The sequence below is a fragment of the Poecilia reticulata genome, chromosome 11, assembly GCF_904066995.2.
Source record: "Poecilia reticulata chromosome 11, P_reticulata-male-v2, whole genome shotgun sequence".
NCBI classification, from domain to species: Eukaryota; Metazoa; Chordata; class Actinopteri; order Cyprinodontiformes; family Poeciliidae; genus Poecilia; species Poecilia reticulata.
This window is the reverse complement of record NC_088840.1, coordinates 9,685,264-9,829,442: the sequence shown is the minus strand read 5'-3', so window position 1 is coordinate 9,829,442 and position 144,179 is coordinate 9,685,264. Positions and strand designations below refer to the sequence as shown.

General features: G+C 40.0%; 2 protein-coding genes and 1 long non-coding RNA gene across 4 annotated transcripts; 2 read left to right on the top strand and 1 right to left on the bottom strand.

The window, feature by feature from the left end:
* The first annotated feature begins 46,903 nt into the window (after positions 1–46,903).
* On the top strand, positions 46,904–96,194 carry col8a2 (collagen, type VIII, alpha 2). Its single transcript, XM_008421610.3, has 3 exons — positions 46,904–47,818; positions 87,233–87,421; positions 89,604–96,194. The coding sequence occupies exons 2-3, from the start codon at positions 87,259–87,261 to the stop codon at positions 91,496–91,498; spliced, it is 2,058 nt and encodes a 685-aa protein (XP_008419832.1). The 5' UTR covers positions 46,904–47,818; positions 87,233–87,258; the 3' UTR covers positions 91,499–96,194.
* A 1,766-nt stretch (positions 96,195–97,960) lies between these two features.
* Positions 97,961–123,523, top strand: ptp4a2b (protein tyrosine phosphatase 4A2b). 2 transcript variants are annotated; one of them, XM_008421614.3, is made up of 7 exons: positions 97,961–98,118; positions 117,708–118,015; positions 118,367–118,475; positions 118,560–118,652; positions 118,738–118,868; positions 120,912–120,986; positions 122,201–123,523. In XM_008421614.3, the coding sequence occupies exons 2-7, from the start codon at positions 118,011–118,013 to the stop codon at positions 122,307–122,309; spliced, it is 522 nt and encodes a 173-aa protein (XP_008419836.1). In that variant the 5' UTR covers positions 97,961–98,118; positions 117,708–118,010; the 3' UTR covers positions 122,310–123,523. The 2 variants fall into 2 exon arrangements, with proteins under 2 accessions (XP_008419836.1, XP_008419835.1); XM_008421613.3 differs by lacking the exons at positions 97,961–98,118; positions 117,708–118,015 and having other exon boundaries at positions 118,055–118,475.
* LOC103472174 (uncharacterized) lies at positions 119,937–132,189 on the bottom strand. Its single transcript, XR_014089705.1, has 3 exons — positions 130,103–132,189; positions 128,720–129,289; positions 119,937–120,023 (listed from the first exon to the last, which is right to left on the bottom strand). It is a non-coding gene; the product is annotated as an uncharacterized LOC103472174 (long non-coding RNA).
* Between the last annotated feature and the right edge of the window lie 11,990 nt (positions 132,190–144,179).

Here is a 144,179-nt window from a genome sequence, read left to right as displayed (position 1 = left end):
CGTGTCTACAGCAGTATCGCATATTAAAAGATGTTTTTAACAAAATCACCTAATTATTGTTACCACTAAAATTCCCTTCCAGTTAAATGTAACAACCTTTAAAAAAATAAAATGAAATCAGTGCTTTTTTTTTTTAGGTTGCTTGAAGTTAAATGAAGTTTTAAATTAACCCCCATTCTCCTGGGGTTTAAATATGACACAGAAGACAATTTGTTTCAACCACAAGCCACTAAGCCCCACTAGGACAGCCACCGCATAGAGCAGTGGTGTCAAACTCATTTTTATTTTGGGCCGAATCAAAAATCTGAATGTTCTTAAAGGGCCGGTTTCACCAGAATCTATTGATAAAACCAATAAAACTGTTAAAATATCAATAAATAGCTGTTCCTCTGGGATTTGTGATTATTTTAGTGTTTATTTTTGCAATCAAAATGACAGATTTTGTGGTGAATATTAAGAAATATTTGTAATCGTTATTCTTTTACAATATTTACACTAATGTATGATGTCAAATGTGACTCTATCACTCGTCGTATCAGTTACGGATTCAACGTTTTTGACCAATTTTGAGAAAATTAGCAGTAAAATCAGGAAAAAATGTGGAAATTTGTTGATTTTGTGATTTTTGCAGATTTGTGAAAAACTGGAAGGACTTATTGATGTAATTTGGAGTCCAGAGGGCCACATAAAAAGATGCGGGCCAGATTTGGCCCCCGGGCCTTGAGTTTGACACCTGTGGCATAGAGTAAGCAGCACGATTAAGGGGCAGCGAAGAAAATCTTGTAAACTCACCGTTAGCAAATCCCAGCAAGGAGGATTCATCGTCTAGGAGTCACAAATGCCATTTGGTTAGATTAGATTGGGCTTTCCAGGAAAAAAAAGAACTTTTGGTGGGAACAGTGTGAAAGGAAAACAGAAAATAAACTGGGGACAAGTACTGCGAACTAGCTCCTGCTATTGCACTATGATCCAAACATGGGACTGCTGTTTTGTTCAGTTTGTCTATGTCGATGTGTGTATGTCCCTATCAAATAAACTTAATAATAAATATATGGAAAAGCACATGTTAAGCACGGTGGAGGAGTCATGACGTTGTGGGATTCCTTCTCTTACAAAGTGCCTGGGAGCTTCATGAGAGTCATAACCTCTTTGGACTATCAGGAGACTGAAAATAAAAGCAGAGCGCCACTTTTTGCCAGTGGTTGCTTTCAAGATTTCCATTGGTGTGCATCGCTGTCTGAATTCGTTGCGCTTCGTTTCGTACGCTGGCATTCTGCTTCCATTTTAACTTCCCTGTTTCTGCCTCGTCCTGACCCAAGAGTATTTCAATTTTTTTTCTTCAGGAAGAATTCCCCTGGATTTTAACCTTCCCTCCACGCCGACCTCCTAGCTTTAATATCTCTGCGCGATGCTTATCTGTTGTCTGAAGCCTCGCGGTTCATCTCCGCGGTCAAAAACGTGTGTGTGAATATTTTCACGTGTGTAAGTTGTACTTTGTCTAGTCTCTCTAGTCGACACATCTGCGCCCCAGCTGAGCAATCCTTCAGGCGATGTCTGCACTGTTTAGTTTTCAGCATCTTGCATGTGTGCGTGCATGCGCGTGCGTGCGTGTGCGTGGGTCCTATAGGAGATAAGATGACCCTGAGCAGGATAAACCATTTAGAAACAAATAGATGGATGCCTTTCATCTCCTTCCATCTGTGCTTTCAGCTTTGTAAAATGTCAGCGTGTATATTTTGCTTGCGGAACAGGTGCATGCTTTTATACTTCTGTGCAAAAAAAGCCAGGCTCTCCCAACAATTTGCAGAGCTGAAATTGTACCGAGCAATCGACCATATCCAGCACAATGGGTGCATTTTAAACGCCAACTTCTCTTCTTATTTTTTAGCACAAAAAAACCAGACCTTGTGCTGATTGCAACCGTGAGCCTCTCATGCGAGCTTTTGAGTCTTTGGCAGTCGTGAAGACCCGTAAGAGCCGAGCCAGGTGATTGACTTTTTGCCTGCGTTATGGTATAAATATTTATTGTGCGGAGAGACAGAAGAAAAGAGTTTGCTCTCTCAGAACCCAGATGATTTGCTTTGTTCATGTGTTATTCATGATCGTCCAGATTTGTTGACATAACTTTAAAATTGCGGTAGCACTATATGTATAAAGTGATTGTCTATTTCCCAAAAGTTTTAACTCGGGGGGCCTGATGTGGTGTTTAGTTAGAAATATTGGCTATTTCATCCGTGCGCGTACACAAACAGCGTGGTTGCTAGGGTTGATTTTTAGATGTTTAAACTTCCTGGCTGAATTAGTGACATGTTTTGCACAAGCGGTGCGTGATTTGATGTGATTTGTCTTAACTTTCCCACTTCGATGTTTGCCTTTGAATGCATTTCTCAGCCTCCTGCTCAGACCTTTAGTGCTGAAAGCACAAATGGGGAACAAAAACAAAGCTGCAGCAGGTTTACACTAGTAAATGTCCATGTGGGAATGTTTTCAGCTTGTGGGAAAGCTGGGAAGGAGTATTTCCGATGTACTTCAACTTGCGTCTGACTTCTTTGGATCCTTTTTTTTTTGTTTGTTTTTGTTGTCATCCAATCAAAACGGAGCTGCATTTGCGTCTTTATTCATGTCTGTGAGACTGATATGACTGCCTGGAAATATATTCTGGATTCAGACAAAAATGTGGGGATTTAGATTTATGGTAATATTTTGATTTTATGAACATGTTTCTTCTCTAAGCAGTGTTTTGGAATGACCCAACTTAAATCTGTGCTGCGGCCTGATGATTAGGGCAATGGCAAAGAGGGCTTCTAACATTAAGGACTTGGAGCTCATCACCAAATATAAATTATGAAAATACCAGTGGAAACATCCATAAAGCTCATCCGCAATTATAGGAAGTGTTTTTCTATAATGCAAATATTTTTCCTCTGATTATTTCGAAGGCTGTAAAAAAAATGTTAGATGTTTTTTTTTTTTTTTATGAAACTGAAGTTGAAAGTTACCGCTTTTATATCTTTTTGTCATTTTTTGGAGAAATGTTTATCTCATTTCAGAGAGAAACTTAATTGAATTTGCAATTTAAATCTGGTATGAATACATTTGAACGTAGCTGCAAGGCCGTATTGTTCCATCTCTTCTTTTGAATTCAACCACAAAAAACCCCCCAAAAAAATCGCAGTTACCGTTGGGATTAATTAGGATAGAATGCACCAAACTAAGCAGAAATGAAAGCAAATATTCCAGAGTCAGAGGTTTTCTACTTAGCAGAGCATATAATACCAAGTATTCACAAAGTTTATGTTTGCAGCTGCGTTTCTGGGAGATCTGTCTTGTTTCTAACGTGTCAGGTTGCCTGTTATTCCAGGATCTAGCACTTCTTGCTCTTTTTGGCTAAACAAACAATTGGGCAAAGGATATGAAGGAAGCAGACAAAGGTCAGCGGAAACAACACTGTGAATTTCCTGAAATTATCCCTTCTGTTTTATGCCAAAGAAACTGGTGATTAATGGTCGGGGAGCAGAGCGATGTGCGGTTTTTAAAGATGGCAGGAATGAGTATTCCACACCCTTGCAGCATGTAACGGTGAGAATTTCGCACACAGTGTCCTGGAAAACCTTAAAGAGAGGCGGGATCTTGAGCCAAGAGTCTGTACAAAATAATTGTAAATACTGTATCTTGAGAAACACACTTGGCTCAGCTTCCCTGTTCATCGCACTGGTTCTCACGAGTCAATTTTACCTTTATGAAAAAGCCCTTAAACTGTATTGGTTCTTTCAAAGTTGCCAATTTTTTTTTTTTTTTTATGCATTTGCAATACCTTCAAAACATATTCCGACATCTGGAGCTTTCCCACATTTTGTCATGTTACCACAACAATGTCCAGGTAATTTGCTATGTGATTGACCAGCACAAATATATATAGTCTAAAAAATACAAAAAGATTCAAATTTTTATTTTATTTTTTCAAAGAAAAATATAAAAACTATGGTGAACCGTTCTATTATTACCCTCCCTCACACTTACTTTGATTACATGCTAAGAGTGGCAATAGGAAAGCAACCGCTGACGCAGTAATTGTCTCAACGGTTGTGACTGGGACTAAGATCGATCTTCCAGCCGGACGAGCCTCGACTTGCAGCTAGATCAACAATGAAATGGTGTAGATCAAAGCATATTCAAGTGGTCAAGTCAAAGTCCAGACCTATAACCAATTCAGAATTTACGCCAAGACCCGCTCCTCATCCAATCAAACTGGCCTGGAGCTGTTTTGCAAAGAAAAACGGTGGAAAATATTCGCTCCCTACAGACTTTAAGACCCTCGCAGCTGTAGCTGCAGTTAAAGGTCGGCCTATAGTCTCGCCTCAAACACACGTAGGACAAATTTGAGAAGCGTCGGTTTATCATATAACAAACAAATACGTGTTTTATTTTAATGTGACAAAAACTCAAGTTCAACTCGTGTGAATATTTTTGCTATGCACTGTACTCCAGTTTTTTTAATCCTCTTGATTCATTCTTCCTGATTGCTTTTAATCTCTAACCTAAAATTACGCATATTTTCTAAATGGTCCATGCTTGAGTTTTATTTTTTTGGGGGGGGGGGTTTCTCAATGCCAACAATTTTGTGTATTTGTTTAATGTCTAAAAATTAAATCAATCTGAAGATTGATGAGGTGAAAGTTTGCATTCGGTCTGCCTTGTAGTTGTTAACATACTTCTGGGCTGAAAAACACACGCCATTAAGCTCCATCACAGGTCAGGCCAGCGTTTACAGCTCAGTGAATTTTACATTTCATTATGTCGCTCCCTCCCAGGTGCTGGGGCATTCATCACAATGAATGTCACGAACTGTCTCGCAGGCGCACACAAAACTTTCAGCACAGCGAGGGGTCACGGCACAGGAATGCAAAACCGAATGAACTGGGAAAACTCTGGGAAAAACAAGGAAAGTCGGCACACAAAGCAGTAAACTGTAAATCAAGACTGTACTCTGACCACTGGATGACGGATGCAGGCTGTCATGTTTGTATTTACTGAGGTATCGGATGCTGTTTTCGAGCGCGATGAGATCAGAGCGAGTGGGTTGCCATGGAAGCAGACAGACCATTCAGGGGTTGTATGACAACGTCCCAGGGCAACCTGTCATCACCAAGCGAGGCTCTCTGCTTTGATTTCCTTTATTAGCTCCCTTACGTTTTTTTGGGGGGTCTTTGTGCGTTTGTGTGCGTACGCTGTCAGGGTCGATTCCCTTCAGGGGGGCGCTTGCTGCTCTCGATGATGAATTTAACGGTGGAACTTTAGCCGCAAAGTTGAAGGACACGCGAGAACGTTGTTAAGGTTGTTGCGCGCTGCTGGTTTCCCTCTGCAAACTTTCTGCTTTTAGTAAAAAAGCTCAATTGAAGTTTAAAACGCCTCGATTGTTTTAAGAATATTAGAGAACAGAATTGAGTTTATTTCATTTACGTCTTCATTAATGACCTGTTTTGGCTTGTTCGAGTCCGCCTTCGCTTCATGCAGTCCTACTTGCTAGTCCTTAGCTGTGAGTGGGCTTGTAATTTAACCTTGACACCATTTTGGGATCAAAGTGGCTGATGTTGGATTCCGTTGTAGGGTGACCATATCTGCCTTTTAGTTTGGTGTTCACATCTGCAATGAGTCAGACTAAGGATTTAACCAGAATTTAGGTTAAAGTTTATAGTACATCGCTTATAGGTTGTAGGTAAGCATTTGGTACACTGCCGACTATTCTAGTTTTCCCACTTACAGAGGCTGGAGAGGTCTGGAATTGTCATCATCAAGCACATCTCAATTGTGAGAGACAAAACATCACAGCTGAACGGATGGGGAATACGGCTTCCCATCGCGTCACGTTCCAACCTCCTCCAGATGTCCGTGCACCTTTCCAGAAGGAACCGAAAGTGGCTGATGATAAGTTTTGTCTTGAGCCAGAGAATTCACTTCATTAGCAGTTTCTCGGGATTCGTCAGTGAGCGTATAACTGGTAGCTTGCGTACGCCCGTCTTAGATTTCTGTGCGTCTGCGCACGTTTTCATGGTCAATCCATGCATCTGAACTATTATGTTCAAAATAGTTTAAGACAGTTTTGTGCATGTGAACGATTTCCACTCGAGGCCCCTGCACTTGTGGAGTAATGTTTTTTTATTGGAGAGGTGATTAAAAATAATCAGAATGGAGGTTGTATTTGACACAAATTAAACACATTTCATGAGAATAATCTCATTTCAGCTGTGAAGAGTGGAGCAACTCTTATCTAGGCAGCAGATTTTGTTGGCTGCTGTGGATGATGGGCTGCATGCAAAAGCAGTATCTTAATTGTTTTACCTTCTTGCTTTTTTATGTTTTCTTAATTTTGCAAACCATATTTGTTTCTGAAGTTGCACTATTTAATGTCTTTAAAAAAAATAAAACATAAGTTCTTTGCATAAATGTGGTAAAATGTCCTGCAAATTAAATTAATTCCTATGATTTATTTTCATTACTAGGTTTTTTTTCCTTAATTCTTGTTTTGCAATCACACCTTATCTCAACCCTTACTAACAACTACATTTAGCTCACTGTTTCTCACCCGAGGGCCTTTTTTCCTTCTTAGATGTTGGCATAATTAAAAGGCCAATTTGTTGTTTGCGCCTGTTCCCCGGCAGGATATTATGATAACCGCATTTTCAAAAACAGGAAGCACTCTAGCCCAAGCGACTGTACAGTTTATTTTGACAGGAGTTTGTTTAGACCTCAGCCCAAAAGTATTGTATGTAAATGCAGGAATTATCTTGACACTCTTGCTTTCTTCTCCGAGTGATGAAACGCGGACTCTGGAAACAATTTCATGTGTTGAAACCAATTTCTCAAACACCTTTATCAAACATTATCTGTGTGTTTGTTGCCGATTTCGAACGTTAAGACTTCATTGTTCTGCTAAATGGGACCAACCTCTGTGGAGCTTTTTTTTTTTTTATCTTGTGACATAGTTTGGAATTTCATAGTAAATTGCATTTTTGAAGATAAGCTGTCAACAGCAGTAAAGTTTTTTTTTTTTTGCAAAGCTCATTGTTTTTGCACAGTCTTACTTGTTGGTATCACAGCTGCTACAATTTATATGCGATGCCTTGATTAAGGATTCATATCCTCTGAAATTCTAAACAGTTTTTGATGTTACAAGCAAAACCTTCACTCTGTTGTGATTTTATGTGGTAAATCAAATCAAAGTAGTGCATCATTGTAAATTGAGCATCGCCTTTTTACATTGTCTTACAAATACAAATCTGAAGTCTAGTGTGCACTGATATATTGAGCCCCATTTTTCAGGGGCCTTATGTGTTTTCCAAATTATGGACTAAAATTATTGCCAGTTTTCTTGGTGAAGTAGCTCAATCAGGCTGATTGGAATGAATGTGAAGGTCCAATTTAGAGATTCTCATTTCTACGTAGGTATGGACTTTGACTGTGCTGTTCTATACTTTATTATGTGCTGACCTACCGTAGAGTCAGTTTTTCATGCTGGCAGTTTCTCAGGGTGTTACTACAACAAGAAGTGAAATGATGTACTGTTATCTGCTGTCAATCACACTGAGTTCACAGGAAGTGAGGTAAAAGTTGCGCTCAGTTCTACCATTAGCTTTAGCTTCTTTTTGGCACTCTTCCATGAAGAGGCCGGATTTGTGGATTTCAAAACTTATAGGTCTTCTATAAGACCTATAAGTTTTATAGAAGACCTATAAAACTTATAGGTCTATAGAAGACCTATAAGTTCTTCTATAGAAGAACGGTTCCAAAAATTATTTTTTGGAACCATTATTCCAAAAAAATTATGTTTTTTGTGGAAGCATTATTCCACAAAGAAACCATTATTCCTGTAATCCTGGCAGGGTTACAGGATTTTATTGAGGGGCATCAGAGTTGAAGGGAAATGAACACACAGCATAGCATTCTGTTCTGCTTTTTCCTTGAAAAAAAATTTTAATCCTTGTGTTGGACAATCAGATAAAAAAGGTCAATAAAATATACCGTAGTTCAGAAATGCATCATGACGAAATACAATAAGAAAACTTCCAAAATGAATTATTTGGCGCAAGGCTCCACATGGCTCAGTACTTCATGCAACTGCAGCGTTTTCACGTGTGTCTATTTTTCACCAAACTTCTTTTCCAGATATTGTCTCATTCCACTGCGATACAAGAGGCAGGAAGCGCTCATTCCTGTGATGCAGTGCGAATGTTATGTTCTGAAAAATACTGCCTGGTGACACTTGACAGGGAAGAGAACTCTGGACCGCCCAGCAAATTTTTAGACACGTGTGTCAGAGCGAGTGCAAGTTCTTTTTTTTTTTTTTGTGCCTTTCTAATGCTCTGCTTCCTTTCTCTATTTGTCTTCCCACAGACGGGTGGCTGACGCTGCAGACTTGCGTGCGTATGTGTGTGCTTTAGAGTCGGGGACGACCCAACTCAGAAGTCGTGGAAAGCTCATAAAGCATCTCCTCTAATTGACCCACTTGCTTCGGTCTGACGTTTTCTAAACTCCCCTCTAAAACCTTCTAGGATCATCCAGCGTCTTTGCCGCTGTTAATAAATAAAAAAAGCTGATAACTGTCGGGCAAACGGTAGGAAATAGTAAAATTTATCACATCGCTGGCTTGGAGGAGCATGATGGCTCATGCCAAGTCAGTAGTCAGGATTTGCGCCTCGCCTCTACTGCCAAGCGGGATTTGTGTTCTGCTGCGTTACACATCCAGCTGGAGCTAGACTGAGGAGGCTACTGGTGGGAGTTACAGTTGTCTAAGGATAGATGAAGTGTGCCCCCCCAGCAGCCCCCCGTAACCCTCATCTCCGCCTTTCTCCTGTCAGAGTCACCCCTGGTGGAGGCCCCGTTTGTCCTAATCCCATTTCTCTTTGACCAAATTGCAATAGTAAAGACGAGGAGCCCGATGAAAGCTACGCTACTTCTGCACGTCTTTGCAGAGACGTGAGCACACAAAAACTCGCAGACTGTCAAGAAGTACCTTTAATCACACCAAGGCTGGCTAATGCAGAGCGACAATCACCTCACTCCCTCTGAGGTTAAAAGCAAGCCGACGCTCGTCAAGAAGGCAGCGTTCAAACCGAATAATCCCAAATTAGCTTGAAGAAAAACGGATGAGGAGGATTAGCTCCGAGCGCGCCGCTTCCTCAGAAAGTGGATTGTGCAGTAAGTGAGCGTCTCTGAAAGGATTTGGAATGTAAAACAAATGCTTCGGTCAAAGTGTTTACACATTCCAGACATACAGTGATGAGGGTCATTTGTCTTATGTGGTCATTTGTGTGAGTGCGCGTCTTTGCGTTGAAACGTGTGCGAGTCTAAGCAAATGAGCGAGGGAGGAGCGCGTGAGATGGGAAACGGAGCGAACTTGGCACAGGGGACCGGGTATAGATGGGTGTACCACGAGAGGCAGGAAAAACAAAGTGCAGATAGATAAAGCAAGAGGGTGGAGAAAATTAAAGGAAAATAAATGGGAGGGCAGAAGGGGAGAGCAGAAGTAGCAAAAATGAAATAGGGTTGGGAAGGAGTGGAAAAAAAACATTCTGAGGGTTGAGGGCCTTGGGGAGTGGCAGCGAGGGCCGTTTGAGTTGGAGCGAGCGGAGAAGGGGATTTGGGAAGGGAAGTGGGGAGAGGGACACTGTGAAATGTTGAAAAACCTCACAATTGATGGTGTTTGATTTCCACAGTAATTACCATTCCTCTGGCTCCAAGCATTCCCAATCTGGCCCTATCTTATATCCACGCCACATTCCGCAAATGATTAGCTGGCCCACTGTTTCTCCCCGCTACCTACGGGCCGAGTCGGTGAGGAAAGGCGGGGAGAATTTGAGCACAGCTGGGTCAAGAAACTCCCCGAAATATTCACTCTTGACTCAACACGAGCAACCTCCAGTTAATGAATACCGATAAAGTATTAACATTTAAAATCAAAAGGAAGTGAACATATTTACTGCTGCTGGATTACCTGCTTCCTTTGTGCGCCACTGTTCGGTTTATCTTTGCAACACAGGCGCGCGCGCGCGCATACACACACACTTGTGCTGTTGTGTTCTTCTACTTCACATGTTTGTAAGGCTGCAGGTTTTGGGAGAGATTTAAGACCGCCACATGCAGAGGAACAGACTGTGGACTTGTAGGGCCCCAGACCTGAGAGCCCCTGGAGGTCTCTGGGTCCTGCCACCACTCCATCAGCCTTGTCATCAATCACTGTCCAGTTACACAGCGTGAGGCGGCCCTGTATATCCTTCACTGCAGGCCAGCGGGGCTATAAAGTCACCCTCATACTTTCCAATAATACCCAAGGCAGTACGAGAACAGGCATACGGCGTGTTAAAAAGTTTATGTACACAACGGAGGCCGAGAGGAGACGTGCATATGCAGACATGTGCGTCAAGGATTTAGAGAGCGGCCAGGTGGAAACACGATGACCTTCTCGAGCAGCAGGGTTGTAGGCCCATGGGTGAATCTCTACTGGCACAGCCTTCACAACTTGTTCTCAGTCTTGGCTTACTGACTGTTGGACGCTCATATAATAAAGTCTTGAATGTGTTTTTGTGTGTGTGTGTGTGCGTGTGTGTGTGTGTGTATGCGTGTGTGTGCGTGTGCGTGGGGGTGTGCGTGTGTGTGTTCTTTTACTGTCCAAGTGTTTTGACTCTTGACTCTTGTTTTGGTTCTTGAAAAGTGTTACACACACACACGCACACAAGCTTTGTGTGTGTTCCCCGTTTCCTTTTCCATCTTTTCAGATACAAATTCTTGGCCTGGAAACTCCCATAAAACTCAAATTTGGTGTTTTATCGTTGCACTGATGACACGAGACAAGAAAAAATTTGTCTTTTTGAAGCAGAACTGTTAAATGTTTCTTTGACCTGAATGTCCTAAATGTCCAGGACCATTTTTTTCAACTTTTACAAACAACTAACTCATTTTGTCTCAGTATTGCAGCTCATTCTTGCTTTTAAAATGAGCAATTTCTCTCCACTCTCATTGTGAGTACTCGTTGAAGACAGATGATTTCAGGAAACAGGATGACTCTCATACTGATTATTTCTTACATCAGTATCCTACCAGTTTTGCATGTGCTCCAATCATTTAAATCAGTTTTTACGAACTCTTAACTATAGTTCTACTCAATCTCACTGTATTTTGTGGTAACCAGATAAACTAGATTCCTGAGTAAACGGATTTGATTCTGTATTTGACTGTATTGTGTACAAAGACTGCAGCCTCTAACCATCATGAATTCCTGGAATACACTAAATTAGCTTTAGCTAGATGAAGCTACATCTGCTTCACCTAGCCATAGTTAAAAGCTCAACTTGTCATGAAAGGCATCAACAGTAAAAACTAAGTTACTGCAGGCCAGCGGCTGTGCAGTCAAATCTATCTATGCTAGCATGATACATGCTAACGCTGCATGTGTGATGAAGGTGGTTCGGCGCCATTCAAGATCATTTTCATGAAAACTTTTGTTTTCTGACACATAGAAGTGTATCATCTCCTGACTCGAATGGAAATAAATGCAACTTCCAACATGTGGGCTTTTAGAGTCTCATGTAAAAACCGTGTGGTTTGTGGATAAAGTAACGAAATGACACAGAACATGTTTATTAACTCAGTTCCCAGCACTATATGTATTTGGCAGCACATTGTAATTCATTCATCAAAATAGATGCAGTATTTATTTGTTCCTGGTGCTGATTCTGAAGTAATTTGCGTTCTGCCAACCGGTACATTGCGCACGGGTGGAAAGTCTGACAGTAAATGCAGGCGTGCAACGGGTGTATAATATTAACTTGATCATTTTATGAGAATATTTTCATTTCTTTTGTTCGGATATTGGATTTTAATAGCTCTTTTTGTGAAGACATACACAAAGGATCACAAAAACCCCAACAGAGTATCTTATGATAGAAATATTATTCCTTTGGAAAGCTGAGTAAATAATATTGAGATACTACAATGTTTGTCTTTGAAAGAAAAAAAGGCTTATTATTTTCTCCATTAAACCACAATGCAAACACATTTCCTGAATAAATAACAATTCCCCATCTTTAGCAAAGTGTTTCCTGATGTAGCCATATTCCATTTTCCTTTCCTTACTTCCCTGCCAACCAAAGCACACCTAACTTACATTACATTGTTATTTTACATGTTTGCTGTAATTGCCTGCACGGCTACATGGAAACTTGATTCCGGATTATTTCTAGCTCGATTCTGGAAACGTCTCTTTACTTTCTTGTCCAAAAAAAAAACAAACAAAAAAAAAAACGAAGTGCTGTGAAAAAATAACCCCACTAAATATTTCTTCTGTTATTTTTTGTCACACTTCAGGGTTTAAGTGCTTCAAACAAGTTTCAGTATTAGAAAACGATATAGTGCCTATGAAAGCCTTCACTTCCTTGGATGTTTTACCCTTTTTTAATGCTTCTAATGAAATGAGTCATGATCAACATGATTTGGCTTTTCTGACACCCTCCCCGCCCCGTATACATCAAAGTGAAAACTGATTTCTACAAAATAATCATAATTAAATAAAAGTATGTAACATAAATAAGTGACTGTATAAATATTCAACCCTTTCAAGTCTGTATTTCATAGATGCACCTTTGGCTTCTCTGTGTTTCTGTGGATGGATCTCAATCAGATTTGCATATCTGGACGCTGGAGCATGTGGATCAGCTGTGGATCAGCGCTTTTCAAGTCCAGTCATAAATTCTCTATAGGACTGAGGTCTGGGTTTGGACCGGGTCACTCCAGAACATCCACCTTGTTGTCATTATTTCTGTGTAGCTTTATCCGGATGCTTCAGGTCTTTGTCTTGCTGGAAATCAATCCGTATTTCTCCTGCAGATGAAAACAAATTGGATTTCACCATTTTCTTCTGCATTTATTTTACTTTCCACCTTTCCAGACAAACTTTTTTTTTTCCAAAATGCAGTATGTTTTTTGTTTTTGTAAATTACAAAAAGAAATTTACAAAGGACATGTTTGGTTAGCCTAAACATGTCCTTGAACATGTTTAGGCTAACCAAGTTAAATCATAGCTACGCTGTCTTATGAAATTAGAAAACAGTGCTGATGTCGATCAACTTTTGAGCTGCGTTTCAACATCAGCTTATTGAGACTTCTTCAACGTGTTTTGGAAATACATCTTCAGATTCTGATAAATGATCAACAACATCAAACACAAAGCAGTCATCTGATTTTGGTCCACGATTTATCCCAAACCTGTCCAGTGTCTGTTCCTTTTAAAAAGCAAACACCACAACCAGCCTCTTTTTTTAATGTTTTTTTTCACTAATCGTCATATTTTCTTGCCTTTCTGATCTCGGTATCCATCACAGACTTTCAGCTCTCCTTGCCCTTTCCTAAAATATGTCAGAAATGTGTCTGTAACTTCTTATTCCCTTTTTAGGAGTGGGACCGAAGGCTCACGCCACTCTGTTTCCATCACCTTTTTCTTTACAGAAAGAATCTGCCGTTGTGAGGGGCATGTCTAGGCTTCTGTTCTGAGAGAGTTGTCAAGATATAGAACAGGATGAACTGGGAACAAACACTGCTGATTGTCCGCGATACGGCCAGTTATGAAAGGGAAAAAAAAATCTCTCATGCTGTAATTAGTGAAGAGTCATTCACTCGCCTGACTGTTCGTGTCACTAAAAACATAAGGAGAGCGAAAATGACACACAGACATTGAGAAAGGTCAAGGTGAAAGAAAAAGGGAGGCTCTCAGAGAATTTGTTTTAAGTATTTAAGTACTTTTGAGATGTAAAAGAAAAATTGTCAGAGTGACAAAAATATTTGACAATTGCTCTTCAGCGAAACACATACAGGTAAGCCTTGCAATGCAATAATTCCATATTACTCTGTTCCCATTTTGTCTCTTTAAGTTCACAAACATCACTTTGTTTCTGTAAAATTGCTTAGTCCAACCAGGTTACATTTAGAGCACCTGTGACAATGACTTCTCAGCTGACTTTACGTCTGAACTTTGACTGGGCCGTTCTAACACACGGATATTCTTTGTAAATAATTCCAATTCCACTCTGATTGTTGCTGTTCTGCAATCTCTGAAAGGCATTTCAAATTTCCAAAAACTCTCACCAATCTCCCTGCCATAACTCAAGAATGGAATCCCCACAGCATGATGCCACCACCACTGTGATTGACAGCAGCAGTACCGTAGTCAGGCTGATGCTCAGTGCTGGTTTTCCTTCAGCGTTTGGAGGTTTGGCAAAATGTTAACTTTATTGGCAACAACTGTGCTGAGTTCCTGGTGTCCTCCAGAAAACCTCTGTGGCTTCCACAGAACATTTGGTTTTATGCTGAGATTAGATTGCACACACATGTCCTTTATTTACCAATTAGCAATGCCTGACGACATTTTATTGTGCTCAATGTCATTTAGGTTCAAGAGGACTTAGTACATAGATTTACTACAGATTTTCATGCTATGTCCTATTTCCTACACATTTTGTATTTTTTCACATAGAAAGTCAACAAAATACGCTGAAGTTTAACTTATAGTGAAATGAAGTGGGAAAAGAGGTATTTTGCAAGGCGCCGCAATCAGAATCAGATTGCCAAAATAGAGAAGAGCATGCTTCCAAACCAATACAATGCATCTTTATCTTAGGCGAAGTGTTTCATTTTGCCGACGCATTTGCTGCAGCTGCCCTTAGAGTCCAAATTACACTTTGCCCGTTCCTCCACCGTGCCACACCTCTTACAAGCACTCATGCGATCTTTACAACTCCTTCACATTTTCGGCATTCTTTGCCCATGCTGGCGTTCCCTAAGTTGCCTCCGTGACTCAGACTGCTGAGGGGAAAAGCCGCAGAGTGGATATCCAAAGTCCTGGAATCCGGAGACTGCTCTTTAACACTAGTGGGGATTTTGGATTGCGCAGCGTAATGGCATATAAGCGTACTGGTTATACGGGACCCCCTCATGCACATACTCAGACTTATTATTCACAGATCTCAAATAAAATAAAATAAAAAAGACATTGTTTCAGCAATGATTTAATGCTTAGCATGTTATTTTCTGCCTCCGAGCAGGGAGATATGTTCCACATGAAGGTTCAACACTTACATTTGCTTTCAGGGCCAGTAAAATGTGGTCTATGGTCTATTTATCTCTTGAGTGGGTACACCTGGCTTGGCAATCGAATGTGCCCACACCAATGGGTGTGCCTGTGTGCACGCACAGCACAGTTGGTGTATTTTTGTTCGCTTTGGTTTGTTCATGCCTGGCTTACTGCTATTCTGCCTAATTTATGAAGTGTGTCAGTCAATTCTCTGTTTTTGAACTTTTTTACACCTCACTGAAAAGGCCTTACGGCAAAAGCTTGCCGAATAATTTTTTTAAGAGCTCATCGCACACGGCTCGTTGTTTTTGTACGGGTGTTGCGTCTCGTCCAAGAGATTGTTTTCCAAATTGATCTCTCTTTTTGCCGTTTCTAAAAGTTCTCCAAAACAAATCAATGTTTCCAGAAATGCCTTCGATGGAATAAGTGAAAATGATCCAGAATACTAAAGTAACCATGATCCAAGAAGGGATTGTCTTACTATGCAGTATAACTAATACTTAACAAAACCGCCAGTTCTGTAATATGACAGCGCAAATGTAAAATAACCATAATTACAATGACCATTCAGAGAAAACATGGATGTATAGAAACATATGTATTTATTTTACAAAGTGCAGCTGTCACATTTGGAACAACTTTCTTGATTGTTAAATTTAGATAAATTTCTGTAGTTTCTTGCAGTTTTTGTGAAAAAAAAAAAAAAAAAACAAAACTGCAAGTGTTTGGGTTTAGATAACACATTCAGTTTTCCCAATAAAACAGGATTGTGACTCCACAAAAACGGGGTTCGAAAATAAGCATAGTATTTACTGCTACGGCATTATCGGGCAAAGCGAAAGGTCTCTTCTGTTTCCCATCACAAAGAAGTTCAATTTAGCTCCAGCAAAGAGTCCTCTCAATGAACCTTTCCCTTTTTTTTCTTTTTCTCAGTGTCCTTCAGATCCAACCAGCTCTTTTCCTGTCTCCTTCAACTTTCCATCTCCCTACCTGTTACTGAATGCAAGGCGGAGGATTTGTGTGTCGGTGAAATCGGACATGCTTGGAAAAGTTTTCTCCTGCTTTCCCAAGAGCTGCTGTTTGATGAGCGTCCAGCTCCCTCTCATGATGTGAAGAAAGGATCTGCTCAAATGGCCAACATTTTTCCTTCAGCTATTGGTCTTTTACCGTGTCCTGACGAGCATGAAAATAAGGGGAGGGGGTTTTAGTTTGGGCCTCAACCTTTAAATGTGCTTTTGTAATATCAAACCTGCAGGAAGGGTAAGGACTTCGTACCATGACAGTTCTGGTTCACTCTGTTGGGACTTGGCTTCGAGAGAATCAACACAATCCGAGTCCTTTTGAGTCTGCGGAGTTCAAATTAGTTGCTGGCTGATAAGTACAAGCTCAGCTGTCAGCCTTTAGAGTCTCTCACATGGTTATTATTTTCCTTTGTAAAGGAGAAGTCGCTCAGGACTCAGGAAAATTAATGTGTGTTTGGCACCTAAACTGTTTCTATTTCATTTCAAATCAGCGATAAGAAACTTTTTTTTTTTTTTCCCACTTCACCGACCCAGGCAGTCGAAGGTGATTTGAAGTTTGACAAAATAAATCATTGAAGCAAAATGCAGATATTTAAGCTCATACCACTAACAAAAAAAAAAAAAAATGGAGCCTATAATATAACCGTTGGCTTGTCTTGAATTATGATGTCAAACTCTCTTTTAATAGCTTTTGATCTGGGATGCTAGATTATACTTTTGCCTCTTCTCCCTACAAATTCCATGTGGGTGACTGGGCCTCGGTCGTCTCCTTTAATATGTCTGCTCACAGACGCAGACACCCTAAATGAGGTTGTTATGGAAACATCAGCCTATATATATATATGGACACCTTTGGTTTTGTCATCATCTTAGCAGATCTGCAGACGCCTCAGAAACAAGACCGAGTCTGCCCAGGGTACACGTTTCATATTTTTGAATCCATTCTACGTTGATGAAGCTTTATGAACTTTATGAAACTTGGCCAAGAAAATTTGCAAGCAGTAGAGGTGCGCTTTAAAGTTGATGAGAAATGTGAGTTTTGGTGGACTCCAGTTAGTCTGCTCGACTGTTGACGTTAACAAGACACTTCTGTGAGTTGCTGACATGTAATCGGTTCATTCATTCTTAGCAATAGCAAGCAATTCTAAGTGTACTTTAGAGGCTTTTTTTTTTTTTTGAGTTGATTCGTACTAATAACAGTTGAACCGAATCTCATGTAAAATGTGAGAGAAGAAATCGAAACCTCAATCAAGTTTTGGTACTCTCTTCACGTCTTGTTGTCAGTGTAAGAGCCAAAGTCAATGTCTCACGCTTTGGCACAGGTGTTCAACTTTTCCTACACCTCCAGGTGACCGCGTGAAGGCACAGCCGCACGTTATTTACCTGATGAGCTTATCCAATAGGTAGTTGGGTGAGATGGGTTTTTTTGCCAAGTTTTCTGTTGATCGTCCCTCTTGACCATATTCGTCCTTCTAGATCTTCATTTCCGAACGTCGTTTGGCGTCATTTTTCAGTCCTGATTCATGAGTGTGTTTGTTTTGATTGAGCCAAAGTCCATTGTCGTAAGTCTAAAAAATAAATACAAAAAAATAAAAAATAAATAAAAATAAGTCGGGCTCATCATGACTCTGGTAAACTACTCAGGTCATATTCTTGGCTTAAAGTTGCAACAGTAGCAGGAATAATTTGAAATCATGAGCTCAAAGCTCATTCATGTTTTCTGATTGCGTGACTCAGACCAACGGATGGAATACCACACAGGCAGAACAAGCAAACTCAGCACCCAAAGTTGAAAATTTGACTGCATTTTAAACTTTACCGGTGAGACTCTTGGACTCCATGGTAACTAATTGTGCTCAGATGAAATAGATGAACTTCGAGCTCTTTCTCCAGATGCATACAGTTTGATTTTGCACATTTTTCTACACACCTTGCATTTGACAGCGCTCCGGAAACAACTGCATGGAGCAAAGATCTCAATGAAACACTGACTTTGTTTTAAACTTTACTGCCTTTCTCTTCCATTCACAGCGCATTGTGACTGTATGTCTTTGTAAGAAACATTTATCCCTTTTTTTTCAACTTTGCAGCTGCTTGTATTGTGTTTTTTTTTTTTTCTATTTCTGCACGTGGCAAAACATATGTAAGTGTTTTATGTGTGGTCTACCGACAGTGCAACATGTGGCCGTGGTTAGAAGTCAATTATTTCGCTTCTTTAGAATTATAAAATATCTTCATTTCCTGTATCCTCCCAACCCCCACACTTTTGTTCATCTCAGAAGAAAAAAAAAAACTAAAGGGCTCCAGTGCCGTTCCTTGAATTCTTGATGCATGGCGCCGCTGTTTTCCTATTCCACGGATCTGAATGGTGTGGCTCAGGCAGTCTGAAATTCCTGGCTACGAGATCAGAGCCCTTGATTTATCAGGATGTTCCATGCGTAGGGCCCGTGTGTGAACAGCAGAACTAGGATACACACATCTGATGTGAACCAGTGTGAACCAGAGGCTGGCCTACTGATTCAGGAAGCGTCACGCTCATTGAGGTCGTCATCCGGTGAGCATGTGACTGATATCTGTTGAGTTGTCGGAAAGAACAGAACCCTTCAGAATGTTGAAGGACTAGTTTCCAGGAATAACATTTATATCATTTTATTTTGATCAAGCACTGATGGGACAAAAAAGATTTACTGTTTTGGATTAAAAATAAAAAAAATAAAAATAGGCATTTTCCCATTACCAACTTATGAGTCCATCCATCCCATCCATTTTCTTTACACCCTTGTCCCATAGTGGGGTCGGGAGGGTCAACTTATGAGTCAAATGTCATAATTGTTGTGGCAGCTGTAATACCTTCATTCTAACTCAAGCTACTTTGAATTTAGACTCCTTTTGTGGTTCTCCTGTGAGCTTTTGCTGTTTTTTTTTTATTATCTGCAGCTTCTACCAATGTATTCTAATGCATTTCAGGGTGTAATATTGGATATGCTTAAAAATAGATTAAATCAAGGCAATATTTTATTTTACATGATGGCAGTTCATAATGTGCCTTATAATTATCTGAGAAAGGTGTTTTATACCACAAGCATGCAACGTGGAACAGGTAAAGGACAACAGATCAAGATATTCATTTTCAAATAAAAATGAACCCTTACTTATTCTCTTTTACATATAACCCACTAAAAAAACTCTTGCGTGTGAAAAAGATGTCAGAAAGCTACTTTTCCAGAGGGACGACTAATTGCCACTCAAGTACACCGCCGTGACCCGCCTTAATGGCAACTACAATTAACACATTTGTGCTTCTAAGGGCAAAATTAATCACCAGTTTTTCAACACAAAACGTCTTTTATTCATGCAGCCCATGATGTAAACGCTACAGGAAAGGTTACGGCAGGATTTTCTTGAGAATGAACAAGCTTCCAACCTTTCAGGACTGACAGGCACGAAAAAAGCCGTAGCAACGGAGAGATTTACGGAAACGGTATTTTCACAAACATTGAGGTGTTAGTGGAGTGGCTGAGCCATATAGTAAGTGTTTTATTTATTTATTTTCTTAATGATGTCAAGCTTGATAGCTAGATTTTTGACAGCTTGTTTTTCCACCTCCACAATTGAAAGCTGTATTAGGGATAGTGGTATTGAGATGGCTCAGACTTTATACCACTCTGTTGCTCACCTGTGGGATCCAAACTAGCCACAAAATGCACTTAAAATTAGGAGTGACCCTTCTTCAGGAGAACCAAATATATAGTGGTCAACTTTTGGACTCGAATGCTCCAGAAACGTCACATAAGGTTCCTCTGAGGCTTTTTTTTTTTTGCGTTACAATAGATCTTGGAATGTTTTGGAGCCTTTAGGATATATTTTGATGTTATTTTCATTTTTTAACTACCTTTTGATTGTGTGAATTTTCTTCTGCATTTTTCATAGTTGGGCAATTTTAAGTTTCAAGAGTCTGGATATAGAGTGTCAGCAGTAATGGTGTGTGTTTTCTGATTATTGGCTTACAGGAAGTAACTCTTACTGTAAGACTCTTCTGCTATAAAGACACTATAGTGATGGGAGCTCCCAAGATTTTGATGCTCCCAAATGGTTCATCATTTAGTATGGAACCTTCTATTTTAGCCATTTTAAAGGGTTTACATTTTGATTGTCAATTCAAAGAGCTCGGGAGGGTTGCTGGTGCTTATCTCCAGCTAATGTTCCGGGCGAAAGGCGGGGTACACCCTGGACAGGTCGCCAGTCTGTTGCAGGGCAACACAGAGACAGACAGGACAAACAACCATGCACACACACATTCACACCTCGACAGACCAATTAACCTGACAGTCATGTTTTTGGACTGTGGGAGGAAACCAGAGTACCCAGAGAAAACCCACGCATGCACAGGGAGAACATGCAAACTCCAGGCAGAAAGACCAGGAAGACCGATCGAACCCAGAACCTTCTTGCTGCAAGGCAACAGCTCTACCAACTGCACCCTTGTGCAGCCCCTTAAAAACTTTTATGTCATTTTTTATTATCTTTACTTAAACCTGAAAATGCAATATTTTTAAACACCTTTACATTCATAACACAAACCTTTAATGCTCAATTTAGATATTTTTTTGTAAAATCTGTTTTTTTTTTGTGATTGTTCAACATTTCCAAATTCTGCGACTTGTATGCAATCTCCTGTGTGAACTGCAAACAACCTAAAAGTAGGAGATGCAGATTTTTTGACAAAATATTATCACCGCCTGCAGACACATTAATTTATCAAGTCTTAAACTAAACATCTATATTAGGAACAATTGCTAAATGTTATTTCCCCTCTTCTCCATCTCCAAGTTTTTTCTATCCATCTCCCAATTTTGTAGCACAGTGATTTATGAAAATGATGATTTCAACTAGAGATCTTTAGATTTGGCCAAATAATGGACGCATTCATGGATCACCAGTGAACTAGTGTGCTGATTATCGTTAACATCGTTAACTAGGTTCTCAATGCAACCTGGTTGACAAGACTGAAATAACTGATCAGCGCTGCAAGCAGACTGGTAGTTTTTAGCTTTGCGCTACTAGCGTCCCGCTTTGGTTGAGTAGTTGGACGTCTGTGTTCTTTTGGTTGGAAAAAAATATTACTAGGTGTTTAATAGGAAGGTATCAAACTAGTGCTAGTGAAAATATAATCAAAAATATGTAGGCAAATACATACAGTGGCTGCAGGAGTTACCGTACCACCCAGAACATCACTGGTGAGTGAGATGTAATACCGATGAAACGTAGACTGTTACCTTTATTGAAGTTGGAATTATCCATGTCTGATACCTATTCTTAAATGATTGTTATTGGGAACAAAAAAAAAAATCCAAAATGTTCTGTTCTCTTCTATGCAAGAAGAAAAGGGATCGGGGGACTGAAAATATCACTCTGCAGTCCGCTGCAAAGTGATATTTTCTAAAGGTTTTTGTTGGTTTTGGCTGCTTTAATCACCATGTGGGGAAAATGAACGTTCACACATCTCGACGTCTGTCCGGTGAAACATTCTGATGATTTCGTTCTGAACTCAATCACAAAGACATGTAGCATCTCTGCTGCGAATAAACCCTCAAGTCCCTGTCATGGCCATGCAGTAATGATACAAAAGTATTTCTGGAGATATTTTTTTGACCATAACCACTGACGGTCCTCACACATACATGCTTGACCACAGCTACAGTGAACACTGAGGCACGGCATCTCAAAAGACATTGGACGTCTTCATTGTCGTTCAGCAAGTTTAATTCACTCGCTAAGTCTTGCATTTTCTCGTTACTCTTGACTAAACGGGCGTTACTCCAGAAAAGTGCTTCAGACGATTCTTTAAAGTTGGGTACAGAGGGGATGTTTGGCCTGCAGTTGGAGCTGTTTGACAGGGGAGTTCTAGGAAAAACCCCGTCTGCGAGCAAATCCAAATGACTTTTTGATTGTTACAATTACATGTGCATGGCTCTTGTTAAGGCTCCTGATGGTTTATAGTTTACGGCTGAGTACACAGGTTCAAATATATATATTTTTTCCCTCCAATATCTAGGTCCGCCTCTGAGGCCTTGCCACAGACGTTTCGTTGAGCCGTACGCCGATGGGGGGGAAGACCCCACACTGTTGCTCTGGACCCCCGATCCCTTTTCTTCTTGCTTTCCTCCGGTGCTGCTGTCTCTGTATTCTGTCATGCTCCTGCCAAGCGGCTCAGCTCGGCTCCGCCGGAGTTACAAAAGCCGATGTTTGAACAAAAAACACTGGCATGCCTTTTTGCACTTCTTCAAAGGCTAAACGTTTCTTGTACTGGAGGCAGCAGCAGCAGCAGCAGCTCACAGGCCTGACGTCTCGCTGGATATTCCCCAACGCATTCTCGAAAACGGGACGACGACGAGGCGTGGGATGTTTGGACGGCAGCTGCCGCAAACGCCAGCGATGGAAACTGAAGATGAGAGAAAGAGAGCTATGAAAACGAGCCATTAATTTATACCTGAGATGAAATGCTCCGAGTGTTCCCAGCGCTCGCATGAGCTCTGCAGTTCCCAGGAGGTTGCACACTCCATCTTCACTAATGAGAGAACCTTCCAGGCTAGACATTGTGGGCTCTGGCTTCAGCCTCCAGCCCATGCTGTTCTCACCGCAAAGAAACAAGCCAAGTTATTCACTGATTCCTTTCTGACATCCCTGGCCAAAACGTCTCCAATCCCACCCTCCTTCTGCCACCACTTTCAGCTTTCTCTCCACTGCTCAGCCTCATCTTTTTTTTTTTTTGTTTGTTTGTTTTTGCTTTGTTTCAAGCTCAGTTTCTTTAAAAAAAAAAAGTATAATAACGATAATCTCATTTTCTCCCCTTAAACTTGAGCAAATCGTCAACAAAAAAAAAAAAACACTCAATGTGGAAAAAGTCCTTTTACAGGCAACGCAGTCACACACATTCAGACTCATTCAGAAGCGCCGCTGGGTTTGGCATGTTCGGCGAGCGTCGGTTGTTTACACAGCATGAGATATCTCAGGCGGACAGCGGAGAGGAAATAGCATCTGCAAAACGAGCAGTCAGTCCCGGGGAAGAAAGTACATCTGTGCAAACATCTATTTAGAGGAGTTATTAATTACCCCGGGCCATCTATGTGTGAGGTGGAAAGAAAAAAAACAAAAAAAGAAGAAGAAAAGAAGAAGACACCTCTTTTAGTTTCTGAAGTTTTCATTCAAATATGTCACTTAGAAAATGTTTAAACATAGTGGTTTAGCATAATTGTCAACTTTTTATCTCTTGATTTTGAAAGGAAGGAGTTGGAGGCTCCTCTTTTCATCGCCTGCTTTTTTTTTTTTTTTGCTTTCAAGAATCTCAGCAATGCCTCCCAAGAATCCTGCCCTTGTTGACTTTGGTTTGGGATGAAAGGTGCAGCCCACTCTGTGAATGCTGATCCGAAAGGTGATTAGTCTGGCCTCCGCATAGCTCGGCGCGTTGACCCAGACAGATTACCCGATGTTTCTGCGGACCGCTGTCACTCAAGAGACCCAGGTGAGGAGAAAAGCGAGAGGCTGGAAATTAAGAGAAGAATGTTGGTTGCAAAAGGTGAAGGCAGAAGAAGCGACTGAAGTGGTAGAGGAAGAAGATGGAGATGTTTTTTGTTAGTATTTTTCTGGTTGCTTTTAAAGTTTATCTGGTCACTGTACAAATGGCACATATCAAAACTGCCACTGATGTAGTTGATTCAGTAGATTGATTCAGTAAATTCAGTAAGAATTGTAACTTTAGGTTGTAAGGCAAGGGTGTTCAAAGTGCAGAGTGGGGGCCATTGGTGGCCTTATGATAACTGTTTGTGGTCCCCGACCACAAGTCAGGAATTATGCAAATTTGATCAACAAAAACGAAAACAAATGACAAATGATCTGCAATGATTTGCAAGCCTTTTGTCTATGAAAATTTGCCTCCTTTGTTCTTTTCATTAAAATGTTGCATATTATTGAACAAATAGAAAAGATCCGGATGTTTAAAAATGTTTCCTTTTTTAAATTAACTTATATTTTCCAGCCAGATGGAGACATTTTACGGCACAATAAAGTAACTATGTTACCTTTGTTTATAAAAAAAAGCTGTAAAAATAACTTAAAAAAGAAAATTGACTTTGTAATTTAACACCTGTCTCTTTAAGAAACTTCAGCTCCATCTGGCACTCTGCTTTCACAACGGCAGCACTCTATCATTCACTCTGTAACAATATTTTTAATCAGCATTTCACGTAGAAGATGCACAGTTCCACCAGTTGTTTGCTAATTGCTGCTGGTTAGTCTGTAGGAACTGAGTGAGGGGAGTCGCGAGGGAGGCTGTGCTCTCTGAGGTAGTCAGAAACTCAGCAGCTTTAGCCATGAAGGCGGCGCTTGGTCTCACCAAGCGCTTGGCACAGCTGCATGGTTGCCACGGGAGATTCAAGCAATTCAAGCATGAAAGCATGAAAGCATCAAAGCGGCACGCCAGCTATGGTTTTGATGAAGGATTAACATTATAACATCATTTAAAGCTCCAACAAGTTGAATTTGCAAAATCCTTCCACTTTAAGATTGTTTTTTTTTTCTTTGACTCTTTATAGTACTTTAATATTCCCAATTTTGACCTGTGTGGCACAAAGCTTGAACACCACTTGTTAAAGGGGTCCAGATTTTCCAATTTTCTGAATAAATTTTGGCTTAAGTGATCAGCCCTCTCAGTGTCAGACTGATTGGAATAAAGTTGATGCATCTCCATGTACTGGAAACCCCCAAAGTCCGGGTTTGAGAAACTGATCCTCGGTCACCAGAGGGGAGCAGTTAAATTTCAATTTACAATGAACCATTGAAATCAAGAAACCTCGCAACATCAGTCTTTCCTAACAGGATTCTTAATGAAAGCGCTGTAATTTCTTCCGTTTTTGTGAATGAACGTGAACTCATAAACTTTATGCAATAGCATCACTGTTTATTACTGCATTGGCTGAGGCCAGTGAATCTGTAAATCTTACAGAAAGCTAATTTTCTTTCCAGTTAGATCTTTCAATGCCAAGCTTAGGGAGGAGGAACTTGGAGAGAACAAATTAGACATAACCCCCCCCTCACAAATCTCTTTCATAAACATCAATTCAACAACCTACTACAGTCATAGTGTGTGTTAGTGAGTCGGAGTGGGTTTTGTACGTCTCTAGATACTCTTTTATGCAAATAAATTACAACTGTCTATTGCTGTTCTAGCTGAAACTACACTTACTTCTATGTAAGTAATATGAATAACAGTCCTTAACCCATATAATTATTACATTCCATCCTTGCATTTTCTGTACCTCCTCCATCAGGGTTGTGAGAGGGCTGACGCCTATTCCAGCAGCCAACACAAGAGAGATGGAGTAAATCCTGCACCAGTTGCCAAAACATCACAGGGCCAATACAGATATTTATTTATATATGAGGAACCATTCATATTTTTGCATTTACACCTACGTGGCAAATCTAAACGTTCCATGTCCTGCAGACAGAACATGGAAACTGCAAAGAGAAAGGCTGCAACTGGTGATGATCACCGAGCAACAGTACACATCGCTGTGCTTTTCTGCAACTGATTACGACAGTTGATCGCTTTTTCATCCAAAAGTATTCATACACATTTTGTGAAGTTAAAAGTTCAACATTTTATTGGGATTTTGGGTGAAACAGCAAAACCCTAAAAGTGTGACGTTGATTTTTATTAGACCACATGATTTAGTTGCGGGTCTTTCAGGAGTACGTCTCGACCGGCTCGGGATATCTAGAGACTGAAACTGTAATCCATTCTTCAGAAAGAAAAGCTCAAACTTAGTCAGATTGAGTAGACTGCGTCTGTAAACATACATTTTCCAACCCTACCACCGATTCTCATTTTTTGGATTTTGGCACATTGACATGTTTCAAAATAAACTATTCTGTTACAGTTCTGGCTGTATGCTTATGGTTGTTGTTGTTGTAAACCTCAAACCCAGTAATTTCCAGGATCTACCAAGGTTCTTCCAGGACTGCCTTGCATTTAGCCAAAGTCATGTCAAACTGGTAAGTTGGAAGTTGGGCTAAAGGACGACCACTGATAGCTACCCAACTCTTAGGACAAGGTTTTAGAAGTTAACACTGTAGCCTTCCTTGGTCTTCAGGTTGTTGTTTGTTTCCTAACAAAACCTCTGAGGCCTTCACACAGAACAGCTGGAGTTTAAATTAAACACTACTAGCTAATTAGGAGGTTGGTGGATTCTATTCAGGGGAATCAAAGTTAATGGAGCTGAATATAAATGGAAGCCACACTTTTTAGAAAGTTGTTTGCCAAAACCTTCTTCATACCACATCGTGATTATGCACCACTTAGTATATCACATGAAGTCCTTGTAAAATATGCTGCAATTGCTCCGTACATACATAACTAACTTAAGAAGGAAACTGGCGTGACGTACAACCACTAGCGGTTGGCATCCATGTAAAGGTGAAAGAGCGTCTGCAGGAACCACACTTCGACAAAGTGTTAGGCTGTCAATCATTTATGCCGATCAACTACTTCCGAGGGTGCATACGTGCTTTCTAGTTTTAAAATCAAGACATTTTTTGACACAGAGCAGAATTTCGTCAATTTATTAGAAGATTTCTGTCATTTTCTGTCTGTAGCGTGTGCATTTTTTTTAATGATTCTCATTGTTCATGCCAAAGCTTAAAAGCTGTACGTTGAGCTTGACTCCACCTTAGTTGAAGGCTGTTTCCCTTCCCCTGTGCAGCCGTCAGTCATTGCCTACTTGTTCCCTCGCCGTTCAGTAATCTTTCTCTCTCTGCGCCGTAATTACCCTCTTCCCAAAAATGCCATCAGGAGGGACTATTTCTACACAACACCACTCTGCGATGCGCAAGAGCGGGCCAACAATAATATTGGGTTTAATCTAGATATTATTACATGCAAAACGAGCAGCAGAAATTCAAGGGCGCCATTGTTCCTCGCTCTAAGTTTTGCGAGCGTCCAATAATGGGGTGTTTCCTTTGAGAAACCCAAACCAACAGAAACGTGGAGGTGAGCTCTAACGTAGAAAAAGACACGAAATCAGACAGACATGGAAAAGTTGCACTGCAAATAATGTAATATTCGAGGTTAATCATTGCTATTTTCTTTAGACAGCAGATCGAGTTTAATCAAATCTATCTTTTCCTAGCCCTGATTGCAAAGAAGGGATGCGTGTTTATCTAAAATGTCTACAATTTCTCTCTTCATTCATGCCTCCTTTAAAAAAACCTTCATAAAATGAATGTTTTTGAAAAACACATTCAGAACTCCACAACCTATTCCTCCGCTGCTCCTGAAAATCCCTGCTGCTGTTAGCGCAGGAGAAAGCAATCAGAAGAGGTTGAGAGACTTGTTTTTTTATAAAAAAAAAAAAAAAAGAAACACTGCGTTAATTACACAAACGACATTAGCTTGTTATACCTGTGTAAAAAAGCGCAAGCATTTTTTTTTCTGCATCCGCAGCTAATTTATGATTTGTGAAGCATCGGAACATTTGCCAGTTCTCAATGACAATCCTGGAAGATATCGACGTACAGTGACAAAACAAACAACAACAACAAAAAAAAACATCCAAAACTTTCATAATGTCTGAGCAAAACTGCATCCGTTTCTGGCCGCGCGCCGCAGCTTAGTTTCACCTAGTAAGTCTGAAGCAGTTTTGGTGTGTCATGTCTTCCTTCACTGACGATCTCCACTGACATGCTGGTCATAAAGATGCCAATCTATTTGGTTGACAGAAAACTCCTGAAGGGTTTCAACAGAATATTCACACCAACTAAAGATTCAACTGCGTGCGCTTTTCCCAACCCATCGTTAATATCTCGTCACACATGAAGGAGAGGAAGACAAAAGAGGAAGAGGAAACTCAGAGAGGGTGAGAGTGCCATGAGATGCGATTAGCCTGGACCTCATGTTTATGATTTCTGTAATACAGGCGCTTGGTTCCAGACATTCCCTCCATGGAAGGAATGTCTTCCTAACCAGTTCCATGTGAATGGTTTAGGAGGGAACCACAGCCTATGGTCGGGTTGAAGGCTCAGTCTTCCAAACACACATCGAGGGGGGAATGTGTAGAGAATGGAGAACTGGACGCTCAAGAAGTGGGTAAAGAAAACATAGCAGAGGAGCGAACCTTACAGCAGAAAGGAAAGTGCTGGAACTCAGAGTGTCTCTGATTCAGTGCCTTGCAAAGATACATTTTTTTTAAATAAGGCCCCTGGAAATTTCTCTACATTTTGTCACATTACAGCCTTACATTTTAGTGTTATTAGGATCTCGTGTGAAAGACCAACACAAAGCAGCACAGAGCTGTGAGTGAGGAAATAAATTTCACATAACTTTCTGATATTTCCAGGAAATCTCAGGAGAGAGGTATGTATGCATGTAGATAGACTGTATTTACTCTGATGCCCCTAAATAAAATGCACCAACATCGCCTACATTGCAAATATCTCTGTTCAATTTCATTTCCGTTGAAATCCAGCTGTTCTCTGAAGGCCTCTGAGCTTTGTTTGAGAACGTCAGTGAATAAACCCAAAAACAGGACAGGGATGACGACGTGGAGCAGTAGTGTGTGGCAGAACTGTGCATGAAAAGTAATATTCACTCTCCCCACCCAGTGTGGCCAATTTTAAAATGCATTTTGGGGAAAAAAAGGGAAAACAAACAGACTCTATACATGTTTTGGTGGAGGAATAGCACCAAGTAGGGGGCGTACTTGTTATCAGTACCAATTAAAATGTACTTGGTTCGGTTACTGCACTGTAAGGTGGTTCAACAAAACAACAAGGCGGTGTTTGTTTATGTGGGTGGATCTGTTCCACACATAGTAATCATGTATTGAAATCCCTTTTTGCTGTAAGTTCAAAATTATGTCATTTAAAAAAAAAAAAAACAAATTGGAATACTAGATACAGAAATGTAAAGAAATTGCTCTAGCTACGCTAAAATGAACTTACTTTTACCATCTGCTTGACCACAAAAACACAAATAGCAGAAATATTTTTATAGAATTAGAATCTCGGAAGAAACTCAAGTAGTTAAAAGCACGTCGGATTTTCCTTCCACCGCACAGGAATGTCCTCCGTTATGTTGGTCTACCACATGTAATCCCAATAAAATACGCTGAATTTTATGACTGTGACATATAGGATGAGAAAAAAAAAAGTTCAGATACCTTTGCAAGGCTCTGAGCATGTGAAGGGTTTGATTCAAGTTATATTTGGCGATTTAGCTATTTATTACTTTGCTTACATCCCAAATTGCACTTCAATTCATATATACATTTTAATATTCTTTATAACTAAACTGACATTAACATTGATATTCACAGATTTCAAGAGAAGACGTAAAATTAAGTTAAATTTCCATCAAAACACGGGCTGATATCTTTTCCAGGACATTGTGACTTAATCTTTATGAGGCTATAAGACAAAAAAGAAAGACATATTAGTCGCCACCCAGGACATAAATCAAATTTATGTAAAGATTGCCTGTGGCTTTTAGATGACATCATCAGATGTATTTTTATTATATAGATCTATTAAAACGAAATGGGCTGTGCATGATTTGCTATATAAATCAAGCCTAAAGGTTGTTAAGAACATATTGGGGTTTGTCTTCATTTGATTTTTTATTTTCCTTCCACGACTCTCTATCGTTCAGAAATCTGTTGCACTCAGACATTATTTAACATCATAAAGACCCAGAATGCCGTTTGTATTTAAATCTGAAGCTAAAATAAATAGCTCCGATCGTAATTGTGACAATCTGCGGCAATTTCAGAAGAATTGCACCATCAAGGAAATCATTACTGCACTTTGAAAATGCTCGTTTTCCTCAATTCCCATTCAGCCATGAGAAGTTGGCCCGAACCAATATCTCGTCCTCTGCTGCAAGTTGTTTGCATTCCACAGTTCAGTACTCGAATGGTGTTGGATGCAAAGTTTGTTTGGGAATTTTTGTGGGTTTTCTGTCGATTTTAACCTGTGAACTTAAAATGTGCCATTGTCAGAAACCTGTGTAGTCGTCAGCGTTTTGCAGTTAGCAAGAGCCCTTCAGGTTCAGCTGCAGAGATGCTGATATCGGAGGCTTTTCCCTTTGCTGCCGTTTCCTTCATTTTGATATTTGCTCTTTGCTGAGCACACCCGCGACCGACCAGAGTGACAACCTTGTCCTGTTCTAGCAATCAACCCAAACAATTATGTTTATTCGTCTCTCTCAGGAAAGAAGAGAAACGGTTGCTAGTTGCAGCTAGTCAAAGCAGGAAATGTATGTGAGAAAATGTAGACGTCCCAAACATATCCAGTTTTGTAAACAGGCCAGCACCGAACAGACAGTCTGCAGCCCATACGGCAGCTGAAACTGTTTCAGTGACCTGCTTGGACCTGTTGAGCAAATCAAGGTACATTGTTGGATAATTCTAATATTACTTTGTCAGTCTTTTTGTTACGACTAATACAAGGCCCTATTTTTGGTTACCAAAGCAAACAATATTGCAAATGAGTGTATTGGTGGTGTAATGATGTATCTGACTCACAAAACAAAACCGTACACGCTAACAGTTTTGCAAAACGAGATGAGATTAGTTACACTAATCTACACTATTCTGTCTTTAACTGATGAAGACTTACTCACCTCAGCATGCAGGATGCTTGAAACTGACAGCATTACCTTTTTTATTGCTTATTCCGGTAACCATTACCTGTCCACTTGGCGGCAAACCCTTACAGCATCGAAACGTCCTTTGTAGACCATCAATTGATCCCAAAATGTAATAAATGAAAAATGAAGACCTCACATAGCAGCACACTCCATCCTGACAAAGCAAAAAGGAACAACGTTTGAGGAAAGAACATGTTTCTGTCTCTCGGTTGAACTGGTATGTCTAAAAATATCACTGTGACTTTGTGTCCCCAATGACTTGAGTTATATTACATACAGGGTATTGTTCTGTACACGAAATCTGATTATTGACAGCAAAATACATAGTGAGATCAGTCATCATATTCTGTTTTAAAATAAAACCAAAACAAGTGTGTCGTGCTTAACTAAGATACTCATTTGTACCTCGGTTGTGCACTTGTAACCTTTGTGGGTGTTCCCAACTTCAGAGTCTTTACTTTGGTATTTGTACAGCACAAATGTCCTTGTTTTTCTGGCATGTCTATCCACGCCAACCAAAGTTGGGGGGGCCAACTGTCTGTTTCTTTTTTACATCTGCACATCTGGTGACTCTTGAAGAGAAACTGGATAAAAAGCAGGCGAACGCAGAGAGGGTGGAGAAGTGAAAAAGGCCAGAAAAACACACAAACTCTACCGCTTCAAAGCCAAGTTGCCACTTTCCCCCGTAGGTGCTTGGAGGGTGTTGGTGTTAGCCATGTTCCCTTGATACAAACTGTGGTCTGTTGGCGCGAGCTTGAGACATGCGTTGACAGCCCAAGTATTTATACTCCTCTTTGACAGCTTGTTTTGTTTAATATACATTCACATTCTTCCATCCCTGCTCCTCCCTAGCTTGTCGGTTTCTCAGGAATAAGTTAGCGTAATGAATTTTGCATGAAAAAATAGCTTCTCCTCACAGGACGCATTTTGGGTCAAACAACGCCTCAAGTCAGCAGCACTTACAGAAAAAGGCCATCTTTTCTGTTTTGAGGAAGGTCAGCTTGTTCATTATTTGTTCTCTTAGCTTGACCAAATTTGAATGCAAATCCACTTTATAGGGTAAATATTTCTACATGCTATTTCTTTACATTTCTTGACTTTGGATCTCAGTCCTTTAGGTGATTTTTTTTAACATAGAAAAAAAAAACTTCCCAGCGTTCCAGACTATACTTACTGTAAGGACTTTCTGCATGCCTTTCCAAGAACAACGTTAGAGATATTCAAACTATTCCTAAGAAATATTGGCCCAAACTCCCTTTCAGAATTTCAAATGTATGAAGCAACGTTCACAGATTGTGTTAGACCTGACCTGGTCACTTACTAACTTGGGTTCAGTTCCTCTGTTTCCTTGTGTATTGAAGACGATGAATGATGGCATCGGTGGAAACAGCTGTTTAGGGAGGAGGTTCCTGTGGTGCTCTAAGGTCAGGACACATTCACACAGCTACACAGGACATCAGGTGAGAGGGGCCACTGCAAAAAAAAAAAAAAAAAAAAACCTTTAGCCAGAAAGAGATAAAACTAAAATGTATGTGTTGTTTTAATTTACTGTTGCCTCATTAGGGAATTTAAGAACACCTCTTGCAAGTCCAAATGTTGCAGAGCAACCACTCAGTGTAAAAAAAAAAAAAAAAAAAGAAACTGTTTGTTGGGAGGTCATGACCTTGATTCTTTTATAGTAAAAACACAGCTGCGTCTTGCGTGTACGTGTGTGTGACTAACAAGAGTAGTGCGATGGTGTGTAATCCAGAATATGATTAGCTAAATAATTTTCTGAATTTGTCCTTTTATTTTATTTAATAGGACAAGTTATACAATTACAAAGGATTTCTTTAATAGTGTTGTTAGTGAGTTTGTCAACTCTTTTACCATATAGATAATTGTCTGATGGGGACATCTGGACATTTAGGACGGGGAGGGTGTAACCCCCTGGGCTCCCAGGAATATAAGTTGCTGTTGTTGTTTTAAAAAACACAATTTAATGTATGCAACTTCATATCTTAAAATAAGATATAATAATTTCCAAATCATTTGGTAGAAGATTGAAATGAGCAAGAGTTCATTAGAAAGAAAATAAACAGTTGAAGTAAAATTTCTGTTAAAATATTGTGTTCTGTCACTTTAAGAACAAACAATATTGAGTAGGTTATATGTAATGTACAGCTCAACACAAGGCATAGACATAATATAAGGATAGACGCCTCATGGACCGCTCTCACCTATTGTTGCTGACAAAATTTAGGGCGGCCATCTTGGAGCGGTACTCCACTCCACTCAGCTTATGTGTTTATCAGGCACAATGACGTATCAGCACATTTAATCGATCATAACGCGCTTTTTTGTTACTGGAAACCATATTCAAACATCTATCAAAGCTGTATTTATAAACAATTGTATTATTTAAGTATGTTTTTAATACATAGTTATATGTATAATAACAATAGTAGGAATGGAATTTTCTGATATTGATGTATGATGAGCATATTACAAAGCACACAGCCGTTCATAATTTATTTAATAAATTATTTAGTAATGTCAATACATATTTATATAACTATACAAACACAAATAAATAATGATTAATAATGGTACAAATAAATAGATTAATACTGAATAATATATATTGGATACATGTTTATATGTATGTATGTATGTATGTATGTATGTATGTATGTATGTATGTATGTATGTGTGTGTGTGTGTGTGTGTGTGTGTGTGTGTGTGTGTGTGTGTGTGTGTGTGTGTGTGTGTGTGTGCGTGCGTGCGTGCGTGCGTGTACATACACATACATATGTATGTATGTGTGTATGTATGTATGTATGTATGTAAATACATACATATAAATCGATATACAGTGCTGCTTGAAAGTTTGTGAACCATCCAAACATGGCCATTGTTTTCTAAAGAAAAATTATAATAATCATGTAAAATGAACATCCAAAGCTCATTGTAATGCGGACCTTCCAAATAAGGAACACAAAGAAAAAAAGACACATAGTTTTATTATTTATTCAACAAGAGTATTTTATCTGTCAAAAACAGAAAATCTGCCAAGTGCAAAAGTATGTGAACTCTTTCAGTTAGTACCTTGTGGCACCTCCTTTTGCAGCCATTACTTCAACTAAACGTCTTCTGTAACCACAAACAAGTGTCTCACATCTGCTGTTTGGCTGCCTGTGATTGTGGCCAAATAATTCAATTTTGGACTCATCCGTCCAGAGAATGGACTTCCAGAAAGCCTCTGGTTTGTCCAAGTGCTCTCTGGCAAACTTTAAATGTGCAGCTTTGTTCTTTCTTGAGAGCAGAGGCTTCCTTGTAGCAACTCTCCCATGAATGCCATGTCTATTGATATTTCGCCTGATTGTAGACGCATGTACATTTATCCCAGACGCTGACAGAGAGGTCTGCAACTCTCTGGAGGTGATGCGTGGGTTGGCCTTTACCTGCATTATTATTTTTTTGGTGCTTCTTTGTGAAAGTTTTGACGGCCGTCCACTTCTGGGCAGAGTTGCGGTGATGGCTAGTGCCCTCCATTTGTAAATGATTTGCCTTACAGTGGATGGATGAAGCTGGAATCTTTTGGAGATGGTCTTATAGCTTTCCCCAGACTGATGGGCTGTCACCACCTTCTTCCTGACGTCCTCAGATGCCTCCCTTCCTCTCGGCATTGTTGATCTGATCTTTATGCCTTGACACAACAGTGGTTTGTTTGGTTTCCTCTCCCTTTTAACCAGTGCACCTCCAAACTTTTCCCAAGGATGTCTCATTTGATTGGTATGCTTAATTGATTACTCAAGCACTCACATCTGATTCACCTGAGTCTTTTACCTGATTGTCTTTATCAGTGCAGCTGTGGTTCATTTACTTTTGCAAATGCTCTGATTCAGTTTTTCATTTATTTTGCTTTCAACTCACACATTTTCCTCAAAACAAGTGAATGGAATTGATGAACATAAACCTGACATTTCATATACAAAAACTGGTAATGAGAAAATAAGAAAATCGTGGTAAAAATAAAGAAAAATCTAAAATACTCAACTAGTTCACAAACTTTCAAGAAGCACTGTATATAGATATATATATATATATATATGTTTTTCAGCCGACGAGTTCTAGCTTCAGAGATTCAGCAGTCCAAAATCCGATGTGAGATTCATCCGTGCTGCAGTGAATCCGTCTCTCTTTATAGATATGTCCCTCTTCTTCCTCACATCGTGTCTTTAGGAAACGTTCAAAACAAAAACGGAAGATTTGGGATGTATCTTACTTTTCACAGAGTGAAAGAATTACATATAAATAATAGTCTTTACCACCTGTGTAAACTTTGCTGGTGAATGTTATAACAACACATAATATAAGTTTTACATGTGTTACATAGTTTCATTTCTAACATAGGCTTTTGTGTCAGATAATCTAAGTCAATGTTAAGAGAATTATTCATTTTTTTAGATTTACGGAATCTCAGTTAGCCTTCATAGCGGGGCTGAACCCCGTATTACACCAAGCACTGTAGCTAATATTAGCTGGTATCTCGCCAGTGGACATAAATACAGTAAAGTAATATTCCAGTCACAGAATATACACAATAATATGTCCATCTTACTTGTAAAATGTTGTCTGTGGAGCCCTCACATCAATAGTCCACCGATCCGAACAACAATATCCCTCAGTGCTGAGGCATCTTCTGCTGTTTTGATTGAGCAAAGTAGGAGGGAGTACCGCTCCAAGATGGCCGCCATATTTCCTGCACCGGAGCAGCCAATGCGGGGTCTACTCTTGTATTATGTCTATGAACACGAGGTGTGACAGACTATAGTGCTGTGTATATTTTATTAGGTTGTTTTGCCTAAGGTCAGTTGATTACACTTTATCTGAATTCTGATTGACTGGGGGGGGACTAATCTGAAGTACAGAGAAAAAACGACGAGGAGACTCGATGCAGAGTGCCAGAACTTTGGTGAGCTGCTTTGGGGACAAAAACGTCTAAAAAGTGCAACAACTTAAATGTGCACTAGCGCAAGGCACAGCGGAAGGACCAAGAGAGAAGCGTTTGGTGAGCTGGATGCTGGAAGTCTGCACAGGAGCCTCTGGAGAAGGAGAGGCTAGCTACGCCTGCGCTGGGCCCGCTCTTTGGACTTGGATGCGCTTTTTTCCGCCAAAAAAACAAAAAAAAAACTGTGACTCTGGCTGCCTGTAGATGAAGAAAAATAACAATGATGCTCATTTCTAAGAAACTAAGTTTGTGGAGATCATTTATTACCTGTGAGGCAACACAAAATCTTGATGAGAAATCTCATTCATCTTCCTTTTGGCTAATTTTTTAAAATCCATTCTCAGAAGATAGTGAGCAAGATGGCACATTATTATTATTCTGTATATTTCTGCATTAAAGTGTTCATCTGATCAAAGAATGGTATGAAAAAGAATATTTGCTTGTGGGGAAAGTAAGTAACAAAAAAGAGTTTGATATCTGTATGTTCATCACTCCGAAAACACTTCATAAAACTTTTTTAATGTTCTTGTTACAAAATAAGAACCTTAATTTCAACAGTATTTATTTTACACATTAAAGAAATGATTAGAAGAAAAAATAAACCATCCAAATATCTAAAAATAAAAACATGCAGCTTGAGGCACAAACTGCCTCAAAATCAATTCATAACAGAAGAGCAGGTTTTGACCCACGAGTCTCACAAACACGACTTGAAGAAAGGGAAAGGCCAACGCTAATTACTGAATGAGCACAGGCAGTGTAACTCTGGTGAAAGTGTGTTTGATTCTGTCAAGATAAAGCCTGTTACAGTTACAATGCATTAATCAAGCCATAATAAAGCACGCTTTCGACCTGTTTTGGATGTCATCGTGATTAACAGTCGCGTCTGGGAACAGAAAGAAAAAAAAAAAAGGCCGTTGGAAAATGTCTGTTTCTTTTCTGATTGTTGCAGCTGAATTACTGATATTACACAGCCTGCACCTGCATCGAGATGGCTCCTTCAATAAATCCGCGCCGTGATTAATGGTGACAGACCCCGGCTTCATTAGCACACGTTCTGGAACTGTCCAGGCACTATCAATTACAGGAGAAAAATATTTCAAGCTGTTTTCTCTTTACCACAGCAAGTCAAACCAGGCTCCCTGTCTACAGGAGCCCTCGTTAGCATGAAGATGCTGTTAGCGCCGGGACAACAGAGAACAGTGAGATTATATGACAGTGTTTATCTTTCCTTTGACTGTAGATGTTAATCTTTCCACCGTGCGCAGTTTGGTACGTTTTGTTCCACAAGTACTTTGAGTAAGCTATTCATACAGTAAGTATATATATATATATATATATATATATATATATATATATATATATATATATATATATATATATATATATATATATATATATATGTACACACAGTTGAAACCAGAACACCGAATAAAAGTGGAAATAATTTTTTTCCTCACAATCTGAAGTTAAATCATAAAAATCTTCTCTTGTTTTGGGTATTTATAATTTCCAAACTAATTTATATAAATGCCAGAAAAAGCAGGGAGAATTTTTTTTAGAGATTTTTTTGGAACTTTTTCTTTTTTTAATTCCTAAGTTCACATACTTTTGCTCATTATCAGGGATAATTGACTTTTGAACCATATACGGTGAGAAAAAAAAAGTGTATGCGTCTTTTATTCAGAGTATGCAAACTTCTGGTTTCAGCTGTTTATACATATCAGATTACTCCCAGTATTTGTCGTGCATAATGTACTGAACTGCCTACAGCTGAAGGATTTACATTTATAGTCAAAGGAAAAGATAAATATGTTTCATATATGACTGGGCCTCAACAGGTTTTCTTCAGACAGACTCGTTGGCGCCCCGCGCAGAGGCATCATTTATTTATTCTCATTCTTGTTGCATAGAAAGAAGCTCATTCTGTTTATCTTTACTTATTTCATTGTAGTTAAAGTCTAGTTGAAGACAACATATTAAAAACATATGGTGGTTCAATTTGTGTAATTTATATGAAATAATTGTGTACAAATTTAATCGAAGTTAACTGAAGGCATACATTTTTCTATCCAGTAGAAAAAAAACAGACTTATGTATATTCATCTGCTCAGTCAAACGTTAAACATATTCATTTCGAGCTAATAAATCTGCTTATGAATGTAAGAAACAAAACAATTTCAACTAGAAAGCAAAGAACTGACAATGAGTTCAACGTTTCTGACATGAAAGCAGATGCCTAACGCATTAATATTTAACTGATTAGATTCTAGTAGTTACTCAGGACCAAATAAAACTCAGAACCCTAAAGAACATGGTCTCCGGCTTTCAACAAATTTCGATGAGAAATGATCTCTTTAAATTGAGATACAGGGATGTAATTATTATTATTTTTAATTCAAACAGAATTGCTTTTTATTCCTGCCACTTAGTTGCAGAATAAACCCTTACGTGCTGAGTGAGGGCAAGTATAAAGCTCTCACTTATGTTTCTGTTGAGCTGTTTTGATAGACGGCGGTGGCCGACTCCGCTCCATACGACCCTTAAAAAGTGGATTTCCAGGCCGGCTTGATGTCTTGGAGAACTCCCTAAAAGATCCACAATCATCTTCTTTGTGTTGTTTACTTTAAGATGAGGTGATTGCTTCCACACTGAGTCATCAAACTGAGTCACATGAGTTCTTCTGTAGATGACAGACTGACCTCTCTGCCTGTAACACGACCGCAGCAGTTCCATGAGCTGTGGTCTATCTGTGAGGTGGTCAGGAATAATTCAGGTGTCTGTGAAGAAATCCACCTGCCCACGTTGAATCGTGTTAAATGTACAAGAAAAAAAGGCTGTTAACTTTGTCCAGATACAGTGTTATTTCACGCAAGCGTTTCCAAAGCCAAAACAAGACGACTCGTGGTTTCCATGCCTGCAGCTAGAGAACCCCACATCATTATGTCATTTGAAAACTGAATGCTTCATCCATCCTTCTTCATTGTTCTTGATTTCTGAAGATAACGTTGTTAATTTGCCTTGTTTTTTTTTCATTATTTAAACCATTTTTTTATATGGTTGGGAGTCTTGAGGTTTTGAGCTACTGTTTCAGAGCTTTTAAACTCTTTCTTTATTTGATCCCATAAAAGTATTTGCCATCAGTTCTCAAATAAAAATGTTATTTTTCATAAGGAAACTTTTTCTAAACCATAATGACACTAATCTATGTGCACAAAATTGACTATCCACCTTGTTCAATTTCTCTAGCCATGTTGCAGACATCATCAGATGATTCGCCTTCGTGACGACGTGAAACGGGTCAAACAATCTTACATGGCAAAATGACCCGAATGGCGAACAGTAGCCGGATGCCGGATTTCTCCCTGAACTCGACATAAAACTCTGCAGGCCTCGTCGGCTCGGTTACGGTCAGCAGTCTTGATTCAAGGAAGAAGATTACTGGGAAAACATGGCATCTAGGTGAACATTTCATGGCAAAATGGCATAATGGCATTATAAAAGAAGCCTATCGAGTTTTGTGCGATTTGTATACAGAACTAGAGTTTGCAAGAATTTCCTTTATAGCCTTTGCCAAATGTACTCAATGGGATGAGTACACTCGGCGTCCAACTCAGTGTTATTTTGGCTTACCATAAAGTTCCAGTGGGCAGGTGCTACAGCTTATAGTTATTATTGTCATGGGATATTTGTGAAACATTGCTTTGGTAAAATAGATGATTTATCATTTGTAGGTAACCAGGGAAACAACACTAGTAAAATTCTCTCAGTTTAAGGTGACACTTTGAAGAGGAGTTCTCTGTTTTGCATGCAAATGGTCTTATATGGGCTTAATTGTGTATTTGTATCACCACTATATTTAATAAAATACTGAAAATACATCTCTAGCAGTGTCTCTTTGACATCCTCTTTCATTTTACGATGGGAATTGTGACATTGCGACCCTCTCTCCAAAGATCTCCACACGGTAACTCTCTTCATTGACATACCAGAGCACATATATCGTCTGGTATGTCATGTGCCTTTGAGTATCATAAAAATAATCACGGTGAGCCACTGTGTTCAAAAATGTGTCGAGAGACTCAATCAGAAGGAAAGCTGTGATTGTCAAAATGTAAAATCTTCAGATTTCTGAAAAGCTTTGGGGGAAAAGTGAACTTTGCACAGCTTTGTACCGCATTGCCAGTCCTTCATATCTGACTGGGGTGGAGTTTTTGGATGTTCCAAAGAGATATCTAAACTCCAGCAGTTAACTTTATTTATTCTAATCTGATTGTTTGAGTTGAGGGATTGTGTTGCCGCTGGACTGAGGGAAATTACTCCCATGGCTCCAATTTTTTGAAACGGAAAAAGTTTTTTTCTTTTTCTTTTTTTTTCCCAAAAAACTAACAACACAGATTTCAGCGCTTCTCTGTCTTTCTCTTTGTTTGATAAAGATTGATGTTCTCGTTGTCCTGTCAGGAACGGGTAACTGAGAAGAGTTTTTCATGAAAAAGGGAGCGAGGAAATCATCGAATAGCTTACAGAGTGACGTGCTTATCAGTCAGGCAAAGATTTCTGGGTGTGTTGCTTTTACGTGAAAGCATGTGAGTCTAGATGGAAGGCTGCCAAGTTGAAAGTTAATTTAGTGGACAGGGAAATTACATTTGCAAAATGTCTGTCTTGGAGAATAACCTCCAGATAAACAAAAATATGAAAATGTGGAATAATAACAGTCGGTTTCACGGATTTAGAAGAACCTCAGCAATAATCTCATTAGATTCTTGTTTCCTATGACTGACCTTTCTGCTTCTGCACAAATCCCACGTTCTTGGCTTTGCTACGGTGAAGTGGCATATAAATAGTGCCTAGGAAAGTAGACATAACCCAGGAGCGGCTTCTCACTTATCTCACACTAACAGTGAAACCAACAATTGAAAATGCCAAGAGGAAGCAGGAGCCGACCCTCCAGGATGGTGCCAGCTGGGCATTCTTTTACCGCCGCCAGCAGGAACAGTTTCCTTATCTACGTTCTGGTTCTCATGTTGGTCCCTCCGTCTCACAGTGGGTGCACCAGCCGCAGTGCCCAGACATCCTGGTTTGTTTGCAGAGGGGCGCTCCAAAGAACTCAAGCGGTTTCTAGACCTAAAGCACCTTGAAGCTTTGCCAGGGATTTGGCGATCTGACCTCAAATGGTGCAGGTCTGGTAATGGTCTTTCTTTAGATGGAGACAGAGTCCTGCACAATCCACATCACATGTCCACTCACCAGATACTTGTGAGGTGAAGCCTGGTTTGTTCGTATATTACATTTCAGTAGCGAGGCAGTTCAAAGTGCTTTACGAAACGAGCAATAACCATTACATTTTGTCAAATGCCAACATGAAAATCATCAAGTAACATCAAATATGTTGGTCAATGTTCCATTTACTACCAATCAAAAGCAACTCTAAATATGTGAGTTTTAAGCTATGAGTTAAAGGAACTCAGTGTTTCAGTTGTTTTGCAGTTTTCTGGAAGTTTGGTCCTGATCTGTGGTGCATAGAAGCAGAACGTTGCTTCTCCATGTTTGGCGGAGAAGCAGTGGGGTGAAATCATCAATCAAGTCTGGCAAAGGACCCCAACATGTTCTGCTTTAGCCCCATTTGGTTCTAAGAAGATGAAAAACAATGAGGAGTTAAAGGAAGGAACCTCCACCACTTTAAAAAACAACAACTTGTTGATCTCTGCCATGACCGAAGCTCTGAAGTGAAAGCCTTCCCACATCATGTTACTGCCACCACCATTTTAAACCCCTGAGCCAGTGGGTGCAGCGTGTCGTGCAGTAACGGTTTTCAGTTCCCCATGGGAGTTTTCAAATGGTGGCCAAAAGATTCAGTTTTGATCGTCCAACCAGAACAACTTCCTCCACGTTTGCCGAGTCCCTAACGAAGCACAATGCGTGTGGGATTTTTTTTGTTGTTGTTGTTTTTTGTGACTTATTTTCAACTCTTATTCTTCATAACAATTAGGCGTGTGACGTTATCGCAACTAATTCTCCTTAATAGAAATTTTGAAATGCGTGCATCTTTGTCAACCTTTTTCTTTTCTTCACATCACCTTTTGTTAGTCTCTCATAAAACCCCAATAAAATACCACCCAAAGTTTTTAGGACCCAAACTTTGGGTCCTAAAACCTAAAGTTTGGGTTTTAGGACTTGTAATACTTTTGGAAGGCAGCGTGCACGTATACGTGCACGTATACATCTTTCTATTTGAGAGATGTCAGCACTGTTGCACTCTGGAAACAATTACCAGTAAATATTCCTCACATTCTTTCATCTCCCCACCAGCTCAGCTGATTAGTATATCCACTGGTACGCAAGGCTAACCTCAAACATGCACACACATTCGCATTTTCCCCTGTCTGTCATTTATTACAATACAGTAAGTCCTTCCCTTTTCTTTGCTTGTACTTCCCTCTCATACACAAACACCTGACATTTGACTCCTGCTTGCTTATTATTAACACTTCAGCTCTTTAAGCAAAAAGACCTCCCAGGACGACAATAACCTGCCGGAAAGGAAGAGGCAGCCATTTTTTTGTTGTTGTTAATATAGGACTCCTTTCTTAATGTGCAGCATGTAAATAAATTTGAATGCGCACGTTCGAGACAGTGCGACTTCCCCTTTTTCTTCTTCTCTGTTTTCCTCTGTCTGGTCTTTCTCAGCTCCGCAGACAGAAGAATTACCCCAGCTGTCCTCTAATCTCATCTGAGAGCATTTTCCCAGGGTGGAAACACTGTCATCCTTTTTTCTCCGCACCGTTCCCGTCTCCTTTCTCTTTTATCAGTGTCAAATGATTACCCGAGAGGAAACCAAAGAGTATGCGTCAAGTGCGCCAGGAGGAGCCTTGCCAAAAAAAACGTCTCTTTCTTCCTCTACCTGCTCTGTCCGTTTTCCCAACGTCCTCTGTGCTCATCGTGTCATGCGTCCTCGCGTCAGCCCCGGCCGCAGTCCACGTCCCTTTTGTCAGTGAGTGGCAGGGCACCAAATCCACCACAGGAGAATGTCCAACATTTCGTGAAATCATGTTTGAAGTACTTCATTATATTTTATTGTCTTCATTTCTCTTCCTATCCTCTTTTGGGAATCCTGCCAGCCCTTGCCAGGCTACAGCAGGTAGATGGCGGTGCGATCTTTGTCTGCGGTGGTTCCTGTATAAGGGTTAGAATGCAGGAAGGTGGATCAGAGATCGACCTGCAAGAAAGCTGCTCTACTGAAATGTCGAGGAATGAGAGCTGCCGTTCTCCGCCTCATTGCTTGAACCTTTAACGCCGACCTTTCTTACCAGAAATTTTGCAGCTCGTGTGATCGAAAATGGCTCAAATGAAAAAAAGCGCATTAAATGTCACGCCTCGCTGATGGATCAGGACGTCTTGCACCTTTTTCCCCGCATCAAAATCACAAACCGAATTCTATGCACAAAACCAACAATGTTTTTTTTTTTTTATTGAAGTGTAGCATGCATTTGTTTTAGACCAAACTTACTATATTACTAACTAATAAAAACAGCAGCTTGTCATACCTTCACATTTTTGTACATAAAGCATCATTAAAATCAAAACGGCAGAATCTTTTTCTGTTATGTTCTTCTGAAACAAATCTCCACCCGAGTCTGTAGACGAACTCATGAAAGAAAAACAATCACGATCGAAATTTATTGCGTTTGTTTAGCAAATGATTTTCAGACACTTTTTTAAAACTATTTTTTTGGTGGAGAAGTTTAAAACAATGTCGCAAGCTTTTTGAGCATTTCACAGATCACCGTCCAGTCTACTGTCTAAAATGAAAAGAGTTTGGGATAACACCCCTCCGCCCAAACTGGAAGAATCAGACAAATAGCAAATAGGACCATATGAACTCTGGAGAAGCTACAGCGATACGGCTTTGCTTGTCAACGTACACGAGAAAGGCCGTGGTGGATAAAGGTTTCATTTGAATATTCATAAGCAGGGACAACAAAACCAGTCAATGTTGATAAGAAGATGCTAAATGGAAAGGAATTTTGGAATGACAAATCTCAGAGGTTGAAACTGAAGTCGGGGAGAGCCATAGTTCAGATTTAAACCTATGGAAAAGAAATGGAAAATCTACGTACACAATCTACGTGAAGGTTTGCATCTCTAGATGTGCAAAGCCGCTAAAGAATTTAAAAGACTTGGAACTGTTTATCTGCAGGTATTGACTTAGGAGGACTAACTAAGTCACCATTTACCTGGTGCTGGTCTATCATGGAAAATTTCAAGAAAATGGATTTGAGTTGTTGCATGTAATGTGACAGAATAGAAAGAAGTATACATAAATTAGCAAGGTGTTCTTAAGATCTCTGTTGGTGAGGAAAATGAAAGTAGAAGACCATAAATTATTACCAGCAGTATTCATTTAATGTAACACCATTAACATCGTAATTGCCTTCATGTCGTGCCTCACTGGGTGTACTGGGACGACGTGGTCAAGTTAAAGCCAAAAACCCAATTCTGATCAAACTCACAACCAACCCCACCCACCCTGCACACTCCAACCATTCAAGTAACCCTCTTAAGGAACACACACACTCCAACGCAACCGCCCCAAACAAACCCGCTCCACCCTGAACACACCACCTCGGAGCAGAACAGACCCCCATACGTTGGAACACAGTGGACCTATGTTCGTCGACAGCGGGTGCGGTGAAGGGTGGAGTGTATCTGTGACGCCAACCTGCCTTTCACAACTTATTTTTGGCCCGCGTTTGTCGAACATCAATGCCAAAGCGGCTCTCCGGGAAGGGCTTTTCCAGTCGGTAAACTTGCCTCTGTTTGTGTTTTTTTTTTTTTTTTCCCTCTCTTACTAATGGAATGGAGAGAAAGAGAAAAGCGCAGTGAAGAAGAGAGAGGAGGAAAAGAAAAAAAACAAAAATCCAAAAACTTATGACAACCAGGTGTTTTTTGCCTTTTCTCAGGAATGTTTCACCTTGTAAAAGCATGCGAGTGAAAGGCAGGGTTTTTTTTTTTTTTTTAACCATCTCTTAGAGAATGGTTTGGGGATTTTTCAAAGGGGTGTGTTCTGACCAAAGGGTATGAGTGAGCATTAATCTGTGTGTTTGTGTGAGAGCAATAGAGCCGAGGGTTTTTTTTGGGTTGGCGGGGGGTGAGAGGGAGCCAGAGGGTGAATTCTTCATCGCAACCGTAGCGTAGCCATGACTTGGAGAGGCCGAGGCGTTCCTTCGTGTTTTCCATGTTGACTCCACCAACCAATTTTTTGCCTCAGTGAGCCTGCTTATTTGATAGGGTGTGATCACGCAGAAGCACACACCTGGCAGCCGAATGAATGGCAGGCCAGACTGCCACACAGGGGTCCTATTGATGACATCATCGCCGGGCTTCTGGTCACTCCACCCTTTGTGTGTTCACAGAGCCATTCACTCGCGCCCACGGCCCTTTCGCAGACGTGACGCCTTTGCTGCTTGTTTTTTAAAGGTGATTCAATTTCGTTGGCTCCGTCGCCGAACAAAATAGGTTTTCATAAGAGATTCTGTAGATTTTTTTTTGCCGGCACAATGAACAATGGAATGCCTGTGACCTTCGGTCGGCTCAGCGCGGACGTCTGTGAGCGAATGAAAGCCCACTTGGACGCTGCGAGAATAGGCCACATGAAATGCTGGAAGTGCAAATAAATGCTGCTGTAATGACGCCGTTCAAACGGCCGATCCCATTAAATGTAATAGACGTGATCCAAACATGCTCCCCCCCCCCAGCCCTGTAAGAGAAATCACTTGAAAGTTCTCATGTGAGGAAAAGTTGAGTTCAGCTCAACTTTGGCTCTAACGATCGGCAGATTATACAGTCTGGGGACGTTTATTGCTCTTCCTGAGCAAAACATGAGTGAGAGGAGAGCAGCGAGACTGCCAGCTTTTGATAACTGCCTGGGACGTGTGTGTGCGGATCGAGGGATATGAATCGGTGGGTGTTGCTCAGATGACAGAGCCATTTTTAAATCAGTACCGACTGGGACATCTGGATGATTATTAAAAACATAAAAATTTTGGACAAAAATGGGGTATTCTGGGTTCCTCCAATGGTTTTGATGGCACTTTATGATCTCCTTTTGAAGTCTTTGCATCTGATCTATAACTCAGACTTATGGATTAGCGGTTCCTCCGTTGCACGTGATCAGAACGTACATAAGATGAAGAAGGCAGATGGAACATTGTTTATGGCCCACGTGCAAAATAATACACGTGGTGGAAAAACTAAGATTGTTGCAGAACCCTGAACACACCATCCCCACAGTAAAACATGGTGGTGGCAGTATCATGCTAAGGATTCTGTTTTTTTTATTGCAGGCACAGGAAGTCCCTCAGAGTTATTTTAAAAATAAAAATAAATACAAGACAACCTTTTAGAGGCTACAAAGATTTTGAGTCTCGGGTGAAAGGTCAACTTACAGAAAAATAGCAAATTCCAAATAAAAAATGTTGCACTTATAATCATCATATTTCATACAATTATCATATTGGAACAAATAAAGGAGACAGCTTGGCAGTGGATATAGTGGATATAGCTGCCCCGACTATACACATATAGTTTTCGGTAAACTTATGTAAATAAGTTTACGTAATGTAGCTGTATCCCTAGAGGCAAATAATAAAGCTTTTCCCATTTAGTGACAAAATAGAAATTGAAATCGCTTTTTGTCATGAGTTAACCTCATGTCGTGTTTGAATTATTCAAATAAAAATGACCACGAGATTAAAATCCTGACCAAGTAACACTTTTCACAGGCTACAGGGTAAAGTTGATACAATTAAAACTGCCCTCCCTAAGTTAAAATACATACATGGCTTTGGTTACAACAGTGTAATGTAATATCAGATCAATACACAAACCTTAACATGTTTTCTATTACAAAACAATAAGGCAGTTTAATGCCTGACCTGATTCAAAAGTTATGGCATCAGAAATGGAGTGATTTCTTAGATATGAGTTGAACAGAATATGGCCAAAAGACTCCAAAATTTTCTTTTTCATGTCTTTTTTTTTTTTTTTATTCCCTTCACATCATCCTATCCCACCCCTCTTTTTGCGGCTCCTGACCCACCCCGTCCTGCACACTCCCCTCCTTCCTTTCTGCTTTTACCCACAGACACTTGCTTTTTTGTATGAAAAGGGGGTTAACCCAACGAACAATCCAGTCTGTCTTTTCCCGAAATAAGCCAGTGGGAGAGGGATCGGTGGAGAGTAAGCCAGAGAGATTGGAGCAGAGAGGTGCGCAGCCTCTGGTTATAAGTCTCTGGAGTGGGACCCTGACAGCCTTCAGCCTCCAAACACACAGCCTTGCTGCTCGCCTGCCTGACCTGACTGACTGACACACTGAGTTTCCCTCCACTCCCTCTCCCTCTTCTGTCCTGCTCCTTCCCTCCTACTTTCCACCCTGGAGAGTGAGAGTGCACAGATTGGGAAGGTGCTCCTCAGACCTGCGCCTGGATCGCTTGAAGACAGCACAGAGAGGATTTTTCCCTCGTCCTTCACTTTCATCCTCTCCCTGGCTTTTGCCGTCTCTTCCAAGCACGTGGTTGGACTTTGTTTTTAGATTTTTCTCTCCAGACTCAGAAAAAAAAAAAAAAAAGTTTGAAAATAGAGTTTGCTTCATCTGCATCAGAGAATATCCAATTTTTGAGTTTTATTTATTTTTTTGGTTGTTTTCATCCTTTTTGTCTATTCGACTCTGCACTTGCAGCAGCACTGGACCAGTTTAGAGTGCCAGCTCTTTGCCCCGAAGGACGCCTCTCCTTATTTTTGGCTGCATGTTCACCGACTATCTGATACTGCCACATCTCATGGGAGACACGCGTGGCTGAACCAAGGAGGGCGGCAGAAGAGAGAGACCCACCTGAGGAGCACACCTACAGCTGCCCCGACCCACCTGCCCTACAACCCCCCCCCTCCAACCTTCTCCCCCGCCCACCCCCCCCACAGAGGGTGAGGTAAGCGCTACCTGTGCTCACATTTCCTCTGGCTCCGCTTGCATCCTCACGTCCTGTCATCATTCCATTTTATCACATGTGGCTGAGGCGAGCCGGGCCAAGAGAAACAGAAGGAGAGAGCAGGAAAGGGGGGAAAAAATGTATAAAAAACAGATTCAGCATCTCAGTCATAAGACCCGAGTAAATCTGCTCACCCCTAAGCTAGTGCACTAAGTGCAAAACTGGAAGTTTAAAAAGAACGTGGCTACAGTTTGATCACCAAACCTCTCCTCGACAACCTTTGTTTGAATGTCCTTATGGTACATATATGTACATATATGTGTAGCTCAGTCATCTGGAAAGTAATGGCATTCTACATTCTTCTTTGTGGCTGCAGATTCCAGCCCTGGACTTAGATGGTCTTCCTTCATCCCACACGTTTTGGGGGTGTCAATAATAATGATGTTAAGCAGGCGTGGCATGTCTAAGAACAGTGAGGCAGCAGGTTATGTTTAAGAACAGACGCGACGCAAATGCTCTTCAGTAGAACGAATCTCACACAAATATGTAAGTGATGGTAAAAAAAAAAAAATATATATATATATATATATATACTCCCATAATGCCAGAATTAACAACTGCTCTTATTTGCTTCTCTCCTTTCTCTCCTCCTCTCATTTCTCCTCCACTGTTGCTTAATTCCATCCATTGTGACGCCTCTGGCAAGCGACGCTGCATTCCTTCGGTAACAACATCCCTTCACCAAAAACTCAGAGAGGACAGATAGTTGTGACTCCAAGTCTTTGGGTGTCCCATATGGAACACAAAACGTCTCTGAGAGGAAGAAAGGGGGGGGGGGGGGGGGGAACAAAACACAGCTTTGCCAAGAACTCCTGTTACGATGACGGTTAGTGCGTCCACTTGTAGGTCACTGCATCAGGAAGCGTTCTAAGAAAAAGCCTATTGATCCCGACTTTTAACATCCAAAAAAAACAGTTGGCGCCATCCCTCTATTTTTCTGTCATGTGTGGAGAGAAATTGACTACAGGTGTAGAAGTGTGAGTCAACTAGTGCAAGAGTTTCTGCAGGTGTTTATATCTACTGTGACACACCAACCTCAAAGAATCTCATGCTTCTCGGGGTGAGACATGTCTGGCGTCCCAAAATCTCATTGCCTCGACTGAACTAATTCTAGGTTAACGAGTACTACTTTGTGCAATTTGTTGTAATAGTTCCTGTAGTTGTTTTTTCTTTCAAAAGACAAGCACATGGGTGATGCCACCCTGATCTGCTGTTGATAAAGCAGACCTTTGCTCCTGGCGTTCAGTGATTCACAGTCTCCACCGGGTGGAAGATGGCCAGCCGTGGTTCTGACTGGAGGCTGCGAGCAGCTCAAGTGTGCGCTCGTGCAAGCGATCTCTCTCTAAAACCACATATGCCAGGCTCCTACCAACTGCACATTCAGGCCTCTTGCGCAAAGTACCAAAGCGCGACCGAGCGTACACAAACAACAGTCACGCTTTATATTGTCGAGGCCACACGCGGTGTACTTTAGCTATTGTGCAGTGCAAACAACTACATGAGTTTAACACTCACTTTGAAAACGTTTATTTTTTTTTTTACATAGTAACACACCCCGCTTTGTTTTTCTCCCTCTATATCTGTTTGTCTGAATGTCTGTAGAGGGGATATCTTTGGTCTCAGCTGTCTCTGCACTGATGACCTTTCAAGCTCATCCTTTCTGGCTTGTAAAACACCCTGGAGTTTGTGACCACAAGGGGGCAGTGTAGCTTCCAGCTTCCCATCAAATACTCACTCAAAACACATGGCGTTGTGTACAAAAGGAGGATTCATGTTGAACTGATGAATATATTTAAGGTTGCGTCCTTCCGTGCTCACGTTCTGAGCGTACCAGCCACCCTGCTGCCCTGAGTCTGTTTGAAGGATGCAAATTTGCTTTTCAGCGTTTATTTCCTTTCTGCTCCCGTGAAATTTTTCTTTTTTCTTTTTGTGCTTTGCTGAGGTCCGTAATGCTTTTCCTTGTGCATTTCTGTTCAAGACTCGGCCAGCACATGTGCCTCCACTACTTTCAGCGTTAACAGGAAATGAAGGAGAATGCCAGTCATTCTGTAGCAGAAGCAAACGCCCTCCCAGCCCTTTTACTGTACTGGAATCCAAAACACCTCCTGAACGCAAGAACACACACAAAGAAGCATACGCACACACTTCTCTTATCAGAGTCTTTTGTTCCATTATGCCTCTCGGCGCAGAGAAAGTGAAAATGGGCGACTGTTATCGTTTAAAATCAGGCTTTGAGAGTGTTTTTTATTAAGTACATTGCTTTTTTTTTTTTTCCCTCCTCCTCTCCTTAGCTAGAATCTGTAATTTCAGCCCCAAATGTTCAATGAGTCTTCAGCGCACATTAGAAGGAATGCTAACCAGTTCTGGTGAAACACTGAGTGAGGAGCTGCAGTGAAGGGTGGTGGGAACCGAATGCAGGTTCTGGTCTTAATCAAGGCTTGGACCAAATCGTTCAAGACTAATAGGCTGGATTTGTTTTTCAAACTTAAAAAAGGAAGCGAGAAAGAAAAGACAGACTCAGTAAAATCTATAAACACTTTTTTTTTTCTTTCCTGTGCAGATGCTTAAAGGTTTACACTTTTGCTCCATTTGCTCTGTTTATTCAGTTTAAGCTTGTTTTTGCTCAACCGGTAGCCCTCTTGGCCTGGACAGCGAGATGACATATGTAGAAACTGGTCTGCATTGAGCCGATACGGTGAACCGACGCAAATATCTTCCCCTTCGAAATGGATGGGGCAGCTTCTTACTAGAGAGAAGCCGTTTTGACTCTGTGTGAGCCAAGGGACAAGCACACGGACAAAAGGGAAATTGAAAAGCAGAGTCTAATTATCTTTCAAGTGGAAGCTTCACTTATTGTTTTGTGATTTATTTGCCTGCTATTCCATATCTTCGTTTATCAATATCCCTCTCGTGGTTTCGGCCTCTCATAACTGTCTGGAGCAGAGGAAGTTTTTCCACTGGGTTGGCAGCAACAGGAGAATAGAGAGAGAGAGAGAGAGAGAGAGAGACAGAGAGAGCGAACAGTAGGGAGGCTTGGCAGACGCCCCTTGTTATTTTTCCTCCGCCTCCCATTGATTCTGTCAGCGCTTGGTTCGGTCTTAGACGGGGCCGCGAGAGCAGAATGGGTTGAGAACAGCATCTATCAGTCAGGACTTATCACTGGAACTCTGGTTGAACAAAAACTGTGGTCAAGGTAGAGGCTGTCAACACCACATCGCCACGATTTCCCCACCCCTAATCTTTTTGTTGGCCTTGTTACGATTGTCGAAGCAAATTTGTTTTCTAAGGCCAGATGCTGATTGTCATCACTGAAATGCAGACAAGGAACAGGATGCATTAAAAGCAAGGCAGTTTGGAGGCACATTTAAATTTCTTCAGTGGTCTTTTGTTTTTTTTCTTTCTTTTTTTGGAACAGCATCTTGCGTTTCCAAAGGGATCCCAGCACAAACAAAAAGCGATGAGAACTGCTCTGTTGGTCAGACAGAACCGCTGTTCTCAGTTAATGGACTGTGATATCTTCATTTTTACTGCTCAGTCCTCGTTTTCTTTGGTTTTCACTCATGCTGATTGGATGCTGTTTCCCTTGATATTTCCGCCGTGCAGGAGTTGAGTCCATAAAATGAGGGGAATCGACGACACAAGCTAAAAATGACTGAGTAGAAATTGGGTACTGGAGTGGATTTGACTGATTTTTCTTTTTTTTTTACCTCTTTGGTTAATTATTTATCAATCACACCAAATGAGTCCATCCTACATTTAAAGAAGCAAAGATAATCTCAACATTTATCAAAACTGGGATTTGTCAGGTGACCTCACCAGTCAGTCAAAGTAGGATTATTTTTATTTTTACTTGTCAAGTCTATTTCCTGCCAATATATTGTGTGTCAGGCTGTCATGGAAAAGTAAAGCACCCTGACACGATGGAGCAGAACATCATGAATTTTACCTCACTGATCTCAATATACATGACTCTTTTTAGAACCGGCTCACATAAAAAGTGAAAAGAAACATTTCTAAGCCGTGCCAGAACACCGGTGTTGTGCATCTGTGTTACTGTGTTAATTTTTTAATATGTGAAGTATTGAGTTAATATATATATATATATATATATATATATATATATATATATATATATATATATATATATATATATATATATATATGACAATTATTTTGTCAAGAAATGTCTCATTAGACATTATGATGTAGTTGTCCTTATTTTCACATCTGAAGAACAGAAAAAAATAATTTTACCCAAACTATTTCCCTTTACATGTTATAAGTCATACTTTTAAACCCACCCCGAGGAGCCTTAATGTTAGACATTAGTCACTTTAATCCATTTGTTTGGGTTCACAACCCTACCTTATATGATTTGTGAAACTCAAAACCCTTAACCCGTTCCATATTTAATCAGCCTAGTACTGGATTAGTCCATATTTGATCGAAGGCTAGATTAGCAAAGCACTCAGCTTGGTTGTGTGTTATTACCCAGGCCATTTTAGAGCGCATTGAAAGTGTGCTGTGCTGGCCGGTAATGGCAGTAAAAGCACGGGGTGTCTTATAAGCATTCAGTGCATGTGGGGAGGCTTAGTTTACCCCTCCTGTTTTTTTCACTATGCTACCTCATTGCCCCTCTGTTCACTGTCTGGCCAGGGTTTTGTTTGGGGCTTTCAAAAGCAGGACATAGGGCCAACTCTTTACGGGATCAACTACTCAGTATAAAACTCCCATTATCCCTCTTTTCATCATGTTACAGACAACCCTCCAAAGTCAAGTATTTATTTTTCTTATTTCACTTTTGATCCGTCATGGATATATATCTCCCTGATGGGTCGATAGCAAATAAGAGGTTGGGAACAAGTCCTCTGAGGCTGTTAGAAAAGCTCAAGACTCTGTTATTGTTCGGTCTGAACTTGAATAAGACGTGTGCGTAGGTGTTCATAAAAAAAAAGAAAATAAAAGAAAACGAGAAAAAGAGACCGGGGTTATTGTGGTGTTAAGATCCCCTTGGATCGGGGTCGTAAAAAGTTTTTTATTTCACAGAGACAGACTCTCTGGAGTAGGAAATGGATGCTTTGCAAGTGACACATGCATCATATGATCGCACGCGGAGGAATTCTCCCCGCTCTCCTGTCGAAGGAAACAGCTTCAGAAAAATATGTGATCAATCAACAAGGCTTGTTCCACCACTCATGTCCAAAAATGTACTTGTGCCTTTTATTTTCTTCAACAATTTCCTGTGTCAGACCCACTTAAATATGGCAGTTTCTTAATCTGCAAATAGTCCTGGAGATGACTGCCTGTGTTGTTCTCTACTAGAGCAGAAAATTCCAGACACCTTATTTCACTGGGGTTTTCTTTTTTAGGACGGGAACATTTTTATTTCCTCTCCATCGTACACAACTGACTGGCATCTTGAAGCACACAGAAGAAGAGGGGAATCTTACTTTATATACCATAATAGTGATAAAGAACAGTAAATATAAAAGAAATACAAAAAAACCAGCAGAATCAAGATAACTAAGAACCTATTAACTAAAATCTGGCTTACATTTATAAATACCAGAAGTGAACATAGTTTAATATCTGAAAGACAAGTACAGATGTGATCAACTTCCTCCTGACTAGCTCCACTCTGCCAGACTGACTGGTCAGCCCTGATTACAGGTTGATTTCTTAACCTGTAACGATAAATTATAAGTTCATTGTGAATTCTGCGGCACTTCTGAGAAGCTTAATAATAAACCATCTGGAAGACAAACCATCCGGCTTCCCAGATCTCAGTATTTTTTCGACTGCGGTTGTGTTCAAAACGTGTACGAAGCAGTTTCCCTGTAAAAACCGAAGGTCGTGGGTGGTTGCTTCAAGGAAAACATTTATATGTGAAGGCAGATCTAAACACAGAATTAATGATCCTGTGGTGTTTTGTGTGGGAAAGCAAAACAAAGAGTAAACAAACTGGTGGAAAAGTGGGCCTTCAGAGACAAACTCCGCAGAAATTTGGCATTGTTTGACACACATTTTTGTGATGTCTGAAATTCCATAAGTGATTGTCATTGCGCACAGTGTTTTCAAACTTCTACACGTGGGTCTAAACGTCTTTTCTTATTTAGATATATGTCTTTTGTTGGTGAGACCTTCAACCCCCAGGTTTGAGATAGTTTTTTACAGACACACTGTTGGAGTTTGGGTACATTGAATTCAAACACACCATATTTGTGACCTCCGTTAGCTTTCAAGACCTAGAAGTTGTGGGTATCTGAAGTGGTGGATAGTTTGGTGAACAGTAGGAGGCGCTGGGGTCACTTTTACAGCCAATTCAATGCTTGGTTGTTCCAGATGCTGGTTGGACTCCACCAAGGCTACCCCTTCTTCACCAATCCTCTTTGTTGTGTTTATAATCAGGAGCACATAGCGTCATGTTAGAAAACAAGGGAGTGCGGTTCAGAACCGCAGCACCCAAAATTGGCTTTGTGCAGATGACGTGGTTCTGTTGGCATCTTTAAGTCATGAATCTGAACAGCCCTGGCAGAGTTCCTAGTGGTTTTCCAGACCCCTCCTACTAATGGAAACCCAGGGACCGCTCATACAAACTAGTTGTTCATGCCTAGGAATGCCTTGGAATCCCACAGGTGGAGTTAAAGAGTGCTGCTGGACAGGGAGGCATCAGGAGTCCCTTCCCAGACGTGTCACTTCCATCCTACCTGATCTCTGAAGTAGAAGAAAATAGACAAACTGCAGAGAAAGACCCCTAGATGCTGCGGTTTTGTTAATTTTCCCATCGTTACCCCATACTAAGCACCTCATTAAGAAGTAACAAACTCCCCAGAAGTGTATTTAATTTGATCAATTGAGTGTGACAAAGACTTGAGTACAGTGGATTGATCAATTGAAAAGCAACCAAAACATTGGTTTTCAGAATTCGTTTCATCTCATTACAGCTGAATGCCTTTTCTCCCAGACTTTATGTTTGAATGTTGTGGCTCAGAAACTAAATCTTTTCTATGCAGACCATGAGCCGATTGACCAACTTGAATTTCATAGCGCAGTGCTCAAAGGCATAAATGAAAGTACAGCACAGCCATTCCTCCGAGGCTTTTGTCCTAATCATTTCCTGTAATCACCGGCGTAGTGAGGCGATAAAATGGAAAAGCAACTTTGGATTTATTTCAGCTCATTTGAGGTAATTCTTTTTGAGCGTTGCTTTAGGGACTGTGCTGTTGACTAAACCCCGGTCTAAGTCTGTGTGCCTGTGTGTATCTGCATAGTTACAACTGAAGTCCCCTTGTTTCGGTTTATCCCTGCTATAGATGTAATATGTGGCAGGATTAGATAGCGTACATGATGCAGTTTGGCTGCTTAAAAATGCAGCTGAAAATAAATTAGTTTCTCAAATAGTCCCATGAGGGGGTTACCGTTCTGCTTCAAGAAAATAATAATAATAATCAATTTAATTTGTACCACACTTTTCATTAGAAAAAAATCTGAAAGTGCTACACAGTGCAACTAAAATCGTAGATATAATCAACAACATAACAATCATGTGGAGGCAGAGTAGGCTTGCTTAAATAAAAAAGTCTTTAAGCCTCTTTTGAAGTCAACCAGTGGTTGCGGAGCTCTCAAATAATCCAGGAGACAGTTCCAGAGACGGGGGGCAGCCACAGCGAATGCCCGATCTCCCATGGTCCTTAATCTGGATCGAGGAAGGTGGAGGAAGTTGCAGTCTTGGTGGATGAATGTGGAATGAGAAGGTCCTTCAGATAATCCGGTGAAGTTTTGTTTAAACATTGATGGGTGATGAGAGCGATTTTGTACTGAATTCTGTAGGTGACAGGAAGCCAATGAAGGTCATGCAGTATCGGTGTAATATGGTCAGATTTACGGGCCCTCAATAGAATCCTGGCTGCGCTGTTTTGAATGTATTGAAGTTTCTGAAGATGTTTTTTATGGATTCCAATGAACAGAGAGTTGCAGTAGTCGAGCCTGGAGGAGACAAAGGCATGGACGAGAGTCTCGGCATCAGAGAAAGAGAGAGATGGACGAATTTTGGAGATGTTACTAAGACGAAAGAATCAGGTTTTAAATAAATGCTTAATGTGATTTTCAAATGTAAGATGAGAATCCATTCTAAGAAAACAACATGCTAAGCAGAGTTTCAACTGATTTTTTTTTTAAATGTAAAGAGAAAGACCAGAAATAGTTGCATTAAAAAAGACTTCTCTCTATCTCATTGTAAGCCTTTAACTTAAATTTCTCGGTGAATGGAAAGTTATGTTACAGAAGTACGGTATTCAAGTGACAGAGACAAGTTACAAATTGCTGTGAAAAGGCATAAAACTGTTGTGAACCTTCCTTAAAGTGCCAGACATGCTAAAATTACTCCAGGAGTGTATCGACGACTCATCTAGCAGGTCCCAAACAACCGTCCATAAAACATTTAAAGCACTGCAGACCTCACGTGTCTGATTATGTTTCAACATTAGGTTTAAAGGCAAAAACAGCGACTCCCTTAGGGCAACACAAAGGCATCACACTTGCTAAAAACATCTTGATAGCCCCCAAGACTTTGCTTGTACCACAACCAAAAGTTGTAGTATGATGACCTGGAGCTGATTAGTTGCTTTTGGACATCTGCGACTTGCCGTAAGTGGCAGAGTCATTAATTTTGTTCTATGCCACAAAAAATGTAAACTTTTTTTTTAAAGTGAATGAGAATGTCCACCCATCGACTCATGGCCGGAGACTCAGGAATACTTACGTTATTCAGCAGGACAAAATTTTGCCTCTGAATGGCTAGGAAGAAAAGAAGGTTTTGGTCTGAAGTTAAAATTTGATTCCGATACTGTGGCATGACCTTATACAGGCCATCCATGATGTTTTGAGAACAACCCAAGCTAAATTCTGGAGTGGGCCAAGATTGTTCCACAGAAATGAAAAATGCAGAATTGCCAGTAACTGCAAATGCTTGATGGCAGAAAAAGTATTAGGCTTAGGGGGGGAAATTACTTTTTCACATACGGCCAGGTCGGTCTGGCTGGGTTTCTCCACAAATAGATGAAGTCATCAGATGAAAACTGGAATTTCTGTTTACTCAGGTCATGCTTTGTTTAGTAACCTGAAACAAATGACGAGCAAAAACAGAAAAAAAAAATCTGTAAGAGAGGAAATACTTTTTCCACATCACTGCAAATGTTACACGGCAACACCGGTGTGACTGTGGAAACAGCGGTAAGAGTTCGACCTGTAACTGGTGGGTTGCTAGTTTGAACCCCAACTCTGTCCGTCTCAGTCATTGGTTTTAATAAAACCAAAGCTCATCTAAAAATGCATTAGCGTTTCCATTAGGCAAAGACCCCATGAAATTAGTCCAAAATACATACATGAGCCGAATGAAGTACGTGATTTCCGGTAGGCGATGCATTTCAGAGTTGGCAAAGTGAGTGAACACAAAAACTTCACCTCAAGCTGATAATAACCATGCAGGTCTGCAATTGTTTGAAAACTGAGAGAGCTACAGAAATACAGCCACCTCTGGAGGATGTTCTCAGGCCAACCAACATAATCCTTAATTACAGAGGACTTTGAATCAATTACCACTCACTTTCATGTGGTTTGCAGATGGCAATGCTCCTTCTTGCTCACCACACACTTTTCTTGCTCCTTTGTCTGCAAGATGCCTGAAAAGAAAAAGAAAAAAAAAAAAAGTGCAGCGTTGCCTCGTTGATAATTTGAACCAGAAAAATGGTCATTTCCTAACAATAGGGCTGGACTGTTTCACCAAGACAAACCCGTAACCAGCCCCAGCTTTGCAAATTTTGAGCTGGACCGCTCCCAACGCTGGGCAGAAACCGCACAGACCCTGGTCTTCCTGACATGTGGTGAAAGTGTGATAGAGGTATGGAAAACATGAGCAAGGGGGATAGAAAGGAGGGCTGACGATGGATCGAGAGTAGAACCTGGTGAAAATCGTATTTGGAACGGGACGAAATGATAGCAGAAAGCGGACGAGGATGAGTGAAAGAGCAGGAATGACACGAATCAGATGGAAGCGTAAAAGAGAGAAAGAAAAAAAAATCACTGCCACTTGATTTGAAACTATGTGGCGTCTTTGTAGTTTAAGCCAATGTCAACAGAAATTTTCAGGGGGTCATGTGTATGTTATAGACGCTGAGTATTTGCCACAGACTCATTGTTCATCACCCAGGTGACATACTATTCAAGCCAAGTGGCAGGGTCAGTGATGCCCCTGAAATCCTGCAATAGGATAAACGTTCAATGCCGACTTAAAAGTTGAAACCTTTTTTTTTGTAAGTGTCAAGCAATAACTCATTTTGTCGCGCAATGTAGGATCCATCCATTCTGCTGTTGTCAACGTTATTTACAGAAGATTAGGCTTCGTCTACGTTATTTTCTGGCTATAAGGTAAGCGGAACGGATGATAGGGAGCGAGACTAGGATGCACTGATGTCTGCCAGATTGTTGCATTGAGAGGATGTGTTTTGAATACTATGTCCCTGTCTTGTGACCGCCTCCTGATTTAAACCTCATGCTTGAAGCAGAGACGTCAAAGAGAAAGCAGGAGTAGAAAAGTTCTGAGGGCCGCCGCAGTATTGAGAAATCTTTACATTTTCTCTTTCTTCAGCACTTCCACCCCCACCTGGCACTTTGAAGGTATTTAGTTTTTCAAGCCTTCTGTTTTTTACAACCTGTGCCTGCTGGAGGTTCACTCTCACCCCTTTTATCAACGTCAAATCCAGCTGCTGTTTTTGAAAAAGAAGCAGAAAAGAAAAGAAAGATAAGGCAATAAATGATAGGCTGATAAATGTAGCGAATAAACTGGCAACATGTATGCGCTTGTGTTGTTTACAAAGGCTTTAAAAGTGTTGGTTTTACAATCTGATAACTTGAATTTGATGTAATTTTTATGGCGGCCCAGAATTTACAAATCATGCATTGGCTGTGGGGTTGGCCTTCTGCATTCTTGCAAAGGATGTACTTTCTTTTTACTTCGGGAATGGTAGAGTCTGGAAGTCCATGTCACTTAGGTTGTAATCCGTAACCTTGCCACAAGATGTCACTAATGTGCACAACTCAATAGCCTATTTAACAAAAACACTTCAGGAAAAGAGTTGAGGAGAGACACCTTCTGGATGTGCCTCTATGATTTCTGAATGAAATCACAGTGCCAACATTCATTTTGGAGCCCATATTGGTAAGACATGAGATTAGAAGTGGACTCCAGATCGGATTATAGCCCGTAGTTAGTTATTTTTACTAGTTCACCCTTTAAGCCTGGGTAAAATTTGTGGGGCTCGCATACAAATGTTAGTTGGGCAGACAGCAAAAGCATCCCCTGCTATGATTTTTGCCTCTGTGTTGCAATTATTTAAGGTTTTCATTTGGTACATATTAAAGTACATATTAAAGTTACCAAACGCAATCCATCAAATCCTTGAAACCCTTTTGCAACTGGCTTGCAGATAAGAAGAACATAAAAGTTGCAAACCTTTCTTTAGTGCCCAGATGTTTTCTGTTTGCAGCATATAAAAACCGGCATCTGTAAATTAAAGAAATTTGTAAAGTATTAGAAGCACTTGGAAAACCCCAGATCTGCATGCTTATTACTTTTCTGACAGAGGATCAGTCATGACATTTCTTCTAAAGGGATGCAGAGTGGAAAAAGCCAGGTGTAACAAAGTAAAAATCTACCGACTTGTTTTGCTGAGGCGGTACCAAGTCCAAACTCTTTTGCCAATTGTAGGAAGAGTTCATATTCCCCCTCCAAGTGAATACAGTATTCTTTAATAATTTCCTAATTATATTTTCCAAAGGGGGGTATGTATATATACACATTTGCCACAGACAAATACACACATATATACATATATGTGTGTGTGTCCTGTAAAAAATAAAAAACAGGCTCTCTGGCATCTTTCTCTGTTTCCCCTCTTGTTCTCACACTTAACACTCTTGATCACAAATGTCTATGTTTCTATTTCTTACTTCTTCCATACTCATATGGGTGGTTTTAGATGACAACTCAGGTATTGCTTTTATTCTAATACCACATCCATACTTAAAGGAAATCTCTTCGTTGATGTTTATGCATAAATTCCGAAGAGCCAGTATAGAAAAATGGGAAGGCTTTGCCAAACAGAAGCAGTGATTTAAAGATTGAGGGTTGTTGAAAGGGGAGTACTATCTAAATTGAGATTGTAACCAAACCACGTGCTACTAGGACGTCAACAAACCGTAAAATATATGATGCCGTATATATACCGTAATATATATGGTGCCTTTTTGTTACTAACAGCGTCTGTTTGTGTCCCTTTTGGGCAACTTCACTTCCTAGCAGTTTGAGTCGCGTCTCTTCTCATTGCCTGTTTCTGATTCACAACTAAATATCCTTGTCAAAGAGACAGGGTGCCTTCTATCCTTTAATGCTGGAACAACCCTCTGCAAATCTGCTTCATTTGGAAATGTATACATATTTTAATGCATTAACTCTACAGACTTTTAACAAGGTGTAGAACACATGACCCTAGAACAGAAACCCCTGTCCTCGACGCGGTCATTACGGGTTCGAGTCCCAGTCAGTACTTGGTGTATTTTATTCTTTGTTTTATGGTGAACACAGAATAAAAGTTCACTGTATGCACTAAATAAGTCCGTCATCATAAAAAGATAAGTAGAATTGTCCTGAGTCCTTTGGGTCAAATTTATATGGGGTGAGGAACAAGATGAGCTTGAGGCTTTGGGCTCCTTGCGGGTCTTTGTGGAGCTATCCAGTCACACCATGGAACAGAATACTTATATATTATAACAGCAATAAGACAAGCAAACTGCACTGAAGGGTGGGAGGCGACTTTTCTCTTTGCTGTTTCTGTTAAACAGAAACAGCCAATGAGAGGAGACTTTCTGGCTCAAACTGCCAGGAAGTGAAGTTGCCCAGAAGGGACAAACACAGACTCTATTTGCGCCTAAACAAAAAGGCACAAACAATGCATATTTTCCATTCCTAGATTTCCATTTTTTAAATCTAGCTGAGCACACAGTTACATTTTTCTCTTTTTTTTTTTTTTCTCCTGCAGACCAGCTTTCAGTAGATGGTATTTTTTTTGCAAACCGCTCACACAAACAGTTACGGTCTTTTGGAATTTCGGGAAATTCTCAAAATGTATATTTGTATAATACTTATATAAATATATATACAGTTTTCCCTTTTGCATCAAGATTTGGCACGAAAAGCACCTCAGGTTTGGTCACATTTATCAATCTGTTGGGTCGTATCCAATTATAAGAGGCAGAGCACACCATGGAGAGGTCACCAGTCAGTCACAGGGCAACACAGAAACACCACAATAGAAAACCATGAACTCACACATTCACTCCTAAGAACAATGCAGAGAGACCAACTAACATAAAATACTTTTATTGGATAAAGTGGAAGCACTTAGAGAGAACCCACTCATGGTTGGGGAGAAGATGTAATCTCCACGCAGAATGACTCAACGAAGCACCTTCTTGCTGAAAGGCAACAGTGTCAACAATTGTGCCAAGATGTAGCCCAAATAAATTGTAAACACAGTATATTTTTGTTTTAATGAAGCATTTTATCCAGTATCCAGGGTGGAATTATTAAAAACCATATTTTTTTGTGATTTCTGTGAGAAAGAACTGAATTAATTTATTGTGGATTTTCTCCAACCCAGATAACAAAACTATACATTGCAGAATTAGCCAGGCAGGGATTTTGCTGGAGTCAAGATAAGATTTCGAAACCCCAGAACAATTGTTATGAAGCATGGCTGTGCCAACATTATGCTCAGGGTTATGCTAACAACACAGCCGCATCGCATTAGGCATGTGAAATAACAAAGACGTGAAGATGGACGACTTCAACTTACCAGATATACATACACAGATATTTATATATCTACCTGATGTGAGTCTCACACAACCAGACTCACACACCAGGCTGTGCTGATGTAGATTCTCATTGGTCCAGAACCTGACAACCCTAAGTGTTTAGGAAGAAGGCAACTGGAGTTCTTGTCTTGTTTATTGGAGACATTCTTTCAAGCCTTTTGGCTTGTGTCTGGAACTGTGTGTTCCATAAAGAACAAAGATCCAAAATAAGCTAAGGGGGCTTGTTTGTCCAAGGATGCTAAACGTTTCTGCAAAGTGGGCTGCCTTTTCATAAGCTATAATAAGGATACACCAATTTAGCGTATTTGTTTTAAAGCTGGATGAAATCAACGTTCTAACCAACTTTGAAAGGATGTTTTTTTTTTCTTCATTTGCTTATTGATGTTGCCTTTTGTGGTACAAACACTTCACCAGCTGTCATAGTGATCTTGCAAAGATTGTATTTGACCCACAGTTTCAGTCATGTTACTAACCTTATAGGCAGGTTTACTGTTTAGGTTGTTTGTAAAAGAGCTACTGTGCTACATAACAGAGGACCAGAGCTCCACCAGGCAGGAGTTTGAGGCCAGATCCTTTTTTTTTTCTTCGCTGCAGTTTTTCCATGTTGATCACTGGTGCATGTCGGACCATTGGGAGAACAACGCAAGGGAATGTACTCGGCAGAGTCTACATCGATTAATCTGCTAATCTACTCCATGTGACCCTCCTCCTGCTTGCCTTTCACCCCTACGTATTACACAGCTCAAAATACGATTATTGTAATGCTGCCGAGGTCCTAACATTGGCCAAATATTTCCCAGGCCAGCGAGACACAACAGCACCCTCCAAGTCTCTGCTTGTCTGCTTATTTAGTTCAGCTTGGCACATCCGAATCCCGCGTCTTGCTAAGTTCGTCTAACATTTTTGGTACGTCATGGCTGGGTTGTCTTTTTGGCAGCACGGCGATCCTTGTCCATCATCTGTGAAATACATAAAAGTTCGTTTTCCCAGTGCTGAGGCTCAAACTTTACCCCTTTAAATATTGTGAAGGGAAAGTGCAAAGGCCCGACTCCTGCCTCGTCTGCAGCCTCAGATGCATTTCATCCTTTGTGACTCTTGCATCTTTTCTGCGTTTCTCCAGCGGTGCATCACTTGCTCCACAAAGCGGATCTGGAATATGTCTGTAATTTTTTTTTAATTTTCTCTGCCATAAGAGTGGAGTCCACTCGGTAGAACAAAGTAATTCCGGTAGTACAGAAAGGCAGCGCAGACAGGGAATGTAATTAATTGGGTTGTTTGTTAACTGATGGCATCAAAAGATATCGAAATGGAAACTGCCTGGGCTGTCGTGATAAGTGCCTTAGTGCTAAAACACTTGTTCTCTTGACTTATGATCATTTGGGAAATCAAATTCTGAACCCAGATGGTAAAGTTTTTTGTCTCCACTATCAGTCTAGACTCCATTTATTTACACATCTGTGCTTGCCCGATAAGCAAATTGTTGCCATTACCATACGGGTGCGAGAGGCCAGTTGTGTTTTTTTTTCCCTGAAGAGTAGGTAAATAAGCAGTGAGAGGGAGAAAGAAAGAAGGAAAGAAAGAAAGAAAGAACTAGAATTCACCAGCAAAAATGAGTGCAACCACTGTGGGAGATGTGGTGAACATCAAGAAGTGGGGGCGGATGGTTGGATGGGTGGGTGGGGGTGAGGGTTGCGGAGGGAGAAATTTGGCATCACTGATGGAAACGAGGTCTGGAATCGGCTCTCGCTCACATATAAACACACGCGCGCGCACAAAGAACGGAGCAGACAGAGGCACCCACCACTTAAGCGACATTGCAATAGCCATTTTAAGGAATTCCTATAAAAACCACAGACGTTATTAGACCTTGTTGAGGAGAGAAAGTTATGACAAGGACAGGTTAGGAGTACAGGAGTAAGAGGAAGAAAATGCAAGAAAAATAAGTCAGACAGTGTTTGTTTTTCAGTCTGCTTTTTTTGTCTTTTTTTTTACTTTCCTGCATTTCAATGTGAGCAGAAACTGAGATCTTCTGTCTGGGGAAGTAATTGGTGGGTGAGAAGAAGGTGTGAATGCCAGTCGGTAGTCAATTTAGACCCTGAAGAGATGCGTACAAAATGTTTTAAAGTATGTCTTTGATTAAAAAGTTATTTGCAGTTGTAATTTTGTCTGATTTTCTTGCGATTTTCTTGCCATTTTCTTGTCATTTTTATTCGGTACAGGCCCAAATTAGTTGGTCCTAAAGGCTGAAGCTCAACGAGAGGTTAAGATCAAAGAGGATGTTTTAAAGTCTCACAAACGTCCCAGTAACTATACAAAGACATGTATGTGAAACGTGCGTTGCAGCTCCTCTGTCATTATTTCCTCCTCCTCCTCTAAACTTATGAAGTAGTATTAGTCGTTCCTCTCTGCCTTGATTGCTGTGTTTACTGTACTATTGCAAACCACACATATGATGAAACACCATGGCGCATGCTGCAGTGGGAGGGCCTTCACAGGAGCTCAACTCTGTGTGTCTTAACGTTGAAGACCGTAATCGAAAACAAACATCCCGAAACCACGTGACCGACGGTTCAACTTCAGTCCGACCCTTAAACATTTAGCATAATCTGTAAATCCGTGTAATTGGCCACGTATTTTCTGATGCTGAACCTTTTTGGGTAGCTTGTTGCCAGAAGATGTTGGGAGAGTGTTTGAACCGTTACATTTGCTTTTTGCTTTACTTCATAAAACCATGACTTATCGTACCAACTGACCGTTTTTAGACGAACTATCAACAACCAGCACCGACCACCGACAATCACCTCCCGTCAAAATCTTTCAGGCTAGACCGTCGTGCAACAGGAACAGAAGGGGGGAGTTTATCTGTCTTGTCTTGTGACCTTAAAATGTCCACTCAAAGCCAAAGACCACAAATGCATCAATGCATTCCGTTGACTGTTATTCTGGCATTATGTCTGTTTGCACTGCTCTCAACTGAGGAGCTATGAAAAACCGTCTAAACACAACTATTTCATACCATGCAATCCTGAGCCAACATTAGCAGAGCTGAATAAGTGCAAATATGGCGTAGGCCAAAGCAGATGTTGGAGACTGCAGGTCTCATCTCTTTAGTTGTTTTTTTTGACTGTCTTGATTTGTTTTGTCCTTTACTTTTTAAAATGTGTTATCTTTGTAATATTCATTTGAGGAGGGGGGTGGGGGGAGATCACCAAATAAAAAAAAAACAGTCACTTTCTTAACTTACAGCAAATATTATCAGTCAGAATGTTGATAAATGTTTATCCCTTCTGCTTAAATAAAAGCCTTTTTTAATGTAAAGCAAGCAAAAGTAAAACAGATTTTCTTTTGTATCGAATAATTTTGACTCACAACCATTTTTCAAAATTGAACTTTCGCTGTGCAATTCTGTTTTGTCTAATCCATTTTTGGAATAAGTAATGAACTGAATAGCAATCCTTCAAGTGTTGTTATACATATAATCTAACTTCACTTTTAGCCTCTACTCAAAACGTATAAGAAAAAATATGTAAAACCTCCTATACATCACGTTGTTCCCATTTAATTAGTCAGAAGTTCAGAAACCATCTATTGTTTTTCTTCTACTCTACGGTCATACACTGCTTTGTATTGCCCCAAAAGATAAAATCCCAACAAATACATTGAGGTTTGTGGTTGCAATGAGACAAAACTGAAAATAATGTTCAACAGGCACAAATAGGTATGAAAGGCACCAGGTGTTTTTGTGTGATTTAGGTGAACTGACTCTTTCAGTAACCATGACTACCCAGTTAAATCTAATTGAATTATTGGTTTAGAGCTTATTTCTTTTGTAGCCCTTCACCACATTTCCTTACAGGTACCTCCAACACAAGAACCTTGTTCTTAAACTGATGACTTAAGCACAAGTGAATGCCCCAGTCTGATTTGTTTTCCTCTTTAAAATACACACACACACACGCACACCCACACGCACACCCCCACACGCACACACACGCACACACACGCACACACACGCACACACACCCCCACGCACGCACGCACACACACACACACACACACAAACAAAGGGACTTGAGGTTTTCAGCCATACAACTCAAAACCTAAATAAACACGCAGGCTTCCAAAGCATACACAGTCGCATTAGAGCGTCGCGTCAGACAAGTCCCGGAGTTATGCTTCCTCAGCAGTGGATGAGTGATTTGAAAAGAAAAGCGAGGTTTGTGGGTAAATACTGCACATACGCGGAGGCACTTCAGGTTCAGCGGCGGGCTCGCGAGAGATTGTTCGTCTTGCTCTTGACGGATCAGGAAACCTCAGTTTGATAGCCATCATTCTCACATGCTCTTTAACTACCTCACAATTACAATTCCTCCTTCGAGCAGAGATTTCAGGTCTGTTCGGCGATCCACATGATCACTTCCCTCCCCTCTGTCAAATAACCCCTTTTATTCCTCTGCTGAAAAACAATGGCAGAAGTCCTCCATCTGGTTGTAGTTTGAATCCTGTGCCAGTTTGAGTGGGCGTGATACAGAAACCTCGGAGGGGCTTGGGAAAACATCAGCTCACAGTCGAGAACACTGGTTGCATATTTCGAGCTACTGTAGCAACAAACATGCTCACTGAAACTTACTCGCAGGCACACGGACTCGTATGGAAAAATGCAAGGCCGTAGCTGCTTTTAAGGCATTATTGTGTGAAATATGGGTGACTTAGTGTGTTTTTGGGACGCCTAGAATGAGAAGACATTGTGTGATATGAGAGATAGAGTAAAAGTACCTCATGTTCCGGACCAACGGGAAGAATAGCGATGGAATGCCCCATAGTTTTTTGAATGGATTTCGTCTCACTACACCTGTGGAACTAATAGCAAGCCAGTAAAGTCAGATGAACTATGAAAATATTTGCTGGAATGAAGGTTCTGTTTGGAGGTTCATGCCTTTGGAATGGCGCTCTGTTTGGCCAGGTACTTGGACTACCATTAAACGGAAGATTTTGAGAAAAGTCTCCAAAACTCCATCTATTCTATATTCATTGTTTCTGTTTGGTGAACCGTAGCCAGATTGAATCAAGTATGCAAATGCAGGCTTTGCTCACGATCATTAAAACCTTACAGTGCACCCAACTGATTTAACATGTTTTTTTGTTTTTTTCCACTCCTGAACAAAATACCTCAGCAATCTCGGGGAAAGTGACCATATTTTAAACTAAATGAGGAACATCAAGCTGCGTTGTGGATTTAGAAACATGTGTCTCCAGTGTGCACAAAGCCTTTTTTAGAGCCAGATGAAGTGCTTCAAAAATGCATGGCTTTCTTGCTAAGACACTTTTTTCTTCTTCTTCTTTTTGTTCTCACCCGACAACAGTGCTATGCCAAAGGTTTTACGAGGGCAGCGAGGACAAGGAGCCAGAATGTGGTGTGGAAGTGGTCCTGGTAGCATTAGGGGATTGGTTGAGGCTTTCCACTGATGCAAACACTCCCCTCTGCTTCTCACTCCGTATTTCTTTGAAGTCAGGGATGATTTTTCCTTTTGGCCTTTTGCAAATGTGGAGCAACATGAAGCGGTTAGGCCCGCAACGGATTCCGTTACAGTGTATGTGTACATGTCTCTTATTACATCATTTTCTTATTATCTGCAAAAGAGACAACAGTGTTTAACTGCTGCTTGCAGTTCCAGTTCTACTTGCCACCAATGTGTCTAGCCTTCATCTCTGAGCCGCATCAAAAAGATTTGGTGCAGAAATTGTGAAGCTGAGTTAGTTTGTTGTAGTTTGTACAAGGTTTTATAATCAGTTGGCAGGGTTTTTGTAGGTTTTCCTGCAGATATCCCTGGTTCTTCTCAGATTCATGTGAATCACTTCTGCCCCTGGACAGTTTGCCAGTCTATCAGTGTGTGTGTGTGCATGCGTGTGCGTGTGCGTGTGTGTGTGCGTGCGCGTGTGTGTGTGTGTGTGTGTGCGTGCGCGTGCGTGTGTGTGTGAATGTGTAAAGTGCTTTGAGTGGTCAGTATGACTGAAAAAGTGCTAAATAAGTTTAGCTCGTTTACCATATACTTTTGAGTTTTTTCCTCAATAAAAAAAGTTTATTGCATAAACGAGTTCATACTCCTGAAAAAGTGACTAAATATTAAATTCTATTTGCAAGCAGATCCTAAACAAACTTCACTTTGTGTCTGATAAGGAAGCTGGACAGGGTAGATGAGCGATAAGGGTTAAAACCATCAACAACTAACAGCGGCTGACACCAGACGTGACCTTTTGAACCTCCCAAGCACTTCGTAATTGGGTTACATTTCCGAGGTCACAATTGGTCACGGTGAGCGCACAGCTGGAAGTCAGAAGGCAGTGATGGTCTGGTGGCTTTTGACTGACGGATGCTTAGCTGGTGGCTAAATGCCACCTTTAACAAAAAAAAAGAAAAATGGTTCAAGGAGACATTAAACTGTGCTGGGTCAGATTCCTTCCAACGGGGAAGAATGCAAAATTCTCCCAGAGATCTGTGTGAAACGAGTCATGCACAGGAAAGCAGCAGAGTTTTGGGTCTCACAGATACATCTCCCAGCAGTAATGTCAGTTCGTGCGCGGTCAGCTGACTGGAAACAAAGCCCGGTCTTTATTTCGCTGTACCTTGGTCACCAGAGCAACCAGTGGGCAGACTCCTTTAACTTTGTAGATCAAGCTCCTTCTAAAGCTGTGGCTGCGTGCTGGGCAACCCTATATCACACAAATCATTCCCTCACTTTGACTTTCATCTTTATTCAACTTTGATATCAAAGACAGAATTGCTAATGTGGGAGGAATGAAAGAAGGAAGGGAAAAGAGCTGGAAATGTGGAGGTTGGGGGTCGAAATGGGGAAATAATTGGGGAAGTACGGTTTCCAAAAGCTGCATCTTTTTTTATTGAGCTGGGAGACGGCATTCAGGTTTGGAGATCAAACGTTTGTCGAGTTTTTTTTTTTGTTTTTTTTTCTCAGACCACAGGGAATGAAAGAGCTGAGGTTTCCTGTAGCAGCCTGTGCTCCGTTACCCAAAGATGCCGAGCAGCTCTCCTTTGCCAACTCTTTCCCTCTTTCTGCAATATCTCTCGTCATTAAACAGCTTTGTCAGTAACTGGATGCCAGTTTGGTTTTTTTTGCGAGACTTGGTGAAAGCAATTTACATCGTTTAGCAAGTATGCAGGTAATATTTTCTCCTCTGGAAGAGTCAAGAAGCAGAGTGCTAGACCTGCTGCTCATGTAGTCACTGCTGGGTTTTATAGCAGTTGTACTCTCTTACCATTAAGTGTAAGGAACTATTAAATTTTAAAAGCTCATTAACAAGTTGGATTTGTTTTTGTCTCAATTTGAATTACTTCAACACTTCTTTATCTAGAGGACTCTGGTTTCCTATCTGATATGAAACATTGACCTTTTTTTCTATAGTATGACAGTACCAGACCTTCTTACTTCGAGGCATGTGATTCTGCATGAGCAAACTTCCAAATATATAATTATCTTTAACTCACAGCACTTTTTATTTTATTTTATTTTATTTTATGCTAAACGTTATTAGCGACCACAATTTATGTTGTTTTAGTATCAATACACCTCAGTCTCATGAAGTAAAGTTCGCTCCCATTGTGTGAATCTAATAATAGTGAGCTGAACACAAAGGGTCACTGCTTTAAACTTAACACCATGAATCTATTAATTTGGCTGCATTTTGAAATACAAATGATTAGGAAGCTTTGTCAACATACCGAGGCTGACCAAGTTGCTATGACAGTAAAGTTAGCGTTGACTTCAAGATTTAGCGCTGAGCAAGGAGGCTTTTTCACAGTTCTTAATCTTTCTGGACTTGTACACTAATTGTAAAAATGTAAGCTACTTCACACCCAAACATGATTATGGAACAAGGAACATTGATTCTTTAAAACTCAGTTTGAGATTTGTAAAAACCTTCAGCATTTTTAATATCTGTTGGAATTAGTGTAGAGTTAGACAAGCATAAAACTGAATTACATGACCTGGTCACACCTTGATTATAATGAAGAGTTAAGCCTTTACTCAGTTTATATAGATAAAAAAAAAATTTACCTTTAGATTTTTACAAGTACTATTAAGATTTTGTCTCATTCTCACGAAGCCATTATTGGATCTCATGACGTCGATGTATCGTGTTACGTTTCATAGGGAAGTATTGCAATAGGTCTTCTTTATTTGAACTGTGACATATTACCCTTAAGTGATTTAGCAGTGCAGTGTGAGCGTCATTTTATTTTTCTTCCACAGGAATATGGAATTTATTTAAAAACAATCACAAAAAGAATCCACAAAAAAAAAAAAAAACTTTTGGAGGATCTTTGTTTTTCGGAAAGAACTTGTAAAGTTCGGAAAGAACAGCACGCCACGTAATCCAGATGTCTCAGAGGCAATGCCCTATATTTAGACAACATGTGCACCTTGCACTGCCTGCGAAGACGGCAGCGCCGGTCTTCGTGTCTGTTTTCATTTAGTCGCCCTGGACGGGCTTTGTCTCTGCCGCTCGTCATCCACCCCCAGAGAAGCTTAGGTATCCAAGGATGTGTCTCGTCCCCCTGTCTGTTGTGTAAGTTTTATTCCTCTGTAATTCTCATATTCCTCCCACCAAGCCCTCCCGTCATCCTCCGCATGCCAAGCAGAGAGACAAAGACGCTGCTTCATCCCCCCCTTTTGGTATGGTGATTATCTAAGCGAGGGCCCGTGAATCTAAACTAACTGCAGACTCTGAAGAATGTCCCCTCCGTCTAGCTGGCAGCCCTGAGATAAACACATCTGATCTCGCGAATCACCTTTTAATGAACCATGAGATGCGTGCGGACTGATGGCGTCTCTTATCATAACCTCTCCAATCGGGCTCCATTATGTTAGACAGACAGACTCGAGCTCAATTAAGCCGCAGCGCATTCAGATCCCCACAGCGCAGAAACCTGCGACTCGCTTCTTCTCTTAACGGTCGATGTTATTCATCAAAATGATTTGGTTATTGATGAACCTGTCCTGGATGTGCTGCTTTGTTTATCCTTCTCAGGAGACTGGAAGTTGATCTCATTCAACGCTCCACAATAATCTAAATGATTACAATAAAGAAGTTTTTTTTTTCTTGTTGTAATCATAAACTCTTCTCTCAATCGTGTCATTCTGCAGAGCAAGCCAATGCATCTTCCAGTGTAAATTTATCTTATGGTTTTCGAATATCATTGTTCTTTTCTCATATTAAGTTTTAATAGTTTGTCTCGAACATTCAGACAGCGCGAATGACCTTACGGGTCATTGTTTGAATGATATAACTTTGGGAATTTTCCCCTCTCCGTGAACTTTCCCGTGCTGACAAGCCTTTCATCGTTACATCTCGTCTCGCTGCAACCGAGGCATTCCTCTGTTGTGTGTCTCTGATCACCACCTGATGACTGGATTGTGGAGATAAGAGACGAACAATGGGGAGATCTGGCTCTAATATGTATGTAATGGCTCAATGTAATCATCAGGAAAGAAAAACTGAACAGTAGAGTCATCTGAGATTGGTTGATTAAGAGAGACAGATCTTTCTTTTTCACCGGCAGCGTCAGATGATAGGAAGGAGGGAAAGCTGAGTTAACTCCTGTGTCTCAACAGCATCCTAATCTTGTCCTCCTACAATTTGCTCTTTGATTTCCTCGTCTTCTCCACCTCACTAAACAGAATTTCTTTTTCTTCACCTCCTTAAAGCTCCCGGTGAGACTGGTCATCTAGGACATGTGCGACTGATTGTTAACCAGTAGTAAGAAAAAAAAACTGTGATTTTCATTGAGATCATCCACGCTTGTCTAACTCGAGAGAAACCAGTCTTTATTTATTCAGTGTTGTTTTATTAGGTAGGTCTGTTGCGTTGGCCTGGAAGTCTGATATTCATCAAACTGACAAATTATTGCATTCTTGATGTAAAACCAACTTGCAGATTGAGGCAAAAGTAAATCATTTTGCAAATAGCTTACACAAGATATTCTTTCCAGAGGATTTTTAAAACAGCGAAACTGACTAGACGTTGTGGTGGTCTGTCTTAGCCTTTCTGTGGACTTAGGCTCGGTTTCCACCTGATTTTGTCTCGGTCTTGTAATTAAACATTGTGTATTGGTCAGCATGTCTCACCAAAACGTGGCGGACGTCGAGAAGACAAAACAGGAGTTGCCAAGAGCAAAATCTCTGCGTCACATGAACAAATATTATATTCAGTATCCCAAAAAAATCGGTCAGTGAGCAGACACATGGACCTGACAGATCCAAATGGATCATTTTCAAATTCGAGGCTCCCAGGACAAAGGCTATCAGAGGTTAGGGCCACATAAATGTAATTTTCAATATAAAGATGTGAGCTTAAATATTGTTTTATCAACCAAATCAAAGCAGGGTTTTTTTTGTCTGTATCCTGCCAAATTAAATCGATATAAAAAGATGCTCAGTATTATTAAATTTTAAGAAGTACTCATCAAATGCAGAGAGAGTTATTTATTAATACTTTTGACAATTTATTAATGTGTAGTTTTATCAATACATTCAGCCACAACCGGACCTCCGAGGACATTTGAGATCTTGAAGATGAAAATGATTTTGACGTCCCTGATCAGTTGAATGGTAGCTAAGAGCTTTTTGACTGTCAAGTTGTTGGTATTACGATATTATTTATAATATTAATAAATATTTAAAACTAGTAAATTTAAGGCATTTCATACCCCTTTTCCAGATGTTCCAGTAATTGTGACGGGCGCTCTCTATACAGTCACGCCTTAAAAAAACTCCCCACGTGAAGCGTAAACGTAGCGCTCACAGGCACACATGTACAGTGAGTTAAGGCCACAACTCAGCATAAAATCACAAGTTGATTCGGACAACATGTCTGACATACTCACATGAAGTAGAACTGGGCAATATCCCAGCCCTTCACTTGTCGTGAGCGTCTGACACTTCCCAGAGCTCCCAGCGCTGTGCGCTCTGACCCGTTGTGCTCTTTGGTGGCTTTCGCAGCCTTCATCGGACCAGACTCGCGCTCACTGCAGACAGCGCCCAAGGGACACATCAACTGGTTTTCTCACAGCTCTTACATGGCCCAGTGTGTACATTTCAGCAGCCAAATAGCCTTTTTTTTTTAAAATGTGTTCCATGTTTAAAAAAAAAAGCAGAATGGTTATGACTTGGAAGATGTAAAACTTTCACTTATCGCACACTCGCCCCACCGACTCTGGATTGCTTTTTTTTTTTTTTCCAGGACATTGCAGCCATTAAAATGGATGAGGTCAAACACCAGGAAATTCCTGTTTCTGAAGATAAAACCTTTTTTAAATTCACATCACATTCACAACACAATCCAACACAACACAATCCAGACATAACCTCTGCAAAACTATGCAATCATGCTCACACAGACACTGGGCTATGTTTGTACAGCCCAGCAGTGGATCCTGGGAGGCGTGAGGCCAGAACTGGCGGGGTCTCCTTACACAGCGGTCCGCCTCAGCCAGCAGCTAATAAAGGCTCGCATTGATCCCGATGGGTGGGGTGGGCCTTGGCACAGACCACAGTCGGAGGAAGCAATGTGCTGCACGCTGGTGGTCTGAGCGAAACGCATGTATGCGTGTCAGGGTATGAGGTGCTTTGTGTGTTCTTTTCAGCTGGCAGCGGCTGGAGATTTAAGTGAGTGATCAATCAAAGAAGGGCCAGTGAATTGTTAATGGGTCTTAAGTTGGATCCAAATTATCTAATGAACATCCAGCTGAAATTAAAGGTGATGAGGGAACAAGGGCTTTTCTTGAACGAACAGATCTCCCCCCCCCTGACGCTCCAGAGCACGCAGACACAAATCAAAAATAGGGACTGAAGAACCCCTGTCCTGACTCCAGATGCACTTCTGTGCTTTGACCTTAACGTTTAGATGGATGTGCTGCCAAAGCTCATTTGCACAAAGATTTCAATGCACTTATGCAAAGAAATATTTGTACAGAGCGCTATAGAATCCAAGGGTTAGCCTCAAGCGATCGCCCAGTTCTCTGACTTATCTCCTAGATTTATGGACGCCTTTCATGGCAGCTGGATTCTTGTAATATTTACAAAGTCATAATCCCAAGAGAATCTACCTCGCATGCTTTTGTGTAACAAAGCGTTCTGTGTGTCTGGTTAGTTTTATTGTCAAACAATGCACATTTGGAACAAGAGGAGAAAGGAGAAAAGGCAACACATTCGTCTTGTTTCACCCTTGGCAGGTAATGTGCTTGTTTGCTTTTTATCTTTTGGTACAGAATCACAATTGTGGTTCGTGACCAGCTGCTCAAGGTGGCTGACATTATTAGTGCTTTTGAAATAAACACACCCATTATCTCGATATTTAACTATCTACAGTTGGCAGTCTGTGGAAAGCAGCTGGTGAAGCCTTGGGCCTGTAATTTTGCTTTTGTTTCAGTGTTGGGTTTCACCACTTCTGAATTCATGTTGGCAATCACTGCTCGTGTTTTTGTATATCTGCACACAGTCTCAAGACCACTTGATGTATGGGGGATTGTAGGCATTGACTTGGGGTAAAATCCCCCAAACTATTGACATCCATTTTTTATGGTTATCTTAGGTGAGCTATGCCACCATTGAACCATGTATATAAAGGATATTATATATTTTCATATCCTTTATATACAACATGTTGTTGGAAGTCAGGCTTAATTATGTTTTTTGTTAACATCTTTACCTTTCCCTTTCGATTCAATTTTCACATTTTTTGCCACCTGATAGAATAAAATAGGTATAAAAGATGGATGGATGGATGGATGGATGGATGGATGGATGGATGGATGGATGGATGGATGGATGGATGGATGGATGGATGGATGGATGGATGGATGGATGGATGGATGGATGGATGGATGGATGGATGGATGGATGGATGGATGGATGGATGGATGATTTATTGGCCACTTTTCTCACTGTATGAGCACATTTATCACAACAATTTAAATACTTTTAGCCACATGACTTTAATCTAGAATCAAAAATGTTTACAGACAAACTATCAGTTTGGGCCTCAAGGAAGCAATCTTTATGTTTCTGTGCAAACTGTGATTCTTTCTGTAAACTTATTTAGCTGATGTGGCAGGTTTTGGCCAAAATTCACAATTATAGACAGATCTAGAGATTGGGGTTATAATACATGAGGAACTAGTACCGGCAACACGGTGACATGGTGAAGTTCTAGCTATTCACAACCATGGACAAGTGCAGATCAGAACAATTTTAAAAGTCTGATACATTTGAAGTGAAACAGAAAAGACATTTGGGTTGATTTTTGCTTAATTCTTCTTTGCAGCACAACTCTTTCGTAAAACTATCATTATATGTCCATATGATGTTTATGAGCCTTTGAAAATCAGTGGCAGTTTAATGTACCATTTCTAATTAATTAAGTCAGTTGTTCCTTTCAATGGCATTTTTTAAAGCTTCTTACTTAAATGACAACCCAGAAGTAATACTATGTCATTCTTGCTATATTAAATATTTTTGCTACCACACATCCTAGACTTCTCAAAATTGCCAATTAGAGATGTAATATAACAGAATGACTCAGTGTGGCATCAGTGCCAGAGAAGCCCATGTTGAAGCGTTCAGGCTGCAGCACAGTAGCCTTTAGCACAGAGGCATTTTGATTCTTTGGGGGGGGGATTTAACCGAGATTTCCTGCTCGTTATTAAATTTTAATCTCTCTTCTATGTCTCTTTTTCTCCATTTTGGACAGAAAAATAGGCTTTCCTCTGTGTTGTGCTGCCAGCCAACAGTGTCTGTATGTGTCCAATATGTGCATCTGCGTGGAAAGCCGTTTCAGCAGCGAGTCGAGGGAGCATGGGAAATGATTGGCAGAGGATGCATATTAAGTGGGAGATAAAGATCTAAAGCTTTTTTTCTCCTCTTTCCATCTCTGTTTCTGTTTTTCTGTTCAATGTCTCGCAGTGATTTCACATCTCCTTTATAATTTTTCCCTACTCCATCTAATGCTCAGGTCTTCCTCTAAACATCATTAAATGCTTTGGGCTTAAGCTTCAGGCACCAAGCTCAGTGTTTTCATGGAGAATAAACTTGGACAGATGCAGACTGCTAGTGATTTTAACTTTGTTTTTCCTACTTGGTTATTTGTCCCAGCTCTAGTGCAGCTTAAAATTGTTTCCCAGTTCTACCAAAAAAAAAAAAGAAGAGAGAATGGAACAATGGACAGTGTGTTATTGTTAGTCCTCTTTTTTTAGCCTTCTCTAGAACATGTCTCACCTTCAGCACACACATTCTTAATTGAACAAACACGCTCCACTCCCACAAGGACTTTGACCATTTCAAAGTTATTGAATAACTAAGACGAAATGCAAAACTGTTAATTCAAATTCTCCATTTGGTGAAAACTGTGGACAGTTTGCATGACAGCTTGCTTCAAACTTACGTGTTCATCACAACTAGAGTCCATGATTAAAAAGTCCATGATTCATTACTTTTGGGTAAAGTGCGATTAAAATGATGAGCCCCCGTCACATGTTGCCTTGTTCTATTTTCTGGTCTTGTTCTGTGGAAAACCTATTTCATGGGTCAGGATCAGACAACATGATGTCTGTACTGTCTGCCAGCTGATAACAAGAGCAGTTCTGTGTAAAACATTTGCCTGAGCTATGGTTCCAGGTAAATATTATATTGCTATGACAGAAACATGTGCACACATTGCTTCTTTTTTTACATTAAATGCTGAAAAAAAAGCAATCAGAATTTGTGTTTCTGACTTGTTACATTTCTGTCACAACGATTCTGGGGGCTTGTTCAGGATATGCTAGGAATGATAACACACCAGCATTTTCTACATCATTTTATGGAATAGAGGTCATAACTTTCTACATTTTCCTTCTCTTTCCTGACTCAACACAGAATATTGAATGTTCGTTGAGTACTGCATTGCACACTTTCTTAGTTTTTATTGAGTAAGATCATTCAGTGCTGAATCATTTAACATTTACTTTTGACGGATGGGCATAGTGTGGGTTGTAGGGGCATGTATATTAAGAGTTGCCATGCTTGTCTTATGTATGTTGCTCTTTTGGAATTAAAAGTTTGTGAATGAAGTGGTTCTAGAAAATTCTGGACATAATATGTCAGGGAGTTTCAAATGAACTACGCTGAAGTGATTTAGCAAATATCGCTTCAAATCACTCCAAATTCTGGAGTGATTTGGAAAACACAATCTTGCCTTTTATGTCTAAGTCGTACACGTTGAAGAATTTAAATGAGCTGACATACACATTCTTTCCCTTTCTGCTTTTCGAAGTTCTTCCCACTCCACCTTTTTGCTGGTACATCTAAATTAACTGCAGGAATAGAATCGCCGAGCGTTGCCCTTTTTGGCAGCGCACAATAAGAGCATTCACACCAGCAGCGGGCTGTGTGTGGAGAGCAGGACGCTTAAAGAAGAGAGAGGAGGAAATTGGAGAGGGGACTCGGGGGGTGGAAAGGCCCTGAATTTGCCAGAGGAGACCTGCATGGCACGACGAGAAGGCAATCATTCTGATTTACAGGAGATCGGATTCCTGGATGCCCTTGAAGTTTTCCCGCTGGTGAGGTGAGGTCATCTCCTCGGTGCCCTCTAACACACAGCTCCCTTCATAGCTAAGTCGTCCAGACATAAATCTGCATCGATGCATCGACTTCTTATTTTTCACTTGATGAGAAAAAAAAACAAATCAAAGAAAACTTAATGTCCGTTTTTGTGGAAGTTTGCCTGTGGCGTCCCGTCTCGAGTCAATGAAAGGCAGAATATTTATTGCCTTGGAAAGGTGGAAGCACAGAGGCCTTTATACGATTATTTTTCTACTATTTTTTCTCTCGATTACCTAATCAGGGGCTCGTATAGAGTTGAGGTGCACTGCTGGGGCAGGAGGAAATCTGCAGATGTCTGTGTTTACCTGGACCCACCACCTCCTGGATCACGGAGTAACTTTCCACGCCGTGCAAACTCAATCTGCAGAAAAGATGAGATGACAGAGCATGAACTGGCAACGCGACAGATATCAGTCAGGCGAATACAAAGAACTGGATGCCTCTTTGCTGGCCTGAAACATGTAATTGTGTAACATGTAACATGTGTGAGACCCCAGAGCTCCGGTATTGTTGTGTCAGTAATTTGCTTTACTTTGACTGCTTCACCTTTCATCCTGCGCTCAAACACTTTCATCTGTACAGCGCATCAGCCCCTATTTAATTATTAGCATGTCTGGTTCTGCGCTCAAATTTACTCCCCGCGGTATTAACGGCGTGCTCCGTCTAATGAAGTCATCGAGCAAATAACAACCTCGAATTTGACCTTCTCACATCTTTTCTCTTTCTGCAAACTTTCATCATTTTATACGCTTTACACCTCTCATTTTGTTACAGTTTTACTGCTCTATCAATTGACGTGAGCTCATACTTTTTTGAATGTCTCTTGACCTTTGTCTTTTTCTCACCTGCTAAATGACAGAAAAACACCAGGATGGTCCACATGTGTTATATATTTGAAGTCACATGGTTCTACTCATTTTACACATTTTGCTTCGTGTTAGGTGTTTATAGTCCGAATCAAAGTGAGTTGCAGAAGCAGGTATATGGAATCGAATTAATGTCAAAACTGCTGTCACACTTGAGTTTAGGCAACATGGGTTTAAATGTGAGAAAATTAAGGAAATCTTGTGAATCATACAATCTTAAGTTACATACGTATAACTTGCATAAAATGTAGTATAAAATGTAAAAAAATAAATAAATCTTGGTAATTGTGGGTATAAATTACTAATTTTGTCAAAATTGCTTTTGGCATTTAGGAAAGACAAAGAGTAATGTTTTAGTTCAACATAAGAAAGCCTAACATGTTGCACTTTGACACTACACCTGGAAATAAAGTTGCTTTATTAGCATCTGATTAGCTAAAGTTAAAACCTGCATGCAATTTGTGCTTAATTTGGGACAACCTGACATTCCCAGACAAATCAGAGTTGCTCTGAAATCATCCTAGTTCCCTTTTGATTTTCCTATCAAGACCCCTCTGGATGTTAGAACACCGACCTTCATCCAATCAGACTAAACATGGCATGTGACTTAAAAACGAGTGTGGAAAAGAAAAAAAAAAAAAATCTGATGATGAATTTTGACAGACACATTCTGCCAGAGGAAATAAACATGAGCTCTGAAAGTATTTGATATCCGAGGCTAGTTTTGGCATATTTTGAAGCAGAGACATTGGATATTGTTCTGGTTGGTTGGTTGGTTGTCTTGGTGGCATCCCAGCATACACATGCACGCACACAATAACTGAGAACAGACTTATGTCTTCTTGTTAGATTTAGGTAATAAAGCTACTTGGATGGGATTAAAACCTAATATTTCAAAAATAATTGAAAAAGGTAAGGAAAAAAGAAAAAAAAATGAAGCGGTTTCATATGCTTTGAATGTTATTGCAAGTCATTAAATTCATCTTTGAATGAATGAACCACCCATGGAACTGTTTTTGGAACAGAGGACAGTCTCAGAAAAGCAAAAAGGAGCTTTTTAATGTACCCTATGACATATCCTACTTCAGTTTGCTTTACAATATGCCTTACTTTTACTTCAGTTTACTTAACTAATGATTTAAGGGAAACAAAACCGCTTTAGGCAGGAGATTTTTTTTTTTTTTTTTTTGCTTGCAGAGGGGGAAAAAAACGACAGTTTTTCCTGAACAGCAACCAAACAAAACCTGAAATTTACCACTGCCACCTAAAATAACAGATGTTAATTTCTCATTATGCACGCAGATTTTTGGCCACATTCGCACGCAATCGTGGTCGTATTATGGTCATTCTGTTCCTCTGGTGATTATTTTATAATGTGGAGAAATATGCCTTGGATTCAAAGACACAGGGACTGTGACCACAGCTCAAATAATATACCACGATCCGACACCTCCAAGTGCTCATCAGGCTGAGGGAAGAATTACCTCATTGAAAGGAGGCAGGCTCCAAATAAAACCTCAAAAATACTCAGTTTTCAGGTTATAGACTTTTCTCCTTTCTGTTTATCATATTATTGCGGGGGGGGGGGGTTTAAATACACAAGTCTTTCAGGTAAAAGCAGAGCTGACTGCCACAAGATTAATTCACCTTTAATTTGTACCTACTATGATAACATTTTGTGCTGCAACTAATGACTTCATATAATGGATATTTAATTTACTCATAACTTACTGTAAAGAAATGTGGTTATATTTTAATTTGACTTGTTTCATATTCTGTCAAGTCCCATCCAAGTTGTCCATCAGAAATATAAGTGATTGAAATAGGAGGGAACACAACCTCTGAAAAACAAAAATCATACACAGTTAATTTAACTCATTGCAGACATTTAGTTGTTATGGGTCCATAAATGATCAAAATCCTTCATTACTGAGACAAATGACATGATACACAAAAGGCCTTCTCGGAAGTGTTTGTGTGCATTGCAGTTTATTTACAGGAAGAGCACAGAAGGATGTTGAAAGTGGAAGTGTGTACAGAGACAGGCAAAAGAAAAGAAAACCGGATTTGAAAAAAAATTGTACTGAAGGCTGATTCCCATAAAAAGCTAAACTAAACCTGTCTCCTAATTAGCACCTTTTTAGAAGAAACGAAAATCACATACTGTATGTGACAGATGAGAAAAAAATAAGAAAAATTGGTTCTAAATCACAAATTTCAAATCATTCCAGAGATTGTTTGACGGTAATGAGATCCAGTCCAAAAGCTGTTAACACTGAGAGATGACATTCATTATTCCTACAAAATGCAATTATCCGTCATTCAAAGCTAGGTTTGGTGATGACAAAGTTATTTTTTGTTGTTTAAGGAATGAAAAATGCATCCCACCGCAGACCATAATGTTGCAAAAGCGCAATTCAGACACGTCAGCTTGATGGTATGGCCAGCAAGCAGTCTGGGGGTTTTGATGGTTGGAATTCAAAATGAACACGATCTTAGAACAAGATGTTTTTCTGCAAAATTTACAGTGCTTCGCAAGAATTCAACATTTCCACATTTTGTCATGTCACAACCACAAAAAATGTATGCATTTTTACCAAAACATGATACGATATGCCAACACAAGTCAAACATCTTTGGTGAAAGAGAAGGAAAAAAATCTAACTTTACTTTTCAAATCCTTTTCAAATGAAATCCTAAAAGAAAATTGCATTTGTATTTAGACAGAATCACCTTTCGCTGCTGAACAGCTGAACTTGTTTTGGCCTAAGTCGCGACTTCTTTCCTGCTCTTCCGTAACCCTGGTCAGATTGGACAGTGTCTCCGCATAGAATTTTTATATCTTCACGGAAGAATTTCATTTATCAACTCTATTTACTAATTACGTGACCTCTGGAGTGATTTACCAAATTATTTAACACAATGTGCATCTTTGGTACGATGCAGACCATTTGTTTCATTCTGTTGTGGAAATGCTATGCAGATATTGCATGAAAACACATGTAAAACAGCTAAAACTATGTATTTTTATGACCTTTATGTTTAGCTTTTGGCCTACGGTATCAAGAGCCATTTTTGCAGGGTCCAATTAATTAATTAATCCATAGCTGCAGGTTGCAGAGTACTGCTTTATGCCAATGAAATACTTTGAAGTTGGAATTTACAGATATGAAAATGTTTATGTGGTGTTAATATGTTATTGTATCTTTTGTGTGAGATGTTCATTGTTCATTCACTGCAGATTGAATATGTTTTTTTTTCAACGGTAAAAGTCAGAACTCATAGCATTTAAGCTGCCACAAAAGCCAAAAGATGTGTCAAATTACTAGTTATGTTATTCTTCAAGTTTCTACACTTGAGCCTAAAAAAGCAATTAAGTTAAAGTTCAAAGATCTTTTTAAGACATGTTTTTAAAAGACAGAATGTTCGATGTTGCTACAAGATAAAAAAATAAAAAAAAGTTTGTGTCATGTCTGGGATTTTCTTTTCTACAAGATAAAACAGCTGAGTAAACATCCTCCAGAAGTGGTGATTTCATGTTTTCTTGCCAGCAGTTGTGCAGACGTTTGAGCCCCTTTTTAAGTTTAAAGGCTTTTCTTGGCATCGTGCACGTGTGCTTGCCTTCTTAGTGAAAATATTTAGAACCTGTAAATGCTGTTATGTCTAGACTGAGCCAGTGCTCTCTCTCTTTATGCGTGTGAAAACGGCTCCCTCCACCTCTCTTGGTTTGCATGAGATATGTGCAAAGAGAGGGAAAGTTTGGTGAAAGAAGGTGGCTGTGGTTGAGAAGCCGCCTGCCAGCCGTGTGGGTTCATGGTTGAGTTAGAATTCATTATGGTTACCGCTGTGGCTGAGGTTTATCAGAATTGGATGAATCAGCCGAAAGTTTTGTCAGAATTAACGTTTGGTTCTCTCCGAGGTCTGTGGTTGGAACCAAAACTATTCGAGCACCGCTCGACCCGATTGTCGTATTCCGTGTTTTTTGTAAAAGTTGACCTCACGCAACGTCGAGGTGCCGACCCCTCCCGCCTGCGCAGGCTCGTAACAAGCGCCTCCTCTTCCTGACCGTGACGCCAAATCCTCACGCTCGGGGTTTATCTGTAATCTCTCTGTGGCACGTGGTTTGGGAAACGTCTGGCAGTCTGCACCGGCACATGTACGGCTTAGGGGTTAAACGTAGGCCCTGCTCGTCGGGTCAAACCTCTCCGCCGCTGTTCGTTGCATTAGTGGGTAGACGGCGCAGTGAGTGCTTGGCTTCAGTCGTCGGGGTTGTCTGCGTCTCTCTGGCATGTCAGCTCAGTCCTCTTGAGGTGCTGCTAAATTACAGTTTGGACGCTGCAGCTCATTCTTCGGTAGTCATTGCAGCCCTCCTGAGCTTTTTAAGACATTGCACCAGAGCCGTATAACTCACGTTCATGAAAGGTGATAATTGCAGGCATCACGTCAATGTCAGGTGGTTTCTAGATATAGGTCTGTGAGGTTTACTGAACAAGTAGAAGTTTATCTTCAACCTTTGATGGTCTACTGCAATATTTTGGAGTACACTGTGGCCGTTTTATTTTTTCTCACATATTGAAGTAAATATCTCTTGAACTTATCCATACTTTCTCATGTTACGGTGACAAGCCCCAAAGTATTTCATTTGGATTTTGTGTGACAAACCAACAGAGTTGTTTCATAAAAAAGATAAAATAGACATTTCTTTTTAGTTCCCTTCACTCTGACACAGAACAAAATCCAGTGCCACCAATTAACAGACTGCTGATCTCTATGACCAATATGTGAAACACTTTAAAGAGCAAAAAACAATATTGGACATCACCCTGAACACAACTTCTCAAATAAAAAATGTTTTAATACCATGCTGTAGGGATGTTTATCTTCAGCAGGCTGTTACAGGTCAGGAATGGTGGGAGAAAGGGTTTAAAAAAAGACATTTTGGGCTGGGGTGGAGTTTTGCCTATAAATTGCCAGTCATGCCTTTGGCCATAGGCCATATAGGCAGCTGCCCAGAGCAGCATTAGAAATGACCTCCTGTGATTTTGATTGCTTAGAGATTGGCTGAAGGTGGGTCTCGCCCATTGCACTGTTTATGTAAGAATCACCACCGAGCAGAGATATAAATCAATGGCTCTTATCAAGGCATTTTCATGAGCCAGAGTCATATTTCTAACCCAGGAAAACAGGAAGTTCCTACACCTCAGATGAACAAAATGAATGAAAATAATGAATTATCAAAAAAAAAAAAAAAGAAAGGAAAAAAGTGATGCCAATGTTGTAACACAAGTGATTTGGTACAACAACAAAAAAACTAAGATTTTTTTAACACATTTTTTTTCCAGAACATTTCAATGCATTGAAATTCTTCTTTGTCTATAAGGTTTGAGGACACTGTATTTCTCTAGAGTTCAACTCTTTTGCTTGCAAAACAGCGGGCATTCAGACCTGCCTCTTAAATTACTGCGCATTTGCGCTGAAACCACAGACCCCCACACCAGACAAGCTTCCTTGCCAGCCAGCCAGAAAGTCGGCCAGCCACCAAACACTGTCTCACTAATACTGTCTGCCTTCCCTTATTTATTTTTCTTAACATCTCTTCTTTCTTTGCATTCCTCGTGTTTCCTTTGAGTGAAGATCTGTAGTCTCCCAAATGCATAAACAAACACAAGCTACAGATATTTATGATGAATCTCAAATAAACAGCTGGAGGAATTCCTTGGTAAATGGCCGTAAATCAAGAATTTGGGCTATCTAGCTTTAGTTCCCAAAAGAAATCGCAGACTTCAGGCTAATCTCAGCACATGTGGTGCCAATGAACACACCTCTTTTCCTAAGTGCTTGTGATTTAAAGCGTGCTATGTATTCCCAAATTACTTCCAATCCTGTTGCCAATTAACCATTTTGTGTAATGACATGTAATTGTCAAATTAGAAGATGTCAACTTATGTTCATGTGAATGCTTTGCCTCGGAGCAAAAGTTTCATTGCGCAAACTTTTCATTGCGCAAACTTTTCTCTCCCGTGCTGAGAGGAAAACAAGCAAGTGACAACCACAAACGCTGTGGAAGTAACCGTCTCGCAATTACTTGAGGGGAAAAAGAGCCTTTTCCCCCACTATAAATTACCCAATTTCATAGAAAGAGAAACATGATGCTGCTACTGCACACACGTGTCCTGACATACACGTAAACTGTGAAGGAATGTTGTGACAAGTATAGAGTGGTGTGAAAAACGTACTTGTATGAGTGGAACCTTTTCACATTTTGTCACATTACAGCTGTAAACCTCGGTGTGTTTTGATTGGGACTTTATGTAGAAGAACAACAAAGGCAGAGCATCGTCTTTAAAAATATGTTTTCTTCATTATTTTTGCAAAGAAAACTCTTAAAGGATGCTCTTGTCTAATTTTGCAACACATACCTATTTGGACTTAGTCCTGGGCTTTGACTGGGCCGTTGTACGACGTGAGTACACTTTGATCCAAATCGTTTTGTTGTAGGTCTGACTGAGTGTTGAGTGTTATCATCCCAGTGGAAGATAGACTTCCATCCCAGCGACAGGTTTAGAAATCCTCAGATCATGATGCTACCACCACCATGTTTCAAAGTGGGGACGGTGCGTTGAGTGAGATGTCCAATGTTAGTATTCTTGTACGCATAGCATTTTGCATATTTGCTGGAGTATTTAATTTTGGCCTAATATGATCTGAGCACCTTCCGTCAGATGTTTGGTGAGTCAAATTATAAGTGTCAAACTTAAATTTTTGACTGTCACGACTTCCTGTTAGCATTATTTTTTCTTCTTGTGATTTCCAGCAGCACTCAATGAATCTTTTATTCAAGGCGATTACTAGACTGGTTTATTGTATTTGTTGTGTACCTTCACCAAAACATGTTAGAACGCTTTGTGTTTCTCCTTAATTTTGTCTTTTCCACTTAAATATTCAGCACCTGTCTTTTGCAAACTTGTTATACGGTGCTGTAAAAGTACAGCACAGCTGCGTGCTAATTGCCTCAATAAACCTCTATGTAAAAATGTTTGCTATGCAATAAAAATTAACCACATTTACAGAATTTCCTTGCCTAATAAAGTGGTGATTTGGTTGGCATTTATAAGCAGTTAGTCTGAGCCTCAAAATACATTTTGCATTCCAAATCATTAAAAACCTAACTCCTTAGTCCAAATAGGGCTTAACAGCTTGGGGGTAGAGTTGGATTGGGAATGCATCTTGGATTTGCAGGTTGAATCCAGTTGCACACACTTAACATTGCATGTTTTTTAAGACCAAAAACATGCCAAGTGTCCTCAGGTGGTTTTCCTGTTAACATAGGGCCATGGCTGTAAAAATATTTGGCCAAAGGCAATGTGGCCGTCTTTACCTGAGGTTAATTTGAGTTGACAGAAATGTATACTGTGGGATGCCTAAGATTATAAAGATCTAAAGTTGTCCCCGTTGAAAGGTTCAGTTAGAAAAATAAAAATAAAAGCATGCTGCTGCTAACATAAGCTACATACCGAATGGAAAGGAGTCTGTGTAAAAATATTTGAGCTTGAAACTTAGGGAATTAGAAACATGGCAGTCATGATATAAAGCTCCACAGCCACCACACATTTCACGGCATCTATTTTCCAATGACCCAGATTACATTGCAATCTTTTGAAGTGGTTTTTAATAGTAGTTTACCAAACTTTCTTATTTTCTGAAAACACAATCCAGTTTTTGGATTGTGTTTCCAAGCATGTTATTACTAGTATCCAATGCCACCTTTACACAGAGCTGCTTTTCGGTGAAACCAAAACATTTTTGTTGAGATCCAGCCACTCGTTTACACGTCTCCACTGACTGGACTCTCTGACACCGGCACTTTTTGAAGCCCACTCTGAGTGGGAGTTTTTGGGAAGCCCCCCGTGGAGGTGCGAAGAACTCCGCAGATGTGAAAGCACACAAACGCTGCAAACGCTGCAGAGTTTGTTCTACATATGCAAGAACAAACTCAAGTAAAACAATGGCGGATTGCATTGTGTTTTATGTGCTACTTAACCTATTCAGACTAACATAACATTTGCTACGAAATGTGTATGTGTTGCATGAGCACTTGGTTCATTGTAGATGGGTTACCGTTATATGAGGTACAAGTTAGTGAGGTGGAAGCTAAGGTATCAAAAGCACATGCTTGCTTCCACAACATGCAGCTAGAATCACAGTGCCATTTAGTGCCCTGGCATTAACAACAACAGATTAAATGTCTTAGCGATGCTGTATAAACACGGAACTTTTCACCAATCAACATCCGAAATGATTCCAGAGAGAAGTCTTGTGTAAACATAGCATAAGTGTCCAGTTTTAAAGGGCCAGTCAGAATTTTTGTCTTGATCAGAGACAATATCGCACATAACTTAATTATAGTGATCAGTGGTAGTTGTTTTTGATCATCTGAAAAGTCCTCATAAAAGACTTCATAAAAATGTAACCAACCAGGCCTTTCTAACCATAAAACAATAATTCACTAGACATTTCTTCAGATTCTATATAAAACTACGTTTTTAGAACTTGGCTTGTTGCCAGGTGGCACCCTGTTACCTAACTAAACGGTAATTCACATTAGCTCCTGAGAGCGAGTCATTCTTTCATAAATGTTTGCAGAAGCAATCTGATTTTTCACATTGGGGGGTATGGATGTGATTGGACTCATAAATTCATTGACTTGAATGAGTGATCAAATACTTTTGCCAATATGGTGTACTTTAGAAATTTGTAATACTTCAAAATTGAAAAAAAAAAAAAAACAATTTTATGGATGTTTAATGCAATGCAAGAGAGTTGAAAAAGGTCCATCGAAGCTCATAGATGAAAACCTTTGTATCAGAACATTGTTTCAACTTGCCTTCCTCTCTCACCTACAGATCTTTGTGTGTATGAGAAGCTTGGGATGCTGGTGACCATGCTGTTGGCTCCTGTCTGCGTGCTGCTGATGCTTGGGGGCCGTGCTTTTGCTGGAGGTTACCCACCCATCCCTCACGTGAAGTACATGCAGCCCATGATGAAAGGACCTGTTGGACCTCCATTTCGAGAGGGCAAGGGACATTATGTTGGTAAGTAATCCCTCTTTTCACTGTCATTTGTTTTCACGTTCTGCAAACCACACGAAGGAAAAGACCGCACAGCCATTCTGCAACCTAATAGGTCTATTCTCTTTCTGTAAATAGACCTAATATTTGAAGCCTATGTTCAACGTACACAAATATCCCTCCTCTGGAATCTGGCATTGCTCAGTAGGGGCCTATTAAAGGTCCGATTGTAAAATGTTAGTTGAAGTGAGTGAACGGGGCTAGTTTTTCCTCACACCATCTGGATGCCGTTACGGCAATGTTTTTTATCACATATTTCCCAGGAAAGAAAATAAATTAATAAGGGAAGAAGAATAGAGATGGGGTGGTGAGGTTGGTAGCCATCACTGTACAACAAATGCATACTATCATCCGCCTTGATGATCAAATTGGACTTAAAGTGTACCTGACCAGTTCTGGATCATGTGAGAAGTGGCGAATGTAATCAGAGGCCCAGTTTTCAAAGCAAATTTCAAAGCAAATGTAATTACATAAAAAGGTGTTTAAAAAAGAAAGAAAAGATGAGTGAGATGGGGAGACTATTTGATGGTGACATTTAGCACATTTAACTCCCGCTGAAACTTCAAAGATCTGTCAGGAGCGTTAACAAGACCACAGGGATTCCTTTTCTTCTGTGAATAGTGAGCTCAGACCTGAGTACTAAACACTGCTCTTTGATAAATGGTTCAAATAGGATGTGTGATTTTACTGCCACTCAGTGGTCAAGAGTCCTCACTACATCCCTATATTGTTGCCTGATTCACAAACATGCAGACTTTAGAAATACAAATAAATGTGCAGAAAGAGATAAAGACATTTTTTTTATTAAAGTATCTTTTAAAAAATAATACTTTTAAAAAATAATACTCATTAAATTCTTAAGAAAGCAAACAAACAAAAGAAATGTCTTCTGTAACATAAAGAAAAGTAATACTTAGAAATTAGGTTGGATTTTAAAGTGTCACATTATGTAAATTAATAAAAATGTACTTTTTAAAAATTAACCAAATGAATATTGCAAATTAGACTTTCTTTTTAATTCATCAAGAAAGAAATATAATGACTGAACTAAACTTTGATTGTCACCATAAACACTGAGTGCATGTAGAAAACAATTTCTGGATGGCCCAAACTTTTGTTTAACAGCCTTTGGTAAATTGTTATCAGTGTTTTTCTTTTGTTGTATACTTTCTAGTTTAATGTGTTTGATTTCATGTTTCTTATTTCAAAAGTACAAATGGCTGCAAGACTTATGCAGTACCAGCAGAGGGGAGTATAAGCTCTAGGTTACATGTTGAATGTCAGAGTTAAAGTTCTAGAGATTGTTGTGCTGAAAGGCACTTCAACGATCTGAAGTCAAATTTTCAATCGAAAAAATGCTTTCTGATTTTATAGCTGAAATTCATTCATATAGGCTTCAGCTTCTTTATATGATTTGTGTCTTTCATGTATCCCAAATATTATTCCATAATTGGTTTATAATCATATTATATTAATGAATCTATATCTTGTTGTTGTATATGTATGAAAAAGAAAACAATAAAAAGATTGTTTAAAATACTTAATTTAATGTTAACATGGTGACATGGTGTCAGCAGATGTGTGACATCTAAAACAGTTATTGTAAGAACAATATTACTACCGTGTTTCCCCGATAGTAAGACACCCCCGATTGTAAGACGTATCGGGGGGTTCAGGGGGGTCGTCTAATATAAGCCGTACACCGAAAGTAAGACGGGGAAACATGGGGGTATTGCCGCCTCCCTCTCATCTAGCTGCGCGCCGCCTCCTGCCCACGTCCGCACCGTCCCCCTCTCCATACGTCACCGCGCCGTCCCCTGCACTTCCTTTTATAAACTGTTTTGTGGTGAATACAATACTGTTCAGGTTGTTAATAAATGTTAATTTTATGGTTAAAACAAAAAATTCGACAATTTTTTTCCAATATAAGACATACCACGAAAGTAAGACATAGTGGGGCTTTTGGGGATAAAAAGAAAGTAAGACACTGTCTTACTTTCGGGGAAACACGCTATGATAAAAGTACTGTAAAAGAGAGCTGCAAACAGGATTACACTGTGGAATAACTTAAATGGCTTTAATTCTTTGCTAAATAAAAAAGAGGGAAAGCAATGATTACTCTAACTACTTGATTTTTGTTTTCTAGATATGCCACCTATGATGAAAGGGGAACCAGGTCCTCAAGGGAAACCTGGACCAAGAGGCCCTGCTGGGCCACCAGGATTACCAGGAAAGCCTGGACTGGGAAAACCAGGTCTCAATGGACAACCAGGGCCTCAGGGACCTCCAGGCTTTACAGGAATTGGTAAGCCTGGACTCCCAGGTCTCCCAGGAAAGATTGGGCCAAATGGAATGCCAGGAGTTAATGGTGAGGTTGGACCTCGTGGTGAGCCAGGTCCCCGTGGACTTCCTGGGCCCCCTGGTGTTCCAGGCCCTGCTGGTTTATCACTGAATGGAAAACCTGGGCTCCCAGGTATCAGAGGTCCTCCTGGAACTCGGGGTGAGCCAGGATTAAAAGGTATTTCTGGCCCACCAGGTGAACGTGGACTTAAGGGTGAAAATGGTAATGGGAAACCAGGAATTCCAGGTATCAGGGGGCCACCAGGTCTAAAAGGCAGTACAGGACCCCCTGGTTTTCCAGGTATTGGCAAACCAGGACAGAAAGGTTTACCAGGACCGCCTGGACTTAAAGGTGATGAAGGACTGCCAGGAAATCTAGGAGAACCAGGACAGCCTGGGCCACCAGGTCTACAAGGTCTTCCTGGGCCAGCTGGGTTGGGGAAGCCTGGTCTAGATGGACTTCCAGGAACACCGGGCCCTGTGGGTCCCAAGGGTGAACAGGGGACCAGAGGAAATCCTGGAACTCCTGGCGCACCTGGCTATGGAAAACCTGGTCTTAATGGGCCAAAGGGGGAAAAGGGTCATGGTGGATTTCCAGGTGTCCCTGGGGACAAGGGAGAACAAGGAATAGTGGGTCCAATTGGGGTGCCAGGTCTTGACGGACAACCAGGACCACAAGGCATTCAAGGTCCAATGGGACTTCCAGGAAAACATGGAATGCCAGGGCTGAAGGGAGAGCTAGGACCCAAGGGACCCCCAGGACTGCCTGGACTCAAAGGTGACCAAGGCCCCAGTGGAATTCCTGGGCGACCTGGTTTCCCAGGTGAAAAGGGTATCTCTGGACCTAATGGTTCTATTGGTAAACCAGGCCCTAAAGGTGAGCCAGGGCAAATTGGCCAACCTGGGAATCCAGGGTTGACAGGTTCTCCAGGGCCTAAAGGTGAGGGAGGCTTTATAGGGACTCCAGGCCCCAGAGGCCAGTCAGGAATTCCTGGTCTCCAAGGGCCTATGGGTCCAATGGGCCCACAGGGTGCCCCTGGACCAAGGGGAGAAGCTGGACTTCCAGGGCCTCCAGGGTTAGGCAAACTGGGTGACAAGGGATCAATGGGTCCACAAGGTCCACCAGGAAAACCAGGGTCTTCTGGGCTTAATGGTATTCCTGGTCCACCTGGTCCTCCTGGACCTCCTGGCCCTCCAGGAAATGGCCAAACTGTTGCTGCAGGGGTCACTGATGCAGGACTGGGTGGGGAAGAAGTACCTGGGGACAGGAAGGGTCCTGCATACACTCAAGTTCTCTCTGCCTCACTAGCGCCAGCGTTCACTGCTATTCTCACCACACCATTCCCACCTTCGGCCCTGCCAATCAAATTTGATAGGACCCTGTATAATGGACAAAATGCTTACAGCACTTCTACTGGCATCTTCACCGCTCCTTTATCTGGCGTCTACTACTTTGCGTACCACATGCACGTGAAGGGAACTAGCCTGTGGGTGGCTTTGTACAAGAACAATGTGCCAGCCACTTATACCTACGATGAATACAAAAAAGGCTACATGGACCAAGCATCTGGCAGTGCAGTCCTAGAGCTTAAAGAAGGTGACGAGGTATGGGTTCAAATGCCCTCAGATCAAGCAAACGGCCTTTACTCTACCGAGTACATCCACTCCTCCTTTTCAGGATTCCTGCTCTGTCCCACATAACCTTTTCTTCTTTAAAAAAAAAAAAGTTCCTATATTTGTGACTCAGATCAGCCCTATACCCAAGACACCTGCAGCCATAATAGAAACAAAAAAACCCCATAACATGTTAAAAAAAATCTTACAATCACATTATTTCTCTCACCTCCAACAGTCTCAGTTTGAAAAAAAAATAAAAATTGTGAATTCTATATGACATGTTAAAAGGCAGGGGAAGGATTGTTATACTGTGTTCTTTTAATGTCCTTCAAATGTATGTTTTGGGTTATATTTTGTGATGTTTTTTAGCCTATATAATTTTAATTATTATATTGTCATATTTTGTTCTTATTTGAACCTTGTCATCGGTATCGCTTTTGTCTGTTGGATTTAGACTTGTAAGTGCCTTACACGTAACGAGTGAGTAACAGACCTTCCCGTGTGACTGCACATACTGTCAGACAATATGGTCACCAAAAAGTGGGGCGGGAGGGAGACACGTTTCCCCGGCAGCAGTCGCTTCTGTGTGTATAATTTAAATAATTATTTGAAAAAAAAAAAAAAAAAGGAAAAAAAAAACCTGCACAAAGAGTAACACTTCAACACAGGATCACAGTTTGTTCTGTGAAAAGAAATCAAGGCATTTGGTCCTCCAACACTTTTATTTTGCCCAAACTTCTAAATTTCTAAAGAGAAATTTATACTTTATTATTTGTTGGTATATGAACGTATTGGGTGCTGTTTTGTTTCTGGGTTTTTTTGTAGTTTGAGATAAATTTGGATGTGAATAGAGTCTGTATTTTACAGTAAGAAATGTATAACAAAAGCATCTGCAAATGGACAGTAAAGACTGTCTACTGTTAGATTAGCTTGGATTGATTTTTTTTTTCATTTGCACTGTCTTGTTGCACCAGAGATTTTGTTTTCCCCGATACTCAGTCTTTCATACATCTGATTCAAAAGGATATTCTATAAACGAATAATTCTACATCACTTACCAGTTCAAAACACAATGCCAGAAATGTCCCTTTCTTCTTATTAGAGAAAAAATATGTGAAAATGGTAAAAGCTTGAGTGTACTTCAGAACTGGAGATGCTGATAAATTTCAAACAAAATGCCTATATGTATGCCATCTGTGATTTTTGGCACTTCTAGTAAACTTGTACAGAGGCTTAACACTGTAAACTGGGGTTTTTAGAAAAAAAATTGTTCTTTAGATTGATCATGCTCATTTGCTAGAAGGAAAAAAAGTCACCTTTAAGTAAAGAAATTCCTTAAAAGTTAAAATAAGAAAAACTTTTTTACCTCTTCAACAATAAATGAATCATATAGAGGCACAGTTGACTAAGAAAGGATATCCAATTTGTTGATTCTTTTGAGCTTTGCTGAAAAAAATAGAGAACCCAATTGGCTATTATCGACAATAAGAACAAGATTTGTGCCAATTGTTTCTTGAAAATACTTCCCCTTATTTAGCCAAATGTAATAAACTATTTAATGTCATATTTGGGCGTCATTGGATGGATGAAGTTCTATTTACTATGCAGTTAATAAGGAGGCAAGAATCGTGGCTAATAAAAGACCTAATGTTTTCCATTGTTCCAAGATTGATTCCAAAATTTTAATTTGTCAGAAATAATTTAGCCCAGATTGAAAATAAAAGAAATCTCCATCTGCATCAACCACCTGTCCTGGCTTTCTAAATTTGCATAACTCTTTTCCAAGGGCTGCAAATGGCCCCCGGGTCTCACTTTGGACATCGCTGTTTTGGAGCCTTGCGAACCTTGGGGATTCTGTTTCCATTTCCTACATTATAAGATGCATTAAGCTGCATCTGTCTCGATTTAACGGCTTATTCTGTTGTCTTTAAAATTTTTATGACTGCCCCTTTTGTCCCATCAAATCTGCACCACATGTAAACAGGAAGTTTCGGAGTTCTCGAAAAATAAGCTTCTACAGAGTCCGATCGACTCAAAACGGCAAACTATGACAACACTGTATGATTTGGCATTGGTGAGATTAAAAACAATTATTTATGCACAGGGTTTTTCTTAACCCTCTGAGCAAAATCCAGTCAAATAGAAGGTTGGATTTTTCCCAAATTATTTCATCCGTAAGAGGAGTACTTATTCTTACGTACATTTACCAGCCGTGCCAACAGCTGTGACGGGTACTGTACGTCCAAAAGTCTGAATAAATAAGGATTTTCTAAGCGAATAAGAAAAGGGACCAACAGAAGTTCACCAGTTGTGAAATACAGGTTGTGTAACATTTAACAAACCCCTGGTTTATTTCTAGAAGAGGCAGCAGGTCAGAGGTAAGAGTTCTGTGTTTACTCACTACTGTTGGATGAAACATTGAAGAGCCTCCTGTCAATAAATGTATGGGTGTATGTGTGTGGTTGTTGTCTTTGGCTGTGTCATGTCGTCCCCCTTCAAAAGTCAGTACATGAATATTTCAACGAACGTAATAACAAACTTGAACTAGCTCGCAAAGTCTTTGGAAAAGCTATGATTTCGTTAATGTTCCTCAAGAACGCTTGAGAACCGGAACATCAGAATGCTTTGGCTCCCTCTGGGTTTTGGCAGGAATTCCGCAGGAGGTTTTACATCACGAGTCTCTGCTGATGAGAGGAGAAAGAGAAATGGCTACTGAAACAGATGATTCACGTGACGTGGAAAACAGCCAAGGCTGAAACGAGATTCTGATGATAATATCGAGGAGTATACGTGGTTAACACTGAATTTGCTGTTTTTCTACGTTTCGTCTCATGCAAAAGGGATCGCGGCTTGCTATAGCCCTGAGCTTGAACTAAGTCAAGCAAGAAAAATAAAAAGGGTTTTTGAGATGTGCCCATTTCAGTAGCTGGTAGCAAACTAAAACACACAGTCCGCACAGCATGGGGCAAAAGTTGGCATATTTACAGTGCCTTGCAAAAGAATTCACGCCTTGAACTTTTACACATTTGATACCGTAACCAAAACCTGCAGCGTATTTTACTGTAGGGATTTATGCTCACCGCTCCAGATGGAATACTTTGCAGAACCACCTTTCACAGCGGTTATTTCATTCACTCTAGGGGTCCTCTACCAGCTTTTTGCACATCGAGAAATTAAAGCTCGGTGTATGTGATCATCGACTTTCAAGTGTTGCCGCGGCTCCTACGTCAAAAATGGGTCTAAAAGAAAGCATCTCCAAAGAGTTATACTGCCGTCTCCTCCCTGCTCGGCTTGTTGCAGTCTGTACTAAAACTTCTCATGGCTTTCTTTCTCAAGTACCTTTTTTGTGGACTGCAAGGCCAGTACATGTCCTGTCAAAAAGGATTCTTGCACCTGATCTGTGGCTCTCTGCAGCTCCTCCAGAGTTACCATGGACTTCCTGGCTGTTTCTTTGACTAATCCTCTCTACGTCTGCGACCTGTCACTTTAGGTGGGCCGTTGTCGTCTTCGCAGTTGTCCCGTGCTCCGTGACGATCTTGCACATTGAATTCCGCCTTCACTATATTGGATTTTTGTGGTTCTGGCATGAAACGTGAAAAGGTTGAGGTGATACTTTTGAAGAACACTGAGTTAAAGAGAAAAGCCTAAGTCTGCTCTTTTATTTCTCTCAAATCCAATAGAATCTGCTCGCATTGCCCAAACACGTGTTACACTGAAAGGAAACAGCCTTACACCACAGGTAATGGAGATGATCTTTGTGCCAAACATTGAGATCTGCAATTAAAAGGAATGTATGCTGTTAGATTTTCTCCCCCCATAATTGATCCAGAGTGCTGTCACCAAACAGTAACCCTTTAAGTTGCTCTGTGATGATGGTGCCTAATCAGTATTTTATACCAACATAATGCACTTACCCTTTCCTTCACATAGCATGAGCACACCAACAACTGCTTGTGTATCATTCACCACGGTTCTGTAACACATTCTACGACTTGTTTTGTGCTGTATGTTTTTTCTTTGTGTGTGTGTGTGTGTGTGTGTGTTTTGTTCTTTCGAACTCATCTTTTAGTTTTGAACAAAAGAAGCGCTGATGAGAGTCACACGTGCTTATTGCTCTCTTTCCTTAAGTTTTTTTTTACAGACAATGTCACTTGCTTGCTGAGTTTGCATTGTGTGCAAATCATTTAACAAGTGTCAGTGAGATCCTAAAACGCAAATTATATATTTGAACTGTTTCCTTTTTGTCTATATTAAACAACAAAAAAGAAAAAGAAAAAAAAAAAAAAACGACAATCGAAAAAGAAAAAAAGAATCCCAACGGTTTTGCTTCGGTTCTTTTAAGGGATATTTGTTTGTTTTTATTTTCAGTAAACACAAACGGCCGTTCCCATTTGCACATGAAATTAATGGAGATGTATTTATACATTACTGATAATTTAATAGAGATGCCAAAACTGACCACCGAAGCCTAGAACATACAAATGGTATTTAATAGCATTGACTAGTTAATAGCCTTTGTAACATGTAGTTAGCATTCTAGAGTTGTTTGTGAAGGATTATTTGTGAACGTTTATTTTCTTACGTGTCACGTACAATGTAGTAGCGTATGTTTTTTTTTTTGTTGTTATACATGACTATTGCTTGCACTCTCTGCAATAGAATATGGGTATAAAATGCACTCCTTTTGATTGAAAATGTTTGTCTGCTTATACAAAATCTACAGTACTTGATTGTATTGATAACACATCAATAAAAATAGAGAATAACAAACCTTTTTGTACTCCTGTCTCATGCCTTGAAATACGTATCTTTGTGTGTAATCATTTTATATAATATATAGGAGTATTTTACTTTTTAATTTGAATTACGGAAATAAGTGAACTTTTCAGTGATATTCTAAAACACTGAGATTAACTTGCGTAACTGAACAACACTTGTTACGGAGCAGCTTTAAAGAATAGTATTTATTTTGTATGTAATGATTGCTGCACAGTTGGTTGTGGGAAGCTGTTGCAAGTAAGTAAATTGTCGCTAGAGGGAGCCACAGAACTCTAGCAAAGCTACAGCCAGACTCATCTGAGGGATTACTGAAGGTCCCAGGCGGATGTGCCGATAAACCTTTGAGCCAGTTAAGATCCATAAATGTACAGTAGATCCAAAAATAAGCACGTTACCGAGAGTACCTGGCTGTTAGATTATAAAAGTATCAAATAAATACAAGATCTGACATAGCATTGTAAATACGGAGAGATTAAAGATATTTGAATATGATTTAAGAATTAACTGACGATAGTTTTTCAGTAATCTCAAATTTCAGAGATGTGTAGACGATGGAGAATTAGATAATCTTAAATAAGCACGCTTGTATTTGTTTGGAATTTGATTCTACGGACACGTGACAAGTATATCTATATATAAAACAAATAACCCACGAGCATAGGGATGATTTGTTGTTCCAACTTTCTGGAACTGTCGTCACCATGGTGAGCTGTCATTATTCACCCGGATTCCTCTTACGTCTTACTGACGCCACTCTCCGTGTTGCGTTTGGATGATTCTGGTAAACTAAAGTAACAATCGGTTTTTATCTTTGTTTTATTTCAGTAGGGGGGGGGGGAGGGTTAGCATTTTTTTTTATTTGTATTCGGTTAGTTGCCTATTTTGTTGCAGATTCAAGTTTAAAACCGTCATATCAATTTCAAAGATACATCTAAAATATTAGTTAATTCAAGAAAATAGTTTCATCATAAAGAACAGATTTAGAGAAAAGAAAAGCTGAATTTTCAGTAAATGCCCGTGTTTAACAGACTGTTATATTTTATATTAGAATATAATAATATATTTTTTCTCACATAAATGCAATGGTGAATATTAGTACTGGGTCTTAATTTGGGTGTGTAAAAAATCAGTGTCCTTAATAAGTGATCATTTGACATTTCATGTTTTACAACATTACAAAATTAAGAAGAATGTTTTTTTTATTTGACTACGTTTTTATGGTAAATATCAAATTTTACTACTTTTTAAATAGTTGCATTATTATATGCCTGGTTTTTCTGTTATCATTAATTTAAAAGGTGTTACTTTGTCTAAAGGAAGCTATACATTCTCCATTTTTCTCAATTTTTTGTGTTTACAACAGATGCATTTGAAGTAGCTGTCAAAACAAAGTCCAATAAAAGGCATTGAATGGTTTCCCATACTTCACGCAATTCGTATGTGCCCAGTAGGAATGTGTCTATGGCTCTGAAATTGCTTTGTTGTAATACGAGGTGTCAAACTTTAGTCCGCAAGGTCCACTGTCCTGCAGTTTTTCGATGTGCCACAGGTACGAAACACTGGAATGAAATGGCTGGAATGAAATGGCTTAATTACCTCCTTCTTGTGTAGATACGTTCTCCAGAGCCTTGCTAACGACCTAATTATTCTATTCAGATGTGGTAGAGCAGAGGCACATCTAAAAGTTGCACGGCAGTGGCCCTCCAGGACTGGAGTTTGACATTTAGTTCGTATCATTCGTATTACAATTTCCGACGGTCCGCAAAGGCATCGGGAGGCTCCTCCCCTCCATCATAGCCCGACTTCCAACGAGAATTCAGGGTGCAACATTGAAGAGGAACAAAAAGGCGACCTGACAGCGGTGTTTTCACTCCCTCCACTTTCTCCGGGGTAGTTACGGGATTTCAATGTTCAGCCTGATCCTTGTAAGTATTCGTTGGACAAATTACGAACATTGGCTTTCCATTTTTTTGTATGACTAATTAGAAGTGGGATATTACATGATAAGAAGGTTTCTACGATACATGGCAGCCGCAGTAAGTTGCATGAGGGCTTGCCTGATAAGGCGAACCACTACGTTAGCCTAGCTTCATAGCTTAGACAGCCATGACTCTCGCCGCTTTTACACAGAAAGATGTATTATGAGACAAGGAAATGTTACCAGTTTGTTTATTACCTCAGTGTTATGGAGTATACATCTGGGAAAAGTCAAAGTTATTGAGACTTTCTCAGATTGAACGTTGCTAGTGGTGACGGCAAAATGCGGAGTTCAGCTAACCTGCTAGCTAATGTAGCGGTATTAGCGTGCTATTGTGACCACTGCCATTTCCTAGAGGAAAACGGAACATTTCGAACGGGTTTTATTGAAATGTCGACAAGAAAGTTCACCGTGAACGTTTCAGAGATGTTTTTTGCCAAAGCTAAATATTGCCCGTTGTGTCACATTGGCGGTTAATGATACCTTTAATTGTACATTGAGCTTGCGAAACAGCTCAAGCTTAGCAGATTGTGTGGTACGATCTAGTTTGCCTTTAACCAGTGGTTAACGTTTTTTGCAGTTGCTTCAAGTGTAACATTGACCGCAGACGTACTGTTATTACATGTTAATTTAAAGCAAGTGGTGGTCACCTTACGTTCTGGGATTTAGTTCTTTTACAGAGTAACGTCAGTAGTTTTGATGTAACAGTCTTGGCTCCCAGATGGCGACTGAGTTTAGCCGGTTCCACCCTGAGTGACAAATGTTGACTCAATTGTATGGTTGACCTATTTGTTCGAAGCCCTGATCCAGGCCACCATTTAATTTTGCTCTGAGTTTAAACTTTTCAAATGATACCTATATGTGTATATTTTAAACAGTTGAAAATCTGAAATTCTGGGCGCTTGTATGTATCAATTCACACTCAAATATTTTTTGGGGGGGAAAAAAATGCTAAAAAAAAAAAAAAGTATCCTGTACAGATTTTGAATTTAAGCTTAGTTTTATTATATGTACTTTTCACTAAAACTTAAAAGAATTCATGACTATTGCTTGCACTCTCTGCAATAGTTTAAGGATTAAGATCACAAAAGTTCTGACCGTACTTTGCTGTATCCCAACATGAACTTAATAGACAGTACACTGAATTCTAAATCTACATGTGCTATTAATGTGGATTTTAGAAACTAATATTCCACAATAGCAAATAAGCTATTTTGACAGAGATGGCAGAGTCCTTCAACAGGAAAATCCATGTAACCAAACAGACTCGCTGATGGAAACATACCTGTTCCCCTCAACCGAACTGACACCTTGTCTAACAATTTACACACACGCACACACACACAGCCATAGCATGTCCACTGGTCTGATTTGACTCTTTAATTTACTTTGATGCAGAAATTGCTGCTACTCCCGAGGTTGGATGGGTCTGTAATTTATCCTTTCTGGTGTTTCTTGAAACAGAAAGCACCCCTGCATTTTAGCTTTTGTGGGCTGAAGTGAAATGAGGAAATGCAGTTGGGGGGGGGGAGGAAGTTGACTTGAGCAGCTGTGACACTAAAGGCCACTGCAAATTCCCATGCCTCACTGGTTTTTGATTTATGGCTGCTCAGTGATTCCGGTTTCGGTGCTGGTAGTAAATTTCAACGAGAAGGTGGTACGATATTGACGCTCTAAACATTCCTGCCAACATGGGTGGATCAGTGAATGAGTAACAGGTAAGCTAATTATACATTCCTGCTTATGAGTGAGCCACAGCAAGGTGACCCACTTAGCTTGTAGTGGCAATAGAGGGTGAGGTATAGAAACCTGGCATATAAAGAGCTTTCTTTTTCTTTTTCTTTTTTTCTTTTGTTGACACAAAGATTATCCTGATGGGTGTCTGACAGAGCAACTGATTCAAAGGTTTTTTTCATGAAAGACATGAATACCTGACAATCTGAATAATAATGTCACCTCAACTCTTTTTATATGACTCATTCTTCAACACATACGCGGGTCATTCCTGCTGGTGAGCTGGCTTTCATCTTGAATCTAATTGGCGCATGATGCACTGGCCAGTCTAGACGGAACATTTTTTGAATTCACTCCCCGAGATCACACCTTTGCAGTCATATGGTCTCACACTGCAAGGTATATGCTTATAAATGGATGTGAATGAGACTTTGAGCTGGAGGGAATCCCATGTCATGCGGCTTGTCATGAGAAACCAAGTTCCCCCCCCCCACACACACACATATACACACACACACAAACTCGATTTGAATTTTCAGCTTTTCTTTTAAATGTGCTTAAAATGTGATGTTCAAAATGTCCTGCTGTACGGGTAGGTTGAGACCTAGTCAAACTTGAATATCTCAGTTTGCAAATCTTCAGATGGGATTTTTTTGAGAGAACCTAGACGTTGGTGCATCTATGTGTGTTTTAACAGCAGAAACTGTTTCTGTTTTAAATCCTCGCTGTTCCCACTGCAGGACCTGGGCCAAATACATTTTGCCCGGTAAGGTGTTGGCGCTTTGTGGATGTACCTCGACACAAATGTCAAGGTTTGGTTTGTTTGAGAATGGATGTCAAACATTTCTTAGCATTTTGTTTCTGTCATCTCCCACTTTAACTTAGTTGAAGACTCATATTTTACTTGAAATTCAGATGGAACTGCTGTTTTTCAACCGTAACATTAAAACTCAAAATGAAAATCAATGTTTTATTTTGCTTGGATTTAAATGAATGAATAAATAGGCTGACTAAGTGAACACGCCTCCCGTCAATGTCAAACCTAACTCCACAGCATTGAGTATTGTTAACTAACTTCAGGCTGAAGGAAGTGAGGCGCATTCCAGCGCTTATTTGGTTAATTTATCTTTGGGACACAGAGTGCAAGATTTAGCTCCTAAAGGTCTGTGCATTTCCTGACTTTTTAGAGTGATTTTTTAAATGTTTGAGAGTGTAACCTCTGTGATGCAAACATGTGTTATGACTTTACAATAAGGGGCTGTGATCCTGACCACACCACAGTCTGCTTTGCTACAGATGGGAACAAATAGGCTGATTTAGCATAATTTGGTTTGATTAAATGCCATTTTTCCTCAATTTGTAGTGACTTTACTAAAGTTCAAAAGTCTAACCACTGAGGCTAAATCATTGGTATGAGTATATTTTTATTTGATCAGTCTTTGATCAAGACTGATCAAAGTTCCAGGTTGCTTAACTTGAACCGCTACAGTTATTTCTGGGGCTTCCCGGTAACTCAGCTGAATGTGCAGCGGTCTCATCTTATTGCCCACCCCCAAGGGGAGACTTGCTTTCAAATAAAAGTGGGAAAAAAAAAATTAACCATGCTTTTAAATTACGAGCAATTTTTATATAATCAATCTTTTAAACTGCTCAAGTTATACGAAGAAAAAGCGGTCTTGCATTTTATGCGTACTACGTTACAGGAATAAAAGGGTAGTGTTTTATCTGTGTAGAAATGCACTGTGGTAGGAGGGGAAGTTCTCAGCCTTGGTTACCGTAACTGTGAAAGGCGAACCCCATGTACTGAAACACGATGCCAACTTATCAAAGCGGGTTACTGGGGGAGAACACCACCTGTGTTGTTGCCTGCTGGCTTTAAGCCCATCTAGCCACGGGGATCCTGTGAGTGTTGAAAGGTAGGGTGGAGAAGGCCTGCTCAATGTTGACTGGCTTTACATGGTTGTCTGAAAACCTTACATAATACAATCTTTGGCTTTAAGGGTTATTCTTGTGCATTGAAGTTGTGATCACTTCTCACTGTGCGAGCAGCAGGGAGTCAACCTTCACTTTTTTTCTTTTCTCCTTTTTTTTTTTTCTTTGACCTGCTGGATGTTCCAACTTTTATATAGCAGCGCATCACTCGGCGTATGCCTTTTCAGTTTTCCTGCGTAACATATCTGTTAATGAGTCATGCTGTGTTTGGCACGGTATTCGTTTACAGTTGTTGCCGTAGCGTTCAGTTAAAGCAAAGACACAGACTCGCTGGGACTGTTTGTCAGACTAACACCTCATGTAGATGCTGCTGCTGTGGTGTTGCCTGCTGAAACTATAGCAACAGGTAGGACTTGGAACCTTGCTTTGGGTTAACTCTTCTGTGTGACTTTTATCTTTTAACGCTTTTTTATAATGCAATTATTTTTGGTGGTGGGTTTTCTTATTTTTTTGACATGAAGCTGATGCATTGATTCAAAATCTGTTTTGGTCTAAAGTGCTGGCGGACATGCAGACATCAATCTCGCTGTGTTTCTCTTATTACCTAGGCATTAATTTTCCTCATGCTGCAGCTGTTTTTTGTTCTCCCTCTTAAGAAGCTTATCAAACACTTAAACTGACTGACGGCTTCTCCCCGAATGACTCTAAACTTGCTTGGTCTTCACGAACATAATCTCAGAACAAAAGGGATTTGTACCCAGTAGCTGTGATTGTATAATTAAGTGTATTTTTTTCCTATTAAGAAAGTTGCCATTCTAGCAGACTGACCTTGCTGTCCATTTTCAGACATTTAGGTTTAACGCTGCATGTCCAGTCTCATGTTAGTCTCAAATATATCAATGTTTAAATATGTTGTCATTGTTCAGATCTCTTCACAAAGAACATCAAAATTCCCTGTAGAAGCACTTGTTGCTACCACAGAGATAATTGTTGATATAGCAACAGGTGAGTCCTGATGCAGCTCTCTGAACGCAGCGTTTGCTTCCAAATGTCAGCAGAATTGATGTTGCAGTGGGACCAAACCTCTTGGTAAATATTTGTGCAGGCGCTCTCTTGTTTCTGTCAGTGTTGGCATTCTTTGTAAAGTAGATCTTTTATTTTAGTGGCTCACCTTTACATCCTACTGTAGTACGTTTCTCTGGTTTCATCACAGGCATATCAATAATATTTAGACTATTCCGCAGTCCAGACAATTAAGCAACAACCATCTTTTTAACTCTTAAACGATAAACTCTCAAGTTAATGGTTTGTACAGACAACTTCATGCAGCAGTTTGGACTTTGAGCATTGATTGTGGATGCTCCAACTAACCTGTTCACTGCAGTTTGGGTGGAAGTCATTATGTAACATCTGCTCATTCCAATTGTTCATATCTGGAGTTAAAATACCCAGTTTAACGCTTTAGCAACCGGAGAGGGTGTGTATGCCAACAAAATACCAAGAACTAATTAACTTTTTCTTTTTACATGAAAATACCAAGAACTAATTATCAACTTTTTCCATGAAACTTTTTAAAATACACTTTGCAGTAAAACTAGTAGGGGTAACACTAGTTGTTCTAAAAGTCACGCATTTTGTTAGTTTTAGCCTAATGCTTTTATTTCATCCTAAAATATCAATGATTTTAAGTTTGTAAACATTCTTCTGGAACTAAAAGAAGCACATAAACCTGTTCCACCACTAGAACCAGAAGCACACAATGGAATTGGAACTATTTTTATTTTCTTTTTAGCTTGATCATAATTCTGGGTCAGTGTAGTTGACAACATAAATATCTGAAGAAAAATAATACTTTATACTTGGTTTCAAAAACTAAAAGCACACTTTTGTGGTCTGAAGGATTCATGAACAAACTGATGCACTTTTTTTTAGTTTAGTAAAAACTGATATAGATTTGAGACGTGCTTTATTGCATAAATTGAGAGACAAAATGGTCCTTTAGTGCTGATGGCAAGCCATGAGTCAGATGCCAGCTTTGGTAATAGTGCACCACATCGCACAGCCTTATCTTATTGTATTTGCAAATTACTTTTTTTTTTTTTTTTTTCTACCTGGTTCCTCAAATGATGTCATACAAAGTTGCAAAAGTAAATGGAGACTTTTTGGTTGTTTTCCGCCAGCTGACGAGCAGCCGGAAAACAATGTCTTTATTAGTCAGCTGGGGCAACTCGAGAACTATTTTCTTTCTTGCGTCAACAGAAGAGTTTCCAACATGGATTCAAAATGGTGGCAGCTATATGCAGCAAAAGCATAGCATATAGCTGCTCTCTTCTGTCATTCTTTTTATAAGTTGAGATAATTTATCATTCATAAAAGTCTCTCTTTTTGTGCCTTGGCTAGATTGCCAAAGCACATTTTTGGCAGGAACAGCGGTGCTACTACCCCTTACACTAGTTACATTTTCCTAGTGTATTTAGGAATAATTTTGAGTTTTATGATTTTTGTCCCATTGGTCATTTAATTCTTTAGGTAGATAGTTTTTTCATTAAATTAAAACATAAGACAAAAGGACTGCTTTGGTTGCTTGGCGCTTGTTCTGGCACTTTACATTTCTGTTCCCTTCTCTAAGCTCTTTAGCCCTTTTCTCTGCCCTTGCCCACCCTCTAAGCACTATCATAAGGCTTTGATCGTTACATTGTTTATCTGTGCTCACTCAGAGGCTGTAAAGCGACGTGATAAGTGGACCTAACCATGCAAAGTACATGTGTGTTGGGTGTTTCTTTTCATAGGAGTAGGGAGGGGGTTTCCATGTCCCCCCCACCTCGTGTTTCTAGCTTGCAGGGACACACAGAGCCAGAACAACAAGCACTCCAACTGAAGATTAGCTTCTGTCCTCTGGGAATACAGCAAGGCAACCAGTTGTGCTGAACACAGGATAGTCGGCATGCCCATTTTATCAAGACATAAACACAGCAAATAGTCTTTGTTTAAATCCCAATCATTTAGATTATCAGCTTTGGAAGATATTGTATAAATCCTTAGATTTTAAGTGCCAATTCTTTAAAAAAAAAAAAAAAAACGCCTAGATTTAAGTGAATATGCGACACAAGTTGATTTCTCTTTATCCAATTTTGAGGTTTGCACTCACTAAATGTATGCTAAGCTACCAGTAAATAGGGGATCTAATAAAGAACAGCTCAAAACAAATTACTGCTAAGTATTGTGCTTTTGAAAATAGACATGCTGATGTCCGTCTGTAGAAACTGCAAGCAAAACAGGAATAGACCGTTTTCAAAAGATGGCGACAAATGCCAAACTGTAGCACTTTAAATTTAATTAAAATATACTGCTTTTGCAAAGCATTGGTTGGATGTGTGATCTTTTCTGTATAGGGCTGCCCACATTTTGATTACATCTACTGAAATGGCACGTATCCTCTCTTCTGTCATTGGAAAGCTCAGTTTGCCCATAAACTGCAGTTTTTACTGTTTGACATTTTGCTTTTAGTTCCCCAAAAAGTTGCCTATACAGACTTTCTCTCTGGACTTTCCACATTCTGCTGTGTTGAATCTGGTGCAACTATATCGCCAACGCAGCGTCAGTTTGTGCATTATCCATATCGCAAAGGAATATGCGACACATATTCCTTTGCTAATATATCGGCTAATGTATTACAAGTCTTATGAACTTGCATTGTAAGTGCTTATGTAATAATTAGACAGGCGGACAGAGTCTCATTCAGCAGCAGATGTTCACATGGGACAAAAATGGTATTGCCTACAATGTTAAGGGTCACAGAGTGACATAATGAGAGAAGAAGCATATCGCCACTAATGCCATGACCGTATTTATTGTTATTGCTATTAGATTTTTCTTAGGTCATGTGGACATGGTTACCTTTAGACCAGATACTAAATGGAACCAGAATGTCACAGGACAAGTGGTAAACTCTTGCAATTGCTGTAAAATGTTTTAGCTCGTCTTTGCCCGGCTGCCTCAATTCATTGGGAAATGCCATTATTTACCGGAGGTGATGGCTCCTTGTAGTAGCGCTGAACTTATTTGTCCTGAGGGTAATTATTGGGCTATAGGTCTTGACATCTTGACCCATGGGAGTCCCAAGCAAACCTTGCTTGAGCTCTGGAAGGATTGCAACACTGGCTCACCCACGTTACACTTAACCCTTAATATGAGCAGTTTTTCTTACAATAGTCCTCTCTGTACAGTAATCAACTAAATTTACAATACCAAGTTAGCTTAAGGTTAATTACTTATCAAAGACTTTCTTTATTACCTGCTCTTGGAGGGAATTTTATTTCTTGTAGCACTGATGGAAAAAATATCCTATAAAATTCTGTTGTCACAGAAAGCAACATTTGTGACTAGTTTTGTATCTTTTTGTAGGAATGTTGCATGCGTTGTGCATCATTCTGCATATTAATCTAAGTTTAGACTTTTATTAAAAACACTACCCACCCACAAAGTGACTGTAAAAGAAGCATATTTTTGGTACAGTCAATTATGAAACTTTATTCCTCACATTTCTTGTTGGCCGCAACGTGAGTCATGTTTTTGAACTATATAGTTTCAGAACCACATTCATGCTCTTAGCTTTGATATTTTCAGTCCAGCTGGCTACATTGAGTATTATTCCATGCCACTGAAGGTACACTTGCACATGTGACTTTTTAACATGCATACTTCCAGAGATATTGTAGACTCTAGATATGAATGATTAGCAAGTCTACCTCCTTGTTTGGTTTCTTTTTTTTGTCTGTGTTCAAGATTTATTTATTTATTTTTCTACGCTTGATCTTCTTTGGATAAATGCTACATGGTAATGGAAAATTGGGACACATTTCTGTTGACTTTGAAAAAGCAGTGTTGAAACAATTCTACTGCACTTTTAGATTGCGACATTCAAATTAAATAAGCTCATTAAGTAGTGAAATTGATCATCAATAAAGCATGACATACTGCAACAAAAGTTGGTATTGATAAAAGTTTGGAAAGGGGGTGAAGAGTGTTTGACTAGATCTTTGGCATGGCACTGTCTGGAAACCATCCTCCAGGAAACGGTTCAAGCGCCCTCATCTAAAGGTTAGGGGTGTGCTAGCATAGTTTTTCAATACAATAACAAAAAGGCCCTTGAAGTGGAACATTGCGTAATTTTTCTCTCTCTCCCTCTTTAATTATCTTTTAAGGCGAACAAAGATTCTGTTCTTGGAAACATTCTGAAGGGACATGTTCTAGTGCTTCCCACATCCGTTCCTGGAAATGTGGCAGAATTCCGTCAACAAAACACGTAGTCACGCAGCATCCACTGCCTTGACGTATCACTTTCTGCCGAGCCTGCTGTTTGCAAATCCCCAGGCGAGGGCAGGTCGTGAGAGGCACAGCAACAGTCTGGGATCGCCGGAGCTGAATTTTGCATATACGCCTCCATCTTTCAATGCTGGCCTGTCTAGGCATGCCTGGGGATTTGAGTGTTGTGCTTGTTACACTAGATAAACTGGTGAAACTAAAAAAAGGAGAGGTTTAACTAGAGTTGCTTATTGTACTTCTGTCTTTTCCTTTTGGTTTTTGCGTTTGAGTTTCGCATTCTTTCAAGCATGATGAACGGCAGGGTGTTTGTCACTTGTTGAATTTCGACACAACTGGTTTACAACCACATGCAGTATTCAACTCTATATTCTTGGGGTATTTCCTTTCTTTCATTTGTTTTTTTTTGTTTTGTTTTGGGGTTTTTTAACAAACCATAACTTTTTCCAAATATGTCACACTTGTAGTCTTTGCAGTTTTTAAACCTGGACATTTTAAACAAGAGTAATGCTAATAGTCCTGAGAATCACTTTAAATTCTGTTATTCAAATGGTTAGTAAGACTTCCCTAAGATTTTTGTCTTAAAAAAACAAAACATTATTGTTTCAGCTTTTCCTGGAGGTGTTGTACCATCACTGCAATCCCCCTCCTGAACACCAGCTGTCACTGCTGAGAAAATGTGGCCGAATAGCAGGAATATTCCTGAACGGAGCTGAAGTATTTAGTTGCAAGGGGTAGTCTCAAAGAACGGTGTGATCCCCACTATCGAAAAGACCTAATATTCACAGAACTTTAGGCAACTTTATTTTTTTATTTTTGTATTTAGTTTTTTCAGTGAGTTTAAGCGAGGGCTGCAACACATTACTTATTCAGCTGTTTAAAACAAGCAGCAGCCGTAGACCAAGTGGAAAGAAATTTTGAGCTGCGTCATTGTTCTGTATTTTACTGAACAGTCAGTTACTGTAATGGACAATGTGTTAATTGCATATGCTCCACCAAAATACAATATTTCATAAGTAGAACATTAAGTAAATGAGATGCCATTCATTTAGACATGAATAACCTTAGACGTGAAGTGTTTGCTCTTTGGAGACTCCTGAATATCCAAAACTATCTTTATCATGAATTCTTACCAAAGATGAAACCATAGTCAGCTTTCACATTACATATTGAAAAGACGGTTATATTCATGCTATGTTATTTGCACAACAGGAGAGGGAAAACTCTCAAAGCTCCAGCAGAGATTTTCGTCCGGGTCTGCAGCTTGACCCCTCTTGAGAAAATTTGTACCACAAGTGTGAACTTATGACAATATGCATTTCAAGAATACTTTATTACTCTCATCAGTAAACTGTCGTGTGTGTGTGTCGCCGCAGAAAGTTCCCAGAAGTCATTCGCTGTCAATATGAAGTCGTAGAATCAAAGGAGGGGGGAAAACTTGAATCTTCTGTATTTTGTGATTAATAAACTTGTCTGTTTCATCATTTACAAGTAAGATACACAAAATTTGTCTCATTATTAGTTACTGCTATCTTCGCTGATTATTGCTAGTTAGTGATTTTGAGACTTTTATCTAGATCAGTGTTGCCTAATGACTACCAGAGAATTAAAATGTATAACTAGAGATGTGCCGATCAGGCTTTTTCCTGCCGATACCGATCAGCCATGAGGGCCGATCACCGATCACATAATTATTATTTTTTTATCATAAACGCTACCGATTACATTATGTGGAAAAAGGAACCATGAATTCACCTTAATTTAGACAAAACTTTTTTAATAACTTTTTCCAAGAAGAAAACTAAACAAAACAGGCATTCTGCAAATTGTACTATCTTTAACAGACTGATAAGTATAAAACTCAACATTCAAAGGCAAATACAGGTTCCATTACAATAAACAATCCAGAGTTACTGAAGGAAAACTTCCTGATAGCATGGTGGCTAGCTGATTACTGCTAGTTCTGAGTGGCTGTTTCTGACTGAGTGGAGTAATTATGCAGAGCAGGGAGGAGATCGATTATTTTTTTAGAGATTATCTGTCTCTAAAAAAAAAACGAAAGTTTTAATACGTATGCAAAATGTATTTTTTTTAGGTTAGATGCTGCAGCTTTAAGCAGAGGTTCGGTGTGAGAGTCACTACCAGGTGGAGCAGAAGTGGCGCTCCGTCTGTGAAATATTACTACCTGTAGCGCGTAGCAACGGTTCAACAGCGAGAGCAGAACCAGCGTCTCACATCGCAGCTGAAATTATTTTGCGGGTTATTTGTTTAGCTTTCTGATTGTCATGCTAATCCAGGTGAGTGTTTGTAGCTGTGTGCTGCTTTACCTGCTATCTGATCCTCCATATGTCTTTTTTACTGCAGTGAACCTCGATGTAGCCAAACTCCGTCAAGTGTAGCATTGTTTTTATGTCGCATTAGCTTCGTTGTGTTGATGCATTTTGACGCGCTTCAATTTTCCGCCGCAGCGCGCAAACTTCCCCATTCACTCAGTGCGTTATAGTTCCACATCACTTAGGATTTGTTGCTGCTTGTTTGCGCAGTGTGAAGGAAAGAGGAGACCAGCTGCACAGGCAGGCTGCGAAATGAGAAGCAGGTGATCGGCATCGGCAACAAGAGCCAATGTTCGCCGATCACCGATCATGCACTTTTTCACGAAAATCGGGCGATTATGATAGGTGACCGATCGATCGGCACACCTCTATGTATAACATAAATGGTTTTATGTAATGGTACGTTTAGGAAGAACAGATGACCATTGACTATTAAAACTAGGCATATCCACACTTTGTTTTGTTTTTTTGTTTTGTTTGTCTTCCAAGGAACATTGTGTATTTACCTTCATTAATAATATATTTTGGATATTCTTGAATATAAGTTTAGGAGCAGCAGTCTGACCTGTTCCTTGCTGTGCATCAACTGTTTAACAGTGATATTTGTATGAATAACTTAAACCATAAATCAGGCATTATATATAGGATTCAAACTGTATAACCTAAAGTTGCGTGGTTTTAAACGTATGCAACATTTATTTTCATGCATTTATTTTTGAACATTCCTGAAAATTCCCATTTTCACCAAGTGGCATTCTGACCAGATTTTCCTATATATTACTACAGTGACGTTTAATGGTCTCTTAATTTGTCTACATGATTGGATTGATATTTTTGGATTGTTTGACTATACATTTCTAATGACTGGATTTGAATCATGTCAATTTGCTTTCTAAAGCTCTGAGAGATCATTTGTTGTGAATGGAGGAAAAAAAAAACATTTTTAAATTCCCAATGCAAACGGAGTTTGTGAATGCTTCTGATTGGGGGGAAAACTTCTGAGGAGAGGATAAATACAGTAGCCATTTTTGTCATTTTGAAATGATAGAAATGGCAAACTTTCCAATCCATTTTTCTAACATTTTCAAAGATGCCCATTAAAACACTTCAGAAAGGACAAACCACCTTCCTGAAAAGCCGTTCTCCTTCGAGGGTTCATGCGAGTTCAAGTGAAATTAAACCTGTGTTGGACCAGCGGTAAACACTCATCTAATGGTTCTGGCTAATGGAAAAGCAAGCTGGTTTTGAGAAGTCTTCAAATTGAGGTCCCTGAACTTTGTTTGTACTTTTTTTTTCCCTCAACATTTGAATTAGTCGTAGCTGCTGTGAAAGTTTGGGTTGAATCAGCCCCAGTTTTAGGCGAGAGCTGCCTAACCATCATGTCCAGTCGACTTTTTTTTTTATTTTTTTAGCTTTTGTTCCCCATTTTGTCTGGTTTAATGTTGCAAGCTTACTGTTGTGTCCCTGCTCCCTTGGATGTCAAAGACTTATCAGCTTTTTTTCTTGTAACTGTACTTTCTTGAACTCCTTGTCATTTCCAGGCATATCAGTTATTTTATTTAGTACTTGGAGAGGTCAAAGGGGTGTTTGTCTGACACTTTGTTCCCCTTTTTGCTCCTACAGATGGTGTCTGCGTAGTTTTAAAACTGTCAGCCACCACCCAGCTCAGTTTTCTCATTTTCATTTTTGTTTTTGTCACGATTGATATTGGTACTTACTTTTTATATATATATATATATACAAAAGTTCAGAATAAAAATTAGTTGGGTACATCCTGCTGCTTTCAAATTTACGGGAGTCACCAAATGTCACGTCTGTGATGTATGTTGCTCAGCTCCCCCTCCTGCCAATGGACAAGGATTGGACACAGAAAATTAGGCCTCCGACTGCTTCAAGGTGGCATAATCTGGCCATGCTCGGTCTGGCTCCAGACAAAACATCAGCGAGGAGACACACGACCTCAAACCACCAGACAGAGATGCATATAACATCTCTCTCAAGAAGTGTGGGGGGAAGAAATGCCCTCAGACATTCCTGTTTACTAAAAGTCTGTTTTGCCATCACAGTCCTACTAGTTTCTGTGTATGTCCGACCAGACACTTAACCTCGTGTGTGTTTGCACAATCTAATTTTAGTAAAACACTCCTTCGTCCATGTAGCAACTGTATTCCCTGAGCCGGCTTCTGTGTGTTTACACTACTTACTTCTGTATGTGTTGTGCTTGTTGCAAGAGTCATGGCGATTGACCACCTGAGTACTATCGGGTTTCAACAGAAGCTCTCGTTGTCCTTGTTAATTACGGAGTCATGTTGCATTGAAGTGCTTAACAAAGTGAAAGGTTTTGAATTAAATCAGCTGCTATCAATTCTACCTCCAAGCCCTTAAATCTGTTGAAACATAGCAATGTCCGTCATAAAGGATAACATGTACTTTTAACCCTGGTAAAATGCTACTTTTTAATTCAGATTTCTCTACAGCCGAGGCTGCCTAAAGCAATGAGTCAGCACCTGTTGGATCCCCATGCCCTGATTCCCATTATTCTCCTTCTTTTATCGCATGTTTAGGTTTGTATGTCCCTCTCTGTTCTCAGATATCGCTGTTCTTATCAGGTAGTACCGCAACTCCCTGCTCAATACCATTTTATTCCGCGGCCTTCTGTTCTTTCTCCTTTGTCACTTAAAAAGACGTGTAAAAGACCGTATTTTCCGCACTATAAGGCGCACCTAAAAACCTTCAATTTCCTCAAAAGCCGACAGTGCACCTTATAATCCGGTGCGCCTTATATATGGACCATTGTCCGCCCCCAGCCCAGTCGCAGAAGGTTCTCCTCGCCGACTGGAGTCGGACTGTTTTGTTGACATTCCCTTTAGTTCAGCTCCATCTAGTGGATGCATAACGTAACTCCAGCCTCTACTGTAGCGTCTATTCTATGCGCCTTATAATTCGGTGCACCTTCTAGTGCGGAAAATACGGTAGTTGGCTTTTTTTAAAAATTTTTATCCATACTATATACTTTTGGCTTTTATCTTTCCCTTCTTTTTCAGTTTTAGCAGTGCTTCATCCACAGCACACGTGATGTGGGAATGGGGCACAAAGTAGCCCACTGTGTGGGCCTCTGCATGAACAAAGTGACCTTTTACCCAATTTAGAATATATATTTGTACACAGCCATGCATGCACAAAATAGCAACCGCTATCTATTTTTTATTTTTTTTTTTGTATATTGCTGTGTGTGTGTGTACATGGCAGAGACTTGCAGTGCAAAGGCTTTTGAACTGAACACTTTTTATTTTGAAAAAGGAGATGAATTCCAACAGAGATGTGGATCTTTCAGTGTTTAGGGATTAAATTCAGAAACTATTTTTTTCTAGTAAATGCTAAGAGATTCTGTTTAAATTATGACTGGGATGAGGAAAATTCAGTGTAAACAGAACATTAATTTAAAACGTCTATAAGGTTCCATAGTGTATCAAATTCAATCAGTTTATTTAAAGAGAAAAATAGGTGTGCGCATAAAATTCTGTAACTTAAATTACCAGCATCAGGTTAGCTTAGCTGTCTGGATTTTCTTAAATAAAAATGTATCAAAGAATTATATAAAATGCAGAAGTTGTGCAAAGATGGCCTTTTACGGTAGTCAAGTGAACACATAATGCGACTTGCAGTATACTCGCAAAAACGTTCAACTGGAACACATCTTTAAATTTGTTCATTTTGAATCAATTCACATTTCCCACGACTAGATCTTTATTTTTTTTCCCTTAATTTATTTCACATTTTTTGCACCCTTTAAATTTCAATACTTTTTTTTTGTTCTCTGGTATTTATCAGGAGTCAATTACATAAAGTAAAAACAAGTTTCAGTTTACTCATGCATTTTGGAGATAGTGGAATTCAACAACCTCTGGCTGTATGCAGGATAATGTAGAAACACATTGATTTTCTGTAATAAAGACAAATATTACAAGGGACATTCGGAAGTATTGATTAAAAAAAATAAAAAAACGGGTTTAAACTGATTAACATAAAATACCTCTCCCACTCATTCACTATAAACTCAACCAAAGATGACTGACTTGTCACTTAGCAGCTCTGACTGCTAATTTATGCATCACGGTTTGTTTCCTGTGTGGTTAAACATGCTCCGTCGTCTACAAACCAAGTGCAAGTGCGTCTCGTTCTTACTGCATTGAAGCGGTTCATGATCGCAGAACCAGTTTGCAAATTTCAGCTGTAATTTGCATGCCTTCCTGACAATGTGACAGCCCTACAGGCAGCTGCTTTGGTCTGATGTTGCCAAGTTTTACCTACTTCCTTTTTGAAATCGCCCCCGCCCCAATTTGTTTATCTGTTTTGAGGGCCCAATAAAATCAACTTCATTTTTTACTTTTTTTTTCTGTCTTATCCTATTCATTTCTAGAACAAGTCAGGTGAAAATCCAAACATTTGGAATGTAAACAAACTGAAAAATTCAGTGGGTGGTATTATTTCAGGATTAAATGCAATCTAAAGAAACTTTGTTGAACGCAAATGAAGGCATGGTGGTTAACTTAAAGTGTATATCTTGATCCTTTGCTCATATTTATCAGGGAAATAAGCATGTAAATTTTGCAGCACCAAATGTCTATAAATAGTGTTGGTTACCCTTTTTTTTCTTTTTAAAAGAAGAAGTTGTTGCATAAACAGTTTTCGGAATCGTTGCAAATTTTCAGTCAGCCCATGAATTTTGTTTGCTTATTAGCATGTTAAGTGGATAGCAAGCTAAAAGGGAAGTGCAGATGCTTAGGCCTGCTCAGACTTCATTAGGCATAATGCAAATCCCGCCCCCAAATAAAGCCCTACTTTCCTTTTATTTATTTATTTATCCTCATGGTGACATTCAAATTGTCACCCTGTCTTTTTGTCTCTCTAAACCTTGCTGTTTGCTGAGTCTTCAAAACAAACAGTATGACTTCTTTGCATCTGGTCAATCATCCCTAGTCTTTTTTTTTTTTTTTTTTTTATCTTTTGACATAACCTGTCATTGTGGAGGTCCTGTCTGGTCCTTGTGTCAATGTTTTGCTCCGTTTCTGTTTATTCATCTCCTCGTATCTTTGTGTCTCATTACTAATGTTAAAAACAACCGGCAGCCATCTTTTTTATTTTTTTGTTTTTGACACTTCTCTCCATTTCTGAAGAGTCAAAAGTTCATTAAATCCTTCAAGTCCCCATTCTTCAGCTGTCTGCATGCAACCCTCCTGTTCTGTTTCTGGCAGCTCGAGGGTGGTAATTAAAGGCGTCACAGAGGATCTCGGCCGTCGCAGAATGAAAGGAGTGGGGGAAAGAAAAAAGTTGAGTCTGTTTTTGAGAGTGCCCTTATAGCTGTTGCCAAGTACAGAAGAGGGAGAGAAGAAGAAAATAGTAGAATTTAGAGTGGGTAGATGCGTCCCTTTGACTCTGGTTGGTAGTTGACTGCGGGTAAGCGGCAGCTTGGTGGGAGTTGAGGAAAGATGAGAAAGTTGTTGTGGTTTGTAAGAATGGCATCATATTCCTGGATCCCTTGAGCTGTTTTTTGTCTTTATAAAACCTACTACAAGGGAAGTGGGTCCAGTTGAGACGCATCGAAATTTGCTTTTGCTCTTGTAAGCGAGAGAAACGGTGATTCACAACCAAGTCTGGTCATTTTTGAAGAGTTAAAAAGGGAGCGTGGGACTGAAATTCTGGCTCTTGTTGAATCTCTGTCTCTCCCCCCCCCGCCCCCCCCTTTAATCCTCACCTTGTGACTATGGCCTATACAGTGATAGAGTCTGAGCCTTCTACCACCCACTCTTGTGTGTACCTAGTCGTGATAGCCAGCTCCCCGCAACATGTCCTTCTGCGCAGGCCCTCACACACACACACACACCTCCATGTGATATCGCTCTGAGACGGTTAAAGCCAGTTTGCGGCAGCTGGCTTTAGACTGTCGAGGACTTGGCAGCGGTTTGACTGGCAACTCCCTAGCTAGTTACAGACCAGACATTACCTGTTCTGGGACGGAGCCTTCTGAAGCCTGTGTGTGCCAGCCCTGCTGTGCATATTATTAGTTTCCATTTGGTGGTGAATTTACAAAGTGTCGCAATCCAAAGGTGTTGTAATTTCACAGCTAAATAAAGCAATGTTACAGACTCGGAAATGTGCTGCAGGTAGCAGGATTTTTTTTTTTTTTTTTTTTTTTTTTAAATCAAAATTAACTAATACAACTTTCTGGTCTTTGTTATTCCAAGACCAGAAAATGTTATTAGTCTTCTGCGTATAACAGGTTGTCCGCACATACTTAAATGTCTTACCCTTTTTTTTTTCTTTTTTTTTTTTAATGCAAGATTAAGATCTTAAAATGTCTTAAGTTCATTAGGATAAAAATGTACGTCGGCCTGAATACATTACTCACAGCTCTTAAATGTTTTTTTTCTGGCAGGACTTTTTTAATCTTACATATTCTATCAGTTGCCTGAACGATGTTTGTTATCCACCACTTGTGCTGCCAACCCCAAATTTTTTATCTTGGCACTCTGGGCCTTTAAGACTTAGATATTCCTGAAGTACCTCTTATATTTGTAGGTTTTTTTTTTTTTTTGGCTCAAGGTGATATTGAAAAAGGGTTTTAAAGTCATACTTTCTGGAACCTGCAGATACCCTGTGTACCTTTTGCTCTTGTTTTTTGTTGATTAAACATCATGTAATTAGATCAGTCTTGGTCACGAGAAGAGGAAGTGATCCGTTGCATGTTTAGACATCTCAGATATGCTGGGTGTGTGGTGTCCTTCAAACGATGAGACGACGCCTGCACCGCATTTAGTTAGGTGTGTCCTTTTTATTGAGGGTTTTAGTCACTCAAGTTTACATTTAAGATGATTAGAAACGGACGGATGTGCTCTTGAAGTGCTATCATTAATGCATTTTAGTGCGGACAATGACAGTGGAGACTTTTGGCCACATCGCCATTGCATTGTCCTTGAATGTTACCATTTATTGTGGAGCTAATGGAATAATACGAGATACTATGTCTTGAATATATTGCTTATGATGAGGGACGCACACGTTATTCATCGTTGACCTCTAAATTTCAATATTTCTCAAACTGTAATATTTAATCGAGCTTTAGAGCTCCAAACACACGCCAATTCAAAAATAATAATTATACACTTTTCAGTTACTTTTAAAATTGAATCCATTATTATGGAATTTGATTACGATGGGATGCTTGTGTGATTTAAAAGCTCTTGTCCAGTCAAGACTTTTGTATTAATTATAATAACACTGCTGAATGGGAAGCCATTTTCTATGGAGAGTTAAACAAGTATTTGGCCCAGTCATGCTCATCCAAAACTTTAGACATTTGTTCATCCAAGTACAGCCTATAAAATATGTTGTTTCAACTCATGGACTTGTTCTAATTTAAGGCACTTTGTGTTACCTTAAGCATTCACCGCTGGCCGAGGGAAAGGATCAATTAGTTTGGTTTTTGGATGAATACTGAGATTAAGGATAACATGGGCACTCTAAGATCTACAGCAAGCTTTATGTATCAGGAAGTGTATTAAAAATATATTAGGTTAAGGACATAGTCTGACGTATGAAAGGTAAGAAACAGTGAGTTGTTTTTGTTCCGAGTCTGTTTGTGTTTAGTAAACTGGAGTAGATTATTTTTAGACTTTTATTGACGGAGATAATGTTCCGACTCTGTTTGGAGGACATAAATGACTGTTTACCTCATATTTTGAACACAGGAAATATTGATTAAAATATTGACACTCTGCACATTTTCTGACAGACAGTGCTGCTGCTACGCAGCACAAACTTGCGGACAGGATTTAAGCCCGATGATCCGCTTTTAGCTTTATTGTGCAAACGTTTTGACACAATCTGTGTCTTCATCAGAGTCGGAAGTGAAATATCAACGGCGGGTCATGCAGTCTAGTATAAGCAAGCAATTATTACATTCTGAAAATGGCATTTCTACATTTGTGGTACTAAGTAGGGGTTTCAACCAGACGATCATGTGGACATCCTCTGCAGAACAACTTTTAATGTTTTGTAGTGCGGTAAATGTGCACTTCCCTTTTAATGTAAATGTTTTAAACTTGTGATATCTAAATATATATATATATATATATATATATATATATATATATATATATTTTTTTTTTATTTTTATTTTTTTTATTTAAGAATATTCTTTCCCCTCTCTTTGCAGGCTTTCTGTGTCGACTTCAGCCGTACCTATATGGCGTGTGTGACCGGAGAATTCTGCCAGGCACAGCACCTCACCTCAGTGGAGAAGTGAATCGGCCGCCCCCCGAGGGACTACGCTACCCAGAAACCTCCCTGACTGCCAGCGCATTAGGAACTGCTGACGTTTTTTTTCCAAAAGGCCTCCCTTCCTCTCTGGGATATCGCGTAGTCCTGGGCCCGACTGCCCTGCCTTATCCCAACCAATACGAAAAATATTTGCTTTCCGCTTTCTCCTTGAACAGCCAATCACAACCAGCTCTCCTGAATGGGGTAAACTCATTGGATGACTTTTGGATAGTCTCATCCTTTTTTTTTTTTTTCTTTTTTTTTTTTTTTTTTTAATTCCCCCTCCCCTTCTATTTTTTTGTTTCAATTTCCTTTCAATTTATATTTTTACTCATCCCAGAAAACTGTGGACTAGTTTTGTTTGTTTTGTTTTTTTTTTCTCTGTGTGCATCATCCCTCAGTGAAGACCTGTTGTTCTCCTGACCCATTCTTATTCACGTCTTGTCCTTTTTTTAATTTATTCTACCCTTCCCCGATCACACAAACCTCATAGCAATCTGTACATCTGAGCCAAAAGTCTTTTTATTTTATGAGTATTGTAATTGTTTTTTCAAGCCGTCTCGCCAACATGAACCGCCCTGCTGCAGTCGAGATTAAACATGAGGCCATGAGGTTCCTTATCACCCACAATCCCACCAATGCTACGCTCAACAAGTTTACCGAGGTGAGAGGCTTTATTGGTCATCGACTGCATTCATATTTGTTTTGAATGTCTCCTACTAAAAGCTCGTCATTTGTCGTCTGTCAGGAGCTGAAAAAGTTCGAGGTAGACACGTTGGTGAGAGTTTGTGACGCCACCTACGATAAGGCTCCAGTGGAGAAGGAGGGCATACAAGTCTTGGTGAGCGTCACTTTTCCGGGTTTTTCTCTGCCTTTCCGAAGTCATTCGTGCTGGTTAGTTTTCAATTTGCTCTTTCCATCGCCAGGACTGGCCCTTTGATGATGGCGCCCCTCCTCCCACGCAGATTGTGGACAACTGGCTGAAGCTGCTTAACACCAAGTTTCGAGAGCAACCTGGCTGCTGCGTCGCTGTGCACTGTGTGGCAGGGCTGGGCAGGTACGAATGTCTCACTGTCGTTTTTCAGACAAAAACTTAAATGAAATCCTGCAGAAATTGCTCTTCACATTCAATTTACACAATTTCAGTTGGTGTTTTCAAGGTTTGGAATTTACTTGATTCCTGGATAAAGTCCTTTAAAGAGTTTATTACAAAACTGTGCAGTTTGAAAATCAAAGTGCAATGTGACGTCTGATTAAAATCCTAAATTTGGAATACAGTATTTAGAGCTGAAACCAGATGTTTTCATTCACCAATGAAAACACATTTCGTTTCTCGCTGTCTGAAGTTAAATTAGAAAAGAGCTTCTTGCTTTACATCAGTTGGAATCAGCAAAATTATTTCTATTTGCTAAATGCCAGAAAACCTGGAAAAATATTTTTTAGAGATTTTTTTTTTGTTTGTTTTTGTAAATTTCTTTGTAAATTGTGTTAAGTGTCATTTGAGAAGGAAGGTAATTCACATTTGTATTACCTTTTTGGATTGTTTCACTATATTAAAGATTTATTATTCCTTTTGGTACAGTAACTTATTGATCTGCATAATATTAGAAATAAAGGTGGTCTTATATTTTGCATGTTAAACAGCATTATTGAAATTGATGTTTTGTGGGGTTTTTTATGTCCAAACTTGTGGTGCTGAAAAAGTTTGAAACCTTACATTAAAAGTACTTGAATGTTATTGGAAAAGTGTATCTGTGAACATTAGTTTTTTTATATCTTGCCTTAGAATTCCAGTTAAATTTTGAATTGGGCTTTGACTGGACCATTCTGATACACAAGTATATTTTAATGTAGTCCTGTTGGATGTAGCCCTGCCTCCAAACGGTTAGGGTTTGTTGTCCAGTCGCGGAGCTTTTATTGGTCAGACAAGGCCTCTGTTTCATCCCCCTGTAACACACTGACTGCTAGATGAGGTCACAGAGTTCACACACTGCTACAGAAAGCTCCGAATTGTTAAGTGTCTGAGAAGTCGACCTTTTTTTCTAATCTTCCTGTCGTCTAGCCATCCTCTCACCCTCCGTTCTTCCCTTCACCACCTGTTCCTTCTCCCCTAGACATGACACAGCTTGAACCGATTGTCTTTTGTCCCAGTGCTGAGTTTCATCTTGCAACAACTTGAACTGTTGTCTTCTCCTCCTGTTCCCTGAGGGCTCTGTAAATAAAGTCAACAGATTAGATAATCCGTCATTAGTTACAACACTCTCTGTCTCTGACCGCAAAATTAGGCAATTCGATTTTCGCTCGCCGTAAAGCGAGGTTGCACGGGTAATGTGAAGTTATGCCCCGTTGTAATCGCACCTCAGTGTGCCGGGGAATTGCAGTTTAGTCGCGTCGAATGGCACAAGTGCGAAAACAATGCAGGCAGAAGTGCATGATGTGGGCGAACTGGTGCGAAAGTGTCTTCTCTGACCACAAGTGCTCAGCAAGCCCAGCAGTTCTCCCTCTAGCTTCTAGCCCTTTTTTTTCTTTTCTTCTTTCTTTTGCATTGCTGTGACATTCCAGAGGTTTCGATTTTCCCAAGTATTGGTTAGACTGGTATTTTCTGAAACCACCACCAGTCTTTTTCGTAGAAGTTTACTCGCTGAACTCGTCTGCGCGAGTTTGGTACAGAGAAGGTGTTGAGAGAGAGAGAGAGATATTTTTGTTTGAACTTAATTTTTCTTTTCAATTTTCTAATTCGCCGTTTCTCAGAATTTCTGAGCTAGAAAAGTAGCTGAAGGAAATTCTCCGCCAGAGCTGAAATCTGACCTCGTCCAAGGAACTGCTGTATTTATTTACTTTTTCTCATCCCGTCTTCTCTCTGGTGAGCGAGGAGTCGGCCGTTTTACTGTAACTTATCACAAAGTACTAGTACAGCGGCTCAGTAGGGCGCCTGTGAACTTGTACACCCCTGTAGATTTCCCAGGCCTGTTTCCCAGGTTTACCTTCCTTCCCCTCCCTCCCCGTTTTATTACCAAGGAGCCCTGCAAACCTTGGCATTTCATCTCCCGTTCTCCCCGTTCTTGCTTTAACCAGTCTAATGGATTCCTTTACCTTTCAGAGCTCCAGTCTTGGTGGCCTTAGCCCTCCTTGAGGGAGGAATGAAGTATGAAGACGCCGTGCAGTTCATAAGGCAGTGAGTACTAGTCTTAGAGCTTTACAAACATGATTATTTCTTTATGGACTGAGACTAGGTTAATAGGTTATAAGCAGTGGATGAGTATATTTGCATCTTAATATAAATCCAGCTTACCTGGTTGTGGAGGCTGAAGCTAATGGGTTGTGTAACATTTATTTGGAAATAAAGAAGACTTCTGTAGTCTTAAAATGACTGAATCCTTAAGAACTTCGTAGCAGTTTACACCAACACCAATTTTTTATGACATCAGGAGGCTATTTTTGCAAAGAAGCCACTGATTATGTACACAGGAAATGAAGGTAGGTGGTGTGCCATCAATAATCTTCCTACATGAAATGTGTTCTTGGACACAAACTATATCATTTTCCAATCAGAATGTCCATGTAGAGTGAGTTTAAAAAGTATGAAATACTTAGAATTCAATAATGTAATGCAAACCTGCAAAAGCATTCTTCTACTAAAGCGTAAGCCATCTTGTTTTGGAGTCCTATCTGCTCATTCACTGTCTCTTCAACGACATTCTTGCAAACACGGACTTCCACGTGTTATTAATGCCTATTTTTAATTACATGTATGAAGCTTGTATGCTCCAAGTGTAGCCAAAGAGTCAAATCACCCACAAAAATCTGTTAATTATTTGTGGCTTTTTGAGTTAACATTTTATTTCTTTTTACACTTTGTTTCATGGGACCATTTTCTGTGTAAAAATAATGGTCAGCTTAGATGTAAATTACTATCCGATACAAACATGACAGCAGTTTAAAGCTACACAGTAGCATTGGCATAAACTGCTTTGATATTTTTGACAATTTAAACATGCTGCACGGTAGGCTTCTTTCAGTGTAGCTATAAGCTTTAACCAGTTGAAATTCATACTTTTAAACATACCAAGTTATCTGCTGCAGGTAAGACAAAACTGGCTTGTTTTTTAAAATAACCTCATTCCAGAAATTCTCCACTGTCTCTTTAAAGAAGCCTGCATGGTTGCAATATGGACCCTTTTCATGTGGTTGAACTGGTAGAGATGAGTTAATGAGTTGTGGACGCATTGTTGGTCTTGGTCCTCTTTCCTTGTTGTCGGAGAGAAATGGTCAATAAGCAAAAAAAGTGGATTACTCTAAAAGGTTCATTCTTCCTCTGAGTTTGAGTGTGTGCTTTCCCAATTTAGAACTAAAACTACTTTCCTGTTTTGTTTTGTTTTTTTCCTGTAGGAAGAGACGTGGAGCCTTCAACTCCAAACAGCTTCTTTACCTCGAGAAATACAGACCCAAAATGCGTCTGCGGTTCAAAGATGACGGCCACAACTGCTGCGTGCAGTAGGCCGGCCGTCTGTGCATCTGCTTTCAATGTACATCTAGTTCGGAATCTTCCAACAAAGAGGAGATAATAACAAAAAAAAAAAAAAGAGTGCTATCAGTAATTGTTGTGATGATTTGTAAACACTGAGTCATGGTTAATTGATCTGAGAGAAATCGAATGATCAAACAAAATGAAACTAGATCTGGGGAAGTCCACCAGCCGAACCAATGAATGGAAGGTCAAAGCACACAGATGGGCCCGCCTCCCGGTTCTACAGCTCAACCAAACCACGGGCCAGAATTTAATTTTATTTTATTCTTCTTTGTTTTTTTCTCTCTCCACTCGAGTCCATCCTGTACTTGTCTATTTTTTTTTCTTCTCACTTTAAGTTGTAATCATGGGATATTTTACCTTCCATTATGTGAATTTTTATTTTTACACATACATGGTTTTAATTCTGAAATGTTTTAATTCTGTTCTTATTTCCTTCCACTGCTATTTGGCCTTTTTTCTTTTTTTTTTAAAGAAAAAAAAAAACATTTTTAAACTTTGAACACATTTCGATTGTGTTTTTTGTTTTTGCACAAAACTCAAAAGGTTCACCCTGAAAATGCAGTAATGTTCTTTTTGTTTTTTTTTTCTTTATGAATTTTTTTCGCTCCTCACTTACTTCAAGTCACTTTCAGTTTAGGGCCTCACTGAGTCTGAATATATCATATTTATTCGCAAGAGAATTGTGGCAGTGTTGAGTTTGGCAGGGGCAAGGACACTTTGTTATCCCTTTTTTTTTTTTTTTTTTTTTTTTTAAGTAACTATGTAAGAGCCATGACTTTTTTTTTTTCTTATTCTTCTTATAAGTCTTGTTGGAGTGCAATAATCAGTCCACCTCAGATAAGCCCATCAGACCCTGCTGAGCATTCTTCACCCACATTTGACATGTACGCAGACATTTCAGACAGGAAATAAGAGCTGCTCGAGCTGGCACTCCTCCAGCTGTCATTCATTTTACCAAATGGGGAGGAGAGGGTTGTGATGGGGTGGGGGTGCTACAGGATTTCCCAAACAAATATGCAGATTTCAGCTCACACACTGAGCCCAGGATCTGGTCTGACACACGGGATGGAGGAGAATGGAAAATGGTCAGTTTTTTTTTTTATCATTGTACCCGTTTTGAAGACATCCCCCCCCCGATTCGTATTGGTTCTTTAAAGATAAATAAATTGAAATAAAAAGCATTGTGGTGGGTCTCTTTATTTCTATTGCAGCACATACCTGGAGGCTGTTATTTATTCACAAGCTTGTTTTGGGAGATCAAAATCAATTTCCTTTTGCGGCAACTTTATTTTATTTTTATTTTTCCTGAATTGCTTTGCTCTTTGTGGCCAAGTATTTCTTAGATGGTATTTGCTCATCAAGTATGTCAGTCAGAAGCTGTCCTACATGTTCTTTCCCCACTGGAGGGTGACTCACCACCACGTGGAAGGCACAGGACACCGTGGTACTGAAAAATGACTCACTAGATCTCAAATGGATCACGACTCCGTGCAACGCAAGAGACGGATCAAAGCGCCCCCTCTGCTGTTGAAGTCAGGTAACTGCACTCAGAACCCCCCCCAAATTCGTGTGTTTTCGTACTGACTGCTGTTACAAGTGTAACGACGTTGGCTTTAATTATGCACAATTTTAATGAACTGCCTGATAAAAGACTGATCACAGAAGTGGGAATGTGTTGACTGAGGGAGCACTGACAGCACCTCAGTCACAGTCTGTGCTTTCAGCAGTGTTGCAGAGCTACAAATGCCTCGCCAAAGCCTGCTTTGAATACAGTGAATGCCATCTACAATGAAATCTGTGCCAAGTGAAACAAAATTTGCATTCAGTTTGTTACTCATCGCTCCTGTTGATGTGTGGCGGCTTTGTTGAGTAGCAGATTAAGTTACAGCCTAACAGGAATAGAACTGGTGGTACAAGGGTTCAGGAAGGAGTTTGTCTTGTCCTCGGCGACCTTCTAGCAGGCAAAAAAATAAACACTCCACTTTGATACACTTCAGTTGTACAGAAGGCATACTTCTAAAAACTGAATACAATTACTATTAGAGGTAAATCAGGAGAGAGAACCTCTTCACAGGTTGATAAAAAGTAGATTTTTTTTCCAATGGGCTTCGTGTTTTCTGTCTGTGGGCATCACAAAGAGCTAAAAAGATCTTTGTATTGTAGCAGCTGTGACTCAGCATGATCTCATACTGAGTCATGCTTAGAAAGATAAAGATCAAAGCCACAAACCTGTTGCAGCGACATCAGGGTGGTTTTGTGTTTCTCAACAGGTCAACATTGTGTGTTTTCTTTTCTCGTGTGCCACGTGAATCGGGGTCACGTTTGGGTTCATTTTGCTGTTCTGTTTTTTCCAGAGATTTAACAGCTCGGTGTGAAATGAACAGGTAGCACTTCTAATCCGAACTGGTCACCACGGCTGCCGCCAAAAGTATTCATACCTCTTTATCACATTACCGCCACAAACGTCGGTGTATTTGACCTTCTCAGGCAGGTCTCTTTTCAGTCTATGTAAAGACTGAAAATTCAACAGAATTATACAAAGAAGCACATGTACGTTGGAGATTGCTTCTATCAATTTTCAGGTCACAATTCAAGGGGTCTGAAAACATTTCCAAGGCGCTAGACACCTTCAGTGCTTCTAGTTCAGTCACCAAGTTATTGTTCAGGTCCAGTCAATGAAAATATTCAAATAAATGAGAGAGAAAAAGAAAAAGAGAGAAACGTCAGGGATGTTTATCTAAGTGTGGGATCACCGCTGTAAATACTTAATGCACGATTACATTTTCTTATTCTTCTCGTCCTCTCTGTGACATTGGCTTTGAATGTTGTGAATATCTCAATTTTTAAGATTCAATTAACTGCAGAGTGAGGAGAGCAAGCAAGACATTCAACTCTCATGTGAAAGAATTTGAAAAAAAGATTTCAAAAGCACTTCTTTTTCTTTTTTTTTTTAACTACCTCTTGAAATCATGTTTTTTGCGAGATGAACTCGGATGCTCATTTTTTAAAAATGACCAACGGTGTATGATATACCGTTATGGTTTATCATGCCTGCTTCATAGACGTTTTAGAAACCGTACAGTTTGTTCTAAGCTTTATTTATAAAGCACATCTCAAACAGCTCACTGAAGTGCTGTACAGTGGAATACATTGTTGCTCTTGGTCACAGTCTCTCTTACGCAACAATTCTGGAGGTGGCAGCTCTGGACTACAGGCCAGATCACATTATTATGAAGCCATCTAATATGCAATAAATGTAATTTGGCACTGCGAAGCTGAGATGCAGCACGACTTGGTGCTCCCCAAAACCTGGATGTATCGTTTAGGATCGCTAGCGTTTTCTAAGGCACTATCATACAAAGCGGAATAGTTAAGTGAATTTATCACGGCAATAACACACTTTGAGCTCTTTTGCAAAAGCAAAGGGCACCCAGCAGAACCCTAGTCGAGCAAAAAGAGACCAGGCTTTACATTTAGCATGGACGTTGTGAGCTTTGAATGATTTATTTAAACTCTAGCTCTTTTGTTATCGTTTGTTCTCGGGGTTTGAGATTACTGCTTTGTGACCTGCTGCGAGTACTGCAATATTCACAGTATTCAACTTTGAGCTCAAGTGTTCAAGTGCAAAAAAATACAAATCCTAAAGGGACTTTTGGAAGAGATGATGGATTCTTCAACTGTTGAGGCATTAACATACTCTGACACAAGTCTTCTAAATAGTAAATGTCCGTGCCTTCATGCCAACGCATTGGGAACGCTGCAACTTCAAGTCCAAACCAGAAACATGAGGAAAAAGTGTTGAGGTTAAACCACTAAGGTTTGTGAATTGAGCTTGCCGTTTCGTAGCATTAATCTTGTTGAACGGGAGCTAACAAGATCGATGTTCTTGGTGTGTTTTTGGTATCATTGTTTTGGTGCAACATTGGTTTCAAGGGCATTTCATCTACAGCATAAGGCAACGTGAGCTCGTCAGGTATTTTGATGCTGTCAAACTGATCTATGATCCTTGGTTGAACCTAGAAACCGATGCTGTATTATGAGAAAAGGAGTGGCACTTTGCCAAAGCTTTTCCTGATAGTTCAAATAGCTTGAACACCGTTTAGCTGATCATTGGCTAAGTCTTTGACATTTGTGGCAATTCTTTTTTTCATGAATTCAAAAGCTAGTTTTCAGCTTTCTTCCACTGCTTTCTACTTTTGGTCCCAAGCATTCAAAAACATTTCAGCAGACCAGGACATCTGTTCCTGCGGTCCTTCGCGTGTTTTCCATCGTCCAGCCGGCTTTCTAATCGAAGTAGACAGTTCCCCTGAACGATGATTTGTTTGACACCGAATGAATCGCCTCGCCGATTAGACTCTGCGCTGCTGTTATTTTGAACACACCCCGTTTTTAATTGATCATTCAGTTGCACAAAATCAACAGCAAGCCAAGCCTGTTAGGCCTGTTGCTTTCTACTCATCCACAAGACGATAACATGTAGAAAACATTGTTTGATCTGGCCAGTGATATCGGTTTGATTTTATTTTGAACACGGCAACATACTATTAAGAATAAAATATCAAAAAAATTCTACATGAAATATTTGTGTGTGGGTGGATCTTGAGAGCCCAAGGGCAGTTTTTTTTTTTTTTCTTTCTGTTTGCTTTACATATACTAGAGGAGATAAAGGCCAAAGGGGTTTTGACTCCCCTACAAGAAGAGAGCTTGATCTCTGGCAGCTCTCCCACTTTCTGCAGAGCCAATCTAGGCCAGCACCAGTAAGCAGCCGACTCTGCGAGATTCCATTGTGAATTGTGGCCCTTTAAAAATGCATGCTCGCTCTCGGCTCTGTATCTTTAATGAGGTGTGTCTGAAATATTTGATAGGCCTCGCACTCATTTGAAAAACAAATACGTTTATTTCCATTAATATTTGATGCGGAAATGAATATATGTAAAACACATACATTAATTAGTCTGTTTTGATCAATTGTCTCTGTCAAAACGTGGAGCGTGTGTTTCCGCTCAGTTACTCCCCACAGGCGATGCTGCGGCAAATCTTTCCCTGTTGCTTCGGAACAAAAGAAGCATTTACTTTTCAAAGATTTAGCTGGGCTTTTTTTTTTTTTTTTTAAGTTTGTGAACATTCAAAGAAATTATGTGCTCACTCAGCAGTGGGGCTGATTTATAAAATGAGTGTCGCATTACAGTGTTTGCATTTTGAAAACTGTGATAAATAAGGAAAAAGGAAGCCTAGCATTGAAGTTTGAGGTAGGGCACTGATTTTACTTTGTAGGCTCTGAAGGATGATTGTTTTGTTTTTTTACCATGTAAGTGGTCTTAGTTGTTGTTGAGAACAGTGAGGTACAACTTTATTTCTAAAAGGAGATGGAGCTAAAGATGGGACAGTTTACTAATAATTTAGGTGAAATTACATTTGTGCATCCTACTGTTTTGCTGCACACTTTGATGAAAACACCAAGGTCTTGATCCATCAATACATCCATCCATCTAAAGATTTAATCAACATTTAGGTCTCTACAACCATCTTAACAGGATCTTCAGACTGAGCCTCTAGAAGTATAAGAGAGAGAGTTCAAATGTTGTTCTTTTAAGTAGAAGCTTAGTTCCCTTACCTTAGTGGACCCCAAACTTTTTCTACTAGAACTAAGTTTTGATTCATTAACATTTTTCAGTTTTGATTCCTAGTTTTGATTTCCAGCCACATTTAAATCAGATTGGAGAGGCCGCCGAATCCCAGCGAAGAAGAATTAGCCGCAGTGTGTGTGCTCAGAAGCGACTGAGAGTTTGCCTTCACTTTATTAAAAGAGCTGTCCAGGCAGTTCGGTGAAATACAGACATGCTTAAACACCTCCAGATTCATGGTGTAGAATTAATATTCATAATATTCTGGCATTTACCATCTAGAAAAAACTATGATAATCCTAGCTGACTTAAAACAGGAACATTTTTGTTAGATTTATTGTCAAGCAGTGAGAGAGAGAAAAAATGTAATGTGAATTTTCATCAGGTGATCCTGCTGCTATCAATCTAATTCATACTTTGGATTTCTTTCAGATAATAGCAGATTGCTGGGATGCAAGTCACATGAAACCATAGCAACTGATTTCATGACAAAAACATCTAAAGGTTTGAGTGACCCAAGATCTCCCTAAATGATGTATAATTATAGCCACTAGGATCAGGTTGTCTTTTAGAGGGGCACAATTATTCAAGATGCTACAACAATATTGAAGAAGGAAAATGATTCTCCTCTCAATCAGAATCAGTGTATGGCTCATTCTCTGGCATAATTTCGTAGTTGTGGGCAACGCTTAAACTCATTTCTACATAGCAACATCAAATAAAATTTCGAATAAATGCATTCTCTTCCCTCACCACCAGATGGTGCTGAAGACCTATGTTGGTGGTGTTGCAGTACCCGCGCTGAACAGCAGGGTGCAGTGCTAAAACACCGTCTTCTCAGGTGCCAGCTGTGGGCCGCAGTGTTGATATGTGTGATGTATTCCGTCGCTGGCAGCCTCCTCGGACAGCTCCAGTCTGGTGAGTCACTCTGCCACTGTATTCAGGATGTTTGGACTCAGCAGCTGAGGCCACGCAGTAATTAATAACCACATATTGGTGTTGGTAAAACAAGCACAGTGAGAGAGTGAAAAGGAGCGGGAGAGGGGAGGCGCGAGAAAAGGAGCATGTTTGACTTCTCTGTGACTCAACCTACCTGAGTGAGAGTGCAGAGACCAATGGGAGGAAAATATGTTTTTGACTGCAGCAGCAGCTGACAGCAAATTATGTTTGCCTTTTTTTTTTTTTTTAATTTTCCTCTAATACTCCTTCAAAGAGATGACGTTGACTTTAACACAGCTTGTTTTCAGCCAGAAACAGTTGACACTACTCTTAGATGGCTTGCCAGAATAATGGGGGAAATAAAAGGTGAGGCTTTACTGATATCTGTAGAGAAAGAGAGAGAGAGAGAAAGAGAAAAGAAGAAAAACCTTTTATGTGGTGAGCTTGTTTGGAAGGGAACAGCTTCAGATTGGTGAATCTTATTGTGCCTTGCTCGTTTTCTGCCCTTGGCTTCATCTCAGAGCGCCCGGCCAGCTTTGATGAGGATGAGTAGATGTTGAATGACAGGCGAAGATGGTGCCAGTCAATCAGCCCCTCCCCCAATTCTACTTTTACTCTCCAAGGAGAAGAAGACATGTGTCATCCTCCCATGTGGAATCACACCACTCCTCCCCTCCTTACTATGCCTTTGCATTTTCCTTCCGTCTCCATTATTCATCCCTGCTGGCTTAGCTCTACAATATTCTATTTTTGAACTCCTTCTCATTGTCTTTATGCACCTGTTTGCTTATTGGCCCCGCTTTCATCTTCACCGTCAGCCACCACTCCCCACCTCCCCTTACCCCTTTATTTGAGGTATGGGGGGTGCGGGGGTTGGGGGTTGGGGGGGGGGGGGGATTTGCAGCCTGGCAGTGCATCACTGTTTTAATCTAGACTCCCCTATTCCCTCGATTCCCTTTCTCATGAAGCTAGCAAAAGAGAAAAATAAAATGAAGCAGCACATACAGTTTTTTTTGCAAAGGTAGTCGTAGGCCTTGAACTGTATTGCATCGTGCAATTTCACAACCACAATCTTTCATGTGTGATTAACCAACACAAAGTAATGATGGGTTAAGTTATAACACAAAATCGTCTCTCACAACGCCGCTGAATCCATTAGTTGAACATGGTAAGAGCGCAGCACAACTGCAAACCTACCAAAACATGGCCGTCCACCTGAACTGAGCATCAATCACAGAAGCACCCAAAGGGAGTATTGTAGCTCTGGGGGGTCTGGAGAGATCAACACCTCAGATTAGATGGATGCTGTAAAAATACGGTTAAGAAACAAACCATCGCAGACACTGCAAAAATATAAAAAATGCATTTTACATGATTCCAGAATTGATCTTTCTTTGCACCATGCAAAGTGGTGGCAGCATTGGGAGGGGGGGGGGGGGTTGCTATAGCTACTAATGTTTTATGAAATCTCATTGCAAATTTAAAGGGGCAGTATTCAGCATGTCGTCACAGCAGTGCTTCTCATACTGCTGTTTACAACCGTTCTTAGGCGTGTTAGACCAAGAAGTACCGTAACGTAGTTTGCATGACTAACTGAGCAGACATGCAGTTCCACCGGGTGTTTGCTAACTCCTGCTGCCACTAGTCTGGAGGAGCTGGGGAGGCGTTGCATTTAGGTACCCTTGAATAGCTGCCAGAAGAGATTCAAGGATTCCTCAAACGTCTATGAAAGAATCAAAGCAAAACTCCAGCTATGCTTTTGATGGAGGAATAACATTATAAGATGATTTAAAGCTCAGTTTTACAAAATACCCTTTCTTTGATCTAAATGCAAAAAAAAAAAAAAACTTTAATAAACAATTTATTATGAATATGATAATGACGTAACAACAGCAAGGACAAGATAATTGAGAAATGATGAAGACTCTATGTCCGCATTTCCCATCCTACCAGTGAGCGGTAGAGCTGGACCGCTTGTAGACGTGACAAGCAGAAAGGCCAGTTCTGTGAAAATATTCATCATGTCTGAGGTTCAACAAAGAAGTTTCAAAAGACATATTCTCCTTGTGTTGCATCACTTTAGTCAGTGAGGAGAACCAGGAGGCAGAGCTCCACCTGGCTAGCAACATGCTGGAGAGGAAATAACCATTTGCAACACAGAAGTTCTTTTATATAATGCATTACTACATAGGTGCATTTTCAGACTTTTGTAAGTTGATATTCGTGTCTCTTGTCTTTTCCAGTTCATCAACGAGTTGTTGATACAGTTTTTCTTCTTTGTCTTGTTGTAAAACTCTACCTGAAGAACACCAAGAGGAACAGTCTAACCACTGACCTGGCCAAAAAAATCTCAGTTTTTAATCACCTTCCCCCTCTACCACAGCAACAGCCGCATTTTCCTGTTGTGAAGAAATCTGACACTAAGTGACAAAAATGTTGCCTCTGCTACCTGCCATTGAGTTTTGTTGTTGAAGATCAAGTTTGTTTCTAAAAAGACGGTTTGCAACGGCCTTGTTTTCCGATTGAAAAACCCAGAGGTTGTCCACATACGTCACGCTCTTGGTGACTGTAGGGGATGTTGTGTGTGTTAGAAATGCAAACAAATTTAAAAGTCTACTGCTTATGTGCAAATCTGGTGCAAATATACCTCCAAACACTTGAAACTGTGGAAAAGAAAAATAATTTAAAAAAAGGAAAATGGAAAAAATCTATAATTTTTCTTTCGCGTTACATTATGTTTAACTTTATTTTGGTCTGTTTCTGTGTTTTGTTCTGAGTTCCCAAAATGTGATAAAGTTGAACGAGATTGAATGTTGTTGTGAAGCCCCGCAGGCAGCCAGCGGATGTGTTTTATTTGCTTTTTTTTTTCTTTTTTTCTGTTTGTTTGTTTTGGTGGTGCCATTTAGCCAGCTGACCCTCATTTCTTTGCCCACTATGATGAGAATGCCACAGCAAACAGAGCAGACTAGTTTGGCCGGAAGCATTTTCCCCCTATTTTTTTAACACACTTGTCAGCAGCCATATCAGTAGCCCCAAAACTGCCATGAAAGGCCAATCCATCCCAGCACAGCGAGTGTTACGTGGCTGCTTTAACAAGCACTGCGTCTAATTGGCTGCGTTTGAGCTTCCCATTCATTAGCAAGTTGGTGTCAAACCATTCCATCACACAGGTATGACAATTTTCTTGATTTTGATCTTTGTTGTTTCTTTCTCCCCAACCTTTTTTTTTTTTTTTACCTTACATAAATTTTACTTCAACCCACTCCGTGAGTCATCTGAGCATATCCTCCACTTTAGCACGGATCCGATTTGTCACGGAAGCCAACGTGCAAAGAAAAGCGTTGTGCCTCCACACACACAAATACACAACGTGTGCTACCTAATTAGCAACAATTCTTCAGTCCTCGCCCACCTTCGAAGATGCAAGATGTAGGCAAATTAGTTATGACCTCTTGAATTATGCATGCGCTCACAATCACACAACCATCAGTTACTATATTAATGTGTTAAATAAGTTTAAAATGACCTAATGTGCTAGAAATACAAAGGAAGATCAGGAGCTTCATAACCATATTATTAGGTAACACTCCTCCCCTTCACATTTTGCCACATGTTACAATGAGCATCGAACAAAGTGACATTTTTGCTACCCATGTGCATTTAGTTCCCTTTGCTTTAGCCAAAATCTTTGAACACTCAACGCTGCAATGCTGGATGAGTTGTACCGCAAAAAACCTGAAGCTATAATTGCAGCAAAAGTTGTCTTCTCCAGGTTCATGGGAGGGTGGAAGCCTATGCCGGCACTCATTAGTTGGGAAGTGGGCCCTGGTCTGGTTCCCCGTCCATCACAACACAAAGGGCAACCTTATGTGTCTCTCTTCTAGGCAAAGCTATTGGCTGAGCTTTTGCTGCAACTAACTGAATGTGCTCTCTTTCACTTTACAGCCTAAAACCCACTCAGAACTGATCTGCTAAGATGTGTTTCTCTCCTAGACGAAGCCACTAAAGGAGCTACCACTGCCATTAACTTATTTTTTCTCTAACACAGAAAATACTCCTGGATGAGGGCTTCTGTTATTCTTTTTCTTCTTTTTTTTTGCGTAGGCCTATATATTATGCTCTGTATTCTCAAACTCCCAGTCGGTCGGGGCAGATGACTGTTCACACTGAGCCAGGTTCTGCAGGAGATTTCTTCTTGTTAAAAAAGAGTTTCCCTCTCCACTGTCGCTGTATGGGTTTATAAACTGGACTTCACTGCATTGTTTGTTGTATCCACTGGGTTGTGCGATGGATGGTGGTTGTGTGAGTGTGTGTTTTTCCTACTTTCCTCTTCCTCAGGATGTGACCGGCAGGTAAAGCCTCCAGCTTGTGCTCATCAGCTGCAATCAAGGGAGCGGTATTCTGAGGAGTGATTTCTCTGCTAGATCGTCAACCTACGTTCTTTGGTAACCGGTCAGCTAGTTGCTCTGTTCATTAAGAATTTGCTTATAGCTTCTGGTACTTAACCCTTCTGCCTTTTCTGTTCTTTCACAGCCAGTGCCCTATTGAAGACCCACTCCTCGACCTCCAGATATGTTTGTGATGCCACACCTACTGTAGCTGTTCGCCTGGATCCTCCATCGAATCCTCGCTTGCCTGTCCACTCTCCAATGCTCACCTCCATCCAGGGTGGCTCGTCAACAGTATGTCTCACTGCCCCTCCCAGCCAAACTGAACCTTTGTGGATAGAGTTGCGTCCTTCTCTTATCTTCACCATCAACCGGAACAGTAAGACCTATCTTCTTTGTCCACTGCGTGAGGAGTCTGTTCAGCATGCTCTCAAATTCAACCCAGACTGGACTCTCTGCATTGCAGTCTTTTCAGCACATTCACTTTGGAATAAACTTTGCTATTGCTGCTTGCACTAGAGTTTCCGATACAATCGTCGGGGCATTGTTGGGGTTAGGGTAAACTGTATGCATGATTGAATTCACTTTCTCATTTTTGCAAAGTGTCTTGAGATGACGTGTTGTAAACTGGCTCTCTAAAAAAGTTGATTGAAATGCTAGAATATATTGTCTATAAAATATGGTAGACTTTGTCACAAAATGTCTTCGTCTGCATTAAGGTACAAAAATAGCAGTGTGTATCTGAAAAAACATAATTTTGGTGTTTCTAGAACATACTTTTTCATAGGAACCCAATCTGAAACGTTTGTGTATTCACATAAAACGGTTCTTGTTTGATTGTTACATAAGGAATGCAAGTAAAGTTGCTAGAAGCTTTATGAAAAAAAAAGAAGTTTATTCCTCAATTGAAATTCAAATTTAAAAATACTTTATCCCAAAGGGAAATCAAATGTGGTAGCTCATCATTTTGATGGGTGTCTGAGTTCTGTGCTCCATTTTACATTGCCACTCAAAAAAATAAAAACATAGCACCAATAAAACAAATATGTAGTAATTATCCTCCTCTGCAAGTATCCACGATAGACCACCTTTTGGAGACGGACGGTTAAAACTCCAACAGTGTTATCCTCCCTGGTGTAATCTGCCTTGGCAGACAGTTGATCTCTGCAGAATACAATCACTGCCAAGGAATCAGGCTTGAATGGCAACACTCCTCTGTTGTCTCCCACTGACAATAACCGGGCCGGGTCCATCTCTGCGGTCTGGCTGCTTATCAGAACAAAGGCATCAGCTATTCTCTCGTAGCATAAGCCGACCTACAACACAGAATCCCGACATCTCTGGGATGCTTGTTTGTTTACGCCCAGCGTTGAACCACGTGCATTAGACCCAGTAATGCTAACGTGCAATAATGGTGAAGTCATTGCCCCGGAAAGTGTTTCTGTTTCAGAGCTGCCCCTCTACAGCATTACTCCGGATATGATGCTTTGCTCATTGACTATTGCCATTGATATTATAGGGAGCGGATGAGAGGGGGGCTGGAGAGGTGATCTGACTATTATCCCTAAGCTACTCCTCTATTGTAGGCAGATCAAAGGAGTACTTAAGCCAGGCTCCTGGATGTGTGCATACCACGTCGCCGTAGAAAGGATGCTCAAATGCAAAATGAAATGATATCCATTAACAGATGAAAGGTTTGCAGGCCCAAATCGTCAGACTGAAGTTTAAAAAGGGCTAATCAGGCCCCAAGCAATTTCCAGCCATGTTATTACAGCGGAGGTCCGGCAACATGCACAAACCTTTTTCTACTTTTATAGATGGGGGTTTGACATTTTGAGTGAAGAGTAAAGGGCTGCCATATAATTCTTTTCTTTGTTGTGTGCATGGGAGTTAAGGAGATGTGGGCATTATTGTCTAGCTTAAGCCAGTGTTGAGAGTTAGAGGCGAAATAATTTTATCAAGTTCAAAGAAGTGGAAATTTGTAATCTAATAGTTTAAAGATAAGTCAATGCTAATACCCAAATAATAAAAAAAAAGATTATTTGCAATTTTGTATTTTAATACTTTTTTACTCATAAAATCTGCTTGCTTAAAACTACCAAACGCCACAGCGAGGGGGTCATTTGTCTCTTTGATATTAAAACAATTCAGTTTAGTGTGACTGATGGTGGTCGTTTCTTAGGTGAACATTTTATTAAAGGCAATTATCTATAAAACCTTTAAATTTGATGCCCTGGGAAGCATAGCCCTTTCTACTTTCTTCTTCAAGTGGATCTTCTCACATTAATTGCATAAGAGTTTTAAGAGTCTTGGCGTCGGGCTGCACAGTGGCACAGTTGGTAGAGCTGTTGCCTTGCAGCAAGAAGGTTCTGGGTTCGATTCCCAGCCCTGGTCTTTCTGCATGGAGTTTGCATGTTCTCCCTGTGCATGCGTGGGTTTTCTCTGGGTTCTCCGGTTCCAAAAACATGACTGTCAGGTTAATTGGTCTCTCCAAATTGCCCCTAGGTGTGAGTGTGTGTGTGCATGATTGTGTGTCCTGTGTGTCTCTGTGTTGCCCTGCGACAGACTGGCGACCTGTCCAGGGAGACCCCCACCTCTCGCCTGGAACGCTAGCTGGAGATAGGCACCAGCAACCCTCCCGACCCCACTGAGGGACAAGGGTGTAAAGAAAATGAATGGAGTCTTTGTGTCATTTTTTTTTTTTTACAAAGGGTAGTAGGCCGCAGCGAGAATTGGATAGACAGATCGGGTTTGGTAAGCTGTAATGACAGTGGTTTTCCAGTCCTGTCAAAAAGGAAAACAACATAAGAAACAGTGCAAAAACCAAAACTGAAAATCTCCTAATTTACTTCTCCATATGTGTTCCAACACTTTCCCATGTCCGAAAAATATGAGATTGTAGACAGAAGCTGTTTAAACTGGGTTTAAACGAGCTTCCTCCGTCGGGTGGCTGGGATTATTCTTAACAAAATGCTCACAAGCTGCTCCTTCCTTTCAGGTTGCTCCAGGTGCTTCCAACTAAAACTAGACCTGGAAGCAGTCTCTGTTTGCCTCGATCATTAATATCTGCAACTTGATTTCTGATTAGAAAAAGATGGTGGATGTACAAATCTTCTCTGTGAAGTTGAGGCAAGTTTGATTTTGTTAGCTGGAAGGTGTCATGACTCTTTAAAGAACTCAGGTAAGAATTGTTACATTTCATAGGTTTCATCAGGTCTCATTACGGTTTTAAACTACACCTATTCTTTACCGTTGTGTAAAATTCTCTGCATAATTTTTGCTTAATAAAAGATTAAAATTATAACTGCTAATATTTTAACCCCAAACCTCTTTTTTTTTTTCAAAGCCAATACTTCCCATCCAAACTCAGATTTTTATCAAATAATTCAAGACACTGGCTTATTATCTTAAAAAGAAGAGAAAAAAAGAAAAAAGGTTTTATGGAGTTTCCTCATCAACTCCCAATACAAAGTTTAATTGATCGTGAATTTATTAGAGCTCACTCTTTTCAAAAGCGCAGTGGGCTCTGAACTAGCCGAATAAGATGATTGACTTTTAAGAGACCTATTTGAAATTTATTGACATCCATCTAAATAAAGTGTTTATTATACGGGCTCCGGGGTCATAAACACTGCAGGGTTGTAATGCCCAGGGACAAATTCTGAGGAGTAAAGTGTTGGTTTAGTTCAGTCTCACAATGAAGGCTTTCTGCAGAAGTCTTGTCAGAGTGAAAGGTGGGCATATGTGTGCAAGAAAAGTCACGTTTCTGAGGGACTATATTTCTACAAAATGCATTACTAAATTATGAAACACTAAATGTGCCCACTTCATCATGGGCCGACACTAGAGGTTTGCGACAAAGTTACTTTATTTGCCTTCAAAGTAAAACGGATCCTGCAGAAAAGTGTGCACAGGTGCAAACATTTCTGTAAGTTACTACAGAGTTCTTGGCAACAGCACCTTAAAAAAATTAGGCCATATGTATTATTATAGAATGCAGATGCAACAAAAAGAAAGTAATCCTTCTTGAATATGTTGTGTACACTGTGTTAAATTGCTGTGCAACTCCACCACTTTTAAAAAACAAGATATATGTGCACATTGGCTGTATGTTCTTTTAGGCGACTTAAATCTCCACAAATTTAGTGTTTACAAAATGTCTGAAAACCTTTTAAACGTCAATAATTAATCAGTGTAACTCATTTAAAACATTTACCTCAATTAAAAGCTGGCGAGTGCAAACTAAACTCCCCGCTACGCTTCCAGAAAATGAGCCATTTTGCAGCCATGTATTGATGCATGGCTGAGCATATCAGACTAACAAGGCTGGTTGGTACTGGAGCAGTTTCAGATTACATGCTGACATTTGCCATCGTGATAAATTACAGGTAGGCTAAGCTTGTGTCAGAGGGCTTGTAAATACTGTCTTGGAGTACCGGTTTGTCAAGTCTCCAAGCTGCTGCAATTAGACAACATTTCTCCTGACTTCCAACTACTTCCTGTCAAGATCTCAATTTAAATCTTCTCTTTAAGAATTTAAAAATGTAGCAACGTTGCTATCACTTCTTTGTCTTTGGCGTTGGCATTACAAACCTAACATCACTCTTTGACGTCTTTTGTATATTCTGTCTGCCATGTGCTTGTGTTTTGTTGTTTCTCAAATATATATATATATATATATATTTTTTTTTAATGCATTTCTGGATATCAGTGCAAATGATTAACTATTTCAAACCACAACTCTGCAAACACACACACGCACCCCACACGCACACATACAAAAAAGAGATGTATTTAGCACAATCTTCCCTCGACACTCTAAAAGGGAATCCAGTTAGATATATTTAAGCCAGAGGTCTGCAACCTTTACAAACATAAAGTCTCTCAGGACAGAGATAAAACTCAATTAGAGCTGCAAATGTTGCATGACATTTTGAAAAAAGTAAAATAAAATAAGAGGGACAACCTTGTAGAAATATATCTCAGGAAATTTGTTGTCATTTTTAAAAAGCCAGTGATTTATTTCTATTTTTAGGATTTTAAATAACAATGACAAGGAAAACATCTTTAACAACATATTGCTGGTACTTTTAGTGTCATTCTTTGGGGCAATTTCTTTCAAATATTGGAGGAAATAATTTAAACATGGCTAAAAACCAGAGTTTCTTATTAGAAATGCATTTAAAAACATAAACTGGTTCATTTTAGTTACTGAGAGCCATTGTGGAAGGTCCAGAGAGCCACTCGCAGCTCCAGAGCCGCAGGTTGGATACCCCTGACTTAAGCTAACATTTATCAAGTTTTTCTGACTTTTTGTTTTGTTTTGTTTTGGTCAGCCAGTGTGTTAAACGTTTTGTGTGTGTGTGTGTAGGAGGAAGGTACGAGTCGGTGGCATTTGTTGATTGCCGATAGTCAAAGCGCTGCATGCAGCAGGGCTTGCATACTTAATGCCGGAAGGCTGAAACTTCCGATTGCAATCAGGAGGACTGCGCGAAGACAGGGAGCAAACAATAATACATCCAAACCTGAACAAGTGCAGCTGACAGAGGGAACCAGATACACAGAGAGAGAGAGGGAAGGAGGGCGTGGGGGGAGAAGAGGAGGCGTGAATGATAGCCGAGTCTAAACAGTGAATCTCCCACCACAAACATTCGCAGTGATCTCTAAATGCATGTATAACTCAACTCTGTTTCTGAGCCGCAGCTTATATAGAGGCTTTGTATAAGCCTGTTTAGTATTCCGTCCACTTACTGCGCAGCATAGCTGCAGACGCCCAGGATGTCAAGATGTATAACAGGTTTCCTGGTTGGGGCAGTAATAGGAGTAGCTGTGGGGGAAATCAGCAGCTGACAAGAGGTTGAGGAAGGGATGAACTTATCTTCATGCAAATGCTCTAGTCCATTATAGTTTGTGTGCTTCCCTGAATGTTTTTGCAGTGCACTGCCTTGTGAGTGTTATGTATAGGCGCACCCTAGCAAGTTAGCGCTTCCTACTATGAATTCCTCTTGCTGCTTAATGAGACTTTTAGAGAATCTGTCAAATGTTTGAGAGCCCAGGGCGAAGCATTTAGCCAGGATCTGCAGGGTTAAGTGGGAAGGAGCCACGAGACGAGGATTTGACTGAGATCCTTCTGTTTGTTGCTTTAAGAGTTAAACTGTTTTTTTTTTTTACAGAACAAATGTTTGCATCAAAACATTTCTGTGCTACATGACAATGTGGGATCAAATATGTTTACGAAAGTAGAACATGACAACAGAGGCCGAACTCTCGGAAAAGCTCTTCCTTTAAAAGTCCTAACTGTTTTCATAAATGCTCTCACAATGGATAAAGTGCATTTGAGGTAGTTTCACTAATTTAAGATGTACCAAAGACTACAAATCCATTATTAAAGTGTAAAATCTAAGTAGTGTTTTCTTATAACCTCAAACCCTGATCTAATTGTTTTTTGTTTCTTGTGAACTTTCCCTGTGCTTCTCGAATTGTTAGAAATATTTTCAAAAGTAAAATTCAAGTATAAAATTTTTTTAATTATTTCTAAAACCTTCTAAACACAGTTCCCACACCTTTAAGCCTGGTAAATTATATAAAAACCCAAACTATCCTTGATTAAAAAAAACAACGCTTTAGTGCCCCAATACTTACATAACATCATACTTAACTTCTTCACCCTACTTACTTTATTTCTTCAACAGGTTAAACTATCTACTCCTCTATTAAAACTATAATAAGTATGCTAGTGCAGCTTCATGTAGTGTATTGTCATTTGGTTTTCTCTGTGCTGTATTGCAGGCTTATTAAACACGCCACACAACACCGTTCCAACCATCAAGAAAATAATTCTGAACCGACCCAGCACAAATTTCGAGTCGGGTTTGGACCATAAATCTAAACTCTATTCTATTGCATAATATCTAAACGAAATACATTGAAAATTGTGGTTGTAGCAAGATGATAAAAAAGCCTATGTAGTTGAGAATGTAATATTTTATCAGTCTTATGTTACTCTTTACCCATAAAGTGGTAGAAAAACTTGGAAAGTTTTACTTTTAATAATATATTAAAAAGTCATGTGTTTTCCCGACCTTGTAGTTCTGATGCCTTACGCTGATTTCCACTTTTAAAACAACCTCATAAGACTCCCTTGTCCTGCTTTCAGCAGCGAGAGAAGGAAGACAGGAGAAGGTCTTGGGAAAGGTCTCTTCAGGGCTTGCCCCCTTGTAGCTAATCAGACTCTCTCCCAGGATGCTTCAGACTTACTACAGACAAATATATTAGGGACATAAACTCCTTGAAATAAACAATTTTGCCACTCTTAGACAAGCAGTCCTGGGTGCATAGGACTCAGTCAAGACGGAAGAGTATATACATTTCATTGTATACTCCTGATGAGAGTGATAGATGACGAATGTGCTCTATTACTGCTAAATATATGCTCCATTTATTTCTGACTTTCATATGACTCAAGAGCAAAGCGGTTCAATTTTCTTGAAAAAGTTGCCCGATCTGATTAAAAGTTGTAAATCCCTCGCTTTAGGGTTCGCTCCGTTGAAGAAACCCACTGCGGGCCATCCCATCTGTATTATCTTAATTTCATCAAACTGTGTTGAGCAAGAAGTCCAGTCTAGCACAACCGCATAAGACAAATGGCACATATGCTTCCTTTGCCTCTTTCGGCACCATCCGAGCTTGCAAAAGCATTACAGTCAATAAATATCTAAGGCCATCTTCCCTTTCCATCCATTTATCGGTGAGACTCTAAATCCAGTCTGGGATGCATTCCCTGCTATCTGATCCCAGCCTTCACATTGTCTCCACCACACAGCCACGCATACACACACACACACACGCACACACGCACCCCCGCACGCACCCCCGCACGCACACGCACACACACACACACACGCACACACACACACACACAGAGAGAGCTCAGTTGCAACACAGCCACCCAGTTTGCATGGTTTCTTCTATATTTCATTGCGTGTCATGTACCAGTGTGAGATACACTCCCTGATTTCATTTATGTGGAGCAATGGTGGCTCTCTTATCTGCTCCGCAGTGAAATAGCTCCGGATCACAGTCGTAAATATGCCAGTCTCAAAGTGACAGAGTGTGCCCGAGCCGCGGAAAGTTACAGTAGAAGCTACGCTCGTGCTGAAAAGTTTGGAGCCTCTGTAGAGTGCTCGAGCGACTCGGTTGCCGTGCGGAGGGAGCCCGACACCAGAATCACTCGGAATCAGATGGAAGTTTTGTTCCGCGTCGACGTATGAAGTTGGAGACTTTACCAGTAGAATAAAACATTTTGTTTAAAGTCCTACTTAAAAGATTAAAACATCTGTAGCTCGAGTTTGGGTCTGACATAACCCTCAAACTTTCGAACTTAGACAGAATTGCCATTCTTAAAAAAAAAGAAGTAAGGCCATTTGTGTTTGATTATTTATTTGTCGTAGCAGTGCTTCTTGGTGATAAATCTTTAACTAGTTGATGCCATGTTTCATTATCAAATGGTGCCATATTTGCTAGGGAAATGTGTGCGTGTTGAGCAGCAGAGTTAATTGTTTTTGTGGGTTGTGACCATAAAAACTTGCCAAATCCTCCATTTCAAAGCCAAACAGTTTTTGATTTACAAACCAAACTCTTAGATTTGTAAACCCTTCTGCAAACGGCATGAAATGTCTCTAAGAGCTTGAACTGAATTCAACTAGACTTTGGTTGCCTTTAATTTAATCCCGTAGGAATGGCGTGCCTCGCGACAGATCTACACGGACATATCAGAGAGCTGATGAATCATAGCTTAACCCCATTTTAACAATAGGAAAACAGACACTAATCTGGCCCATTATCTACTTTTTTGCAGTTGAAAGCGGGCAGTGTTCGAGACTCAGCTTTACTTTAAGGATCTGACAATACTGGTGGTAAGAGCGTTGTCTGTCTTTACTGAGCCAAACGCGCCTTTGCTGTCAAACACGACAGAGTTTGTGTTTGAACCGCCATGTCCTGTTTACAATCCTGAGACCACGAATTGGAAAAACTGAGCGAAAACTGTTTTTCATTGGACTCTGTTTTATTTCCTCAGCTGGCACTGACTTATCTCCGTGGAACACTGTGGGCTTTTTGTGGGCTTTATTCTAAAGACTTGATGAGATTTGTGTGCTGCGGACCCACAGGTTGAGCTGTAATCTTAGGAAACTATTGGAAAGAAATGGGAAGAAAGAAAAAAAAAAGCACAGCCATATAACTTTGCAGGTACTCCAAAAGCATCTCTAATTATTGCACAACTTAGTGCGCTCCATCAAAGCAGTGAAAATGTATAATGTGGAGACATTAGTATGCAGGTCCAGATATAAACTAGCACTGGCTGAACCTGCAGTAAATCAGTTCACTGAAAATTTACTTTAAACTTGAACGCCTGCAACTTTCACAATTTATCACCCTAAAGCCACAGACTTTAATGTTTTTTTTTTAAGGATTTGTGTGTGATAGACCAACACAACGTGGCATGTAAATATAAAGTTAAAGGGAAATGACGGATGCTTTTCCCTTTTTATTTAGAACTACGAATCTGAAAACTTCCACACAAATGCATTTAGCCGTGTTCATTCTGATACCCCTAAATAAATTCAATCAACCGCATTCAGGAGTCCCCTTAATTAAATAATAGATGCAAATTCATCTCAATTTAAATTCACCTGTTCATTGAAGGCCTGAGAGGTTTTGTTGTAGCACACCAGTGAACATAGGTGTCCGAGGAACACAGCAGACAAGTCAGGGGTCAAACATGAAGAGATTTTGTCCAGGGTTAGCTCACTGCAGAACATTCCAGTCTTTGGACACTTGATATGCGTTTTTTTAACCCTTCATCCAAAAATGAAAGGCGTGTGACGTAACTGACCCACACATGACCCAAATCACCAGATCAACAAGAGATCGGCAGTGAATAAAGATTCACATCTGATGTGAGAATCTTTTTTTTTTCTTTAGAGAAACAGGGAAGCTGGTCAGAGAAGACAGGATCTAAATATTCTGAAGCAGCATCACCACTCTAGTTGTACACTCTAAAAAAAAAGTCTCTATTTATGGTAATATACCAGCAGCTGTGGTGGCCAGAATTTTACCGCATGAAATATGGTTAAATCTGTATGGTAAAATAATGTGGCTGATTGTCTTTTATCATATTTATGTGGTAAAATAGCTGCCAAAAATGTTGTTCATGTCATGTTTTAGAAGGGTCTTGAGAAAGTCCAGACCTAAATCTAACTGAGAATTTTGCAACACATGGAAAAAAAGAATGGTTCAGAGATGCTTCTCGTCTAACACGACTGAGACTGAGATATCTTGTAAAGAAGTAGATGGAGAACATTTATCTGTAAAAGACAAATGCACACGTTTTCCTGCTCCCATTTGTGGTCGATCACATGAAATATCAGTAAAATAAATTTTCATTTGCAATTATTATGAGACTGCATGTGAAAAAAAGTCAAGGGGGTGAAAATACTTTTGTTCGGCATTGTATGATTTGGCAGAAACTTCCACTGAGTGTGACAGCCACTGTCCGCAGAACACCAAAAGGCTTATTTTGAATTTCTCGAAGCCTCTTATGTTGCTGGCATCTCGCAGCCAGTTGCATTCACTAGTTTACATAAGCAGTGCAGTAATTCTCAAAGGTTTAATAAAACAGAATAACTTTGGATACTAAAAAACAGATATGGAGTTTTTAACATTTAAATTATTCCATAATTTGTCTCTAATGCGTGACTAATAGCTTTCTTGCTCTTTTCGTCTTCCGCCTATCTCATCCTCTCGTTCCCCCCCCTCACTTGGCTGTACGTTTCTAAAAGGCTGCTATAAATAAGATTTTTTTTCTTCTGCAGTTTGTTATGAAATGT

Bases quoted from the DNA above. Each gene is read 5' to 3' on its own strand.
- col8a2 (XM_008421610.3), top strand. From the start codon at position 87,259: ATGCTGGTGACCATGCTGTTGGCTCCTGTCTGCGTGCTGCTGATGCTT. The intron at 87,422-89,603 runs GTAAGTAATCCC...TTTGTTTTCTAG, and splicing joins GGGCAAGGGACATTATGTTG to ATATGCCACCTATGATGAAA.
- ptp4a2b (XM_008421613.3), top strand. From the start codon at position 118,341: ATGAGTATTGTAATTGTTTTTTCAAGCCGTCTCGCCAACATGAACCGC. The intron at 118,476-118,559 runs GTGAGAGGCTTT...GTCGTCTGTCAG, and splicing joins CGCTCAACAAGTTTACCGAG to GAGCTGAAAAAGTTCGAGGT. The intron at 120,987-122,200 runs GTGAGTACTAGT...TTTTTCCTGTAG, and splicing joins GCCGTGCAGTTCATAAGGCA to GAAGAGACGTGGAGCCTTCA.